This window comes from Budorcas taxicolor, chromosome 4, assembly GCF_023091745.1.
Source record: "Budorcas taxicolor isolate Tak-1 chromosome 4, Takin1.1, whole genome shotgun sequence".
Lineage (NCBI taxonomy): Eukaryota > Metazoa > Chordata > Mammalia > Artiodactyla > Bovidae > Budorcas > Budorcas taxicolor.
This window is the reverse complement of record NC_068913.1, coordinates 34,825,986-34,939,568: the sequence shown is the minus strand read 5'-3', so window position 1 is coordinate 34,939,568 and position 113,583 is coordinate 34,825,986. Positions and strand designations below refer to the sequence as shown.

The following is a 113,583-nucleotide window of genomic DNA, read 5'->3' as shown; positions in this document are numbered from 1 at the left end:
AGTCGCTCAGTCGTGTCGAGTCTTTGAGACCCCATGGACTGTAGGCTACCAGGCTTCTCTGTCCATGGGATTTTCCAGGCAATAGTCCTGGAGTGGATTGCCATTTCTTTCTCCAGGAGATCTTCCCAACCCAGGGATAGAACCCGGGCCTCCCACATTGTAGACAAACGCTTTACCATCTGAGCCACCAGGGAGTGTTTCCCAAATAATTCAGGTAGGTTCAGCCGTAGCCTGGCAAGAACTGCCAGTCTTCCAGGCAACACAGACCATGCATGGAAAAATGACTTACTGCCCGAGTCATTTATTTAAAGACCATCCATGGGAAAATGACTTATTGCCCGAGTCATTTATTTAAAGTCTAAAAAGAGTGGGAGCAGCAGGGTCATTGCCCACACTGACAGACATGTTTTGCATAAGTGGAGATTGGATAGGGACAATGGACTCTTTGAAGTGTTAGTCACTCAGTCGTGTCCGATAATTTGCGACCCCATGGACTGTAGCCAGCCAGGCTACTCTGTCCATGGAATTCTCTAGGCAAGAATACTGGAGTGGGTTGCCATTTCCTTCTCCAGGGGATCTTCCCAACCCAGGGAGTGAACACAGGTCTCCTGCATTTCGGGCAGATTCTTTACCGTCTGTGCCACCAGGGAAGCCCAATGCACTCTTTGGGAAATGCAAAAACTGTCATACTCAAATTCTGATAGAACAGAAAAGCTTCAAATGCCATTGTTTAATGATAAAATAAATATTAGAAGTATGATCTTGATAACATTGTTTAGTTTTCTCTCTCTCTTCACTAGAATGCAAAAAACAAAAACAAGAACAAACAAAACCCTCTTTCTCTCACCTTGCCTTTCCCCTCCTTCCCAAAAAGAACAGTGTGATTTCTGGCCCAAGATGCTAGGATGCTGTGGCCCCTGATGCTTGTGGTTGAAATATTCTGATAGCAGAAGCAGTCCTGCAGGTTACCCACATGTGCAAAGGTAGCAAGCTAGCTCTCTATAGTGTGTTTGTGTTCTTTTCTTCCTTAAGGTAAGGAGTTTGTAAAAGGGTGATATGTCCATCTGCATAACAGAAATATCAAAGAAGTTAAATCTGATTTATTTCATAAAATCTCACTGCACAGGTACCCTTGTAGGAATGTGGACACCTGAAAGTAAGGCATATCTCAACACTCTCACTATTTTAAATAAACTACTGCAAGAATAAAAATATATCTATTCTGGGACTTCCCTGGTGGAGCAGTGGGTGGGAATCTACCTGTCAATGCAGGGGACATGGGTTCAATCCCTGGTCCGGGAAGATCCCACATGCTGTGGAGCAATTAAGCCCCTGCCCACAAGTACTGAAGTCTGTGTGCCAAGAGCCTGCGAACCACAACAAGAGGAGGCCCTGCAGTCGTAAGTCTACACACCACAAATAGAGAGTAGCCCCTGCGAGCTGCAACTAGAGAAAGCCGGCACACAGCAACAAAAACATTAAAAAAAAAATTAAAAAAACCCAAACACACAAATAAATAATAGCAATTGTGCCATTAAAAAAATAAAGCATTAAAAAAAATTACACCTATGCTGGCACACCTGGCCCTTCAGGTTCAGTTCCTGGCTTCCTAGCCTCATCCCTGTGGTGGCCACCACCCACTCCGCCCAAGCCAGCACCTGAAACTGCCCGTGAGTCACTTCCGATGCAGCCTTCGGGGATGTGCACACCGCTCTCTCTGTGCACAGATTTCCTGTAGCATCCATCTGACAAGCCGATACTCAGTTCTCCAAGAAACTTCTTTAACCCTCAGAGCACTCCCAAGAGAAGTGCTGGCGTTCTGTTTAACTTCCCCAAAGTCTTGTGTAACGGCACCTACACATCACTAACCTTGTTTCCTGCCTCCTTGAACTGTGAGCTCCTTATCACTGTGCTCCTAATATCTAGCCCATAGGCACTTAAGTAATTGTTAGGTGAAGAAACACAAAACAGAACTTTCTTTTCATGCAAGAGAACAGCTGGCCCTGAAGAGCATGACCTGAAGGCAACCAACATTATTATTATTGTTGTTTTGTGATATTCTGTCTGATAAGCATTGTCCTAAATATTATAACATCCAGTGTTCAAGTAATCCAGTGAGGTAGCTATTGAAATTCCATAAGGCCCAATGAGGAAATAAAGACTGAGAGACAATCAGTAACTTGCCCTAAGAATGACATGTGTAACAAACAGCCAGCCAGGAGAGAAACCCAGGTTTTCTGGCTGGAGAACCTTGATGCTTCTCCACAGAACAACCGACAATCAATAAGAGGGAAAACATTTAAATTGAGCTGCCTAGCACAGAAAGCAAAAATGTTCCATTTCCAATTCAAAGGTCACTTTTCCTTATGACCAAAACTGGCTCTTTTGAAAGAATCCTGGTGAAAACATTTCATCATGTATCTTTGCCTCTTGCACACATCAGTGAGCATTCCCGCTTTTCTCTTTGCTCTCCTGAATCCTCCCGACGCCAAGAGCAGAGGTCTTTCACCTTGGTGTTATAAGTGCCAAGTGGGACAAAGGACTACAGTTACAGATGGCACTCCTGAAAATCTCGTCTGATCTCTTTTCTAAGATCAACAGATCTTTTGTTGTTTTCACTTAACAGATATTCTTAGTGAGGACTTCTAACGTGCAAAATGCTGACTAGGGTGTTGTTACAGCCTACAGGATACTTTTGCAGTTTTCAAGAGTTAGTGAAGTTTCAAGGTAAGTGAAAGGCTTTCCAACTCAGAAGGGCTATTACTCGCTCTAGTTATCAATTGGCTTAAAATACTGGGTTTTTATGACTCATGGTTCTGTGGATTGACTGGGCATACGGGGTGGGTCTTGTCTCATGAGGATGCAGTTAGGTGCTAGCTGGAGCTGGTCATCTAAAGGCTTGAATGGGTTGCAGTCTGTGGTACCCCCTCACGTGGCTGCCATTTGATAATGGCTGTAGGCTCTGCTGAGTCAAATCATGTGGCCTGCCCACGTATCTCGGGCTGCTTCCTATGGCACACTGGCTAGGTTCTGACAGGGAAAGGCAATCATAGTTCAAGATCTGATCCTCAGCTTACAACACTCCCGAACTGCATTTTGTCAGTAGGGCTCCCAGAGGAAGCAGGCCAGTGCTTCCTGCCACTCTCTGCCTGGCTCAGCCAGCTCCAACCACAACATCCTTCTACGTGTACTTCAAATGCTTTTAAGTAGAGGCTGAAAGGCTCTACTGAAATCAGAGTAGAGGCTGAAATTCCTCCACCTGAAATGCTGTCCCTTCATCCCCAGGGCCTGTCTTCTCCACTCACACCACTTCTTGAGTAACTCATTTTTCATTTTAGCCCACATAATCAGCACTTGAAGAGCAGCAGAGCTTTAAGTTTCACCGTGTGATTCTATCTTTAACCTTTTGTTGTTAAATAATCATAGACCCACAGCAAGTTGCAAAAATTGTAGAGTCCTGTGTACCCCTCATCCAGCCTCCCTAAATAACAGCAGGTCAGGAAGCAACAGTTAGAACTGGACATGGAACAACAGACTGGTTCCAAACAGGAAAAAGAGTACATCAAAGCTGTATATTGTCACCCTGCTTATTTAACTTATATGCAGAGTACATCATGAAAAACACTGGTCTGGAAGAAGCACGAGCTGGAATCAAGATTGCGGGGAGAAATATCAATAAGCTCAGATATGCAGATGACACCACCCTTATGGCAGAAAGTGAAGAGGAACTCAAAAGCCTCTTGATGAAAGTGAAAGTGGAGAGTGAAAAAGCTGGTTTAAAGCTCAACATTCAGAAAACAAAGATCATGGCATCTGGTCCCATCACTTCATGGGAAATAGATGGGGAAACAGTGGAAACAGTGTCAGACTTTATTTTGGGGGGCTCCAAAATCACTGCAGATGGTGACTACAGCCATGAAATTAAAAGATGCTTACTCTTTGGAAGAAAGGTTATGACCAACCTAGATAGCATATTGAAAAGCAGAGACATTACTTTGCCAACAAAGGTCCGTCTAATCAAGGCTATGGGTTTTCCAGTGGTCATGTATGGATGTGAGAGTTGGACTGTGAAGAAAGCTGAGTGAGTGAGTGAAGTCGCTCAGTCATGTCTGACTCTTTGCCACCCCATGGACTGTAGCCTACCAGGCTTCTCTGCCCATGGGATTTTCCAGGCAATAATACTGGAGTGGATTGCCATAAGCTGAGCACCAAAGAACTGATGCTTTTAAACTGTGGTGTTGGAGAAGACTCTTGAGAGTCCCTTGGACTGCAAGGAGATCCAACCAGTCCATTCTGAAGATCAGCCCTGGGATTTCTTTGGAGGGAATGATGCTGAAGCTGAAACTCCAGTACTTTGGCCACCTCATGTGAAGAGTTGACTCTTTGGAAAAGACTCTGATGCTGGTAGGATTGGGGGCAGGAGGAGAAGGGGACGACAGAGGATGAGATGGCTGGATGGCATCACTGACTCGATGGACTTGAGTCTGAGTGAACTCCGGGAGCTGGTGATGGACAGGAAGGCCTGGCGTGCTGCGATTCATGGGGTCGCATGACTGAGCGACTGAACTGAACTAAACTGAACTGAACAACTATAACAGGGCTTCCCTGGTGGCTCAGACAATAACGAATCTGCTCGCAATGCAGAAGACCCAGGTTCAATCCCTGGGTCAGGAAGATCCCCTGGAGAATACAAAATCAAACCCAGGACATTGATATTGGTATCATACTGTCATCAAACTACTCTCACTTCATAAAGATATTTTTTCTTTTACAAAATTATGGACACAACTCCTAAAAGGCTTCCCCTTTATTTGGTAGAGTAGATAGAGCTGGGCCACAGGTCTTATGGTAATCAGGGGCTTCCCTCCTCATTTTTTATGTGAAACTATATGGCCTTACTTACATAAGACTACTCTTAATGTACCTTATATTAACAAATCATTTTTAGATCTTAATTTTTGATAAAACAAAAGTAACAGAGAGGAAGGTACATACTAGATTTTAAAAAACTTAGCAGAAGAGCAGACACTTACTGAGCCTGACTGAGTATATCCTAAGGACACCGCCAGACAAAAGAACAAAGTGATGCAAAGACACAGTCCTTTCCTCAAAAGGTTCATAAACTAGAAGCAGGCATCTGAAATGAAGATGTGAGTAATAAAAAGGACTCAAAAACACTTCTTCTCACTGAGACCTGAGAACAAATGGCTGCTGTGTGCATCAGGAAACAGAAACACATTTTGCCCTAAATTCAGAAGTTCATTCTGGTGAACAAAAAAATCATCGTCATTGTTTAAAGTTGGACAGAGCTGGGTAATCCTAGGATGGAACGAAGAAAATAAAACAGCTGATTTCAAGCAAACAGCACACAGTGGGACCCATCTGGGTTTAGTTGGTAACCAGGGGCCACACTCTAAAAAACCTTCTACCACGATGTCACCTTCAAGCCACATGAACAATCTTCCTCCTAAAAGAGCTGTTCACCTCCATCCATGTCACAGCATTCTCCTAGCCAGTTTCTTCCCCTCCCTCCACTGTTCATATATAGACTCTGGATATTTCTCATAGCCACCTGTGCTTCCCTCTTCTCACTAGCCCAACTCAGAGCCTCATCCCCTTCTTTTTAAAAAGTAAAATAAAATAAACGCATCATGTTTAGCTTCCCTGATCTGAGGTTTCTGTTAGTTTCCGAAGGCTACTGTAACCAGTTATCACAACTTTGGTGGCTTCAAATTAGGAAAACAGTGTGAAGGTTTCTCAGAGATAAACACCAGGGCCTTCCCTGGTGGCCCAGTGGCTGAGAAGCCACTTCCAATGCAAGCGACATGCTCTCGATCCTGGTCGGGAACAAGGATCCTACCGGCTTCGGGGCCACTAAGCCCGTGCACCACCAGAGAGCCTGAGCGCCACAGTGAAGACCCAGCGCAGCCAGAAAACACATTTAAAAAAAATTAAAACTAGAACTACCACATGATACAGCAGTTCCGCTCCTGGGTGTGTACCTGAAAGAAACAAAGTCAGCACTGTATATTCACTGTTACATTACTCACAACAGCCAAGATACAGAAACGCAAGTATCCATCAAGGGACGACCGGATAAGGAAAACACAGTGACTACTTACAATGGAATATTGTTCAGCCATAAGAAGGAAACCCTGCCATCTGTGGCAACACAGATGTATCTGGAGGGCATTGTGCTGCGTGAAAGCAGCCATGGGGAGAAAGACATTTTTTGGTAGAATCCTTAGGGTTTTCTGTATGTGTATATGATCATATCATCTGCAAAGACAAGCTAACTTCTTCCTTTCTGATGTGGATGCCTTTAATTTATTTTCTTGCCAGATAACTCTGGTTAGAATGCCCAGTACCATGTTGACTAGGAGTCAAGAGTGGGGACTCTTATCTCATTCCTGATCTTAGAGAAAAAGCTTTTAATCTTTCACCAATGAGTGTGATGTTAGCTGTGGGCTCACGACATATGGCCTTTATTCTGTTAAGGTATATTCCCTCTACGGCTTCCCTGGTGGCGCAGAGGTAAAGAATCTGCCTGGAATGCAGGAGACATGGGAGATGCTGGTTCAATCCATGGCTCAGGAAGATGCCCTGGAGGAGGACATGGCAACCCATTCCAGTATTCTTGCCTGGAAAATCCCACGGACAGAGGAGCCTGGCAGGCTACAGTCCATGGGGTCGCAGACTCAGACACAACTTAGTGACTGAACAACATATTCCCTCGATATACGATTTGTTGAAAATTTTTTGTTATGAAAGGATGTTGTATTTCCTCAAATTCTTTTCTACATCTCTTAAGATTATCTGATTTTTATTTTCCATTTTATTCATTTTAATAGAATTAATTAATAAACTATTGATTTGCCTATGTTGAACTATCCTTGTATTCTAGGGATAAACTGTTGGAGATTACGAGTGAAATGACATGAAACAAGACACACACAAAAGACAGACGCACACTCCAGCCAGAGGAACAGAACTGGGCAAAAAACTAATTGCCGTTTATTATAAAAGCCCCCTAGGCAGAATTCCAGACTGCATGAATAAGCCTTTTCAGCACAGCGCATGTGCATACATGTTATCGTATAGCAAAGGGGAGTGAAATCCCTGTCTACTGCAGTCTGCCCAAAGCCCTCATCTCCTTCTTATCTCAAGAAGGGAATGCTCCCTCGTTTGCAAGGGACCATTAAACTCAAGGCTGTGTCCAGACTCTTTGGCAGAATGCCTCGTTTGCAAGGATGCTCAGCCCGAGCAGAGACCCGTTTGCAGGCACATCTCTGGTACCCTATTAACCTTTCAATAAACCCCCTTGATCATGCTGTATGATCCCTATAATGCGCGGTTAAATTCAGTTTGCAAGTACTTTGTCAAGAATTTTTGCACCTATATTGATCACCCATGTTCATCTGTAGTTTTCTTGTAGTGTTTTTATTTGACATTTTAATCAGGACAATGCGGGCCTTGTAAAATGACTTTGGAAGTGTTCCCTCCTCCTCCATTTCTTCAAAGAGTTTGAGAAAGATTGGTGTTATTCTTTAAATGTTTGGTAGAACTCACCAATGAAGCCACCTGGTTCTGGGCCCTTCTTTGTTGGGAGGTTCTGGTTTACTGACTTAATCTCCTCACTCATTATTGGTCTATTCAGATTTGTGATTTCTGATTCAGTCTTGATATGGTGTATGTTTCTAAGAATTTATCAGTTTATCCTAACATTATTCAACTTGTTGGCATATAGCTGTTGACAGTAATCTCTTATGAACCTATTTCTGTGGTATCAGCTGTCATTTCTTTCACTTCCAATTTACTTGATTCCTCTGCTTTTATTTCTAGCTAAAGTTCTGTCAACATTGTCACCCTTTGGTGGTATCATGGTTCCTTGATTTTTCATGTCCCTTGAAGTCTGCATTGCAGTCCTTCCATCTGAAGTAATATTCACCTTCTCCTGTCTTTATTAACTGGGTCAGGAGAGGAGTATCTTCCATCAGCCCTGCCAGTGATTCTGAGGCTTTCTGACTTCCTCTGATTGCACCTCATCCACACTTCTTGCTCCCTCTTGTGGCAGAACCCTTAGGCTTATATGTCTTCTCTTGATCAGCAGTGCATCTGGCCATGTACTGGCTGTCTTCCTCCTGTTTTGCCAAAGGTGGCACTAAAGCTCAAGTTTGGGGTTTCTCCCTAGCCGGCAGATTTGGCTCAGCGTCTGTGTGTGCTCACCAGTCATCAGCCAGGTCCTGCTCTTGCCACTGCTGTGGGGAGCACACAGGGAGCTGGCCACAGGGTCAGGGGCTATTCATGGGGGAGGTATCCTGAGCACTATGGCTCAGATGGTAAAGAATCCACCTGCAATGCAGGAGACCTGGGTTTGAGCCCTGGGTCAGGAAGATCCCCTGGAAGAGGAAATGGCAACCCACTCCAATATTCTTCCCGGGAGAATCCCATGAACTTAAGAGCCAGGCAGTCTACAGCCCATGGGGTCGCAAAGAGTCAGACACGACTGAGCAACTAAGCACAGCACAGCATATGCTGAGCACTGCAGGTGAGGCATCCCCTGCAGCTTCAGGACAAGCTTCTTGAGTGCGGTCAGCTGGACCCGTGTGCCTTCAATGCCCTGAGGGGGCTACCTGCCATCTCCATCTCTTCCTGCCTCCCAGTCATGCAGTCCATGTTTCAGGACTCCGGATGTGGGGAGAGAGAAACGAGCTTCTTTGGCAGCCTCCCGCATGGACTGGGAAGCCACGTGTCACCCACAAGCTCTCACTTTCTCTGAGAGAAACTGCAGGATGAGATCTCTCCTGCCCTGAGCTGGGTCCCCTTGCGGGTGGGGTGGTGCACGCCAAGTGAAGCTGCACCTCTTGCTCTCTCAGAGCATCCAAACTCAGTTTTGGGCTCCAAAGGCGGGCTGAAACTTCTCTTCTGGAAGCCTGGACTTCTCAAAGGCTCTCTGGTCTGTGGGTGACTGCTTTAGACAGTGTTTTCCAGGGGCTACTGGACCAAGGCTGGTGGGGGGCGGGATGGGCTGCTCCAGCCAGTTCACAGGCTATTTCAGGGTCCAGTCAGGGCCCAAGTCTGTATCGCTATTAGTCGACTTGTGGGGAAGCAAGACTCCTCTCAGGTCCCCCTGGCACAGGGTGTTGGATGCCACAGCTCCCAGACGGTACTTCTGTTCATGGTTCAATGCCAAATTACTGTCGCTGAGGGCAAAACAAAGAGGGCAGATGCCTTATTCTGCCACAAGGCTGATGTCACTACTCAAGGGTTTGTCATTTTAATCTGCATTTCTTTGGGACCGTGCACTTTGGGAGTTTCTGGACCATGTTCTGTTCCCATTTTTCCTTGGAGGTGATGGCATTTTTGTTCCTTTTAAAATTCTTTGTATTTTCAGGATACCAATTGTTCATAATAAATATGGCAAATATTGCTCCCAGCTTGCGCCTTTCAGTCATGTTTATAGTCCTTTTTGGCTTTTTTGTAGTCGGAGCACCATTTTCTGATTGCATTTAAACTTAGGGCACATTTTAATCTGCCACCAGAAGGATCAATTTGGAAGAGACCAGTTATTGGAAAAAGTGATTCAATAACAAAGCAGAAGAATTTTATTGTTAAAAGTGCAAAAAGGAAATTCTTGGTAGTCCAGTGGTTAAGACTCTGTGCTCCCAAGACAAAGCGGCCTGGGTTTGATCCCTGGTCTGGGAACTGGATCCCACACGCTGCAACTAAGAGTGTGAATGCCGCAAACAGAGATCCCACATGCCGCAATGAAGATCGAAGGTCCCATATGCTGCAACTAAGACCAGCGCAGCCAAATAAATACATGCAAATATTTTTCAAAAGTACAAAAAGATGAAAATTCTGTAAAAGCCAATGACAGTGCAACATAGTCAACATACACAACAGTATATGCTTCACAGCTGTCCATCCTCTGCCCATTTCAGCCCCTAAAATCCTGTATTGATCTACGTGACTGGTCTGAGAGTCAGCATAATGTGGAAATACAAGAATCAGCAGGATCAAGTTCAAGAAGAAGCCATATGGCTTTTAGAACCCAATGTGAAAAGGCATGTACAACAGGAACTAATACACAGTTTAACCATTCTTACAAAATTAATGGGAGTTTTTAAGGAATTCCTTTTTTTAAGTGCAGAAATGATCTTCAATAGTCCAAGTGAGAGATGACAGATTTACAGGCACTTCAGACAAGATGACTCATATAAAAGTTTAGTTTTATTATAGGCACTATATGCAAACATTCAGTACTTTTTGCTACTTCTATAATCTTTTAGCAGGGTCGTTGGTTACAATTCAAATAAGAAAATATAAATAAAAATTATACACTTTATTAACAAAATCTACTTTGAATGATTCTATAACTTTTCTAATGCAAACCCACTGATTTACTCGCGTCGATGATGCTTCTTTCTGTTCTTTCAATTATAAAGTCTCTGAAGAGCCAGAACAGAGTGGGATGGATCTTCCATTGCGGCAGGAAATGTTAAATAAGTAACTCTACATAGTTTCTCTGGTAGGTGTTTGCTTTTTAATTTTGATTAACTGCCATATTTTAACACAAGTACTATAAGACAATATTTGACAGCTTATATGGTCACCGTTCACTAGCGCTTTGCTCCAGCCTGGACACTGACCATGGTGAAATAGATGCCTTTCTGCGCCAGCAGCTGCTGGTGTGTGCCGTGCTCCCGGACTCTGCCATTCTCAATCACCACTATCAAGTCTGCGTTCTGGATGGTGGACAGCCGGTGAGCGATCACGATGCAGGTGCGGCCCTCTCGGGCTTTGTCCAGGGCTTCTTGGACCACCTGTTCAATAATCACACACATTACCTCTGGTCAGAATAATCCTTCCCCTTGAATTCCTCCTTCACAACAAGCCTCACTATTAATGTATCCAACGATAAGTGCTTCTTTAACAGTATCAGTGAAATACAATACCTATTTTACAAAGCAAGGAATCTGTTATACTGGAAGATACCGAATCCTAGTTTGGGTTAGTTCTTGGGTAGGGGCTGTCTCCAAGTTGTAACTATAAATACAGCCCCTGAGATCATTTAAAAGCATTCAGTAGTGGGCTTAGCCACGCAGCATCCTTCTGGTCTACCACTACAGTTAAGTCAGGAGGCCTAGGCACGGGCCAATCATAGCTTCTTTGAATTTTGGTATTTTAAAGATTAAAAAATAATTCTCAGTACAACATTATAAAACAACTGTATTTCAATAAAAGATTAAAAAAAAAAAACAACTCAGAATGAGATTATCATTCAGATGCCCGAATACTCAACTTTTTCTCAAACTAAAAACAATAGCTAGTATTTACCTTAAGGAACAGCCAGGTTTAAACATTTTTCTGTGCTTCCACTTTTTTATACAGTTGCTGAGATGCTGTCAGTAGAGATGGGACCACGCCTCCTGAATGCAGCTTCCTGGATCAACACACAGTGATCCAGGGCTGTCTTTTGGAGCACACGTGCTATAAGACTAACTGCCTCCTTTCATCTTAGTTCTCTTGAATGAGAGCTACAGAAAGTGTTTACATTCCACTGAAAGTAACAAAATTCGTTACCAGCCTGAATTTTGTTCTCTACTGTGGAAGAGAGTAGCGCAAATTTAAACCATCTAAGGACAGCTGCTTCAAGTGTGAATGAGACCAATTTAAATTCTCACCTTTTCACTTTCCGTGTCCAGAGCCGAGGTAGCTTCATCCAGAAGCAAGATGTGAGGCTGTCTAACAAGGGCGCGAGCTATGGCAATGCGCTGTTTCTGGCCACCAGAGAGCTGAGTTCCTTTGTCCCCTACTCTGGTGTTGTATTTCTGTAAACAGGGTTTTGTTATTATGAAAAGCAGAACTGATCAAGCTGTGAGAAAGAGTCTGCTTGCAGAAAATAGGATAACCACGTCCATATACACAAAAAGGTTGAGGCTCAGAAGCTAAGAATGGGTTGATGGGTTTAACAGCAAAAACATAGCTCTAAATGGCAGGATTAATTTCTCTTCTTGAAAACAGACATTTGTGTCTTAAAAATTATGTTTTAGTGTGGACAGATTAACCTGAGAAAGACTACTGCTGCAATGTTAGTCTCTTCAAGCCTTCTGGTTTCACTATATTTGGGACAAAGACTGGTCAGAGGAAGGAAATTTGATTTTAACAGGCTATGCGTAATAATATAATTGAAGCTCATTTTATTTATGACCAGTAGGTGATGCTCTCTGCATTATTTCAAAAAGTGAGGAAGGGAAGATTTTTAGAATGCTAACCTTTTGCTGTCTGTTTTTATAAGACTATTTCCAAAGCATCAACAATTTTTAACAGATGCCAAGAAATTCTATTTTGGTATCAACTTGAAAAGCTGAAATCTCCTGATTTACTTCTGTTTTTAGAATTCTCCTGAAATTTTTCACATATTGTTTCCCACAGTAGATAATTAAGTACTAAATGTGATGATCATGACTAGAATTAATAGGGCAAATAAGCGAGAGGAGAAATGCAATGCATAACCTAGAAAACCACATTATCTTTTTTTATTCTCAGGTCCTTGCCAGGCTGAAATCCTGTCAAGTGTGGGCTCTGATTCTGACACCCAGGGTTCGATTTTAAATCACGTCCTACCTCCTACTCTGTTGGTGAGAATGTAAGCGGGTGCAGCCACTATGGAAAACAGTATGGAAATTCCTCGGAAAACTAAAAATAGAATTGGCATATGATCTAGCAATCCCACTCCTGGGCACACATCCAGACAAAACTCTAACTCAAAAAGATACGTGCACCCCTATGTTCATAGCAACACTATTCACAGTAGCAAGACATGGACGCAATCTAAATATTCACCGGCAGATGAACAGTTAACAAAGGTGTGGTACAATGGAATATCACTCAGCCATAAAAAAGAATGAAATAATACCATCTGCAGCCACGTGGATACAACTAGAGATTATCACACTAAGTGAAGTCAGAAAGAGAAGGACAAATATCACATGGTTATCACTTACATGTGTCACCTAAACTATGACACAGATGAACTTAGCTGCGGAACAGAAGCAGGCTCGGGGACACAGAGAACAGCCTTGTGTTGCCAAGGGGAGCGAGGATGGGGAGGGACGGAGAGGGAGGCTGGTGTAAAGCAGAAGTGATTATTATATTCAGGAGGGATACACAGCAAAGTCTAGTGTGAACCACAAAGGTGAAGAAGTAGGTCCTTGGACAGAAAGTAGGACTTAAGGGCTTTTGCCTTTTCTTTCCACATGTAGACACTGAGGAAAAGAATTCTGATGTGTACAGGCGTGTTCTGTGGACAGAGCCCAGAGCCCAGGAAGATGGGTCCCTGTGGCAGACAAAGTGAGAAGAGGAAAGATACATTTCATAAGCTAGATAATAATCACTCTCAGTATTTGTCTTTGTTAACCTCTAGCCCAGCAGTTGTCTAACTGTACCTGCATCAGTTATCACCTGGGGTATTAGAACACAATTTCCTAGACCCCAGTTCCAAGTTTCTGGTGCAGCAGGTCTGGGGTAGGGCCTGAAAACCTGCATTTCTCACAGGATCCCAGGTGACACTGAGGTACTGGCCCATGCCCAGACTAACTGACCTCATCACTAGTGAAGGGGACTAAAGTTATGCACTGAACGTTCCAGCCTTGGGAAGGGCCCATTATCCACAGACGGGCTAGAAGGTTAAAGCAGGGGAGAGAGGGGACACTGCTTCTTCCTGGGGGACTGTGATGTGTGGTGACGGCAGTGATCCAGAGAAGAGCCTCAAGAAAAGGCAGTCTCGGGAGCAGCTTAGGGCCATAGGGCATTGTCATCTTTCCCCACGAGGAGAGGACCTTCTCTGCCGGTCTGAAGCTGAGCTGTGTTTTCAGGGGGCAATTCCTTATGATAAAGAGCATAACTTGTGACAACGGGGGGCACGAGACAAGACAGGTCTAGTGTATACGTGTCGTCGTGGCTGAGTCTTGCAACCCTGCAGACCGTAGCCCGCCAGGCTCCTTTATCCATGGGATTTTCCCGGGCAAGAATACTGGAGTGGGTTGCCCTTTCCTACTCCAGACAGTCTAGATGCACTTAAAATACAGGACCTAAGCGGCTTAAGACAGGGTAAGAGGCTCCATTTATCTAACTTCCTAGGAGGAATTCAGAGGGCACCCATGGGACAACAGACCAGGGCGGGCTTCAATATCAGTCCTGCAAGTGGAGCGTGGGGCCCATGGAATGTGCAATGGCGAGAGATGACACCATACCACGGACACTCCAGTAACTCACCCTCGCTCAGAGCCTTTTTTCTGAATGGGTCCAGTCCCCTGGCCTGGCCTGACTCCACAGAGAGAGGCTCGAGGCTTGGGGGAGAGCTGCAAGGAGGCAGAGGGAAGGTTCGGAGAGAAATGATGGGGAGGGTCACACCTGCTTCTGTGGGCCCCGTGCCCTGATGTGGAGGAAAGGCCTCCCAGACGTGTACTTTTTAGTCAGACTGCTCACAGGGAGTCAGGCAGGGACGGAGAGGGAGGCTGGTGTAAAGCAGAAGTAATTATTATATACAGGAGGAATACACAGCAAAGTCTAGTATGAACCACAAAGTTGAAGAAGTAGGTCCTTGGACAGAAAGTAGGACTTAAGGGCTTTTGCCTTTTCTTTCCACATGTAGACACTGAGGAAAAGAATTCTGATGTGTACAGGCGTGTTCTGTGGACAGAGCCCAGAGCCCAGGAAAATGGGTCCCTGTGGCAGACAAAGTGAGAAGAGGAAAGATACATTTCATAAGCTAGATAATAATCACTCTCAGTATTTGTCTTTGTTAACCTCTAGCCCAGTAGTTGTCTAACTGTACCTGCATCAGTTATCACCTGGGGTATTAGAACACAATTTCCTAGACCCCAGTTCCAAGTTTCTGGTGCAGCAGGTCTGGGGTAGGGCCTGAAAACCTGCATTTCTCACAGGATCCCAGGTGATACTGAGACATGACACAGGATGGGGACGGGAAGTGTCATAGAAACATGACATAGACGGGGATGGGAAGTATCATATAAACACGACATAGACGGGGACGGAAAGTGTCCTGTAATCATGACATAGACAGGGATGGGAAGTGTCCTGTAAACATGACATAGACGGGGATGTGAAGTGTCATATAAACATGACATAGATGGGGACGGGAAGTGTTCTGTAAACATGACATAGACGGGGACGGGAAGTGTCATATAAACATGACATAGACGGGGATGGGAAGTGTCCTGTAATCATGACATAGGATGGGAAGATGCTTGTCCACATCGGGGGTGTGTTTTGGTTGCTCATTTCTCTTCACCTTTGGGATCCAGCCCTTTATAAATCACAACCACAGGCTCCCAGGCACCGCATCTGGTGAGAGACTTACGTCCGGCAGCATCTCGATGAAGGAGTGGATGTTGGCCTCCTTGGCCGCGTGCTCAATCTCCTCCTGGGACACGACCCGGCTGTTGTCTCCGTAGGCGATGTTCTCGCCGATGCTGCAGTCAAACAGAATGGGCTCCTGGGACACGATGCCCATGTGTGCACGCAGCCACTGGAGATTCAGCTGCTTTACTTCCTTGCCGTCGATAAACTGAAAACAAGAGATCATGGATTGGCCTCAGAACCAGAACATTTTTGAATTTAGCAAAATGAATGTTGTCATTTCCTGCGTTAAGACTGCCAAGTTGTTACGAGACTGCCATTGTGGCTTTTAGTTTGGCTTGTCAAGGTTAACTGAGTCAGGTCATAACTGCATGCTGTGGGGAACTGTCATGTTTCTTCCATTTTAACTCTGGCTCCTGATATATGCATCTGGAAGGCAGAATAATTGCTGTCCCTTGGACTGTAAGATCAAATTAGTCAATCTTAAGGGAAATCAACCCTGAATCAACCCCCCACCGCCACTGGAAGGACAGATGCTGAAGATGAAGCTCTGGTATTTTGGTCATCTGATGTGAAGAACTGACTCACTGGAAAAGTCCATGATGCTGGGAAAGATTGAGGGCAAGAAGAGAGGGGGTGACAGAGGATAAGATGTTGGATGACATCACCAATGCAATGGACATGAACTTGGGCAAACTTCGGGAGTTGGTGAGGGACAGGGAGGCCTGGCATGCTGCAGTCCGTGGGGTCGCAAAGTCGGACACAACTGGGCGACTGAACAACAGCAACAAGGCATAATCATGCCCATCTCCTCCATCCAAGATATCCACGTTCTAATTCATGAAACCTGCTCATGTTATTAACACGCAGAGAGAATTACGATGGGAGGTTGCTTATCACCTGACCTCAAGATGAGGAGCTTATCTTGGATTACCCAGGTGGACCCAACATAATCATAAGGGTCCTGAACTGTGCAGGGGAGGAGGGCAGGAGACTGGGGATCATAGTGAAGCAACATGGGGAGGACTCGATCAGTTGTTGCTGGCTTTGAAGACGGAGGAAGGGCCATGAGCCAGAAAAGATAAGGAAGCAGATTCTCCCTAAGGGCCTCCAGAAGGCACACAGCCCTGCTGACACCATGAGCTCCACTTTGGACATCTGACTTCCAGAATCTATAAGATAGACCTGTGGGGTTTTACTCCCCTAATTGGCTATAATTTGTTGTAGCCGTCACCAGACACTAATAAAGCATATTCTATTTCTGGAATGTATTCTGGCATTCTTTTATTTTTTAAATAAGATGACTTTTTAGTTTTAGTTTTCTGGCCATACCACGTGGCACACAGGATCCCAGTTCCCCAACCAGGGGCTGAACCCTAGTTCAACTGGAGTCTTAACCACTGGACCAGCCAGGGAAGTCCCCCATCCTTACTGCTATGTACTGATTTTTCACAGGAAAAGCATCCACAATTCAATTGGAAATAACTAACTGCTATCACCACATAACAGGCCTGGAGGTCACATTTCTGACCTGACCTGTTAGTTAGGATCAGGTTTCTGAGGACTCAAATGAAACAGAAGTGAGTGTGGGAGGATGCCGCCATCTCTCTAAATAGTTGTTGATCTTAGGAAAGTGAGTTAGTATCTCAGTTTCTCTGCACGTAAAATGGGAATGATTATAATCCCTAAACTCCGGAACTGAGGATTAAGGGACGTCAGCAGGGACCTCACTGGGCACAGGGCTAGGCACAGAGTGTGTGAAGGACTGTCTGTGGTTTGGCACGGCGCCTGTGTGATGCACTCGGAACCTCAGCAGAGGGACAGATGTCTGAGAGGATAAAAGGATGGACAGACATGTACAGCTTACCCAGAGCAGCAGGAGGGAGAGCCCGGCCTTTCTCTAGGGACCTGGCTCCCCTTGGATCACCCTGCAGAAGCCTGGGGCGTGCCCATTACAGCCTCGCAGATAAAAGTCCTCCCTCTCTGATGGAGACGTATCTGCCCCAAAGATCTACTTTGCAAGAGAACGCTGGCATTCAAGTGAGAGCTGCCATAACCGCGGAAGAAGACATCAGTGACTCAGCTTTGAGCTTTTCTAATACTGAGGAGTATATCCTGAGCTATAAATGTACTCTGAATCCCAAGCGCCTGGCTGCACGCCTCTGGGAGACAGCTGGCCAAGGACAGGGTACATACGGGCTTTGCTGTAGGAAGGTAGCTTCTATTTGTGAAACTAGCAGGTGCAAAGCTGGATTGAAAACACAGCCATGACCTCAACAGTACCCAGCCCAGTTGTCATGGAGACTATTCCAAGCATCTACGCTCCAGGTTTCCTCATGGTGTTAAGTGAAAGTGGAAAGTAGAGGCTGAAGAGAGGAAGGAAAAACCACACAAGGATGGTTACAAACCATATAGCAGGTCAGGCTAGATGGAACACTGCGTACCTGAGGAGTGGAGAACTGAGGAAAGAAAAAGATTGTTTTTTCCAGACTTATACCCTTAGGGGGCTTCCCTGGTGGCTCAGACACTAAAGGATCTGCCTGCAATGCAAGAGACCCAGGTTCAATCTCTGGGTTGGGAAGATCCCCTGGAGAAGAGAATGGCCTGGAGAAGTCTATGGACAGAGAAGCCTTGGGGCTACAGTCCACGTTGCAAAGAGTCGGACACAACTGAGCAACTAACACACACACACACACACACACACACACACGCACACGAGAAAAAAAGACACTGTTTAACTAATATAACCAGATGACACACACACCCCCACACCTAGGAGGAAAAAAGACACTGTTTAACTAATATAACCAGATGAATATGACTGATCCCTGCAAGCTTCAATGCGTTTTTCCACCAGACATATAATAAGATGCTTAGAGCTCCTCATCCCCACACTATACACAGCTACTGCTAACTATTTAAGACTTGTGTTTCCTAAAGGATCCTTTCCTGAGGGAAAATATGTTTAAAAGTCCAAATGTGAAAAGATCAATGCACATCTTCTTTGGCTGAGGCACGGGTGGTGGTCTGAGGAAGACCAAGGAAATCCAGTGAGTCTGTGAACACTGCTCAAAAGATCCTGGCCTAAATGAAAATCTCAGGTAACACACTGACAGTAACAATGAAAGGGCTTAGAGGGTAAAGCATCTCCTTGCAATGCAGGAGACCTGGGTTCGATCCCTGGGTTGGGAAGATCCCCTGGAGAAGGAAATGACACCCCACTCCAGTACTCTTGCCTGGAAAATCCCATGGACGGAGGAGCCTGGTAGGTTACAGTCCATGGGGTCGCAAAGAGTCAGACACGACTGAGTGACGACACCTTATCCCTATTCTAGACTTAAATCTACTGCCTGATTTCAGTAGCACAATCAAATGTTAAATATGTATCATTTTCCAGTATGTATTTACTCTGAAATAATCATTTTAGATAAGTTATTGAGCACTGATTATATTATAGGTCCCGTGATTAAGTATGCCTCATGCACTCTCTCATTTCGTCTTGACAAAACTGGCAAGATAGGTGTGATTTTAATCCCCATTTTACTGATGAGGACACGAGCAGAGTTCAGTCGCTTGTGCAGGGTCACGTTCTTAGTGGCTGAGGAAGCTCAGGTCTGCACACTACAGGTTAGATTTTGGCTACACAGTGGTTCAGAACTGAAAAATACTTTCCGTCTTCTTTCAAAGGAACAATGTGTCCATCTTAGCCCAGGTACCCATTGGGTAACAGCCAGATGACATGCTTCTAGCTGTGTCCTAAGAGGGAGAGAGGACTCTGATGGTGGTGTGTAGGATGGGCAAGGGGACAAAGGAAAGGTCAGCGGAAGACCCAAGACTCGAGTGAGTCTCAGTGAAGCTAATGAATGTAAGATTCAAGGACCCTCATCTGCAGGCAAAGGCTGGGAGTTAAAGAATGTCCTGGGTGAGGGGAGGCCAGGCTGCAGTCAGGGGGCTTTTCTGGCTAAGCCTTTAGGATAACCTGCCTAAAAAGGAAGAGGGGTCAGAATCCTTAAGGCTTTAATATTTTGTTGTGAATTTTTTTCATTAGAAGTAAATATTTACTCTTGTGACTAATTCTGTGTTCCTAACTTCGGACTCTTTCAAGTATAGTCCCTGAAACTGTACAACTTTCAGGCCCCACAAAACTCAGAACCTCTACTCTCTGAACAATCCCATAGCTTCCTTTGGTAAGACTCACTGAAATGTGACCTGAAACTTACAAAGTTACCAGTTCAGCGGTTCTCAAAGTCTGATTGGCATCAGAATCATCTGGGAAAGTAAAAAATGAAAAGGCCAGGTCCTAATCTGTGTAAATGAGCCAGGGTGGCTGCATTCTTTGTGAGCTCTCCAGGCCATTCAGACCCACACCAGTCTGAGAACCACCACTCAGGTCAATGTTGCTAAGTGTGACTTGAGTCTTGCTGATGGTCACGAGGATTTCCTGACCTCAGGGTCAAGTCCTTGCTTCAGTTCTTACAATCAAATGACGCTCCAGTCCCCAGACTCTTTTTTTTTCATGGCAGTAAGAACTAATCGCTAATAACCTACTGACTTAGTCTTTCAAGATCACTAATTGATGTTCATAAACAGAACCTGGCACATTTACTAGCCTTTATTGTGGGCACTTGACTAAGAAGGCTGGCTGCTGTGTAGCACTTGGTGGCATTTCAAAGCTCTAATGCAAACACACAGGAGCAGATCATCGTGTTCCTCCAACAGATGAGGGCACTTTGTTTGCCGGGCATCATCACTGTAGTCCTGAGAGGGTTATTCTCCTATGCACTCAGCACTCATGTCCATATTCTTCTGTGTCTGTCCTTTCCCCTGTCAAGGGACTGCAGGACTAAAATCTATTTCCTAGGCTCCCTTCTGGCACCAGAAGTAACTAGGGTCTACCAGTGAGATGCCCTGTGCAAAACCTGGAACCAGAAGCTGTGGTGAGCTGTCAGCCACGTTCCGGCAGAGCAGCTCTTGCAGCAGTGAGACTCTGTCCTCGTGCCTTCAGGCTCGGAGCAGCTGAGACAGGGGCACAAGCCCGGCAGCTCCCTGGCCGCAGGATCGCAGCTGCGGCGCTGATCTGCATGCTGGGAGCGCTGACTCCAACTCCCCCTCTGCCAGTGAAGACGTGAGCACTGAACCCCTTATTAAACATGCAGCTGCTTGGATGCCCACAGCACTTTGTTTCCTACGCCAAACCATAACTGACAAGGTTCATGTCTTTAATTTTGCTCCCCTGCCTTAATGTATGTGGAGAATACTCATTTATTTCTTCACTTTCTTGTAGTCTGATTATTTTACTGTTTACCATTATTGCTGTTTTCAACTCCAACACTCTGTTATTACTAAGAGTTTTCCCACTACAGTGACTATGAGTGCAGCTGGGGGGGCTGGGTGGGGAATGAAATTTTTTGCCTTTCCTAACTGGGTTATAATCAAACAAGTTTGAGAGTCATTATTCTAATTAAATCTGCTGTTTCAGCCAACTTACGCTGCATGTGGACACGATTAGTTGCTTTTGTTGTGTCCGACTTTGTGACCCCGTGGACAGTAGCCTGTCAGGTGTCCATCCTGGTTGGGCAGTGCCCAGGCCATTCCAGTTGTTGAATATTTTGAATGTCACCCCTGAGTATAACCAATAACTCAAGGCCTACATAATGGAAATGTTTTGCTATAAATTTCACTCCTTCCTAATTTGATTCTTTTCTAGTCCCCATTACAGTCATTTAAAAATTCACTATTTTGGGGAGATCCCTGGTGGTCTAGTGGTTACAATTTTGTTATTTCATTGCAATGGCCCAGGTTCCATCCCTGGTCAGGGAACTAAGATCCCACAAGCTGCACAGTGCGACCAAAAAATAACAATAAAAAATGTCCCTACTCCCTTCACAACACCTTCCCTGTGCCTAAGATAGTCCCGGCCAAGCACTCATTGACAGTTTACTGAATGTCCCATGAATAAATCTGACCCTTCACTTACCCTTTTAGTTTAGAAAGAAAAGAGAATCCCTCTATGTTCTTTATCTGTTTCCCAAATTTGTTGATATCGCTTTTTTTTTTTTCCTTAGAAGGTGTGTGAATTTCCTTTCTCCATCAATGGTTTCATCCCATCTTCAGCCATAACAATGTTCACGATTCCCCATGATGAACGTCTCCCCTGGGTTCTGCCCAGGCGTGTTTTCCTTCCCTCTCCTTTGGTCTGCCACTGGCCTACACACACTTCGTGTCCATTCCCTCCTAACCACTCCTCAGCCATGCCACCTGTTTTCCCCCAGCACCACTTCTCTGAGAAGCCTGTGAAATGCCGGAAGCAGCCCATCAGCGGCCAGACCCTCCCACGTCTCTGCAGTCTTCATCGTGCCCGTCTCTCCAGGGCATCTGCTACTGGGGCCGCCTTCTCCTTGCCATCCCTGGCTTCCACCTGGTTTCTCTCAGCACCCTCCTCTGCCTTTCTGGATTTCTACCCCCCGGACCCTCTCATGTAACTGAGACCAAGGGGAGGGGGATGGCAGGCAAAAAGGCTGCCTGTAGAGGAGGGGAGGGTAGTAGAGTTGAGGGAAAGGACCGATTGGCTGGAACAGTGGACACAGCTTTGAGACTGTATCAAGCAGGTGAGGCTTTAAGTGGAATCATTGTTTAAAGGTTTGTAAAGCCATGGCTTATTGTTGAGAATTAAATACATCTAGGCATTAAGAAGATGAAAAATTTGGAATGAGCTGAACAAGAAAGGATGCTCAGAAGGACCTAGAGATCATTATACTAAATGAAGTAATTCAGACAGAGAAAGGCAAATATCATATGCTATCACTCATGTGGAATCTAGTTTTATAAAATTATACAGATGAACTTTACAAAACAGAAAGACGACTCTCAAATTTCGAAAACACACTTATGGTTACCAAAGGGGAAACACGTTGGAGAAAGATAAATTAGGAGCTTGGGATTAGCACACACAATCCTCTATATATAAAACAGGTAACTGACAAGGACCTACTGTTGAGGGAACTCTACTCAATGTTTTGTAACAACCTATATGCGTAAGGAATCTGAAAAAAAAGAGTGGATATATGTATAAATGAATTGCTTTGTCATATACTTGAAAGTAACACAACATTGTAAATCAACCACACTCCACAAAAAAATAAAGAAAATAGTGTGCTCACCACTGTGCCAGCCAAGGGGTCATAGAACCGCTCCAGGAGCTGGACCACCGTGCTCTTCCCGCAGCCGCTGCTGCCCACCAGGGCCAGTGTCTGGCCCTTCTTCACCTCCAGGCTCAGCCCCCGAAGCACCGGGACGTCTGGTCGAGTGGGGTAGTTGAACACGACGTCATTAAATGCCACATTTCCTTCCACTGTACTCTAAAATCAGGACAGTGAAAGTAAATTTCATTGCTGCAATCCTGAAAACTGACTTTAGAGCCAATCCTCTGTACTGCCAGGTATCAGAAGGCAGCGATCTTGGATTCCAATCAAGCTTCAGTTGTAACTGCTAGAAAGTAATACAGATCTAAAAGGGTCAGTGTCCCCACAGCATGTCTCATTAACACAATACAAACGTGATAACCCAAAGCTATAACAGAATTACCTACACATAATAAAACCTGATTCGCAGGATTTGTGTATAAAATGGGCAGTATTCCTATATCCCTGTGGCTTTGTTATATAAAAGTACTAGATGTTAACATGTATCAATATTATCAGCATTTATTAAAATGAACCCATGATCAAGAAAGTTTCATTTTACTACCAGCAAGTGAAAGCACAGATTTTATTAAACTTCCACTTAGATTCCATTCATTCATCAGTTAGGAGCAGGTCACATACTCAAAACATGAAACTGACCGGCTTTAGGCCTTCCGTGCTGTAGCTGTCGATCAGAGGAATTTTTTCAATAATATTGATGACGTGGGCTGCTGACACTTTGGCCTTGGCATAGTCAGGAGCAAATGAACTGACCTGTCCCACAGCCATGGCACCAAAGACAACAGCTGAGAACACTCTGCCAACAACAAAGACAAAACGTGTCAAGAGTTACCGACTGCGATGCCAAGAGTGACACTTCTACAACCTGAGAGCGCTACCTCGAAGAATCCCAACACATTAGCCAAAAAATAAAACAACAGTTTCCTATAAGTTCATATCAGTGTGGTTAACTGATTGTAAAATGACCCCATGTTTCATCTCTCTCTGGGTTTTTGCCTTCTTATAACGTGACCTTGCAGCCTCTCCATGGAAGAAGTAGAATCTGTCTTCCTACCCTTGGAATCTGGGTTGGCCTTGGGACTTGCTCTGGCCAACAGGATGTGGTGGAAGTGACGGTTTCCAGCTCCAAGCCTATGATTCAGGGGGCCTTGAGTGCTCCTGTCTCTCTCATTCTGCCACAACCACAAGCCCGGCTGGCTTGCTGGAAGACAAGGCGCAGACAGAAGAGTGTTGTGTGGGCCCCAGCCAACCAGCCCATTGCTCACAGCACACACGCGTGAGCCCAGCTGAGATCTCCTCTGCCTAGCCCAGACAGCAGAACTGTCTGGCTGACCCACTTAAGACTTCAGAGCCAAGAACAAATGTTCACTATTGTGCATTCCTGGGGGCTAGTGGGTGGTTGTCTTGCAGCAGTATCTGTGGCCATCAATAATGGACATAGGCAGTTTTGCTGGAATTGGATCAGAGTCTTAGAAAAGCCGTGAGCCATGCAGCAAAGAAGAGAGTTCCTTACACAGCCAGATCGTGTGCTGCTCTCAAGATGCACTGAGTTCTTTTGGGGTTTTTTGGCCATGCTGCAGCTTCTGAGATCTTAGTTCTCCTTAGGGATAGAACTCAGGCCACAGTACTGAAAGGAACTGAGTCCTAACCACTGGAGCACCGAAGAAGTCCCTGCATCGCCATTCTTAATCTACATCATGAGAATCATAGCAGCTTCAAGTCGGGAAGGACTTCACAGGATGTCGAGTCCAGCTCTCCAAGTTTGTGCCAGGGCACACACCCCAGGCCAGCTCCCATCCTTTGTTTTAGGAAGGAGGAAGTTTGCTAGAGGAAGTCTTTTGTTAAAAAGTTCTTTTTCAAATCAAGGAGAAATGTACATCCTTTTGCCTAATACTGCCCTTCAAAGAACTGGAATATAAGCTAAAAAGCCCTGTGCATCTTTGGTAACTCCTTTCACTCCCAACATTCCAGCTGCCCTTCTCTGGACACATTGATCAAAATGTCTTTTTAAACAGTGGGCCTAGAACTGATACAACATTGGGGATCTTCCCAGGATCATACCATGAGTCCAACAGATCCATTTCTTTGGGCTCTATGCCTGAGCTAACGGAGCCCACAGCGCTGTTTCTAAACACCTCGGAACAAATCACTCAGATGGTTCGTCTGGTCTTCTTATCTAGACCCGTGGGATCTTTTTCAAACAGATAGCTCTTCAGACCGGTCTCTCCTATCCCTCACTCAGAAGACTGATCTTCCGAATCTAACAATCCAAGAGTCAGTAACTTCCATCAGTTGAATACCTTAACCTCAGAGTAAAGCACTAATTTGGATTCTCTGGTGACTTAGACGGTTAACAGTCTGCCTGCAATGCTTTTGAACTGTGGCATTGGAGAAGACTCTTCAGAGTTCCTTGGGCTGCAAGGAGATCCAACCAGTCCATCCTAAAGGAGATCAGTCCTGGGTGTTAATTGGAGGGACTGAAGGTGAAGCTGAAACTCCAATACTTTGGCCATCTGATGCAAAGAGCTGACTCATTTGAAAAGACCTTGATGCTGGGAAAGATTGAGGACAGGAGGAGAAGGGGATGACAGAGGATGAGATGGTTGGATGGCATCAGTGACTCGATGGACATGGGTTTGGGTGAACTCCAGGAGTTGGTCATGGACAGGGAGGCTTGGCGTGCTGCGGTTCATGGGGTCACAAAGAGGTGGAGACGACTGAGCTGAAATGAACTGAGTTCAATCCCTGGGTCCGGAAGATCCCTTGGAGATGGAAATGGCAACCCACTCTAGTATTCTCGCCTGGAAAATCCCATGGACAGAGAAGCCTGGTAGGCTACAGTCCATAGAATCACAAAGAGTCAGACATGACTGAGTGACTACACTTTTACTTTCAAAGCAATAATTATCAAATAATTATCTAATCAAGCACCAATACCAGTGATGCCTGATTACAATCTTTTGGTCATAGTTATAAAGAGCACCTGCATATCATCTGTCAGAGAGGTTGGGTGGAAATTTTACAATCTTCTGTTGGGGTCATCCTGAGAAACCTGGAATGCATGCACAGATCGATGTCTAAATAGGATGGAAATGTTATACTGACACATACTTCTAAGTTTCAATGATGCTGGTTTAAATATAAAACTGTCACCACTGATTATGGTATGCTATCAAAGGGCAGCTCACACATCACCAAATCAAGACACTCAGAAAAATTACACTCACTTTTCACTACCAAACCACATATTTTAGTTTAACTGTATATTCAGTATTTTAGAAGGAAGTCCAGGCCTGTCTTCTGACCCAGGTACAATCTTCTGCATTTCACAGTGATGAGCCAGATATTCCCATAGAGCTTTCCTTTTTCATTCCTCAATTTCTCCAGCTCTTACCTTCTAATTCCTTTTCTCTTATCAAGCAAAGCAAATGTATCCTAGAATATTCCAGGGCTCTCAGAACTCAGTGCTCCACTTCTATTCTTTAGCTGCCCTGTTCAGAATCTTCTCAAAGGAACTAAGCACTTGACTCTGGGTGAGGCTCCTTCCCAAACACCCAGGCCTGCTGGAAACCCCTCATTGAATCACAACCCCACCTAGACATGGATTTGAGAAGGTCAAATGTGTGAGTCAGTACTGGGGAGAAGGGCAGATACCAATTCTCCAAATGAAATGGGATGCTTTCAGAGTAACACAAGGAGACTCAGAGGCAAAACACCAACTTCTGAATCACCAAAATCTCTTCATGAAGCTTCACAGTAAGGCTTCCTATCCAGGCATGAAGCACATACTCCTTGGTTTCATTTCTAGAGCCCGACTGTCAATAGGAGCCCCATACTTACAAGAGAACATCCTGAAACTCCATGATGCCTTGGGCCACCAAATAGGCACCAAACCGGAAACAGCCAGCATAGGAGAAATACATCATTGCCTGAGTGATGGAAAATGTAATTCCAAAGACATGTGCTTTCCTCAAAGAGTTTCTGAAAAGAAGACATTCTCACATTTACTTGACTTTCATTTCTCAGTCCTTAAAACATAATCTTTGATGCATTAGCAGTAGGGGATGGTGGCATAGCAGACAAAGTGGGTTTCATTCCCAAAACATTAAGTTTGGTCCTCACATCTCCACTTTAACGGAGAACTAACCACACCCTGAAGTGTTGAGGTCAAGGTAAAATAAGCCAAGGACAAGAAGAGTTTCTTCGGGGTTAAGACACTCCTATTTGGAACCAGTCTGTTTTTCCATGTCCAGTTCTAACTGTTGCTTCCTGACCTGCATATAGGTTTCTCAAGAGGCAGATCACCTGGGCTGGTATTCCCATCTCTTTCAGAATTTTCCACAGTTTATTGTGATCCACACAGCCAAAGGTTTCGGCCTAGTCAATAAAGCAGAAATAGATGTTTTTGTGGAACTCTCTTGCTTTTTTGATGATCCAGCAGATGTTGGCAATTTAATCTCTGGTTCTTCTGCCTTTTCTAAAACCAGCTTGAACATCTGGAAGTTCACAGTTCATGTACTGCAACAGACTGGTTCCAAATAGGAAAAGGAGTACATCAAGGCTGCATATTGTCACCCTGCTTATTTAACTTACATGCAGAGTACATCATGAGAAATGCTGGGCTGGAAGAAGCACAAGCTTGAATCAAGATTGCTGGGAGAAATATCAATAACCTCAGATATGCAGATGACACCACCCTTATGGCAGAGAGTGAAGAGGAACTCAAAAGCCTCTTGATGAAAGTGAAAGAGGAGAGTGAAAAAGTTGGCTTAAAGGTCAACATTCAGAAAACGAAGATCATGGCATCCGGTCCCATCACTTCACGGCAAATAGATGGGGAAACAGTAGAAACAGTGTCAGACTTTATTTTTTGGGGCTCCAAAATCACTGCAGATGGGGACTGCAGCCATGAAATTAAAAGACGCTTACTCCTTGGAAGAAAAGTTATGACCAACCTAGATAGCATATTCAAAAGCAGAGACATGACTTTGCCAACAAAGGTCCGTCTAGTCAAGGCTATGGTTTTTCAAGTGATCATGTATGGATGCGAGAGTTGGACTGTGAAGAAAGCTGAGCGCTGAAGAATTAATGCTTTTGAACTGTGGTGTTGGAGAAGACTCCCAAGAGTCCCTTGGACTACAAGGAGATCCAACCAGTCCATTCTAAAGGAGATCAGCCCCGGGTGTTCTTTGGAAGGAATGATGCTGAAGCTGAAACTCCAATATTTTGGCCACCTCATACAAGAGTTGACTCATTGGAAAAGACACTGATGCTGGGAGGGATTGAGGGCAGGAGGAAAAGGGGACGACAGAGGATGAGATGGCAGATGGCATCACCGACTCAATGGACATGAGTTTGAGTGAACTCCAGGAGATGGTGATGGACAGGGATGGACAGCACTCCAAGGATGGCGTGCTGTGGTTCATGAGGTAGCAAAGAGTCGGACATGACTGAGCTACTGAACTGAACTGAAGTGAAGGCACTCCTTCCCTTTTCCCCCACCCGTGGACATGTAACATATACGTACTCTACACTGAACAATCGCTCAACACGTGTTGACCCAACACCCATGAGCTGCAGGGACGTGAAGGGCCACACAGAGGTGCCAGCTGTGTTCTTGTCCTTGGGGCCCAGGAGCTGAGCTGGATGATTCATGCAGTGGAAGTTTCCCTTGTAACACGTTACAGCATGAGAGGAGGAGGCACTAACCCTCTGGGGGTTTAGGGAAGGCGCCCCCAGGGAGTTAACACGTGTGGTTTTGAGCCACATGGAGCTGGGTGGTGTGGGCGCAGACTGGTGAGTGGGCCTGTTTCAAGCAGAGCAGCTCTGCTTCTGTTTCGAGGACTGGGATTTAAACAATTTTTTTCCTGTAAAAAGGCTCTATTACAAAACCCAGGTCTGCTCCTTTCATCGTATAAGAAACAAAAGAGTCAAAGAAGTCGAGCCTGCTCATATCCACGTCACTTTTTAGAGCACTCACTGTGAGTTCATTAAAGGACAAAGGGTCTGCACTGGAGACAGGTAAAGAGAACAAGGAAGGGAGGGTGTCCTCAGGAAGCACCCCCTCAAGCCTCACAGACACCCCGAATTTCATGTTCCACGAAGAACTCATTCCCAGCAGGATCATGTAGTAGGGTCATCACGCAAGCACAGGGTCAGAGGCATCCTCAGTATCCTCGCTCCCTCCCCTGCCCTCGGTTACTTGTTCTCACTGGATCCACCTCAGAGACGTCCTTGCCTTAGGTCAGGTCCCGTGATTCCTCTCTTGGAGAATTAACAACTGCTTCCCAATTGGTTCCCTTCTAGAAGTCTCTCCACTTACTCCCTACCTTCTGGTCAAACTAATTTTCCTGAAAACAAACCTGATGATTGAAAAACTCCCCATACTCCCTCCTACTCATCAGTGGCTATTACCTGTATGGTACCTGCAAACTCTGGGCATACATATATTCAAACCTCTCCTCCCGAGTCAAAGAAACAACAGTCCGGAAGTTTTCTATCGCTTCAGTGGCAATCTGTAAGAAAGAACACTCTGTCACTAAAGGTACAAAAGCCAACAGTGGCAATGAGTTGGAATTCCACTAGAGAGATTAATATTATATATTAAATAATATTTATTATGATCTCTGAGTTTCTTTGCTATTGAAAGAGATACCAAGTACATTATCAAATTGAGTTTTAGATCTGGAAAGAACATGAGCTAATTTAAACTCCTCTCTGCAGAAAGAGATTCTCAAGTGTCAACAGATGAAGGCCCCTACCTAAAGCCACATAGCTTTACAGGAGGGAAAGTAACCTGAGAATTCAGTATTTTACCTCTATTGAAGTGCTCTTTCTTCTATGATGGTCACATAATTTTCAGTTCATAATTATTATATATAAATTATTATAATATCATTATAATTGCTATTATTAAAAATATATAATGTTTGTATTTTTCTCTGCATAATTGTCATTTGAGACAACTACAGAATATTTGCTAAATACTGAAAAGGTAAAGAAGGTAATAAAAAGTTACATATTGGTGTATTTTACATAATACCTTACATGCTGTTATTTTCTAAAAACATACCTGTTTAACAAAATTGAACTGAAGTTCTATGTTTGGCTTTACAGCCTTATTTTTTACTTTAACAAATATCAAGAGCCTTCTCTAAGGTTATTAAATATATATATTAACAATGAGTTGTTTAAAGGGCCACTGAACAAAGCTTTTACTGAACAAAGTTTTCAATTCTTTTTAAAAAGACTGCTGTGAAAACATCCTTGTACATTTATGTCCCAATTAAATTATTCTCTTAGACATTCTTAAAAGTGAGTTAACAAAATCAAAGAAAATAATTTTTAAGGAGTATAGCACATATTAACAATTTGTTTTCCAGAAAGTTTCTATCATTTGATTATGTTTTAGTTGAAAGTTAACTTCCAACAAGGCTATTTCATTAGGACAAATACATCATTTACCACCTTTTAGAGTCTGGGTAAAAAGGCTATAGAAAATACAGAAAACACCAGTGTACAATACAAAATGATATTTCAGCCTGCTTCAGTGTGGGACCTTAAAACATCTGTCTTGTTCTCATCTATAAAATGAGGGTAGACAAGAGGGTCTCTGGAGTCCCTTTTAACTCTAATTTTAAGACAAATAATTTTTAGATTGTAAGTCTAAATTATAAATCACTAAGAGAAATTACCCATATTAAGATGTACTTCCTTTCTCTGGCCTCTTCCCTGGTCAGAACTGACTCTAATACAGACAAATTCAATTATATGAGAGTGATTTATGGCAAAAAAAAATCACAAATCCAAAATCTCACTGATTCTTTACTGAACCCTATACCAATACCTACCTTCAAAGATAACAGTGAATATTTGACAGGATGTTGTTGGTTTTAAAGACTAATGCAAAAGGCTACTAGAAGAAAGAAATTAAATACCATATTCTTAAAAACAAAAAAAAGTATTTTAAAAATAAAGTTAAAAATATTATATTCTGACCCAGCAGGCCAACAAGACTGAACTAAGTTTACCATAAGCTACTAACAAATACAGGGAAATGTCCAGATTCAATTTATGTTAAAATATTTTATGCAATTCTTTACATATTATAAAAATTATACTTATTTTAGAAAACAGTAACAGTGCAGAAAGCAAAAAGTTAGAGGAAAAAAATCCACCTCCAATCAAACCCACAGAGATAATCATTGGTAGAAATATTTTCATTTATGAGGCTTCAGACAAAGAAAAGAGGCTTATTTTGCAATAGTTAAGAAAATTCAGCAAACTTTAAAACGGTCTGCTGAAGAAAAACAGACTTCACTGAGAATTTCAATGTAATGATTTTAAGAAATACTTATTTTCTGGGCACATTTTTTTCTAAAGCCAGTGTGTATTGTTTGGTTTGTAACGTCATCACTTTATAGAGTGTGTGGACAGCCCAATAAAAGTGAGTTCATGAGTTGCACACCTTGAATAGTGAGTAAAAAATATAATCACTGCACAGTCATCTTCATCTTGTCACACAAGAAGAAATTAGGAAAAGGCTTAATTAGTATTCTGCATCCTCGCAGCTTCATTTACTCCAAATTTTACAGAGACTCATAACCACTGTGAGGAGAGAGAAGTAGTAATTCAAGAGGAGGAAATATTAATAGCACTGGGTTTCCCTCAGAAACTATCATGTACTAAATAATTTTTAGGAATGCAAAAAATACACACAGGTTTCCTGAAAAACCTCACACTTCTCTTCCTACCCTTGTAGCAACTCAAGTGTGATTACAGCTTTTATTTCTAAAAAAGAAAAAGCATCAATTCTATAAAAATGTTCATTCATGAATAATGTGACAGACATCAATGGGGCAGAGATCACGAGCAGTGTAGAGGTTTTAAGAGCCGGCTCTGAGATCACACAATCCTGGACCTGCTCCGTCCTTCTAAGGGAAACAACAGATATGCTACTGGTCACCACCTAGGTAGGGAAGATGGTCATTTATCAATAAACAAGTGGGAAAGAAACAGCAAGTGCAGAAAAGTGTCAGGAATGAACTCGAATGTCAGGAGAGACCTCTCAGAAGAGCTATGAAGACCAGAGGGAACCAGCTTGGAGTTTTGTAGGAACTGAAAGGAGGCCCATGAGGCCAGGGCAGGGTGGATGAGGGAGACAGCAGTGCAAGACAGGGTCAGAGCAGTCATCATGGGCTGGCTCACGCAGAGTTTCAAATCCAGGGTTGATTTTATTGCCAGTGTGATCAGAAGTCACTGGAGGGGTGGAGGTTCAGTTCAGTTCAGTTGCTCAGTCGTGTCCAACTCTTTGAGACCCCATGAACCGCATGCAGCACGCCAGGCCTCCCTGTCCATCACCAACTGCCGAAGTTCACCCAAACCCACGTCCACTGGGTGACGCCATCCAACCATCTCATCCTCTGTCGTCCCCTTCTCCTCCTGCCTTCAATCTTTCCCAGCATCAGGGTCTTTTCAAATGAGTCAGCTCTCAGCATCAGGTGGCCAAATTATTGGAGTTTGAAATTCAGCATTAGTCCTTACAATGAATGTTCAGGACTGATTTCCTTCAGGATGGACTGGCTGGATCTCCTTGCAGCCCAGGGGACTCTCAAGAGTCTTCTCCAACACCATTGTTCAAAAGCATCACTTCTGTGGTGCTCAGCTTTCGTTATAGTCCAACTCACATCCATACATGACCACTGGAAAAACCATAGCCTTGACTAGATGGACATTTGTTGACAAAGTAATGTCTCTGCCTTTCAATATGCTGTCTAGATTGGTCATAACTTTCCTTCCAAGGAGTAAGCGTCTTTTAATTTCACAGCTGCAGTCACCATCTGCAGTGATTTTGGAGCACAGAAAAATAAAGTCAGTCACTGTTTCCACTGTTTCCCCATCTATTTCCATGAAATGATGGGACCAGACGCTATGATCTTAGTTTTCTGAATGTTGAGCTTTAAGCCAACTTTTTCACTTTCCTCTTTCACTTTCATCAAGGGACTCTTTAGTTCCTCTTCACCTTCTGCCATAAGGGTGGTGGCATCTGCATATCTGAGGTTATTGATCTTTCTCCAGGCAATCTTGTTTCCCCCTTGTGCTTCTTCCAGTCCAGCATTTCTCATGATGTACTCTGCATATAAGTTAAGTAACCAGGGTGACAATATACAGCCTTGACGTACTCCTTTTCCTATTTGGAACCAGTCTGTTTTTCCATGTCCAGTTCTAACTGTTGCTTCCTGACCTGAATAAAGGTTTTTCAAGAGGCAGGTCAGGTGGTCTGGTATTCCCATCTTTCTCAGAATTTTCCACCGTTTATTGTGATCCACACAGTCAAAGGCTTTGGCATAGTCAATAAAGCAGAAATTGATGTTTTTCTGGAACTCTCTTGTTTTTTCCATGATCCAGCGGATGTTGGCAATTTGATCTCTGGTTCCTCTGCCTTTTCTAAAACCAGCTTGAACATCTGGAAGTTCACGGTTCACATATTGCTGAAGCCTGGCTTGGAGAATTTTGAGCATTATTTTACTAGCGTGTGAGATGAGTGCAATTGTGTGGTAGTTTGAGCATTCTATGGCACTGCCTTTCTTTGGGTTTGGAATGAAAACTGACCTTTTCTAGTTCTGTGGCCACTGCTGAGTTTTCCACATTTGCTGGCATCTTGAGTGCAGCACTTTCATAGCATCATCTTTCAGGATTTGAAATAGCTCCACTGGAATTCCATCACCTCCACTAGCTTTGTTCGTAGTGATGCTTGCTAAGGCCCACTTGACGTCGCATTCCAGGATGTCTGGCTCTAGGTGAGTGATCACACCATTGTGATTATCTTGGTAGTGAAGATCTTTTTTGTACAGTTCTTCTGTGTATTCTTGCCACCTCTTCTTAATCTTATGCTTCTGTTAGGTCCTTTATTGAGCCCATCTTTGCAGGAAATGTTTCCTTAGTATCTAATTTTCTTGAAGAGATCTCCAGTTTTTCCCATTCTATTGTTTTCCTCTGTTTCTTTGCATTGATCGTGGTGGAAGGCTTTCTTATCTCTCCTTGCTATTCTTTGGAACTCTGCATTCAAATGGGTATATCTTTCCTTTTCTCCTTTGCTTTTCGCTTCCCTACTTTTCACAGCTATTTGTAAGGCCTCCTCAGACAGCCATTTTGCCTTTTTGCATTTCTTTTTTTGGGGGATTGTCTTTATTCCTGGCTCCTTACAATGTCACGAACCTCCATCCATAGTTCCTCAGGCACTCTGTCTATCAGATCTAGTCCCTTAAATTTATTTCTCACTTCCACTGTATAGTCAGTCATAATGGATTTGATTTAGGTCATAACTGAACGGTCTATTGTTTTTCTCCACTTTCTTCAATTTAACTCTGAATTGGTAATAAGGAGTTCATGAACTGAGCCACAGTCAGCTCCTGGTCTTCTTTTTGCTGACGGTATATAGCTTCTCCATCTTTGGCTGCAAAGAACATAATCAATCTGATTTTGGTGTTGACCATCTGGCGATGTCCATGTGTAGAGTCTTCTCTTGTGTTGCTGGTAGAGGGTGTTTGGTATGACCAGTGCATTTTCTTGGCAAAACTCTATTAGTCTTTGCCCTGCTTCATTCTGCATTCCAACACCAAATTTGCCTGTTACTCCAGGTGTTTCTTGACTTCCTACTTTGGCATTCCAGTCCCCTATAATGAAAAGGACATCTTTTGGGGGTGTTAGTTCTAGAACGTCTTTTAGGTCTTCATAGAACCGTTCAGATTCAGCTTCTTCAGAGTTACTGGTCAGGGCATAGACTTGGATTACGGTGATATTAAATGGTTTGCCTTGGAAACAAACAGAGATCATTCTGTCATTTTTGAGATTGCACCCAAGTACTGCATTTCAGACTCTTTTGTTGACCATGATGGCTACTCCATTTCTTCTGAGGGATTCCTGCCCACAGTAGTAGACATAATGGTCATCTGAGTGAAATTCTCCCATTCCAGTCCATTTTAGTTCGCTGATTGCTAGAATGTCGATGTTCACTCTTGTCATCTCCTGTTTGACCACTTCCAATTTGCCTTGATTCATGGACCTAACATTCTAGGTTCTTATGCGATATTGCTCTTTACAGCATCGAACTTTGCTTCTATCACCAGTCCCATTCACAACTGGGTGTTGTTTTTGCTTTTGGCTCCATTCCTTCATTCTTTCTGGAGTTATTTCTCTACTGATCTCCACTAGCATATTTGGCACCTACCAACTTGGGGAGTTCCTCTTTCAGTGTCCTATCTTTTTGCCTTTTAATACTGTTTATGGGGTTCTCAAGGCAAGAATACTGAAGTGGTTTGCCATTCCCTTCTCCAGTGGACCACATTCTGTCAGATTTTATTGCCAGTGTGATCAGAAGTCACTGGAGGGGTGGTGGTTAGCAAGATCTTATTTGTGTTATAAGAGATGACTGTGGCCTCTGTTAGACAAATATAAAACGTGGACAAAGGGACCAATTAGGCTGCTGCTATGTGACTTTTGTCAAGTTACCTAACTCCTCTGAACCCTGAGTTTTATGATCTAACAGGGTAATTCAAAAGGGTTATTGAGAGTATCAATTGAGAACATGTAGCATTCTTAGCATGATGCCTGGTATATAATAAACAATCAATAAATGGTAGCCTGAGACTGATGATCAGATGGGAGCTGACTTTTACTATTTCATAGACTGGTTGCTGCAGCAATCACTTCCTCTACCTGCTTTTATCTCTCTCATGAACCACCACTAATTTAGAGCATTTACCTCACTCCCGACCTTTATCCAGAAAACCTGCTAAACTCAAACATATCTGTTTCCATCTGCACCCCTTCACCTGCCCGAATTCCAACAAATTACCAGAGTCTTGAAGCTAATGCAATACTTCAACGGAAAACCTGTGGCTTACAATGAATCAGCTTTCGACTGGTCTTCTTCCTACAAACAACCTGAACCTCCTCTCTGGGGCACTTTGAACACCTCTGTAAACGATGACACTAGAAACAGTAATGCACTTTCTTTGTGTGCACGCTTTTCCATCTTCTCATTAGATGAATCAACACCTCAGGGGAAAATCCCACAAAGGACAGGATTAACTGGAGTGACTGGTCACAGGACGGACTCCCTGCCAGAGGCCAACGTCACCTGGGCCTGACCACAGCCAATGTCCGAGGACCAGCACCATGCTGCTGGACTTCAGGACCAAAGGGAAACCTCACATGAGGACTTTCTCCCCCAGACAATCACCGAGAAGCACTAAAGCTGATCCAAAGAAGTTTCCTGAAGGAATCCCAAGGACACAGGGTACAGAAAGTCAGAGGAGATAGCAGGGAGGCAACAGAAAAAGTGTGAGTGCTGATAACCAACCAAAGGACCCCTTTCATCATCCTTATTGGTGAGATGCCTCATCCAGAGACAAAGGACCCAAGGCCACTGGATCTGCCTGGGTCACTGCCTTGACTCTTAGGGACCTTGGAGGGTCCACAGGTAGATGTCACCCTATCCTGGACGGTAGGCCTAGTTCTGAGGGAGCTCGGCTCTGACTGCTCATTTCTGCAGTGATACAGATCATGTGATATCAGACTATGCTCCACCATCAGCAGACTCTGTTTTTTTTTTTTTTTTTAATGGAGGATAACTCCTTTACAATGTTTTGGTTTCTTCTGTACAATAACGTGAATCAGCTCTAAGTGTACATATACCACCTTCCCTCTGAGCCTCCTGCTTCCCCTCCATCCTACTCCTCTAGGTCAGCACAGGGCACTGAGTTGAGTTACCTGTGTTAAACAGCAGCTTCCCACCAGCTATGTATTTTACACATGGTAGTCTGTATATGTCAAAGACCTCTTTGTTTCTTAACTGAGGTACAACTTGGGAGCATGACTGTCTGCGTTTGAATCGTGGCTCTGAAACTTATGAGCTCTAAGGCACTGTGGCATTACCTGCCTGTGCCTCAGCCTCCCCTGCGAAAGGAGCTAATAGAAGAACCTGTCTCACAGGCCACCCTGAGGAGTAGGGCAACTGCCGTATACACATCTGTTCAAAACAACAACTCCACTCAAAACTCGGTAATAACCTAAGCGAAGAAAGAATTTGACTAAGAACAGATACATGTGTAACTGAATCACTTTGTTGCACACCTCAAACTAACACAACAGTGTTAATCAACTATACTCCAATATAAAGTAAAACCTTTTGGGAAAAAAAAGGGAGATTCAAAATCCAAATCAAGCAACAATAACAAACAGGCAAGCATGCAACATGCTTCCCCCATCCCCAGCAAAATGTGTTAGGATAAAGGGTAAACAGGGCTTCCCAGGTGGTTAAGGCATTGGTAAAGAATTCGCTTGCCAATACAAGAAACAGGAGACGCAGGTTTGATCGCTGGGTTGGGAAGACCTCCTGGAGAAGGAAATGACAACCCACTCCAGTTATTCTTGCCTGGGAAATCCCATGGACAGAGGAGCTTCGCAGGCTATAGTCCATGGGGTTGCAAACAGTCGGACATGACTGAGCGACTAACAACAATAACAGACGGCAAACACAGGTAGCATGAAGGGAGGAGGTGTAATGAGAGGGAAAGAGTGATAATATTTTAGCCAGTTAGAGTGAATACCTTTAAGAATTTTCAAGTTTTTTAAAACTCCCCTCCCCACATCTAATTAAATAGGCCTCCTTTCCTCAATAAAGCAATGGATTTCTGGAGAAAAGTGAAGGAAGGAGAAAAAGTGATATGAAAGCAATTTTAACTAGAAAAGTCCAACAAAATGAGTCTTCAGTCTGTGAATCTAAGAATTGGTTTTGCTACTTTTCTTCAGTTTGCAATCTGCTGAGTAAGTGTCAAATAAGACAGCTTTGAGGAATGGTTATAAAAACATTCTCAGGGACTTCCCTGGTGGTCCAGTGGTTAAGACCCCTGTGCTCCTAATGCCGGGGGCCACGGTTCAATCCCTGGTCCAGGGACTAAGATCCCACATGCTGCAACTAAGTTCACAGGCCACAGTGAAGACTCAGCACAGCCAAATAAACAAAAACCAAAGCCATCCTCAGAGCACAGAAAGTAGCCATGACTAACAGAACAACACTGCTTTGAATATTTTACTCTACCCAGGTCAGAAATTTTATCTCATTTGACTCACCTTCCCAGCACCTTCCAGCTCTTTCTTATCTTTCAGGGCTTGTCCAGACAGCATTTTCATTTCAATAACTCCTGCTACTGCAATGATGGGTACAATTGCTAACAGGAGAAGTGTTAACTGCCAGCCATAGATGAGGGATATAATAATGCCTGTGCCAAGATTTGCAATATTCTGGGTAATTACAGCAAGCCTGGAACCTATAGCCTGCAAAATGAACAGAAAACACTGTTAGAGAGACACCTTCTGATCATCTCTAAAGTCCATGCTTATGTATTTCTTAGTGATTATGAAAATTCAGCTTTGTGAAAATCTCATCTCCTCAGTTATGACCGAATAAGTTAAGAGTAAAAGTTTACATGTACATTTATTTGGTCTCCCAGATGAGGATTTCCATGACCTCAGAATAAATACTGAAAGTAGGTCAATAATTCAGAGTTCAATTACATATTTCTATCTCATTTGATTTTTTAATACCATGAAACTTTTCATTAAACAATGACACCATGATCCCTAACACAAACTCTGCAAATTAGCAAGATAAAATAGCCTGACAATTACGTTCAACTGCGACTGTTGGAAATTTCCAATGTGAGATGCATAACTACCCATAATTTACGCCTAATATTGAACATTGAGGGTATCCAAATATTTTGTGGCTTATTTGAGATGCTTATTGTGTTTAGAGGGCTTCCCAGGTGGTACAGTGGTCAAGAATCCACCTGCAAATGCAGGAGACGCAGGTTTCATCCCTGGGTCAGGAAGATACCCTGGAGTAGGAAATGGCAACCCATTCCAATATCCTTGCCTGGAGAATCCCATGGACAGAGGAGCCTGGTGAACTACAGTCCATGGGGTCTCAAAAGAGTCGGACACGACTGAGGGAGAGCTAGAGAGACTGTATTAAAAAAAAAATACACAGAGCTGAATGTTATGGAATTTAAATTTACGATACTAAGCAGGAATCAGAACCTTCAGTTTACATGCCAGAAGGAGCCTGAAGCATAACTGTCAGAAGCTTTCAGTTATTTCCAACTGAAAAGTCAGAAGTCAAAATACAAAGTCAATTTGCTTCACTACTCTACACTTCCTTCCCTTACCCTGGAAATGCCCCACAACCTCAAGCCTTTCCAAATTCCTGCTCTGGCCCATGTCTTATCAACTCTCCAAATTTCCTCTGCCTGAGTGGGGCCATTCTCAGGGAAAGATTAATGATGGAGAACAGTCTAGAATGGTCGTTTCCACCTCTGGGGCCCTGGTCAAATTTTTTCCAATCCCAAAATGACTAGGTACACTGATTAATAACCAAAGCTTCTGTCAGCTCTGAGTTTTAAGACAGAATTCTTTCCAGGCCCCCTGCCTCAATGTCAGCCTTCTGACATCATTTGAAACTTATGTTGGTATAAACACTAAACCAGTAACTAGTGGGAAACAGTATTAAAAAACTACCAATAGCTCTATAATTAAATTCCATACCAAGGAACTGCACCAGGGCTGCAAGAAACAGCATATGTAACAGAGCATTTATTTTTATCTGATGCCATCACTGAGCTTATATAAAGGGAGGGTTAGCCGTATCTGGCATAAGTCAGAGTGGAGTGGGCTTTCAAATCAGCTCTGTATTTGCACATTTTCAATTTCAAAGTCAAGGGTTATAATCTGAAAAGAGTCTGTGGCACAGGCAAGATGGAGACTGTTCCTTTTTCAGTATCCACAACCCCTACTCAGAACTCATTTCCCACAGCACCTGACTGCAGAAGCACTCAGAACATCCTCCAAGTTCACAGCAGACAAATTACTCCAGTATCTAAGCTTCCATACACATAAATGTTTCACTGAGGATGGCAGCCAAGGCCACAGAAATAAGTAAAATGGATCAAAGATGCTTCATGAAAGATGATCCAAAAAGCCTAGAACCTTAAGCTGGCGGGGAAGTAAGCCCCTTGGCATAGTATGATTAAATGCTTCCGGTGACATTGCACTGGTTACTGTTCTTTATTCTAATGACACATTCACCATCCCAATATCTATTCTTCATACAGAAAAAGAGTCTCTAGAACAATCCAAGGGAGAGCATAGATTACTAGAAGCCAGAAATTTTTCATTTCAGCAGTGAGGAGGAGGGCAGGTAACATTCTAACGCCAGAGCCCAAGAGTGAAACAAGGTTAGGGCAAAAATGCTCTAATATCTGAAACTCATGAAGTCTATCCTCGAAATCTCTCCACCCCACTATGCCAGCACATTTTTCTACCCACCTTTTCCGGTCTCTCCCTCTCTTGTTATTTATTTCCTCCTCAGAACACCATGAGATCGCTTGAGACCCATTTTTAAATATGTGTGTTTACTAGGAAAAAAAAAAAAGCCTATTTCCCAAACCTCCTTTTGAAATCATCCCCCTTCTCTAGAAATTTTTTTTCTAAAATATATAGTTTCTTTTGACTTCTGCTGCTGTTGTTGCTAAGTTGCTTCAGTCGTGTCTGACTCTCTGCGACCCCATAGACGGCAGCCCACCAGGCTCCCCCGTCCCTGGGATTCTCCAGGCAAGAGCACTGGAGTGGGTTGCCATTTCCTTCTCCAATGCATGAAAGTGAAAAGTGAAGGTGAAGTCTTTTGACTTCTATATGGCTCTTATTTGCTTTTTTTCTCAAAATTCTAACGCTTCTATGAAAATTAAACAGCCCACCATTTTATAGGCAAAATATTGAGATTTTTGAAAGAAAATAAAAGTTTTCTTCTGATTTATGATTAGCAGGATTAAGCAAGCTACTTACTCAAAAATATCAAATCAGAGAAAATCATTGATGGTGAAGTTAAATATGAAAGAATTAGATGAACATCATTACTAACTATATACACACAGACTTGAGTTTGCCCTGTTTTATGTGGCAATGAGTTTTGACAGCACTGCTTGCCTAACATATGTATATATGTATATAAATTATACTACTTCCTACTGGAAAATAGATACACACATGTATATGTATATATATGTGTATGTATTCTCTATTCGAGCATGCTCAGTCATGTCCAACTCTCTGCAACCCCATGGACTATAGCCCAATAGGCTCCTCTGTCCATGGAATTTTCCAGGCAAGAAAATTGGAGTGGGCTGCCATTTCCTCCTCCAATGGATCTTCCCGATCCAGGGATCGAACCCGTATCTCCTGCATCTCCTCCACAGAAGGCAGATTCTTGGCCACTTGGGCCACCTGGGGAGCCCCGTGTGTGTATGTATGTGTATACATTTATACAAATACAGCACACATATCCACCATCATAGGCAGGTCAGTTGGTGGCATGGAGGGGATTCAACTGTCCTCTCTCAGCCAGTTTGTGACAACAGCTATTCTGAGCTTTCTGGTTCTGGTGAAGCTCCCCTATCTGCAGCATCCAGGCAGCATCTACTCAACGTTAGGCTGCAAGGGACCGAATTAGTGGGCTTCCTCCAGGATGAGCCCTCCACACCAGATGGGATGTGGGGCGTGTGTGTCGGTGGGAAGCACATGAACACACATGGCAACGTCTCTGAAAGAGACACTGAAGTTATGGAATCAAAGTTTAGCTAGGGAATACTGGCTTTAGGAAACTTCAGGACACAATTTATTCTCAGAGATCATTATCCCCAGGAATCGCCCTTCCAAGGAGCCAGCACAACGGATGAACCCCAAGCTTGTGGACAGATCCTCATGCTAATTTATTTATTTATTTATTGCGATTCTATGTTTTATTTTGAAAGTTACGGGTATTTACATTTATGAAATTTTAGTCTCTTTTTTTCAACTGGAGAATAACTGCTTTACAATGTTGTGTTCATTTCTACTGTACAATGTGAATCAGCTATCATCTTATGCTAGCTTAAATTAAAAATAAAATAGAGTAATACTTTACATCTTCTTCCACCTACCACGCCATTTCCCTGCCCCACTTACCAGGAAGTCTTATAATGATTTGTCCAGCTGTGTCCTATTCCTCTTTCCCTCTGTCTTAAATTCATTCCCACCAGGCTTTCATCCCCGTCACACCATGGAAACAGGTCTTGTTTGAACCATAAGCACTTCCAAGTGGCTACAACACTGTACAATGTATGCTTGTCTTGCATGCTTATCAGCAGGATTTGAGACCATAGACTGCTCTCTCCTTAAAATGCTTTCTCATGTTGTTCTAGTATACTGCCCATCTCCCTCAACAGCCAAGAATTCTTGCTCTTCTTTGCTGGGTCATCCTCGTAGCTGAGCTCAGACTATGCTGTTTTCTCTACCACCCATGCTCCCTTGGCTATCTCCTCCTGACTCGTGGCTTTAAAAGCCACCCATGGGCTGAAAAATCTCCTAATGTTTACTTCCAGACGTCTCTGCTAACCTCCAGACTTGCAAACCTATTTGCCATCAGGACATCTCCCATCTACTGTGGGAATCTCACATGCACCATGTCCCAAACACAACTCTTTTCACAGGTTTTCTGGTTTCATTAAAAAATAATTCCATTTCTTCAGTTGTACAGATCCAAAATTTTGGAGTCATCCTTAAATCTCCTTTTTCTTATATCTCATAACCACATTCAGCCACTCAACAAATTCTGTTGGCTATTTCTTCCAACTATATCCAATTTGATTTTGTCATCACTTTCACTATGACTATCCTAGTCTAAAACACTATCTTCCCTCCCCCTGGATTACTGCAATAATCCCCCTGCTTCTCCCTGGCCCCTTTAGCCTATTCACACAGCAGTCTTCAGAATTTTCAGATCATGTATCTACTATGTTCAAAACTCGACAATGGTTTCTCATATAACTTCAGATATGTTGTTGATCTCAACTTACGACATTTCCTTTCACTCTTTTTATTCCCAGCTATACTATCTTCCTTGCTGTTTTAGGACCAGTTGTGGAAATACAGGCTCCAGGAGCCTCAGGAGCTTTGCACTTGCTGATCCTTCTGTTAGAGAACATGCCTCTCTAGACATCTACAGGGCTGGCATCTCTCCTTCCTTCATGCCTCTTGAGTATGTCACCATACCACTGAGACTGAGGCCCTCCTTCCCCACCATGCCCTAACAGCGTATCCTGCAGCCATTTTTCCCATAGCACTTACGACAATCTGACATCCTGTGAGGACTTCATAAGCGCAACATTATTGTCTGCTGAGGAAGTTCAAAGTTATTTCAAGTGATGTTTACATTCTGTTCTATTAGATTCTGTACAGTTTGACCTAAACCTCAATTTCTGTTGATGTGTTTGCTTTAAGCAAAGAGATCTGTATTAAAATAACAACGCCTAAGATTTTATTGTGATTTTATAACTCTGTATGTGCTTCCACATTCATAACTGAATTTATCCTTACACAATGCCCATGTATTAGTTAGAAGAAATGTAATCATAGTACTCTTACAGAAAGACTAAAAGCTAAAGATTGATACGGTTCAAGGGAGGAGAGATCACATGTTCCCCCCGCCCAAATTCCACATCATCCTGTGGATTTTTGTCATAAACAGACCAGGTGGCACTAGTGGTGCAGAACCTGCCTGCCAATGCAGGAGACATAACAGACGTGGGTTCAGGCCCTGGGTCAGGAAGATCCCCTGGAGGAGGGCACAGGAAACCCGCTCCAGTGTTCTTGCCTGGAGAATCCTCATGGACAGAGGAGCCTGGTGGGCTACAGTCCATAGGGTCGCAAAGACTCAGACACGACTGAAGCAACTCGGCTGCACACATGATACAGTTAAAGAAAAGACTGTCACTTTACCCACCAATCAAAACATGCTGGTTTAACAGTTTCCAGTTGTATTAATTAAAGAAATTCATGTAGCAGCAGAATTTAAGCTTTATAGTCTGATAAAATTGTTCCTTTTACCCTTGCTTTAATTTTTTCATACTCTTTTCATTTCTTTCAACCTTTGTCTAAATTTTCTTCCCTCCCCTCTGAATTCAGTGACCCTAAACTTTCTTACAGCAACTACACACATTTTTTTTCAGTAGCAATTACAATTTTGGGGGGATTAGCAAAGCATTAAAACACATTGAAAAGATAAAAAAAGAAAAGCCTTGCATGATACACTGATAAACACTTCCTTTTTAAATAATTATCTTTCTACATGTATTTAGATAATAGCATGAATAAGATGGAAAATAACAAAACAAAGCTCAAAAGTTATCACTGTTACAGTGATACAGCATGTGATATTTAAATAGATAATATTTTTTCTGTAAGGCACATGATATGTTACATAGGTTAAAGGTTTGACATTTTCTAAATGATGATGAGAATTAACTGTAGGGAGAGAATTAGTTTCATGCTCAAATTCTAAATGGCCCATTAGGATAATCACAGCAGAAAGGAGGCTGTCATACCCCTTTAACTTGAGCGGCGTCATTGGCAAGCCTGGTCGTCAATGCTCCCGTGGTGTTTTTAGGGTCATCGAACCAGCTCACATCCTGTGGCAGAGAAACTCATTTCATTATCTTAAAGCCTGACGCATGAGACCTTCAGCTCAAGAGCACTGACAGGGTGCCCTTATTCTCCTACATTAAGCACTTAGGATTTGACACTGAATAGATAAGAAAGGGACTTAATAAAGTCATAAAGAGATCATCTCTCAAAAAATTTTTGAGTGCCTACTCTGTTCCAAACATAATTGCTACGTGTTGAACCTATTCAACACTGAACAAAAATGACAGAGTTGCTGCTTTCATGAAGCCCAGATTCCAGGGACAAAGCCACAAATTAATATACACCATGCCAAGGGGTAATAAATGCTAGAAGAAAAACAGAATGGGGTAAGAAGGGAAAAAAAGTTGGCGGAGGCACCATTTTATAGACTGGGGAGGTGAGAGAGAAGGCCTTGCTCAGGTGACCTTTGAGCAGAGACCTGAGTACAGAGAGATGAGAGTATCTGGACAAGGAAGGAACAGCATGTGCAAAAGCCCCGAGGTAGAGGCATTTCCGATCTGCTCACATACAAGCAAGAAAGCGTAAAGGTGGTCACCAGCCTTAAAAGCACCTCTATGTAAATGTACAGAAGCTGCCTCTTCCTCGGGACAGACATCCATTCTCACTGGGCTCTCCCTCATCCCTACCCCCAAATCCACTTACGTCAGCCAATGTGTAGAGAGTAGACTGTGTATGGGGAATGAGGTGAAGCTCTAGGAGATGAGGTCTGGGGAGGTAGTGGGGACACAGGGTTTATGACTTTACTAGCAAATGCAAAGATTCTAGATTTGGGGAATTCCCTGGTGGTCCAGTGGCTAGGACTCCATATTTTCACTGCTAACGGCCTGGGTTCAATCCCTGGTCAGGGAACTAAGATCCCACAAGCTGTATCATGTTGACCACCACCCCCCCCCCCAAAAAAAAGATTCCAGATTTTACCCTGAGAGATATGGGCAGCTTTTAGCAGCTTTTAAGCAGAGGGATGTAATTTAACTTTTATCTTGGAAGAATGATCCTGGTTCTTGGGCAATGAACCTACTGGACTAGGATAAGGATTGGGGCAGTGAGACGGGTTAGGAGGCTGTTGTAATATCGGACAGAGAAGAGGAGACAAGACAACTCCTAGGACTGTAACCTGAGCAACCGGCAGAATGGAGGTGCCGTTTACTGATATCGGGGAGGTCTAGGTAAGGAGTAAGCCCTTTGGCAAAGGGTGGGAGGGGTGTCCAAAGCTCAGTTTCGGAGGCATTTGGTATGAAATTCTTAATAGACAGTCAAATAGAGAAGTCAAATAAACAGCTGACTATGGTTTATGGCCGAATAAATGAATTGGGTTAAAAAAAAATCAACCAAAGAAATCTAGATTAAACTTTAACATTCGATATAAAACAGGACTTTATTTATAAAACCACTTACACTTTTAAATGCAAAAATACTAAAAATATTGTGAGTTTGAAGTCTCAGTTTGTATCTGTTACAAAAATAACTAAGGTCGTAAGAAGTTATCTCAACTGTGATTTGCAGTTAAAGCAGCGTTTATCAAATATTCAAGAAAAAACTAATTATAATGCATTATAATTTATTATAGTACATATCCATTTGCTTTCTAAAAATTGTTAAGTGTTTAAGTGTCTCCCCATTGGAACATAACTGCCGTGTATACAGGCACCACTCTGACTTGAAGACCTTACAATACCTAGTATATTATGCCTTGTAAGCAGAAGGCACTTAATGCATGATGGCCAGACTGAATAATTGGTGGAGAGGGTATGACACAAATCCTCAGCTCAAATCCAAAGTAAAAGGGGCCTAGGAGTTGGCCTACGGCCTGGCCGGGGAATGGGGCATTTAGCCCTGGGCCCAGGCCCTGAGTCTAATTCGGATCTTTCTGACTGAAAATCCTGACAAGAGGCCCTACACCAAACAGTGCTCTCTCACTCCCTGGACTTGGTCCTGGCTCTGTCAGTCCCGAGCCAGCAATCCCCATAATCAGTCTTGTTTTTAAGCGGCCGGGGGTCACCATGCTTATGAGCCAGGGTTCAAACCCAGCCCAGTGCCCACAGGTATATCTGAGGCATTCTTGTTAAGTATCACTGTATTAGTGATTTTTAAATGGAAAGTTACAAAGTCACAGGCAAAATGTGTGTGATTGTTAAAGACACCTTCCCCTTTGCACTGATCTGCTTTGAGTGACATGTCTAGGACCTCCCTCCCCCTTCCCCTAAGCAAACATTCACATCCATGTGCTGTCAGGGCCTGGAGGGTGCCCACTGTGGGGGACCTAAGTCACTATCGGCTAGGAACAGTGCAGCTTGAACGAGCCTATCAATCAAGCCCCAGCACAGAAACCAAGCAGCAGAAAGTGGGCCACGGGGCTGACTTTTGACCTGTGGAAAGAAAGGGTTCAGAGGGCACTTCTTGGCAGGAATAAACATGAGCATCACGGGTCTCCCAGGGAGAGAAGGAAAGAAAAAGAGGAGAGGGATGTGGGGGCGCGGAAGATCGCTTCCATCTCCTCTGCCTATAGCTGCTGAGGCGGAGGGCGGAGGGGAGCCTGCCTGGGAGACGCCATCTGGCTCACAGGGACCCTGGTCCCGAGCCCATCCCCAGCAGAGCACCCTGGGCTCACTCTGCAGCACCGACAGCAATCCCGCCGCCTCCCCACAGGGCACAGTGCACCCCCGGGCGCCATCCCTGGCAGGCCTACCTGTCTCAGCATCGACCTGAAAACCAGGTACCGCAGCCGCCTGGTGAGGATCTCGCCCGCTTTGCCGAATGTGAAGCCCTGTGGAGAGGGACACACCAAAGGGAGAAGGCTGGTCAGAGACCCGGCCGCCGCCGACACCACGGGAAAGCGACGTGGGGTCAGCGCCGGGGCAGGACACAAAGCCGGAAAGCCCGGTTTCAAGGCTTGGCGGCTCTGCTTCTCAAACAGCGACCACGAGCGTGGCTCGCCACCAGCAGAGGAGGGAGGATCTGGTTTTGAAATCGACACTGCTGCTCCCCAACCAGCCCGCGGGCCCATCGCGGATCTACAAGGAAGTGGTTCCTCTGTCTCCCTTCCCACTCCAGCTTCTCTCTCTCAGCAACCAGGGCCTGCCACTGAGGAAGCTGGGGAGTTGTTCCCAAGGCAAGGGAATTTGACTCTAACCCAGGGGTTTATATTATGAATCATCCCAAGCAGGAAATTTGTGAGAGTGAATGAGGGAGGGGGGATGGCGGGCACTGGTCACAATTACACCAGACCTGAGGTGCAGCCTGGAAAAACAGGAATCTGCAGCCCCTCCAGCCATAAAAGATGCAGAGAACAAAGATATCAAATGCTTTGTTTCCAAGTTAAAAGAAAAGCCAAAGTCTAGGAGAGAAATAGGCTGGAAAGGAAGGCTTACTGGAGACAGAGTTTTCTGCACTGATCTCCCGCTTTCCCGAATGATATGACTTATGCCTGGGAGGAGAGAAGAGAGTAAGATGTGATTGCGTGGCCATGCTGGGCCACATCTGGGGAGGAAGGAGGACAGACCCTCGTCCCGGAGCTTGGGGATATACAGGGCCAGACTGAGGCACTGCGCCACTTTCTCTCTGGAGCTCCGGGAAGGGGAGGTTCACAGATGGAGCCTGCCACACAGTGGCCCAGGGAGAGCAGAGTGGAACTGGCTGGATGGTGCATTGGAGGAAGGGAAGCCCTAGTAAGAGCCCAGAATCTCCTGCAGCATCTGAGACATGACGGAAGGCAACCATAGCTCCTCCACACTCCCAGGGGGCAGGCTGGACATCATCGAGAGAGAGAGAGAAGAAACACGGGCAAAGAGCCCAAGTGGAGAGAAAGTGAACCCTTCCTCATGGTCCTGATCAAGGGGGACAGCCAGGCTGGACCGTGTAACTGCAGGCTACCAGCCCCTCTGGTCGCCAGTGTGAAGCAGGGGGCAGGGGAGGTGCACAGACCAGCGCCCCCCACCCAGTGCTACAATGCTGCGTACCTTCTGCTAAGACACACCAAGCCAGGGACAAGGGGAGAGAAAGAGACCCTGGATTAACTGAGTTGAAGCCCTCCATTACCAAAATGATTAACCTTACTAGGAAGTGACCAGATGAAGGTTTCTGCTTTAAATTGAATGAAACCTGAACTATCCTGCCCACTATGACAATACTACTCCTGTCATTTGGTTGAGAACTAGCCAGTGATAAGTATGTCAGGAACATTATCTCTACAAGTCCTCAGGACAAACCTATAATTATCACTTTACAGAAGAAATGGAGGTTGAGGGAGGCTGGGAAGTGGCCAGAGGCTACAGTTCTAAGGTGGAATCTTAGAGCTGGAATCTGATGTGCATCTAAGAGAATCTTAACCAGAATGAACACCCAGAGCCTGGGCTGTAATCCCCCAGTGAGCTCCTTCCTTGCTTTTCTAAATGAGGGGCATCTAACACCATGTTCTAATCCCATTGTTGGCACAGTGCCACCTCTGCACTTCGGAGGTCCTGGGATTCAGAGCCTTAGTTCTCACCTCGGTTTGCCAGGCAAGCCAGGCTCCACTCTCCCTGGGTATCACTGTGTGACAAAGGTACCACTTTGTCTGCTTTTGCGTCACCAGTTCAGATTTCCAGCTCAAGGCCTATCCCGCTCCAAACTCCTTAACCAACTGCACCCTCAGCAACCTCTACATTTTCCCAACTTCTCTGGCATTAATACTTGGTATGACAATCTTGCATACAAGTTAGAGTGTCACATTTATTCTAGTATGATCAGATTCTCCAAAGAGACTTGAAGGACTCAGTAACAAAAGAGTCCATGGTTTGGGATCTCCTATCATGTCCAGAAAAGTGTCCTGTCTATTCAAAATATATAAACATGCTCACACCATGCAAAATAAAGAGATCTATTGAGAGTTCTATCTTTAAAAATTGCATGTGACTAATCACTCATTCTGGAGAAGGAAATGGCAACCCACTCCAGTATTCTTGCCTGGAGAATCCCAAGGACAAAGGAGCCTGGTGGGCTGCCATCTATGGGGTTGCACAGAGTCAGACACGACTGAAGCAACTTAGCAGCAGCAGCAACCACTCATTCATTTAATAAGTGATTATGTTTATAATCATCTCACACACAACTAGGATCTCACCTCTTTTCATCATCAAGAGTCAGCTACCATTATCCCCATTTTAACACATGAGGGAACTGAGGCTTATACAGTTTAAGTTATGTACTTGTTCAAGGACACAAAATTAGGAACTGGTGCAACTCATACCTGACCCTACACCTAACACCAAAGCCCATACTGCCTTACCATGTGGAGCTTCTAGAGTGCTTAAACTGGCAATTTCATTTCAGCCAAATGATCTGCAATCTGTAAAATCTGATACTTTACATATGCTTACTACACTTTTTATTTGAAGACTGACATTCTTCCATCATCAGAAAGGTTCCTTCTTGTTCAGGAAAAGAATGACAAACTCTTCAAATATTTTTGAAATCAGCATGACTGGCTTGTGGGGCTCTAAGGTTTGTTCTTGCTTTTAGAACACTGGAAGATACTTGAGTATCAGAACTGGATGGCAGTACTTATATATGCAAACATGTGTCCACAGTTCCCCTAGATTCCATTTCTAAGACCCCTGCTTTTACTTCCAATCATTGTGTTAGATCAAACACTCTCCGTTCCCTCTGACTTCATGAACATTTCAAGTCAGGGGAGAAGGTGGGGAGAAGGAAGGAAGCAAGGGTTCCTTCACTTGGGGTGTAAGAGGAAGCCAGAGGAAGAAAACATCTTTGGTTTAAGTCAAGGAAACTGACTGCTAAGAGCCCAGTGACTAGAAGAGCGACTCTGCTAAACAGCAAATCACACAGATGTTTAATAAATTCCCCCAGTTGGGTAATGCTACATTTCTCCAAATGGAAAAAAAAGGTGAAAATGTAGACACTTACCTGAAGGAAAAATGTAATAAAAGAAATAATTCCAAGGATTAGAAACAACAGTGAAAACAAGTTACTGTTCTGTCGTTTGGTTTCATCATCGTCTTCTCTGGTGAAGATCTGGCAAAAAAAAATATTTAAGGGTTTCAGTACCACTGAAGAAATCATTCAAAGTCTGACCCATTTTACATCGAGTTATAGTATTTGGGGTCAAGAGGGCCTTAGCATGTGGAGCTCAGGCAGGCTTCCCTAAGGCCAGACTTAAATGGTGCAGTATCGTGCCTTCCCTAGGGGCCAGGGCCTGTCATCCATTCATTAATCTATCCAACTCTTTCTCCGCTCATACTCCTTCTTGAAGTAATGGGTGCTTCAAGTCAGCACCAAACCCACTACCGCAGAATTGGGGACAGATACCCTCTTATTCCTGTGATGGAAACTACACTGTATGGCAGTCTATTGTTTCACACGGGACATTTCCAACTGTCCCAAGGTGTCTGGAGACACATCTGCTGATGTGGTTTTGGTGAGCCCAGGAGGTGAGCTCATATATTCAGCCCAGGTCTCTCTGAAGAAAGGATGCTTCTTCAGCCAGCCTTCTTTGTAGATGGGGGGGGGAACTACAGCCAGCTCATCCAGAACCATACTCGGAGACCTTGGTTAAAAGAGCTAAACAGGATGCCTTGGGCTCAAAAAGCATGCAGAGAACAACCACTTCACAGGGAACGAAAACCATCTTCCTTCACACTGGGCCAAAATCTGACTTTAAGATTGTAACTTTATGGTTGAAAATGACATCATGAAAAGCAGGTGCAACCAGTATGTGTCAACCTGAATCTTTTCAAGCCATCCCATTTGTTTTCCTCTTAATACGCGGGACAGACATCCCACAGAGGCCAAGTGCCCATCACGTCCTGACAAGCACATGAATCAGAGAGTGGCTCTCCCTTGAGCTGGTGTGATGAACACGCAAGGAACCCTCTCTGTACACCAGTCACAGAACTGTTCCTATGCCTGACTCAGAGTCCAGCGATGGCAGCTAGGGGACAGTCGCCTAGTCAGTTTCATGGACTGATTTACAGGATCTCATTCCCAAGGCCCTAGGGTAGAAACCAACTGCCACGACAAAGGAAGTTTTGAAAAATCAGTTTTCCCATCACAAATAAGACTTCTACATCTTCAAGCTGTTATATGAAGGTACAATGCATGTTCTTGTGGCTTTTATATAAATTTACAAATACAAACAGTTCATTCTTTAGTCAGGACTCACAGGTATGTCCCCAAAATGAACATAAACACTTACTCCTATAATCCTTGAAAATATGACTGAGAATGCTGGTTGCAGAGCTCCATTTATAATGGCGCAAAATACACCAACCACAAAATAAGGCCATTCAGTTATATTCAGCTTCAGAATCCTCCAAAAGGAAACGGGAGGTACACTTTCATCCTGGAGAAAACAAAATATTACAACAAACTCGTTAGCAAACTCGTTAGATCTTAATGGATTGAACTGACGTACAGTTCTTCTGTATGCACAACAGTTTTTAAGCAAATATATCTCATTCCTACTTCCTTATCAATTGATGGCTATGGAACTTTTCTTAAAGAGTGCTGACAGATTCTGTTACATTGTGCCTTCATTTTTAAAGGAATACATGATGAGTCCATAAATATTTAAGTCTGACCAGACATCTGGAATGTGACAAGCATATTTGTAAGGATGAAAGAACAAAAATGTTTGTATTTGAAGACCCAATATTATCTCTTTACATTATAAACTCTAATTCTAAAGTTCTTATCCTATAAATTATCATTCACAAATTCCACCTTAGAGTTAACATGCTGAGATTTGGGTCTGTGGACCAAGCGAAGGGACAGGACAGGGAACTCTGGATAACCCTTTCTTGCTCCCACTCCTATCTCAGCCTTAGCCCACTGCTAAAGACATCAGTCTGCAGCCTCTTTTGTACCAAAGTTTCTTCTGTACTGAGCTTTCTGTCCTGGCTTTGGGATCCACGGATACTCCTGCGAGTTGATTTTCTTCTGATTAGACTGGATCTTGAATCTTGGGAGGACGTGTACAAGTCATCAATTTTACTTAGGGATTCACCAGGGGTATTTTCCAATTCAAGTTCATTTCCTTTTGTCTAAAATAAACAAGAAATATGCATAAGTTGGTTAGGCGGAGTTAACCAACAAAATCTAATCGCTCAACAGCAGGTATCAAGGAAAATGGTAATTTAAGTCCTTATGGGAAAGGATGAAATGGAACTGCTATTTTTTTGGTGTGATTATATTTGAAAATTGAAACCATTAAATAAGGATCCCTATAAACTATGCTGAAACAATATGGCATCCATTCCAAGTATCTTATCTAGTCACCCCCTCTGTGTGAGTGATTTTGGCTCAATCAGATTTGCTTTGGACCAGTGACATCACACAAATAATGGTGCAAGTCACACTGTGAGACACAGTGTTTTCAGTAGACATGTCAAAAAAAGTGACAGGTAAAGTTAACTTTAATAATATATTTTATCTAACCTTTAATGTATCTAAGATATTAGATTAACGTAATCAGCATAAAAACTTTTTGAGATACCTTGCATTTTCCTTTGGACTAAGTCTTTGGACTCTGGTAGGCGTTTTCAACTTACGACCACTTCGATTCAGATTAGCCACCACTAACATGCTCAACAGCCATGCGTGGCTAGCAGCTGCGAGAGTGGATACTGCTGCGGCTGCTGGTTAGCCACTCAGTCGGGTCCTGCTCTTTTTGCCACCCCATGGGCCGTAACCTGCCAGGCTCCTCTGGCTATGAAATTTTCCCAGAAGAATACTGGAGTAGGTTGCCATTTCCTTCTCCAGGGGATCTCCTGACCTAGGGATTGAACCCATATCTCTTGCTTGGCAGGCAGACTCTTTACCACTGAGCCACCTGCAAAGCCCCTACTACAGTAGATAGCTCACTTTTAAGCCTTTTTAATTTTACCTTTCTCTATCCTTCTTCATTTCTCTCCTTTCAAGAAGGAAAAAAAATATCTAAAACCTAGTGTGATCTTCCTTGCTTCCCACGCCAAAATTTTTTCCCTCTTCTCAAAATAATCAATAGTAACATTTATTTATAGCACCAGATACAGCAAAATTGGCTCATGCCTGGGATACTTGAGGAAACTGCTAGAGTCAGACTGCACCTGCATTGTGACAAGTTTGAAGTAAATGCCTCTTTTCCCCATGAGCTCATCATGACTGCCTTCCTCCACGATGACTCCATCATCAAGACCAGCGATGACGTCAGCATTGCGAACCGTGGACAGGCGATGCGCTATCACAATGGTGGTCCGGCCTTCTCTGGCCTAAAGGGAGAAAATCTCGTTTTTGAATACATGAACGATTATATGAAAAACATTCAGTAATTCAATGTATATTTCCTGACCACCAATGCCCTGGACATTGCAAAGCTGTGTAAGCCATATGAGGCAGTCTCTGGGTTCAGTAAATGTATTGTTAATGGTTTAAATGATGTTTTAATAAGTATAAACACAAATATGATAGTCTCATATTAATACTATGTAAGCCTCTAAGATTTTACTCAATCTCTACTAGCCTAAGTTTACGTAATAATCAAGGGCTTATTCAGAGGTAAAACACTCGACAGCCCAGGAATCAGTCAATCAGAGCAGACACAGGCTCGCTGCTATCCCGTGAAGCCAGCCAGCAGCAAGTCCCCCTGGAAGTCACCCTGTGCTCTCTCACAGACATCTGGATGACCAAGACCAACACTAAATGTGAGGCAACACAGGCCAGACTTCAGTGTTGCACTGATCTGAACTCAAACCTTAGTTCTGCTCTGTATGAGTTCTAGGATGTTATACAAGTCTTTAAACCTGTGTGAGGTTCAACTTACTCAATATCAAATTGGGATAACAGTGCAAGGCTACTTTCTGGAGTGGTTGTGATATACAATAATGCACAGGTAGCACTGTGATGTACACAGTAAGTGCTTAATAAATGATGCTTATTTCTAGGGAGAAGCATTATGGAAAAAACTAAGGAGCTAAGTAAATGTCTTAAACATCCAATCTCATTTTTATTTTCATATGGAACAAAGCCAGATAACCAGCACTTGTCTGAGATTTCTTTAACCTTTGTAACTTTCCCACTGCTTGTAATTTTTCTTATTCATATTTTTCTCTGGAAACTAGCAATAAAATTCTCAGAATAAGCTAGCAAAAAGAGGTATAAGGATCAGTTTGAAAAAGAGAAGTGAGAAAAAGTCTAGGAAGGAAAATAAATGCACATCAGAAAAATTAGGTGGAAACAACTAGAAAGCAGAGAAGACAATGGATCGATTCTTTGGATGTTTTCAAAGGATGAAATGTGGAATGCCCCCTTTAAAATGTGCATTAAAAGGAAAGGTATTTATTAATGCAACCTTTCTAAATTCATTTTATTAATAATTTAATACATAGTAACATGGTAGAATAGAAAGAAAACACAGATAAGCAAAGTGAAGAGGGAAAAGCAGACTCAATTGTATCTCCATCTACTTTGGTCCACAAAATCGTTAGGGACCTTTTTTCTTTTTCCTTTCTCAACAATCTGTTATGCACTCTGACAGGATGTTTAGCGAAAGAGAGTTGTTTTGTTATTAGAAGAGGGGGATAGTTGGAGCAGAAATGAGTTCATCTTTCAGTTCTACCGGGAGCACTTCAACTCACAGCACTTATGGGTGAAAAGGTATCCACGTTCCGTGTCCTCACAGAGCGAGCCTACTTGTCACCAGACACCAGAGACCAAGCACACGGTGACTGGCGTGGCACACACTCAGTCTAGCCGGTGAGTGAGTCACATGAACTCAGGCACTGCAGGAAGGTCGAACTCTCTCGATGCTCAAGGACATTTCATTTCATTCCCAGCGTCATCAACTCTCTGGCACTCTCCTCAGGATAAGATGTCTCTCATTTCCCAATTGTCTTTGATAGGCATCTGATCTCCTGAGAACTAGATGTAAACCTTCCTCGTGTTGACAACAGTAAAAACTCACAAAACCTAGTCATCAGGGTGATCTCTAAGGCTAAGTTTTTAAGAGCACAATGAAGACCAACTTTCACCTGAGTCTATATTTCTCACTGTTTAACTTAAAAAAATGTGCAAGTATCTTTCAATGAAAGTTTATTCATCTCTACCTGAAAATATACCAGAGAAATAGAAGTTATACAGATCCAGAGAGGCCTGATGGTTTTAATAGCTTAAAGAATTACTTTAGGAGCGATTTCTTTAAAAATAATATTAAGAAGAATTAACAACGGAATGTTCTTATGCTTATAAACCAGCTAGGATTGAACTGAGGTTCACCCACCTTATCCAGGGCTGCCTGAACCACCGCTTCACTCTCCGTGTCCAGCGCTGAGGTGGCCTCATCCAGCAGGAGGATCTTGGGGTTGCGAACCAGGGCCCGGGCAATGGCGATTCTCTGCTTCTGTCCACCACTTAGCTGGGCTCCTCTCTCTCCAACCAGGGTGTCAAATTTCTACAACATCGAAAACACAGGAGGATTAAACAACAGAATAAGCAATCTCAGCTCAGATTTTTAAGATGGGAAGTAATCCTATAAACAACTCAAATCTCACAGGCAGTATGGTCCAGGTGTGTGTGTTGGGGGGGGGGGGGGCGTGCGTGCGTGCATGCCTGCGTGCGGTCACTTCAGTCGTGTCGAACTCTGCGACTCTACGGACTGAAGCTCACCAGGCTCCTCTGTCCATGGAACTCACCAGGCAAGAATACTGGAGTGGGCTGCCATGCCCTCCTCCAGGGATCTTCCCAACCCAGGGATCGTCTCTTATGTCTCCTGCGTTAGGACGTGAGTTCTTTACCACTGGCACCACCTGGGAGGCCTCAAACTTAGCAATGCTGCTGCTGCTGCTGCTAAGTCGCTTCAGTTGTGTCCGACTCTATGCGACCCCATAGACGGCAGCCCACCAGGCTCCCCCGTCCCTGAGATTCTCCAGGCAAGAATACTGGAGTGGGTTGCCATTTCCTTCTCCAATGCATGAAAGTGAAAAGTGAAAGTGAAGTTGCTCAGTCATGTCCGACCCTCAGCGACCCCCTGGACTGCAGCCAACCAGGGTCCTCCGTCCATGGGATTTTCCAGGCAAGAGTACTGGAGTGGGGTGCCACTGCCCACTCCACAAACTTAGCGATAACCAACCCTAATTAAAAAAAAAAAAAAAGTCAGGTCTTCCCTCATGGTGCAGTGGTTAAGAATCTCCCTTGCAATGCAGGGCACACCTGTTTGAACCCTGGTCCGGAAAGATCCCACATGCCACAGAACAACTAATACCGTGTGCCACAACTACTGAGCCTGTGCTCCAGAGCTCCGGAGCTACAACTACTGGCACCTGGGTGCCTAGAGCCCATGCTCTGCATCAAGAGAAGCCACCACAATGAGAAGCCCTCGCCTGCAACTGGAGAGTAGCCCCTGCTGCCCACAACTGGAGAAACCCGGCTGGCAGCAATGAAGACACAGAGTAGTCAAAAAATACTTATTTTTAAAAAGCATGTCTACTACTAGTTGATGCTACTAGAGCTTTAAAATCTGGAGTCATCTTGATCTGCCACCTTGGGAAGTTCCTCCAGTTTATATTCCTGCCCTGACTTCCTATGCGTCAGGCCGGCATGCCATGACCCTCCAGTGCAACAAAGATGGAGAAGGACTTACATCAGGCAGTTTCATGATAAAGTCATAGGCGTTGGCTTCCTTCACAGCTTTCTGAATCTCATCCATGGTGACATCTTCACGGCCGTAGCGAATGTTCTCAGCTATCGTGGTGGCAAACAGCACAGGCTCCTGACTCACCACCCCGATAATCTCCCGCAGATACCTTACGTTGATGGTCCTGATATCCTGTCCGTCGATACTGACCTAAAATAAAAAGGAGCTGTGATATGCACATAGCGCAGATTTGTGATGTGCGACCTGCTGAGGTAAGTCAGAGCTGCAGCGTCTGGCTGAACAAGAGTCACCTCACCATGCCCTCCGTGGGGTCATACAGCCTCTGCATCAGTTGGACGGTGGTGCTCTTCCCACAGCCGCTGTTCCCAACCAGGGCCACCGTCTGCCCACTCCCTACCTTCAAGTTGAGGCCCTTCAAGATCTATGAGAATGAACGAGAAATAAACTTAAACCACAGATTTCAGGACTACGTACATTGTTGAACTGTTGAGTCATCATTTCATTGTACCTTAACTTCGTTTCGAGATGGGTAATGGAAGTGAACATTTCTGAATTCCAGATTTCCTTTAATATTGTCAGGTTTGTGCCCAGCGTTTGAATAGCTGTCGATGCTTGGTTTCTAAACAGAATAAAATTTCAGAAGGTTACAGCAACTACTAGGTTACAATAAATACATTACAATTACATTTGTGGAGAGCTGAATAAAAGTGATAAAGAAATACACTGTTTTAGACAGACAGATAAATGGCCAGCCCTGACTTACGTTATCAATGATCTTGAAGACTTCATAAGCTGCTCCTCTTGCGTTTGCAAATGCCTCAATGTTTGGAGATGCCTGTCCAATACTAAAAGCTCCAATTAATACAGAAAAGAAGACCTGAGGAATGTGAAGTAAAAGCATCAAGTTACTTAGTATTTAGTACGCTTTTTTCATATTTTTAATATCGTTAGTTAAAGTTTTACATGGCAAGATAACATATGAATACTGACTAATAAAACTATTATTTTTAAAATTGAGGTACTTTTCAGTTGAGAATGCTGAATTAGTCTTACTGGATCTGTGAAATAATAAATTCTATATGACTAGAATATTTTCATATGTCTTCAAAAGCCAAGAATTTTGTTTTAGAGCATCAGCAGGGTATACTGGAGATAAACCCTACTATGAGAGTCAGAAACCTGAGGTCTGAACCCTGGATTGAGCTCTAAATGGCTGTATGTCTTCAGGTGATCCTCTGACAGTCTGGACTTCAATTTCTTTATTTGCAAAAAGAGACAAGATTCTGTTTTCCCTACCAAGCAATTTAAGTGTTGTTGTATCAAGTGGAACGGTACATAGGAAAATATTTTGTAAATATTTTGCCCAAATCAGTTTTGTACCGTACATTTGACACTGTTTCTCTAGAGATGTTAAAGAGGACTACAGTCACTGTTCATTTTTTTGTAAATCACACAGTAGTTATATTATCCAACAACTTACAGAGAAGAAATTTTGCTAAGTGTTTCTATATTTACTTTCTCGACTAGTCCTTACAACAACACTAAAAGTTATGGCATCTTACTCCTGTCATTTCCATTTTGTGGAAGACGTAACAGAGTCTTCAAAAGTCTAGGTCGCTGAACCAAATCATACAGGCAGTAAGTGGCATAGCCAGAATTTGAATCAGATCAGCCTGATATCAAACCTCAGGCTCTCACTCACTCTTCTTGGTCATTATTTAATAATTCTTCAAAAATAATTCTCTAACAGTCAAACCAACACTACTAAATTTCACTGCCATTTTAAAGGTGATTCATCTCTTACTATGATATCACTTACTGTGAGCACTTGTCCAATGGAATATTCTCTTGAGAGGACCAAGGAGGTCCCATACCAGAACGCCAGGGCATAGGATGCATAGATCAACAGAAAAGCAGCTCCCATAGAGATGTTGGCTGTGATAGCCTTCTTTATTCCAATTCTCTTGGCTTCTTCCAAGTTTTTGTTGTACCTGGGAGAAGTAACAAATTATCACACATGCTTGTAAAATCTTACAAAATGGGTCAATACAGCATGATGGTTGTTGAGTACTCAAGACGTGCCCAGGCCTCTGATGGGTGCTTTGCATGCATTTTCTCCCTTTTGTCCACAGGTTGACCCTATGATGTTACTACTATTTTAATCTCTTTGTGTAGAAAAGGAAACTGAGGTCTTATGGAAATTAAGTAATTTGTGGAGGCATGTTCTAAAGCACCTTCTCTGGCCTTAGCAATAGTGAAATAAAAGAAGTAATACTTAGCAAACTTACAGCACTTGCACTGTTCATATATAAGACAAAACACAAGCTATGAACACACTTGTGTTTCCCCTTTAAAATCTGCATGCATTTTAAATGTATTAATAAAATGAAGATTAATGCTAGAAAGTACTCAATATAGACGTTTGTGGAGATGTGGACCTAGAGACTGTCATACAGAGCAAAATAAGTCAGAAGAAAACAAATACCAAAAATTAACACATATGGAATCTAGAAAAATAGTATAGACAATCTTATTTGCAAAACAGAAATAAAGACACAGACGTAGAAAACAAACATATAGACATCAAGAGGGGGAAGAGATGGGGTGGGATGAATTCGGAGGTCTGGACTGACAACTACTGATACTATGCATAGAACAGGTAACTAATGAGCACAGGGAACTCTACTCAGTGCTCTGTGGTGACCTAAATGGGAAAGAAATGAAAAAAAGAGGGGATATGGGTGGGTGGGTGGGTGTGGGTGGGGATATGGGTGGGTGGGTGGGTGTGGGTGTGTGTGTATATCTGATTCTCTTTGCTGTATGACAGAAACTAGCACAACATGATAAAGCAACTATACTCCAATAAAAATTAATTTCAAAAAAGAAAGTACTCAATACAAGTAAGTCCTTGAAACCTCTGCACATCAAGGATGAAGGCAGTTTGCTCCCTGCCCTGCCTCCCTCTGGGGCTGCTGCAAGGACCAAATGAGAAAAACACATGCGTAGGAGCAATCTGAGTGCTCTGAATTGCCATCTAAGACTGTTTACATGTAAATAAACCATGTCCTGTGCTAAGTCCTGTCGACTCTTTGCAACCCTAAGGACTGCAGCCCACCAACCTCCTCTGTCCGTGAGATTTCCCAGGCAAGAATACTGGAGTGGGTTGCCGTGCCCTCCCCTCCGGGGGATCTTCCTGACCCAGGTACTGAACTCAGGTCCCCTGTATTGCAGGCAGATTCTTTACCGTATGAGCCACCAGAGAAGCACCCATGAATAATTCTTACAGCAAATACAGGGGATTACACAAAAGAGGGCAAAACCGAGGAAGCAAACAAAAACCAAAGCAATGCTGGAGACTGTTGATAGACATTTCCCTCTCATTCTAATCACTTAACATAATTTGAGCACTTTTTAAACCCTGAGGAAGTGGTTAATTTCTGATATTCAAATTAAAGGAGATAGGTGCATAGCAGACTGCTCTGCTTAAGAAGAGAGATATGGAGATAAGTGAATGGGGATCAGATTTAAAGGAAAAGAAGGATCTTTGCAGATACAGAACCATGGTAAAACTATCAGAGAACAGACTGTAATTGAGCCTTAAATCTGTCCTTATTCTCTTAATACAACTCCCTCAGGACATCAGAACATTGCCTTGAAGAAAGAGGAGCTCATAATTGCTGAAATGAAAGAATTTATTTTTAATAGGCTATATATTTTGAGTTCTGTGATCCATAAACACAGGATGGTATAAACATTATACAGGATTATATTAATTTTTTTGGAGGATTTGTTCCATTTGTTAGAACGTACAAGCAGAGGTCAAGCCCTGCTCAGATATGAGCATGTATTCTTTCATGCCCTCATGACATTTAAAACCTACTTCACCAAAAACCAGTTACCAAAGCATGGCATGGCCCAGTGAAATTTACATGATTACTTCCTAAAGAGTAAATTTAAACAGAACTTTACAGTGATAAAATGGTAATACATTATGAAAGTTTCTCCCTCCAAAAAATTTAAATCTCCAACTAGCCAGTTATAACCCTTGACCAGAAAATTATTTTTGAGAAATGTGCTTCAATGGTTGAATATACATGTTTTCCACTTTATGAGCTGATGTGATATGAAAGTACCACTGGGCATAACTTATACATGATTACATTTAAGGAACTTTAATGCTTATGACTCACACTTTGTTTTGCCTTTATTTCAGTTCTTGCTTACCGAGACTAATGTAGAAATCACTGTGATATGCTGTGTCCCAAGCAGCCAGAAGAAACTTTTGCACAGGAAGAAGCAACAAGGAAGAAAATCACTTAGATGCCAGAAGAGATAAATGAAAAAAAGAAGGGGGTAAGGAAGGAGGAGAAGCAAGCACTACTCCTTTTGCATAGGCTTTTTGATTAGCTTGTCAACAAAAATGTCACATGTATAAAATCAGATATTAAAATCATCAATTCATTAAAAACTCTAATATCAAAATGGTAAAGTAGAATTTCCTAAAAGGGGTCAAAGTTACATAACAAAACACTAACAATTAGAAAAAACTATTCTTAAGTAACATGAACACATTTATCAATGATGCAAATAGCCACCTATGAGAGCAAGGAAAAATTTCTGCTGTGTGTGCCTGTGTGTTAGTCACTCAGCTGTGTCGGACTTCTTGCAACCCCTAGCAGGCTCCTCTCCATGGGATTTTCCAGGAAAGAATATTGGTGTGGATAGCTACTCCCTTCTCCAGGGGATCTTCCCAACCCAGGGATCAAACCCAGGTCTCCTGCATTCCAAGCAAATTCTTTACCCTCTGGGCCACCACGGAAGCCCCACTGTATACTACTGAATTAAATTCACTTTAAATTCTGAGAGAATTTGAGAGATCCTACTATACCTGCTAATTTGAAGAGAAAATTAGAGTAAGACCTTAATTACCTGTCTATGTGGAAGCAGCAAAGGGAAGGGTAAGAACTAGAAGGAAAACTGAAGAATTATATTTGGTCTAAGAATAGCTTTAATAATTCTATCATCACTGCTTTAGTCACTAAGTCATGTCTGACTCTTCTGCCATCCCATGGACTGTAGCCCACCAGGCTCCTCTGTCCATCAGATTCTCCAGGCAAGAAGACTGGAATGGGCTGCCATTTCCTTCTCCAGGGGATCTTCCTGACCCATGGATCGAACCTGTGTCTCTCACATTTACTGTACTGGCAGGCAGATTCTTTACCATTGAGTCACCTGGGAAGTCCCTTAATACTTCTACTTTCAAATTAAATCCCAAATCCAGGGACTTACCATCCTTCTCCTAGAACATCTCAATAGTTTTCTGAGCAGTTCAAATTTTTGACGGCTCTCATCCATTCACCTCTCGGCCCTACTTCACCCGCGCAGCCGCCACTCCTTGGACATGGGGTTGCTTACTCGGCCGCTGGCCCTGACCTCAGGTGTGGGGTTGCTCCTCTCGGCCACCGCCCTTGACCTAGGGCATGGGGTTGCTCCTCTCGGCCAACACCCCTGACTTCCGGCTTGGTGAAGCGCCTAAGGTTTCTGCCCTGACCTCAGGTGTGGGGTAGCTCACATGAGTTACTCCATGTTGAAGATCAGGATGGGCTGCCGTGAGGAGATACCCCTCGTCCAAGGTAAGGAGCAGCGGCTGTGCTTTGCTGGCAGCCGTGAAGAGATACCCCACGTGCAAGGTAAGAGAAACCCAAGTAAGACAGTAGGTATTGCAAGAGGGCATCAGAGGGCAGACACACTGAAACCATACTCACAGAAAACTAGTCAATCTGGTCACACGGACCACAGCCTTGTCTAATTCAATGAAACTAAGCCATGCCCGGTGGGGCAACCCAAGATGGGCGGGTCATGGTGGATAGGTCTAACAAAATGTGGTCCACTGGAAAAGGGAATGGCAAGCCACTTCAGTATTCTTGCCTTGAGAACCCCATGAACAGTATGAAAAGGCAAAATGATAGGACACTGAAAGAGGAACTCCCCAGGTCAGTAGGTGCCCAATATGCTACTGGAGATCAGTGGAGAAATAACTCCAAAAACAATGAAGGGATGGAGCCAAAGCAAAAACAACACCCAGCTGTGGATGTGACTGGTGATAGAAGCAAGGTTCGATGCTGTAAAAAGCAATATTGCATAGGAACCTGGAATGTCAGGTCCATGAATCAAAGCAAATGGGAAGGGGTCAAACAGGAGATGACAAGAGTGAATGTCGAATTCTAGGAATCAGTGAACTAAAATGGACTGGAATGGGTGAATTTCACTCAGATGACCATTATATCTGCTACTGCGGGCAGGAATCCCTTGAACGAAATGGAGTAGCCATCATGGTCAACAAAAGAGTCCGAAATGCAGTACTTGGATGCAAGCTCAAAAATGACACAATGATCTCTGTTCATTTCCAAGGCAAACCATTCAATATCACAGTAATCCAAGTCTATGCCCTGACCAGGAACGCTGAAGAAGCTGAAGTTGAACAGTTCTATGAAGACCTACAAGACCTTTTAGAACTAACACCCAAAAAAGATGTCCTTTTCATCACAGGGGACTGGAATGCAAAAGTAGGGGGTCAAGAAACACCTGGGGTAATAGGCAAATTTGGCCTTGGAATACGGAATGAAGCAGGGCAAAGGCTAACAGAGTTTTTCCAAGAGAATGCACTGGTCATAGACAAAACCCTCTTCCAACAACACAAGAGACGACTCTACACATGGACATCACCAGATGGTTGACACTGAAATCAGACCGATTATATTCTCTGCAGCCAAAGTTGGAGAAGCTCTATACAGTTACCAAAAACAAGACCGGGAGCTGACTGTGGCTCAAACCATGAACTCCTTATTGCCAAATTCAGACTTAAATAGAAGAAAGCAGGGAAAACCACTAGACAATTCAGGTATGACCTAAATCAAATCCCTTATGATTATACAGTGAAAGTGAGAAAAAGATTTCAGGGACTAGATCTGATACACAGAGTGCCTGATGAACTATGGATGAAGGTTCGTGACATTGTAAGGAGACAGGAATAAAGACAATTTACAAAAAAAAAAGAAATACAAAAAAGCAAAATGGCTGACTGGGGAGGCCTTACAAATAGCTGTGAAAAGAAGAGAAGCAAAAAGCAGGAGGAAAGGAAAGATATAAGTATCTTAATGCAGAATTCCCAAGAATAGCAAGTAGAGATAAGAAAGCCAGCAATCAATGCAAAGAAGTAGAGGAATACAACAAAATGGGAAACTAGAGATCTCTTCAAGAAAATTAGAGATACCAAGGGAACATTTCATGCAAAGATGGGCTCAATAAAGGACAAAAATGATATGGATCTAATAAAAGCAGAAGGTATTAAGAAGAGGTGCCAAGAATACACAGAAGAACTGTACAAAAAAGATCTTCATGACCCGGATAATCACGATGGTGTGATCACTCACCTAGAGCCAGACATCCTGGAATGTGAAGTCAAGTGGGCCTTAGCAAGCATCACTACAAACAAAGCCAGTGGAGATGATGGTATTCCAGTTGAGCTATTTCAAATCCTGGAAGATGATGCTGTGAAAGTGCTGCACTCAATTTGCCAGCAAATTTGGAAAACTCAGCAGTGGCCACAGGACTGGAAAAGGTCAGTTTTCATTCCAATCCCAAAGAAAGGCAATGCCAAAGAATGCTCAAACTACCGCACAGTTGCACTCATCTCACACGTTAGTAAAGTAATGCTCAAAATTCTCCAAGCCAGGCTTCAGCAAAACGTGAACCATGAACTCCCAGATGTTCAAGCTGGTTTTAGAAAAGGCAGAGGAACCAGAGATCAAATTGCCAACATCCGCTGGATCATGGAAAAAGCAAGAGAGTTCCAGAAAAACATCTATTTCTGCTTTATTGACTATGCCAAAGCCTTTGACTGAGTGGATCACAATAAACTGTGGAAAATTCTGAAAGGGATGGGAATACCAGACCACCTGACTTGCTTCTTGAGAAACCTATATGCAGGTCAGGAAGCAACAGTTAGAACTGGACATGGAAAAACAGACTGGTTCCACATAGGAAAAGGAGTATGTCAAGGCTGCATATTGTCACCCTGCTTATTTAACTTCTAGGCAGAGTACATCATGAGAAACGCGGGGCTGGAAGAAGCACAAGCTGGAATCAAGACTGCTGGGAGAAATATCAATAACCTCAGATATGCAGAGGACACCACCCCTATGGCAGAAAGTGAAGAGGAACTCAAAAGCTTCTTGATGAAAGTAAAAGAGGAAAGTGAAAAAGTTGGCTTAAAGCTCAACATTCAGAAAACAAAGATCATGGCATCTGGTCCCATCACTTCATGGGAAATAGATGGGGAAACAGTGGAAACCGTGTCAGACTTTATTTTTCTGGGCTCCAAAATCACTGCAGATGGTGACTGCAGCCATGAAATTGAGACGCTTACTTCTTGGTAGGAAAGTTATAACCAACCTAAATAGCATATTAAAAAGTAGAGACATTACTTTGTCAACAAAGGTCTGTCTAGTCAAGGCTATGGTTTTTCCAGTGGTCTTGTATGGATGTGAGAGTTGGACTGTGAAAAAAGCTGAGCACCGAAGAATTGATGCTTTTGAACTGTGGTGTTGGAGGAGACTCTTAAGAGTCCCTTGGACTGCAAGGAGATCCAACCAGTCCATTCTAAAGGAGATCAGTCCTGAGTGTTCCTTGGAAGGACTGGTGCTAAAGCTGAAACTCCAGTACTTTGGCCACTTCATGTGATGAGTTGACTCATTGGAAAAGACTCGGATGCTGGGAGGGATTGTGGGCAGGAGGAGAAGGGGACGACAGAGGATGAGATGGCTGGATGGCATCACCAATTGATGGACATTAGTGAATAAACTTTGGGAGTTGGTGATGGACAGGAAGGCCTGGCGTGCTGCAATTCATGGGGTCGCAAAGAGTCGGACACGACTGAGCGACTGAAATGAACTGAACTGATTCATTCACCGGACCAATTATAGACAGAGAAATGATTTTAAGACATAAGGTAGACATCAACCCCTTGTTTAAATCCCTCAACTGCATCCCTGTGCCCTTGGAGTTAAATCCTGACTCCTTACCAGGATATGCCAGTCCCCATGTTCTGGCCCCCACCCACCCTCAACAGCCCCTCTTCACCTCAATCCCCTCTCACTCAACTGAGTTCCAGTCACACAAGCCTTAGGATATTTTCTAAAATATACCAAAGTCTCTGCCATCTCGGGAAACCTGGAAGATTCCTGTGTCCCTACCCTACTACAGCAGGCTTTTTCTCTTCCCTCAAGTACCAGCCTCCAGGAAACCTCAAATAGCCAACACGCATGCCTTCCTTGACAACCATGGTTAAAGTACACTTGTTCTGCTCACTCTCATCAGCACATTCTTTGATTCCTTCAGAACACGTTTAAACAATTCAAGATTTAATTCATGTCTCTGATGATTTTTTTTTTCCTTCCTGCTCTCCTCCCTCCCTTCCTTCTCTTTTTTTCCACCTTATTATTTTGACCAGGGATCATATGAGGGCAAAAAAGGCAAAGATAAAGTAGCATATCAAGATGTCCACAGACATACAGACTTCCTATAACTCAGAGCCTGAGGAAACATGCTGATTCTTTTGCAAGGTTCGCATCAACAGGGAAGGTAAGTGTAGTGTTCTAAATACAAACTGATCAAGCATTAGGAATTATCTGAAAACTTAAACAGAGGAATATGATTATGACCTGAAACTTCCTTTCCTTAGGTTTTCAACTGTTTAAAACACTTTACATTTACTTTTTGAATAATCATTATAAGAAATAGTTAATAGAAACAGCTTTTCAAGGAACTTCTGATATGAATACCAAAAAACATCACCTAACGCATAAGTAAAATTAAAATTGAATAAAATTCAGAAAAGTATTTCTGTCATATTCTGGAGGGTTTAACATAATTATATCCATATTTTGAGAAAACATTTCTAAATTTTCATTTTGTTTAACAGACAATTGATTTTGAAGCTTTTTGATGTTAAAAGAAAATATCCAGTGAGGTCTACTTTGGTTTTGAAAGTTTATTATAATTTTTGAAGACCTGGTTACTTATTTGTATCAACTTAAAAAAAAAAAAACACTGTTTAATTGAATCAGTTTAATACCAGAATTAAAACTCTATAAGAATGCCAGGATTCAATATATGAATAATGCTAGAATGTATAAAGAAATCAGCCTGGGCACTGATTAACAAAGATATTTTTCTTTCTATTTTTTATTCAAAGATTGGAGAAGGAAATGGCAACCCACTCCAATACTCTTGCCTGGAAAATTTCATGGACAGAGGAGCCTGGCAGGCTATAGCCCATGGGGTCACAATGAGTCGGATACAACTAGGCGACTTTCACTCACTGCCAATACACAAGTGAAAACCCAGAGCCTAGCACAGTGCTTGGCAGATAGTAGATGCTGGATAAATTTGTCAAATGAATTGAACGTTCCAGAAATGGCCAAGCTGGAGAGAACCTTAGGCCATCAGGCTGTAGTCTTGAGTCTACTCCTGATATTCACGAAAAACTAATTTCCAATAATATCCAATTTTCTAGGGGAACTTTCAAAGACACAGTCCAGTAAATAACATCTTCTGAAGAAATAATTCTATATATAACTGTGTACGCCCATTTGCTTGTTAAAAAGTTGATCACTATCTTCTATAAAAAACAAAACAAAAAAACCTGTATCTCATTACTTCAGTTCAGTTCTGTCGCTCAGTCGTGTCTGACTCTTTGCAACCCCATGAATTGCAGCACGCCAGACCTCCCTGTCCATCACCAACTCCCGGAGTCCACCCAAACCCATGTCCATTGAGTCAGTGATGCCATCCAACCATCTCATCCTCTGTTGTCCCCTTCTCCTCCTGCCCTCAATCTTTCCCAGCATCCTTGTCTTTACAAATGAGTCAGCTCTTCGCATCAGGTGGCCAAAGTATTTGAGTTTCAGCTTCAACATCAGTCCTTCTAATAAACATCCAGGACTGGTCTCCTTTAGGATGGACTGGTTGGATCTCCTTGCAATGCAAGGGACTCTCAAGAGTATTCTCCAACACCACAGTTCAAAAGCATCAATTCTTTGGTGCTCAGCTTTCTTTATAGTCCAACTCTCACATCCATACATGACTTCTGGAAAACCCATAGCCTTGACTAGATGGACCTTTGTTGACAAAGTAATGTCTCTGCTTTTTAATATGCTATCTAGGTTGGTCATAACTTTCCTTCCAAGGAGTAAGCATCTTTTAATTTCATGGCTGCAATCACTATCTAATTACTTAGATCTCTCCATTAAAAAATACTTTCAATTCCTTTAAACTTTCAGTGAACTAAAATAAGATTTATCTAAGTTTTGAATATCGGACTTGACACCTTTCCCTCCTTACATCCAGGTTATACATCATTATAGTTTTTCATTGCTAATAATATCTCCTAAAATTATCATATTCTTCAATTTTGGATGCCATTAATCTAAGAAGTATTATAATCATGTTATTTTATGCAACAGTAATAAAGGAGTTTAATAGAACACTCCATATACAGCAGGGACCCAAAAGGCTGCAGCCTCAATATAATAAGCATGTGCACCATGGAAAGTGGCAGCAGGAGAACCTGCTTGTCTCAGCCTTGACAAGAGATGAAGGGTGGGGGGAAAAAACATGTCCCCTGGGAACTGGAACCATAAAAGGCAATGCTTATACAGGTCTGAAAAATATGAATTCACCAGTGTGGTCAAAAACTCCTAGCCAAAGGATATAATGTACACAGGCTCAGGTTAATAGTGCCCCTAGTGAGTGGCAGAAGCAAACACAAATCCTTCCTGCAAGAACTGAGCTTCTCTATCCAGACCCACAGCAATTGTAAGATGGCTCTGATTGTAGGATTTGTCTCAATTTCAGAGATGATGAAATGCAAGAGAAAAATGTGCATCCTAGAACTGACGGAATACGACATGTTCTCTAACTGCTCACTGCTGTTCACAGGAATGCCATGTTTACCCCTGAACTGTCATCAGGTACCCAGAGGCCTTCCCGTACACTGTTGGTCTGCAGAGCTTATTACACTGTTACTGGAGTTGCTGTGTAGACAATCACATACTCTATACAGAATGACAGTTTTGCTTTTTGTCTAGCAACCTAATAACTTTTCTTCTTTATTTTTATTATTCTTACTGTTATTTTTTCCTTAATTTTACTATCTTGTACCAGTACAACCCTAAATAGAAATAATGCTAGCAGACATATTTGTTTCATTACTTTAAAGGAATGCTATTAACATTTTCCCATTTAATAAAATTTCCTGTAGGTATCTGGTACATATTCTTTATTAAATTAGGAAAGCTTTTGTCATGAATCATCTGTAATTAATACTTTTACTTAATCCATCAAAACAAAATGTCTTTCTTCCAGTCTACTAGTGTGGTTAATTATATTCATGGATTTTAAATCATCTTTGCACTTATGAGATCAAGCCATCAGGTTCAGAAATTTGTTTTAATCTGATGATAGTTTTCACATTGATTCATTTAGCAAATAATTTATCTAGGCTTTTTGCATCTATATTTTAGATGAAACTGCCTTATAATTTTCCTTTCTCATAAACCTGCTATCTTGTAATGATGTCAAGGTTATACTAGCCTCATAAAGTGAACTCAGTTTTTTTCATTCTCTCAATCTCTGTAAGATGGGGTTATCTCTTTCTTGAAGTTTTGGTAAAATCTGTCTGGAAAATTATCTGGACCTGGTGGGTTTTTGCGTGTTTATGCGTGTATGTATATGAAAGGCAAAAGACGGAGATTTTAAATTGGATTCAATTCCTTTAATGATTATGCTTCTACTCAAGTTTGCGTCTTAAGTGAGAATTTTAACCTATATTTTTCTGGGATGTAATCTATCTCATCAGGGACTTTTAATTACTGGTATAAAACTGCTAACTCTTAAAATAGATTTTAAAAAATCTGTAGCAACGTTTTCCCTTGTTCTCTTGCATTTTGTTCCTGATTTAACCTGCAAAATACTACTTCATTATTTATCTGTATTTTCATAAAAATTAATTAATGATTTTTTGTCAACCCTTTGCTTCTTTATCTTTATTTTCTATTAAAATGTTTTTGCTCTTAATCCTTTATCCTTCTTACACTTCCTTCTCTCTGTTATTCTTTTTCTAACTTTTAATTTAGCTGCTTAGTTCACAAATTTTCAGCAACTTTTAAATTTCTTCTACCCAACACCCTAGTGCTACCAATGGACTCGGATTCACTTTTAATGTGAAACCCTCAGCTTTAGGAAGAGAGAGCTCCTTGGTCCTCAGAGTATTATAAATTCAAACTCTAGCAGCACCTGAAGGTGAGGCTTGCAATTTTGATTTCTACGGAGAGATGCTTTCCCTTGGTGCAATAACTAGGCAGAATCAGATAAGATTTGTCGCCCCATGTTGGTAAACAGATTCTTTTTCTGATACACCTCTCCATTGAGAAAAACTGGAAATGAACGCAAAGTTCAAAATTTCATCCTGTGTCAACTCAGACATTTATTTAGAAAGTACTTTGCTGAATACACTCTTGAAACAGTACCCCCATGACTCTAATGGAGAAGGGGATGACAGAGGATGAGATGGCTGGATGGCATCACTGACTCGATGGATGTGAGTCTGAGTGAACTCTGGGAGTTGGTGATGGACAGGGAGGCCTGGCGTGCTGCGATTCATGGGGTCGCAAAGAGTCGGACACAACTGAGCGACTGAACTGAACTGACTGAACTGAAACAATTTTACCCCAACTGGTACATTAGATACCTTGTTGACCTGTGGTTGTTTGTATCGTCCCCTCCCCCTGCCAGAATTTAAGTTCCAAGAGAAGAGGGGCTTCATTTGACTGGTTATTTGCAAGGCAATGAAGCAAGACTTCCCATTTTTTAGTCAGACGCATGTTAAGGCAAAAGCAAAAACGTTCACAAAAAGTGAGATAGAGCACAGATATTGCTTTCCTCTGAACTATGATAGGTACATAGCCATCACAAATTCTCTCAGAGGATATCTTTATGGGTATGAAATATATCATATGAGAAAAGTACACTCCAAACATAGTGTGTACAGTTTAGAGTGTACAGTGAGCACTCATGTAAGCACAGCTGAGGTCATGAAATACGTCAGAATCAAGATGCCCCTGCCATGTGCCCCACTTTTATCACCAACCCCTCACCTCCCCAAGAAGTAACCATTATTTTGACTTAATAACCCCATCCATCTACCACAAAATATTCATTCATAGAGAATCAAGAATTAACTTGATGGAGAAAAATTATCATCAGAGATATTAATTATGTTTCAGCCTTAAGAAACTAGTTTATCTCACTACCCACCTAGGAGACTCTAGAAAACACTTTGAATTAGCAGATATAGGAAGAATTACAACAATTAGAATGACAGCTTCTCCAGAATATTAACGATGCTGTAATATATCCAAGAAGCTATTTAAGGAAACATATACATCAGACAGTACCTTATAATCATCACCTTCAACCTGAAGGACATTTAAGATGACAGAATTTAACATCTCTACCAACTTAAAAAAGGAGACTCAAACCTTTCAAGTTCTTTCTTTTGTCCTCCAAATGCAATCACAGTTCTAATAGCCGCTAAGACCTCTTCAGCTACTGCTCCAGCTTTTGCATACGCCAAAAGTTCTTTATCAGTAAATGAAGACAGTATCTGTTTAAAAATGCAATTGCAGATAATTTAAAATTTTTAACAAGTTAATTTTACCTTCTGTACACAAATGCTGCTGGTACATAGTATACTGTACTGTATATAAGTCTTTTACTCGTCTTTGGTTATGAAGTCCTGTTTGTTAATATACATATTATAGCCATTTCTTTTTGGACTGAGATGGTATATAATAAAGTAAAATTTCAACTTTCTCACTATACGCCATGGATTCTCATACAAATAAATAAATCTGGGACTTTGGGGGAGATTTTACATCTTAAAAAAAGTGTATACTCTAAACATTAATAAATACAGAAAATGGGGCAGTATATCAAAAACATAGGTGTACTCAACATAGCAATTGCTAAGTATACTCTGGTTCAGAAATACCAAGGTAGGAGGCCAGGAGAACACGGGGACCAAGCACTGTGCAGTGACAGGACCTCAGGGAGGTTTCCAATGGCAGGGAAGCAGAGCTCCTTCCAGCAGGGTTTCTCAGCACCACATTAGGCCACCATGGAGGCCTCTTTTATGGACGCTCTTTGGTTTTTCTGTTTGGTCCCTGAGCATCTGTTCTCTGGAAGGACCAGTACCAGGTCCTTTATATACACAGGATCTCCTTCACTGACTCTTCTCAATTGTACCAAGAAGTAGGCATTATTTTCCCCCGTCAATACATGAGGAAATGGAACAAGAAAGAGGTCAAGTCGTTTGCTAGTAAGTGCAATATCCAGGATTTAAGGCTTCACAGCATGAATCAACGGCCACTGGAGTGAATCTCTCTCTAAAACCAGCCACCGACATGTGTGGAATCCCAGAGGGCTCTGTGAGTAAAACTGAGTCAACTGACGAGGGCAAAGGACCACTATTTTTACCTGAAATGCTTGACTAGTCAACCATCTAAATATTGCACACAAGAATTCAAATCAAATTCTGAGTAAATATACTCTTTCAATAAATAATTTATAGCATCTGTGGACTCATTTGTATAAGTAATAATAGCCTATTCCTTCTTTTCAGAAAAAGTTCAAAGTTGTTTTGATTTTAAGAGCGCATTTCTTCCTCTGCTGCGTGCGAATGTAAAGGAGCTACGGCAGATGCAGGAATGGGTGGCTGAGGGCAAACGAACCTTTACCAACCAGGTTCCATGGCAGATGTTGTACGGTGTGCACCTTCCTCTTTGGTTCCCCAAACAACAACCCACCGATGCTCTAGACCTTCCTGACCTCTCAAAATGACCTGCCTAGGGCTGCCCTATCATATCTGCCAGAATTGCTCACAGCGCTGGGCCTGACCCAGGGAGATCACTGTCATCCCTGAACAAGCAGGTCTGCATAAGGCAAGAGGTGCCTACAATACAGTTTAGCTCTGTTTCTCTGCTCTTGTTGAAAACCTCAGCCATCAACCACACCAGCAGCAGCTGACAACAGAAGATTAGCAGAACTATTTTTGAATGAGAAGTTTCAAAATGTGCTATTCTAATTTATTGTTGAAATATCAAGTACCATTCCAACTGATTCAATAAACCTGGCTTCTCTATGACCTTCCATAATGATAAGCATATCCTTAGGCAAGACTACAGCAGAATGTTCATGAAATGTTTTATTTTTTAACAGATCATGTCTGTTGAAAGAAAAAACATACTTTCAAATACTCTCAGAGATGTGAAAATTGAACTTTACTGTTCCTCTAATATAAAATAACAGAACGGTGATCACCCACCTAAACGATATCAAATTTCACTAACTCATCCCTTCTTCCAAAAGCTGCTAATTTTTTTTTAACAAAGCCTAATTGTACCAGTGCCAGACACATGAAATTGTTATTCCTTTAAGTTAAAAGCTAACACAGGCCACTATATATTGTTGAAACCAATACATTTAGAATAGTTTTGACCATGACAGATGTTTTGACCTTCATCTTTGTCCCTTTTTTCCAGTTCAGTGTAGGTTGTTATTTCATTTTGTTTGGGATGATTTATACATGCTTTATTTTGTTAAACTTGTTATTCTGAGATAATTGTAGACACAAGCCAGTTCTAAGGAAGACAGTCAGATCCCATAAACCCTTTATCTGGTGTTCCCCAAACATCTCCAACATCTCTTCAGAACATGATCCCAGCCAAAACTTTAACACAACATTAATTCAATGTTATTCAGATTTACCAGTTTTACATGCACTCATGTGTGTGTGTGTTAGTTCCAAGCAATGTTATCATCTGCTAGATTCATGTGACGACAGTCACAACACAGAACAACTCCATCACAAGGATCCCTCAGTCCTGCTTTTTGTAGCCACAGCCACCTCCTTTCCTACTCCTCATTTCTCCCCACTCCATACCATCCCTAACACCTGAAAACCACTAAGCTGTTCTGCCTGTTATTTTGTCATTTCAAAAATATTATATAAATGGAGCATAAGGTGTGTGATCTTTCAGGACTGGCCTTTTTAGCCAAGTACAAATCTCTAGCGACTCATCCAGGTTGTGTGTGTATCAGTACTACTTTCCTTTTTATCACTGGATGTACCACAGTTGCTCAACCAGTAACCTGTTCAAGAGTGTCTGGGGTTGTTTCAGTTTGGGGCTATTACTGATACAGCTGCTATGAACACCTGAATACAGACTGAGTGAATACATGAACATAATTTCTCTTAGATAAATGTCCAATGCAACTGCAGGATTGTATGGTAACTGCACGTTTCACTTTGTAAGAAATCGCAAACTATTTTTTCAGGTTGGGTACCATTTTACGCTCCCACCAATAATACATGAGTGACCCTGTTTCTCTGCATCTCAGCAGCATTTGGGGTTTTACTTTTATTTTAGCCATTTTGGTAGATGCATAATGCTATCTTGCTGCAGTTTAATTTGCTTTTCACTGACTACTAATGCCGTTAAACAACCTTTCATGTGCTGACCTACCACCTGTATAACCTCTCTGATGACGTTTGTTTATCTCCTCTGCCCATTCTCTAACTGGTTCATTCGGGATTGTTTTTTTCCCTTAATATATATATTTTTTATTGAAGTATGGCTGACTTACAGTGTCTCAGGTGCACAGCAAGGTGATCCAGTTATACATAAACACACATTATTCTTCAGATTATTTTCCATTACAAGTTATTACAAGATATTGACTATAGTTCCCTGTGCTATACAGTAAACCTTTGTTGCTTGTGGCATATTTATTTTTTAATTAGAAATCTAGCATTCTATTTATACTAAGTCAAACAAGTGGAATCAAAATGTCATCAATTTTTTTCAGTTCGGCAAAAGTTTGTAAGTTTTCTAAAAAATATATATTATACATACTATTTATATATATATGTAGACAAAAGCTTTTCTACTATGCTCGAAAAAGGCTTGAGAAAGAACATTAAAAAAAAAAAGAGAGAGATGGAGAAATTGGAAAACACAAACTAAATGATATGCCAGCACTGAATAAGAAGTAGAAAGTGAAACAAACTAAATAAAATTAAAGATCATTATACAGTCCAGTGGTTTTGAAACATGGTTGCTTATTAGAAACATATCTGGAACTCTGGAGGAAAAAAGCAATACCTGGGCATTGGTAGTTTTCAAAAAATTCCAAGATAATTCTAATATGTACCTGGATTTTAAAAAGTGATTACAGGTTTTTCTATTAAATAGTAGTTTTGGTGATTTTTTTAAAAACTATCAAATTTTGAGAGTTCCTTATATATTAGATAAAGACTAATCCTTTGTCAGATATGTGACGTGCATGTTACTTTTTTCCCAGCTTGTAGCTTGTTTTTTCATCTCCTTTACATGGTTATCAAAGAGCAAGAGTTCCCGCTTTTGGGGAAAGCTGATAAAGTCTTCCTTCTTCTAGGGGAGACTGTATAAAATTGGTGTCAATTCCTCTTTAAATGTCCAATAAATTTTTCCAGTAAAAGTTGACTGTGCCTGGAGAATTCTTTTCTAGGAGCTCAGAACTTACAAAATAGATTTCTTTAATTACTATTTCATCTTAGTTGTTCTGGATATCACAATATTCATAGGTGACATAAAAATCTACTGGTATCAACATTTCACCACTTATAATTTTGGGTTCAATCACCAAATATGATTTAGAAATCTCCTGGGAAAAGAAAGGCCCAAAAAAAAGAAAAAAAGAAAGGCTCAAATTCCTGCTCTTTCTGTTGTTCCTTTTCCCTTCCTGATGCTCCAATATGCCTTGTATCACTTTCCTTCTGTTTGAAGAACTTCATTTAGCCAGTCTTTAATAGGAGGTATGCTAATGGAAAGTTCCTCTATAGTCTTCCATGATCTGGGAATGTTTTCATCTCCCCCATCATCCCTAAAAAATACTTCAACCAAGTATCCACAGTTGACAGGTCTTTTCTTTAAGCACTTGAAAAATAATTTGCCACTTCCTTCTGGTCTTTATGGTTTCAGGTAAGAAATATATTGTCATTCAAATTGGTGTTCCCTGTAGGTAATGTGCTGTTCATCTTTAGCCAGTTTCAACTTTTTCTGTCTTTAGTTTTCAATGATTTAACTATGATGTGCTTTAGCATGGATTTCTTTGGATTTATCCTGTTTGAGGTTAGCTTAGCTTCTCAGAGCTGAAGGTTTGTCTTTCACAAACCTTGGACATTCTCAGCAATTATTTCTTCCAATGTTCCTTCAGCCTCACTCCTCTCCTTTCTTTTGGGACTCTGATGGTCACAAATGTTCCACATGATACTACTGTCCCACAGGTCCCTGAGGCGCTTTCATTTTCTGTTTCATGCTGGGCGACTTGTATTATTCTCTTTTCAGTCCACTGACTCTATCCCGTCCTCTCCACTCAACAAGAGTAACCCCTCCATCGTGACTTTTGTTCTACGGTTGTACCTTTCAGTTATCTAATTCCATGCTGTCCTTTTTTCTTAATTCCTCTTTCACTGCTGATATTGTCTATTTCCTTTTGTTTTAGGATAATTTGTAATTGATTAGTGAAGCATTTTTCTGATGACTATTCCAAAATCCATGCCAAACAATACTGACATATGAATTATATCAGCACTTGTCAGTTAAGTGTTTTTTCTCATTCAAGTTGTGATTTTCATAGTTCTTGGTATGACAAGTGGTCTTCTTTTAACTATAATCTGGGCGTGATATCTATTATGTTAGGAGACTCTGGGTCCTATTTAAAGTCTTTTATTTTAGCAAGCACTTACCCTTTGGGGATTTAGCATATAATTCTTAACCTACTTCTGTGAGTTGTGGGTCAAGCAGCAGTTTTACATTCAGAGTGTTTGTGGTATTACTTTCATCAGCATGGTTTGTCTGCAGTTACTGGGGCCCCTGCTTCTGCTACCCGAGGGAGTGAAAGTGTTCTTAAGGTTGGACCACCTCCTGTATCAGTAGGATATGGTAGTTTCCCCTCCCTTTGCCCCTTAGCTGACCCGATGTCTCTGGGCTGGGTTAGAGAATTGCGTGCAGAGATCAAAAGAGGCTTTCTGGAGTAGGAAGCTTGCTGGGGCCAAGCCTCTTCCTGTTCTGCCTTCTTGCCCGTGGCCTCTGAGGTACAGAAGAGAGCCTCAGAATCACGGGGACAAAGCAGCTTCCTCCACCAGGCCTCATTTCTTTTTTAATAAGACTGACAACCGGACAACTGAAGGATCCATTTATTAAATAGTATCTGAAGTAATGCAAATTAATTATTAAAAGATTAACTTACTGCTTTTCCCCCTAACTTAACTAGAACAAACATTAATACATTTTAGAACAGTTTTTTAGCAAATACTGATATGAAGAATCTGTCACCTGACTTGCCTAACATGCTAGTAAACAGAAAAATCAATTAAAACAAAGGCTTTTGCTAAATATGTCAACAGAGATGCAGTTTAGCCACCAAGAACACCATTCAAACATTGTGTTAGTCTGAACAATAAATTAATAAGAGTTCTCAGAACTTCAATTTCTTCTTCTGTTAAATGAGATGATGTCTAAACTTTACAAGAACATGTATTTCATGCCTTTGAAGAAGAATATAATATGATAGAATGAGGGGGAAAATAGTCTGTAATATTCTACAAACTTCTACTTCATATGTAGAAAATACTATAGCTAAATACTGCAAAAAGTATAACTAACATTTACTAATTTGGGGGGAGATTAACATATGTTGTTATTTTATACTCTGAAATTCCCTGGGATTTTTTAACCTAAAAAAAGTGGAATCTGGTAACAGGGTCCTATTGTATAGCACAGGAAATGGTATTCAATAGCCTGTGATAAACCATAATGGAAAAGAATATGAAAAATAACATATATATGTATATCTGCATTGTTTTGCTGAGCAGCAGAAATTAACACAACATTGTAAACTAACTGCATTTCAACAAATTTTTTAAAAAAGAGGAAAAAAATATGCATTTGCCTGACACAGTAGATACTTTAAAAAATGGCAGTTACTGTTTATAACAGCAAAACAATATCCATCCCACAGGGTTAAATTTTTAAATTTCTTAATACAGCCTGATTTGTTTTGTGTTAGGCTTGGGTTTGCTTGGCCCTCCGTTATTCTACATCCTTTTGCCATGTGAATGTGTAGCACTGTCTCTCATTTTTCTAAGAAACTACACACCAGGCCAATCTCTCCTCAGCCACCTATACTTACAGGAAATCAATTTAGAATGAACACCACACCCAGTCTCAAGAGGAAGGCCTCCCTGCGGAAGTGGGGAGGGCCATTTGCATTGCTTTGCTTTCGTGACAGAGAGGGAACCACAGACCTCAGATGTACGTGCATAAGAGGCTAGAAAAAAACCTCTTTTTAAAAAACTGTCTTCACACCAATGGACTTAAGTATGTATAAACACAGAGCCATTTATAATGCTGACAAAACTGTTCTGCCAATAAAATAAATAAAATCTACAAAAACACTGACATCAATAATGGTGACTGAATGGGACTTACGTGTTAGTCACTGAACTTGAAGCTCTACTTGTGAACGTGGAACTGTCTACCGGGGACACAGCTCTCGGAGAGGCGAGTATGCCTTCTGCATGAAGGCAGAGAAGGAGATGGGAGAGCGCCATCTTTCCCCTCCCCCAATAACAGCACAGAGTCTAGGTGGGGACAACTCAGTGAGCTCACATCTGCCTATTCCCACTGACTGTGAACAGAAGATTTAACACCAAGATTGAACAGAAGATTTAACGTCATCGTCAGTGTCGGGGTCACCATGTGACAAAAACAGCCTCTACTGGAGGAGTTGTGGGGTGTTTTTTGAGGGTGGAGACAGTTTAATAGCCTGGATTCACAGGCTTCACACCTACCTTTGCCCAGATAGCAGCTGACAGGCCAAGAACAGGACTGATGGCCAGAATCACAAGGGTGAGCTTCCAACCTTTTGTAAATCCTATTATAAAACCGGTGAAGAATGTCGCCATTGCCTGAAAGAACATTCCGATTTTGTCGCCAATTCCTTCATTAATTTTGGAGACGTCACTGAAAGAACAGTGTTAGAAATAAACATCAAGATTATGAACACCAGAACTTTTCTCCTGATTCTAGTTGACTGTTTGTTTGCCTCAGTGTGGGGTAATCAGTTTACATCTAGGATTTTGCTCAGGAACGTCCCCAGCAAGTATCATGTCGCCACCCTAATGCTCACTCCCACAGGATGTCTTGGGTCTGGCAAGTCCAACCCCTCATTCACTACCAGTCACGCAGGACCTCTTCATGCCCTGCCAGGGTTCTGGGAACAAAAGACGCATGAGGCACGATCAAGACTCAGAAGGAATTTAGTTTCAGAATTACCTCTGAGGGATGGGCATTACCTCCAGGGATTACCTCCTGACACATTTTATGACCTCGCTTCCATTTTAAAAGAATAAGAAGCACACGTCAGAGTTCAACACACACCCAGGTACTTACTCTGTGAGGCGGGTGTTAAGTTCTCCAACGTCATGAACATCAAACCAGCCTATCTCCTGTTGCATGATGGCATGAAAAAACTGTTTTCTGATTCTGTGTACTTGTCTTCCAGCGGCCAGACACCAGAACGAGACCTGGATGTAAGCGGCAATAAGCACACCAGCACCAATTCCAGAGTAATAGTAGGCGTACCTGGAAAACAACAAGAAAGCTGCACACACGCCACTTTCTCATCAATGCACTGTCCCCAGCAGTCCCCCTGCCCTGCCCTTTTCAGTCATCTGGCAACCTTGCCCTCCTTCAAAGCAGCGCTGATGGTCAGCATCCAACCCCGGCCACTGTGGTAGAATGTCATGCTGAAGAGCGTGCTTTCTGTTTTGGCTCAAATCCCAGCTCTTAACTGCTATACAGGCTGCCTTCACCTTTTGAAGTCCCAGTTTTCTAACTGACAAAATAGAGATAAGAACTGTAACACAGTGGGACTTTCCTGGCGGTCCATCAGTCAAGACTCCATGCTTTCATTGCCAAGGGCATGGGTTCAATCCCTGACTGGGGAACTAAGATCCCATATGCCTCGTAACATGGCCAAGAAAAAGAACTGTAACACAGTAATATATAAAAACACTTGCGTCTGTGCCTGGCACACAATTAGCATGTAGAGAATGCCAGTTATTGTGAAAAACGTGAGTGGTGCCTAAAAGCATCACAGCATTAGGTGAGGTCTACCAGTGTCATCCTGCACACCTGGATTACCCCTATATCAGCTGATGAACACTTGGGATGGTTTCTGCACACTGGGGAATGGAGAGAAGGGACAGAACTTGCCAGAAAGTGAAACCAAGAGATGGAGATGGTCACCTGACCTTTTGGATTATTAATCTGCCAGACAACTGAGAATAAAAAATGTTTTTATATCATCTGCCCAACTGGCCATCATGAATTATCCTGAAATGCTTAGTGAATCAAGTAGCAGGCCCCCCAGTTTAAATTCTAATGATAAAAAAAATGAGCATCTTCTAAAACCAGACCCTTGATCAACTAGAAATGCCAAATTTGTGTTTCCTTATCTGAGTCTTCATACAGAAAAAAGCGAACAACTCATGTGCCTCACTCAGCAATTACTTTTTAGGTAAAAAAAAAAAACATTCAAAAATGAAATACAAGATTCCAATATTCCCACTTTTAAAAGTTCACAACTTGCCACCCTCAAAGAAAAAACTTATATGAATCATGCAGAAACTATAAAAATGGTGATGTAATAACCAGATAGTTGCTGATATCGATGCTCACAGCCTGATGTAAACATATCTTCCCCAAGTTATACCTGGTCATGTACAATGTCTTTATCAGGGAAGACAGAATTAGAATACTAAATCTTAGTTAATATATAACTCAATATTTATTATCCAAGTGTTAATGATACAGCAAGAGATAGCTAAAAACAAGCCTCATTTAACAAGTGGAACGTGTGCTTTGAAAATGAGCTAATGTATTGTAAGCCACCAGTCTGCATTTACTCAGAAAAAAAATACCTGTATTTAAGCATTTATAAGATGATTACAGGCTTCCTGGGTGTTTCAAATGGTAAAGAATCCACCTGCTATGCGGGAGACCTGGGTTCGATCCCTGGGTTGGGAAGATTCCCTGGAGAAGCTAACAGCTACCCACTCCAGTGTTCTGGCCTGGAGAATTCCATGGACAGAGGAGCCTGGCAGGTTACAGTCCATGGGATCACAAAGAGTTGGACATGACTGAGAAACTTTCACTTTGAAGATGATTATAAGACACTGTTTTTCATCAATATTAAAAAAGTGCCTCTCCATAAGAGTATCTGGAGGTGTTTGCTTCTCAACTTTCAAAATATGGTCAAATATGCCCATTTTCTTCAAACCTACTTGAGTACTTACAGGATAGTGTGAAATCATTTTCTTCTGAATCACCAACTCATACCTTTGGACATGTTTTATAAGCTGTTCTGAGAGCAAACTTCAAGGTAGGTAAATCATTAATGAAAGCTTCCAAAGTGAGTTAAGGTTAAAAGGACTATATTTATTCTGGTATGTCGTTTCATTGTTCAGAAAAAGATGCTATATTTTTAAAAATCCTGTTAACTGATCTCATTATATTATGACTAAAGCCAGCCAAGAAGCAAACTAATAATACAAAGCCATTGCAAATAATGTGATTCTTAACTGCATTTTAAACAAGCTCACTTTGAACCCCTCTAATTTCCCAACAGATGATATTCTATATTTACCAATGCATACATCAGTCTGATCCAGGCTCAGCCTTCCCTTTAGAGTGTCTTATGAAGCAAATTCTTTTAAGAAAAACACCTATACTGTATCCTCCTAAAAATCTAACAATGATGTTGCTCCCCTCAAAACTTTGAATCTTTATTATAATCATGCAAAATTTTAAACTTTATTACAACCGGATTAAGACAGAAAGGCTTAGCAATAGTAGAAAGATGTCTACTTACCTGGTCATATCCTTCTCCAGCTTCTTGCCATACTCTGTTCTGTCTATAGTACCTAGTTCACCACAAAACAAACATACACTGTTACGTTTCTTTATTTTCCATTAAAAATATGCATATAAATAGAACTTCCTCCACAGTCCAGTATTAATAATCTGCCTTCCAACGCAGGGGACATGGGTTTAATCCCTGGTCAAGGAAGTAAGATCCCATATGCTGTGCATGACAACTAAGTCCTCACACTCTGGAGCACGCACGCCCCAACCGGAGAAGCCCACGCGCCCCGACAGGAGAAGCCCACGCGCCCCGAAAGGAGAAGCCCATGTGCCCCGACCGGGGAAGCCCACGTGCCCCGACAGGAGAAGCCCACGTGCCCCGACAGGGGAAGCCCACGCCCCCCGACAGGAGAAGCCCAGCTGCCCCGACAGGAGAAGCACACGCGCCCCGACAGGAGAAGCCCAGGCGCCCCGACAGGAGAAGCCCACAAGCCCCGACGGGAGAAGCCCACGCACCCCCAAAAGTCCCACATGCCGCAACTGAGACCCGACACAGACCAATGAGGAAGTTTCAGAAAGATGAGCGTGTAAAAATGAATCAAACTGCTGTCACGTAACAACTTACACAAAAACAGGTCGAACTAATTTAACTGCAATTATCTATAAGCATCTGTGCAAATCCTTTACTACTGGCTGTGTGCAACCACACACACACTAAATTCAGTGAAGCTCATTTGCGAGAAGAAAGCTGCATTGATTAAGAAGGAGTCTGTCAGCCGAGATACTAGTTTCCCTGGATTAAAATGTTTTATGAAATTCCACTCCAAGATGACATGGAGAAAAATCTTTTCTGTGGGCTTTGTCCTGATAAATAACAGTGCAGGCTTGACCCTAAACCATTTAGTATTTCAAACTGAACAACACATTTCTTCAGTTTTTATTTTTAAAATGTAAGATACAAAGAAGAATGTAATAAACACCAGTGAGCTCATTATGCAGTATTAGCAGATGTTAATGTTTTGGGACAAGGTACCTTAAAACTATAACACCTCCCTCCAAACACACACACACACGTGCGTGCATGCACTAGCCGCTTCATATTCTGGTGAGACTTTTTTTCAGATTTTATTTTCTATATGCAATTTTACACATAGATCAATATACATACATGCTTATTTTAAAACACAGAATCACAGTTCACATTCAGTGGCCAATTTTCCATGTCAGTATGTGTGTACATGGGGCCTCCCCAGTGGCTCAGTTAGTGAAGAATATGTCTGCAATGTGGGAGACCTGCGTTTGATCCCCGGGTTGGGAAGATCCCCTGGAGAAGGGAATGGCTACCCACTCCGGTATTCTCGTCTGGAGAATTCCATGGAAAGAGGAGACTGGCAGGCTATAGACCACAGGGTCGCAAAGAGTCAGACACGACCGAGTGACTTTCACATGTGTGTATATGTGTATCTTTGTTTTTTCAAAGTTTCATCTATTTCAGTTGCTTCCAGTCTTACTGTTACATGCAATGCCCCATTAAACATACCTGTCCACATATATTATATATGGTGAATATTTTTGTAGAATACATTATCATAATCAAGATGGCTGGATCAATGCAGAGAGCACACTTTAAATCTTGTAGTCATTTCAAAAGTTACAATGCAACATAAGAGGGCCTGGTTCAGGTGAGTGAGCTCTTGACAGGTATGGGAAAGAAGAGGAAAAGTTTTTCTGGCAAAGAGAACACTGCATGTGTGAAGAATGAGTAAGCTGCTTTGGCAGGAGTATGGGTGTGTTGTATGGACGGAAGGAAGTGGATACATGGTTGAAAAGATCATCCAGGCTCCCTAGGTATGGTATATAAAAACTAGTAGACATTATGTGTATATGAGTGTACATATATATATGTACATGTATATGTGTGTGTGTATATGTACCTATATATACTTTTCTTCAGATTCTCCAGCATATTGAGTAGAGTTTACTGTGCTATACAGTAGATCCTTGTTGGTTATCTATTTTATATCCAGTAGTGCATACATGATAATCCAACCTCCTAATTAATCCCTCCCCAACAAGAAAAGTCAAATATTTAAGTGTAGCTTTTATTTTAATAAAATACTTGCTTAGATTCTTGACCACTTTCTCCCCTGGCTTCCAGAACCTCATTCTCCTCATCCTCCCATAACTCTGATCCCTCTCTCTTACTCTTATCCACCAGTTCCTCATGCCCTCTCCTCCCTCCATGCTGCTGCCTCTCAGAATTTTACACTCACCCCCAGGGTGGCCTCTGCCACCTGTGCAGCTTCAGTGACTCCTGCATCTGTCTGGGAGCCACTCAAATCCTCTCCTTCCTCACAGCCAATGTCTGGTTCAGCTCCCCATCACCTCTTACATCTGCTCTAACAAGAGCCTCCTAACTGGCTCGCCTAATCCCATCAAATCTTTATCTTGCCACCACATCTTCTATTTGGGAACAAAAATGTAATTATATTGCCTCTGTTAATAACCTTAAACGACAGTCCACTGGATAAAGGACAAAGTCCAAGAGCCATAACATGCCCTATTAGTCCCTTTGCAATCTTACCACAATAAGCCACACAATGACTTTCCAGATTTTTTTTTTTAATCCCCATACTTTCTCCTCATCCCAGTAGCTATGGCACCGTGCAGTCACCATCTGGGGTTGGGGGTAGGGGGCGAGGATACCACAGCATAAAAGGAAACAGAGCCCAAGTCTGCTTGATCATCACGTTCCTGAAGCCTTTGCCCTTGGGACTGGAGAGGAAACGGGGCACGACAAAAGATGCTGCTTCAGTTTCATGAGACTAAGCTCTGTCCTTTCAGACAAAAAGCCACTGTCCACATACAGAGATGAGATGGAGGGGAGAAGTGCTGACAGCTTTGCTCCTCTAAGCCCTTCTTCATTCTCCTCTCTCTACCTGGACTGCCTTTTCCTAGTCTTCCTCCTGGAAAAGACTGGTCCTTCACGCATGAGCTCAGTATGACCTCTTCCCAAGTGGTTTATCTCCAGCAGGGTGACTCACAGGGTTCCAGAGTAACTGACGCACGATTCAACTGACTAAGTCAACCCTAGAACAGACAGGCCACGGTTCATACCCATCTCCTCCTCCCGTTTCCACTGGTGTGAGTGTCTAGAGAACACGACTATGTCATTTATCTTTGTACCCTTGGTGCACAGCCTGCTGCTCTGTCTCCTGTACCTGAGCCTGTTCCAAAGATGTTCAAGGATGTCACAGAGCCAGCAACACGCAGACCATTTATAAGAACATTCCAACAATCATTCTATTTTATACATGTGTCTTGCATATTGTGGGGTTAAACAGAGATACAGCAGACCACCACCTTACTACCTGGGGTAAGGAAGGCCTTTCCTAAAACCAAGCAAGACTATAAAGAAACCTACAACTGAACAGGCTTCTGCCTGCAATGCAGGAGACCACCTGCAGGAGACTCAGGTTCAATTCCTGGGTCAGGAAGTTCCCCTGGAGATGGAAATGGCAACCCACTCCAAAATTCTTGTCTGGGAAATCCCATGGACAAAGGAGCCTTGCGGGCTACAGTCTATGGGGTTAGAGTTACAAGAGTCAGACACGACTTAATGACTAAACCACCAAACACTGTCCAGCACCACAACTAAAGACTTGATACCATTTTGGAATCACATTTAATTACATTTTTATCTGACCCAAATATCTCAATAAGTTTAGTAGTTTTAACTACTGAAGACTTAATAACAGTATAAACGACAAGTATGTGACATGGATAAATTTGTGATTTCCTAACTGGTAAAATTAGATTATGTTATAAAGGGGGTTTTCAAACCATATCACACATCAGGCACTGTTCTAGATACTCTGGACACAACCTAGAACAAGAGTGCCACTTTTCTAATCTCACTGGATTTCTGTGCAAGCAGGAAATCCTTTCACTATCAGACCCCAAACTGCATGTGATAGGGTAGCACTGCTAAAATATTAAGGTAGTTAACTTAAGATAGGAACTTTTTTTCTGTTATACCTTTCTTCCCATTTGAGAAGCTGTAATAGCCTGGCAGGCTGCAGTCCATGGGGGTCGCAAAGAGTCAGACATGACTGTGCGACTGAACTGAACTGGATAAACAAGTAACTCAATAAATCAACAAGTTAAGTATAATAACTCATAAAAGGGAAATAAAGCAGTGATGCTACAGTAACTTTGGAGTGGACTGGGGACAAAGGTCTTTCTGAGAGAGAAATAAATGATAAGAAGCTGGGGCAGGTTCTACATGGCCCCTAGCCAGGGAGGAAATGAGAGTATTCATGGAACAGTGAGAAGGTCACTGTCAGTGGGTTGTACTCAGAAAACAATAAGCAATGAGACTGAGGAGGCAGGAGGGGGCCAGATCAGATGGGCCGGTAGGCCAGTGGAAGATGTATTTATTTTAGGCTATGGAAAACCATCGAGCATAGATGTGACCTGTCATATGTTTGTAAAAGCTCATTTTTGAAACACATTTTTTCAAAAAAATATTTTAAAGCTCCTCCTGGAAGTGTGTGGAGAACTGGATACTAGTGGGCAGGGATGAGTGGAAGCACAGAGAGGAATTGGGAAGAAAAAGGATGACTGGCACAGGCTGAGCAGGGACATATGTGGTGGCGACATATGCGGCGACTTCAGCACTGCTGCCGGATGGTCGAGAGCCAATTAGCAGAGGTCCCCCTCCACCACTCTCAACCAAGGAGGCCTCTCTGTGAGCTGCTTTCCCCAGGCAGCCTCTATGACAGACATCATTCACACAGGAGGATTCTCTGATCACAGACATGAGGAAACCACTGCCTTCAATGGCCTGTCAGGGCCGTTCTGGCTCAAGAATGCTATGACTCAATTTTTCCCGTTATCTTGTGCATGAAGCTCCTTCAGACACAAGCAAGAGCAACTCAGACCTTCTGCTTAGATGATCACTCCCCTCTGGCACTTGAGTGGCTGGTGGAGAAGGCAATGGCAACCCACTACAGTACCCTTGCCTGGAAAATCCCATGGATGGAGGAGCCTGGAAGGCTGCAGTCCATGAGGTCACTAAGAGTTGGACACGACTGAGCAACTTCACTTTCACTTTTCACTTTCATGCATTGGAGAAGGAAATGGCAACCCACTCCAGTGTTCTTGCCTGGAGAATCCCAGGGACAGGGGAGCCTGGTGGGCTGCCGTCTATGGGGTCGCACAGAGTTGGACACGACTGAAGCGACTTAGCAACAGCAGCAGCAGCAGCAGGGTGGCTGGGCTCATTGCAGGTGACCGAGATGACTCTGGGAGCCACAGTCACTCCTGGCCTGAGAAGCGGTACCTAGGGGCTCCCCTGCCTGATACACTAATATGTAAGTCCACAGGGTGGCATCTTAGGGAGAGAAAAGACCAAATGAAAAGTTGGGTTTGAAGCGTCTGCTTCAATTTTAGGCAGAATTTGAAACCCCAATAGAGTGGAGAAAATTCCAGAATAAAAGGCAAGATTCCTGGCCCAGGAATTCAGCAATGCCCACTAGCAAGCAATTCCATTCTGGCCATGTTGGTTCAACTTCCTGAGCACTGGTTTCTACATCTATAAAATTATGGGTTTGGGCCAGATGATTCTCTGGGCTCTTTTTCACCTATAAAATTCTGTGATTTGGTCTCTCATTTATTCATCTCACTTCTTAAGCACCCAGGACGGGTCAGGTATTATCTATTTTCATTTTTGCTACTTTTAATAGAGTTTACACTGTAACTAACCTACTTTTTAAAAAAAGCTTCTCCCCCATAGTAACAAAAAAAACTATTTTACACTACTACTACTATGGTAGAAAAATTAGACATATTTTAAGTTTTTACTCAAACTTAAAAAATAAACTGCCACATTAAACAATATACTTACTGCAAAATATTTTGCCATTATTTGCTATTTGATTTTTCCAGAAATTTCTAGGAATTCTTCCAATGAAATACTTGGGAGCAGAGGAAATCCTTGAGCAAATAAAAAAAAACAACCATCATGGAAATTTTTACAAAGTACTTTTATTGAAATATCAGCTATCATTCTAGTCGGAAGCACACTCATGCTGGCCTTGACGACACTGACGGTAGTGTTTTCTAATTTTCAACACCAAGGACACAGGCCGAAGATCTGCATATTCTTTATATGTTCATAGTTTAAGCAGAAGAATACAGACATTATTTTGATTACTGGCATTTCACAAATAGTTTTCATGTTCCTCATATGAGTTTTAGTGAGATAAGAGTAGAAATGGTAAAAGATAAATAGAAAAGTAAGTTATTTCTACTTTTTTTCCCTTTTTCCCTGAATTACTGACTTGTCTCAGAAGTTGAGTGTCTCCTTTTCTCCCTTCCTCAGCCCACAGTCTGGTAGGAGACTAAACAGAACCAGCCAAGATAAAGTTATGGAGAAAAAGAAAAGTCATCCAGGTACCATTAATTGAACCCCTAGAGACAAATAATCAAGAGCTTATTTTCAGGGTACCTCTGGGTGACATTCACACCATGAGACATGACAGATCTCCCCCACGTACTTTCATTTCTGGATTAACATGTAATCCAAGGTGTCTTCCTTTCTGGGTCTCCCTCTGTCTACCTGATTCCTTGGACTTGGGACTGGTCTGCATGGGTTCAAATAGTGAGCAACTCTATAACCTCAGTCAATTAAACATACTCAGCCCTCTGAGCCCTGGTTTCCTCATCTGTAATGTATAGATAAATAACAGTATCAACCTCATGCCCATGAAGAAATAAAGGCGTTAATACACATAAAGCACTAAGAAGAGAGCCCAGAAGATATTAAATGCCCAATAAATCTTGGCCCAGGAGATTTATCATCCCTTCAACTCAAGTGATGCTAAATCTCTAGGCCTACTCTTTGTGCCAAGATCCAGTCTCTTACCTTCAACTGCCTGGACATCGTTTGCCCTTGTACCCAACCTGTCACCTTTAACACAACATGTCTGAAAATGACAATCCCCTTTATTCAGGCTCATTTTCCAGCAGTGCATAGTCTCATGAGGAAGATGAGAACTCACAGGATACTATAGAACTGCAGGACTGGTTAAGCTCTGTGCAAACAAGAGGACCAGAGTTCACAAGGCCCAAGTCAACAGAGATTTTAAAGCAAAGGCAAAATCTAACAAGATGGAGATACAAGGGAGGATATCAGGAAATCAGGTCCACAACAAAAAGATAATTAGAGAAAGGTGTTACGAGAGGAGAAAGCTCATAAGAGGTCTATCACAGCACCAGAGAAGGACATGCTCGCTCCAAAGCTTTTATGACTGTCTAGTTAAAGCCTATGTTTATTGTAAAACTCTCAGACTTTCAAGAGCCTTAGCAAATCCAAGCTTCCTTAAGCAAGGAATACTTCCTGTCCAACAAGGAGGCTCTGGTACCTAGTCTGCCCCATGAAGAGGTCACGAGGTTACACCTGGAGAAGGACAAGAAGAAAAGATCTGAGAGTGTCTGGGGTCCCAGAAGGCTGACTCTCCCACCAGCAAGCATCAGAAAGCTCACTTGCCCTCGTCTCCAGGACCAACATCAAAACCTTTGAAATCCTTCCCATCCAGGCAAATTTCAGGACATTGGCAAACAGGTTTATAACAGAATACTGACTGTCCTAGGGTAAAAATTACCATAGAGATAAATCATAAAGACACAGAAGGATATATGACAGGGAAGAGGCAATCAGGAGTAGTGGTGAGAGAAGGGTATTAGCTTTGTTTTTTATTTAACATTTGTTTTTAAATGTTTCACTTGTTACACAGAACATGTCTACTTTGTGCATGAGAGAGATACCAACTGACCAAACTTGGTTATCACCTCCTCTTGGAAGCCTCAAATGATTCCTAGATGGAGCCAGACACCCATCCTTTCCTTTCCAAATATTTTGTGCATCTCTGTATCATAGCACTACTCATATCCAACTGCACTGGTTGGCTTCCTGTCCGTTCCACCCATTATACCAAGTTTCCTGGGGGCTGGAAATGCTCCTTTAGGACACACACTATTGCTGGTACATAGAGCACTCTGTCAACTTTTTAAAAAATGCACGAGAGAGTTGTGAGCTAAGTTTTATTTTAGGCAAAATGAGGGCTATAGTCTGGGAAATAGCACCTCAGATAGCTCTGAGAAACTGCTCCAAAGAAGTGGCGAGGGAAGGACAGTATATATTCAATTTTGGTAAAGGGGGAGTTCACGCAATCAAGCACTTATCTTTGCAAAGGTTTTCTGCTAGTCAAGAGAAACTAATGTCACCATGAAGGAAATAAGTGCTTTTCTAGATCTGAGGAGATGCAAGAACTGGGCTCCTAAGATCAAATCCTGAAAACATCTATCTGAAGACCTGTTCTGCCAGTTCTCCAGAGCACAGAGTGCCTCATTTCTGACCTCCATCCTAAACTCCCCTAAAGGGAGTAGCCATAAATAGCATAGTAAGGTCTGTGGCTTCCATGAAAGCAGCCATAGATACTATGCCAACAAGCGGGCATGTCTCTGTTCCACTAGAACTTTATGTGTAGATAATGAAATTTCAGTTTCAAATTATTTTATAATGTGTCACAAAATATTTTTCTTTCATTTTTTCCCAGTGATTTACAAATGCAAAAATCATTCTAAGCTCACAGATGGCGTAAAAAGAGGCAATAGGCCAGATATGGCCCACGGGCTATAGTTTGAGGCCCTTGCCTTCCCTGAAAGGCATGGCTAGCAGTCCACAGTTACTAAGGAAATGCACCTGAAAAGGATGGCTTCACATTTATAACAGGTACTGAGTGACTTGCAGTATACCTTTCAACAACTATAAAAACTGAGTTAGTATCACAGAGTTCTGAAAAGATGAAATAAGATAAGGAACCGTATCATTGCAAGTTATGAAGTTCATTTGTGAGGAACATGGAAACATGAGCTTTTTGTTGATAATTATTACAAAGATTAACAAAATTGAGCACCTTTTCATGACTAAACCCTCTTCTGTGAGCCTTAAGTGAGGAATCCATTTAATTCTCACAGTCATTCTATGAAGTAGGTTCTACTGCTATCTAACTGTTCCAAAGATGAGGAAATTAAAGTATGAAAATAATCCCCAATCATCTTAACTAAAAAGTGGCAAAGGTGGAGTTTCAGAGCCAGGCAGTCCTATGCTCTAGAGCCAGCCTTTTAACTACTGGATACAGTATCTCTTAAGAAGGTAGCAGAGACAGAGACAAAACATCCAAATATTCCTCTAAATTTCCCCAAGACTGGAAGAGGGAGCTGAACGGGAAGGGCTGGCAAGGAATGCAACATGAACTACATCCCCAGGTGGAAACTCTGTGATCCGAACATCTACGAAGATGCATGCCGAGGAGGAGCAAGTCTCCACAGCTGGACCATTTTGAGAACTTATATATGCTACTAGGGAACAAGTCAGGTTACTGTCCATCTCACATGTAAATATGGACCAGGCAAAGCCAAGACACAGTAATGGTTAGCACTCCTACTTAAAGAGATCGATTATTTTCTTATGAAAGTAAGGGCCAAATAATTTTTCAGTGATCGAGATAAAATGTATGTAAATGTTAATGCAGTTTTAAAAAAAAGACCAGTTGAAGACACATCCCAATGTTCAGAGCAGCATTACTTGCAGCTGCCCAAGATATGGAAGCAACCTAAGTGTCCACTGACAGAAAAATGGATAAAGAAGACGTGGTGTATGTATACATACACAATAGATTACTACTGAGCCACAAAAAAGAACAAAATTTTGGCACTGGCAGCAACACGTGTGAACTTCTTCGGCATTATGCTAAGTGAAATAACTCAAAAACAAAGACAAATCCTATATGATATTACCCATTATACGTGGAATCTAAAACAAAAACCAGCAAACTAGTGAACATAATGAAAGAGACGCAGACTCACAAACACAAAGAACAAACTAGTGGTCAGCAGGGGAGAGGGGGAGAGCAGGGGAGGGGCAGCAGAGGGCTTGGAGGGGAAGGTACAAAACTGCCGGGTGTACGACGGGCTACGAGGGATGTACTGTACAGCACCAGGACTACAGTCAGTATTTCATAATAACTGGAAATGGAAAATAACCTTTAAACATTATGTAAAATAGACTTACACAAAAACATTTTCAAAAATAAAAATAAAACTTGAAAGAGACTGATCCACATAGCTCCAGGTGTGTTTACCGTGGCCCATGAGAGCTCAGCTCTGCCAGCTGCAGGGAGCCATGTGATAGTCCACTCTTCCCAGACTGGGCCAACCTTCAGCAGGTGCGTTAACAGCCCAGTATTTCCTGACTAGCACAGCTGGGTTCAGCACCGGCCCTCCATGGAGTGCATGCAGGTGCACAGCGTGGCTCGTGGAACACCTCCCACAGTTAGATCAGTGTGTGTCTGGACTGAATTAAAAAATGAGTAAGATCAATAGGGGTCCCAGATGTACATATAAAGTCAGCTGAGCTACCACAGAGCACTGAAGGATCCTTGCATTGTAAGGTGGTAACAACTCCAAAGAATATTGCTAAATTACAGCATGCACGGGAACCAATGAACACAGAGAGCCCTAAGCATTTCCTTTTGGGGACTGCTGTGAAGAAAGGTGCCAGTCCAAAGGTGGTGCAGCATCTTCTGGCTGCTCCCTCTGAAGGGACTTAACAAACACATGAGAATTTTACAGAGCTCAGACACACAGTAAGATTCTCTAGCCCAACTCATTACCAGCATTCACATAATATGAAGCAGTCCTGCCACAGGGTAAAGAATGTGCTCTTCAGGATCACACACACACAAAAGTTCCTAGGATCCACAGACAGGTATCAGAGGATCCATAAAGTCCCCCAAATCGCATGCATATCTACGTGCATATTTCTGGGGGAAGGGATTCACAGCAATCATCAGAGACTTCAAGGTCCAGCAAAATCTATGTCCCTAAATCCTGGAGTGTACAAACAGGCCTCTTCAAAGTTTCCATGACTTGAGTGCACACCAGGCTGTAAGTCTTTGTGCAGTTTAGTCGAAATCAATGTACACTTGACCAGAGGTGACTTGGGAGCTCACAGTTATGAGCCAGTGTCTCCTCAATCAAGTTCAAGGCCGTGAAAGTGTGTGACACCCTAGTCCACTCACTTTCTCACTCTGCTAAGAAACTTGTTTTAGCTTGTTTTGGCCATGCCACGCAGTTTAGGAGATTTTAGTTCCCTGACCAAGGATTAAATCTGGGCCCTCAGCAGAGTGTGGAGTCCTAACCACTACATGGCCAGGGAATTCCCAGAACTTATTTTAGGTTTCCTTTCTTGATCAGCCAAATGTCTTGCTTCCTATCTGACTGAGAAGACAAGTTCTACAAATCCTCATGTCCAAGTATTCCAACCTTTGGGCACTGACACTCAAATACTCTGTCTTCTCACCCATTATTGTTGGTGAACTATTCATGCCTGTACTTCAAGCAAGTATTTCCTCTGAAGCTTAAGTTTCCTTCCTTTCTCAAGGACAGCACTCAAACGAATCTCTCCGTCTCTCCCAAAGCATCACTTTCTCTTCTATCTCGGATAATTTCTATCAGCATACAAACAAGCTGTCATTCTCCCATCCTAAACACACACACAGCTTCTCTTGCCCCCATTTCTCCATTTCCATGTTTCCAAAAAGCCCAACCTGTGACAATGCCCAAAATTAAATTTCTGGTATCTACTGCCAAAACTGATCTCCCTCTATCTTCCTCATCTCAGTTGATAGTAACTGCATCCAGTTTATGCTGTTTCTCAGACTAAAAACTTTAGAATCATCTTGGATTCCTGTCTCTTATACCCATAATCAATATGTCAGGGAACTGCATAACTGATTCCTACTTAATATTCAAATACCAGATTAGGTTCCAATACCTTTTCCTGAAACTGCCTGGGATATTTCTGACTTCATAGAACTCTCTGTTTTCCTATCTATCTCTACCAGCACTTTCACTGTATGTTCTAATGATTGTGAACATCATCTTCTCAAATTCATTACAGATATGAGCTATAGCCAGACCCCTCCATCTCCCACAGCACTAAACACATTCATGCATACTTAGTGAGGACTCCACAAACTTCACTGTGAGTCAATGATTTTTCATCAAGCTTTCAAAAAAATCAATACCACAAACAACACTTACTTGCATTAGTTATGTTTGGAAGAGTTATGTTGTTATTAGTTATGTTTCCGGGATTTCCAGCAGCTGCAAAGCTATCCGTCATGTCTCCAAACACTAGCATCATGAGGGGGAGTCCAGCTCCGTGGATGATGGCAGCCAAAGTCCCCAGCACCATACACAACCTATCGAGCCAATTTGAATAGCGAAACTAAAAAAGGAGAAAATACAGACAATAGAAACAATTAGCACGATGTCATGGAAGGTTAACTCTACTTTCCAAATGTATCCAAAATCTAAATAGTTAGCTGTAGACTACTATCGCAACCACCTTGGCCTAATAACCTAAGAGAAGCAGGCATTTGCTGCATCTTCTTTTTTTTTTTTTTTTTTGAGTTTTGACCTTCCTCTTTATATTGGACTTAATCTATTCACTTTATAAAAAATTAAACTATAGTTGACTTACAATATATTAGCTTCAGGTGTACAACAGTTACTCAATAATTTAATGGATTATACTCTAAACTTATTATAAAATAATGGTTATATTCCTTATGCTGTACAATATATCCTTGTAGCTTATTTTATACAGTAAATATATCCTTGTAGCTTATTAAGATTTCATACCTCTTAATCCCTACCCCTATCTTGCCCCTCCTATCTTCCCTTTCCCCACAGATAATACTCTTGATCTCTGTATCTGTGAATCTGTTTCTTTTTTGTTATATTCATTTATTTTTCAGATTACACATATGATAACATACAGTGTTGGTCTTTCCCTATTTCACTAAGCATAATACACTCTGGGTCCACTCATGTTGTTGCAAAAGGCATAACTTCATTCTTTCTATGGCTGAATAGTATTCCATTATATGTGTGTGTGTGTGTGTGTATACCACATCTTTTCCACCCATGTGTCAATGGACCATTAAGTTACTTCCACATCTTGGCAATTGTAAAAAATGTTATTAAGAACTCTGGGGTGCAGAGAGCTTTTTAAATTAATGTTTCACTTCCTTTGGATCTACACCCAAGAGTAGAAGTGTGATTCTATTTTTATTTTTTGAGGGACCTCTATACGGTTTTCCATGGCGGTACCAATGTACAGCCATACCACCCTGAACGCGCCTGATTTCATCTTCCTTCTTCTCTTACATACAAGGGCTTCATGAGATGCACTGGACATTCTGGAACATTACAGAGATCTATAACAGATGTTCAAGCTGGTTTTAGAAAAGGCAGAGGAACCAGAGATCAAATTGCCAACATCCGCTGGATCATCAAAAAAGCAAGAGTTCCAGAAAAAAACATCTATTTCTGCTTTATTGACTATGCCAAAGCCTTTGATTGGGGGGATCACAATAAACTGTGGAAAATTCTGAAAGAGATGGCAATACCAGACCAGCTGACCTGCCTCTTGAAAAATCTGTATGCAGGCCAGGATGCAACAGTTAGAACTGGACATGGAACAACAGACTGGTTCCAAATAGGAAAAGGAGTACGTCAAGGCTGTATATTGTCACCCTGCTTATTTAACTTTTATGCAGAGTACATCATCAGAAACACTGGGCTGGAAGAAGCACAACCTGGAATCAAGATTGCTGGGAGAAATATCAATAACCTCAGATATGCAGATGACACCACCCTTATGGCAGAAAGTGAAGACGAACTCAAAAGCCTCTTGATGAAAGTCAAAGAGGAGAGTGAAAAAGTTGGCTTAAAGCTCAACATTCAGAAAACGAAGATCATGGCATCTGGTCCCATCACTTCATGGCAAATAGACAGGGAAACAGTGGAAACAGTGTCAGACTCTATTTTTGGGGGGCTCCAAAATCACTACAGATGGTGACTGCAGCCATGAAATTAAAAGATGCTTACTCCTTGGAAGGAAAGTTATGACCAACTTAGATAGCATTTTCAAAAGCAGAGACATTACTTTGCCAACAAAGGTCCGTCTGTCTAGTCAAGGCTATGGTTTTTCCAGTGGTCATGTATGGATGTAAGAATTGGACTGTGAAGAAAGCTGAGCACCAAAGAATTGATGCTTTTGAACTGTGGTGCTGGAGGAGACTCTTGAGAGTCCCCTGGACTGCAAGGAGATCCAACCAGTCAATCCTAAAGAAAATCAGTCCTAGGTGTTCTTTGGAAGGACTGATGCTAAAGCTGAAACTCGCATGGCCACCTCATGTGAAGAGTTGACTCATTGGAAAAGACTCTGATGCTGGGAGGGACTGGAGGCAGGAGGAGAAGGGGACGACAGAGGGTGAGATGGCTGGACGGCATCACAGACTTGATGGACGTGAGTTTGAGTGAACTCCGGGAGTTGGTGATGGACAGGGAGGCCTGGCATGCTGCGATTCATGGGGTTGCAAAGAGTTGGACCCTACTGAGCAACTGAACTGATAACAGCTCAGTGTAAGAAATATAGTATTTGTGACTCTGATTCCCAAGAGTGGAAGCCACTTTTCAGCTCAAGATTTTTCTTGGTTAAAACACCATGATTGCCAAAGTTCCCTCTGAGGACACCATTGAGGAAACATGTTTTGTTGCTTTCAGAAAGTGGCTTGGGTCAAATATCTGCTGCCTAACAGCACTAGCATAAATGTTAAGTGGTATTAATGTAATTAGGCCTCCATGCCTGTGTGCATTCTCAGTCATGTTTGAGTCTTTGCGACCCCATGAACTACAGACCACCAGGCTCTTCTGTCCATGGAATTCTTCAAGCAGGAATACTGGAGTGGGTGGCCATTTCCTCCTACAGGGGATCTTCCCAACAGAGGAATTGAATTTGCATCTCCTGCATCAGCAAGCGGATCCTTTACCACTGAACCACCTGGGAAACCAATTAGGCCTCCATAGTGAGAAGGAAAGGGAAAGCAATGAGTTAGATACATGCTTCCCAAAGACCAGAGCAGATCTGCATAAACTCTTTAATTGCAGGCAAACCACAAGAAAAAACGAGTGAGCTCCTGAGATGCAAACCTGATGAGAAGAGGACACAGTAAGGGGAGTGGGCTTGGGGCTGTGACAGGCCCACTTGGGAAGCGATTAATACTTCTCCCATTCGGGAGGATCTTCCTGACCCAGGGGTCAAACCCGCATCTCCTGCACTGGTAGGCCGATTTACCTTCTATTAAAAGCTATAAAGTGGAAAAGTATTGAATTCCTCAATAGAGGAAGAAAAGATAATTGATATACAAAGATTTGAGGAAACAAACAAGTGTTAGATTTTTTCCCCTTCTCTATACAAATTTAAAAAGAGGCTTCTCTTAAAATTCTGTGTTGCCATGAGGACACCTGGTTCCATCTGAGCTTAACTTTTCTCAAACCTTGAGAGAACCAATGCGTTTTTCTTAGAGAAATGTTTGTCTTAAGCTATGTTAATGGACTATGCTTTTACCCTAGACTCTGTCTTCCAGTCTGTTCTGCCTAAGACTCAGAAGGACTTGACAAACTCATGCAAATGTTCTCTTATGCTGTGTTAATGAGACTGTATTTGCTTGGAAACCTGCCTTTCTTCAAGATTTATGTCAATCATTTTATGTCCCAGGACAACTCACCTTGTGCCAGTGTTATTTCAAAATGCATGTTGTAGGTGAGGGGCCTGGTGCCAGTCTCTGAGTTCTGAGACATTTCCTTTCTCTAATTAGCAGACTGCTAGTAGCAATATAACATCTGGCTAAAGACTAGCAGGGGGGCACTCTTTCTGCCCTCTTCTGATGCCTATGTCAGAAGCTTTCTATCTCATTTATTCCTTAATAAAACTTTATTACACAAAAGCTCTGAGTGATTAAACCTTGTCACTGGCCCCAGATTGAATTTCTCTCCTCCAGAGGCCAAGAATTCCAGCATCTTTCATGGCTCAACAACAACCTTTCAATTTGAGGGCAGTAGTAACATTGCTGAATAGGACAAAAGCCTCAGGGCAACCTCCCACCTCTGTCATTTACTCAAAAGGAGACTTTGGAGGGAAAAAAATCTCTTAATAACCTTCACCTTCAGTTTCTATGTTTATAAAATGAGGAAAATACTCATATACAGAAAGTTTCACAAAGCTGTTATGGGACTAAAACCAGTACTTCATAATAGAAACATTTATTAGGCATATAATACTAATATACAATATAAGCAGGTACTGTCATCGGTTTTAGAAATATGAAATAAGATTCTTCAGGAGCTTAAAGTAAGGGATCAAGTAGACAAAAAAAAAGTATACATAGGGAGAAATGTAATAAAGTGAAAGTGAAGTCACTCAGTCATGTCCGACTCTTTGCAACCCCATGGACTGTAGCCTACCAGGCTCCTCCAGTCCATGGGATTCTCCAGGCAAGAACACTGGAGTAGGAAATGCCATTTCCTTCTCCAGGGAAATGTAAGACAGAAGTTTATTCACAATTAGAGCCCTTTAAATACAAGAAATGAAAACTGTTTGGTCAGATACTTACAAGGAAGAGAGAGGGGATGAACCAGAATCACACAGGGAACAGGGTGATCAGGACTGAAAGTCAAGGGGTGGACTTCCCAGGGCAAAGAAGTAGAAGGTGCTGGCAGGGGAGAGGCTTAGGTACTATCCAGCAGGCAAGATGGTGAGCATGATCTTATCATGGTACCTGGCTGGAGGCCAAAGTCAATGACTTCATTCATTCGTGCAAGCATTCATTCAACATTCGAAAAATATTAAGCACCTAGTAAGGAGTACATCCGGAGAAGGCAATGGCACCCCACTCCAGTACTCTTGCCTGGAAAATCCCATGGATGGAGGAGCCTGGTAGGCTGCAGTCCATGGGGTCAAGAAGAGTCACGGACGAATGAGCAACTTCATTTTCACTTTTCACTTTCATGCATTGGAGAAGGAAATGGCAACCCACTCCAGTGTTCTTGCCTGGAGAATCCCAGGGACGGGGGAGCCTGATGGGCTGCCATCTATGGGGTCGTACAGTCAGACATGACTGAAGCGACTAAGCAGCAGCAGCAAGGAGTACATCAAGGCTGTATATTGTCACCCTGCTTATTTAACTTATATGCAGAGTCCATCATGAGAAACGCTAGGCTGGAAGAAGTACAAGCTGATATGCAGATGACACCACCCTTATGGCAGAAAGTGAAGAGGAACTCAAAAGCCTCTTGATGAAAGTCAAAGAGGAGAGTGAAAAAGTTGGCTTAAAGCTCAACATTCAGAAAACGAAGATCATGGCATCTGGTCCCATCACATCATGGCAAATAGACAGGGAAACAGTGGAAACAGTGTCAGACTTTATTTTTGGGGGCTCCAAAATCACTGCAGATGGTGACTGCAGCCATGAAATTAAAAGACGCTTACTTCTTGGAAGAAAAGTTATGACCAACCTAATTAGCATATTCAAAAGCAGAGACATTACTTTGCCAACAAAGGTCCATCTAATCAAGGCTATGGTTTTTCCAGTGGTCATGTATGGATGTGAGAGTCGGACTGTGAAGAAAGCTAAGCACCGAAGAATTGATGCTTTTGAACTGTGGTGTTGGGGAAGACTCTTGAGAGTCCCTTGGACTGCAAGGAGATCCAATCAGTCAATCCTAAAGAAAATCAGTCCTGGGTGTTCTTTGGAAGGACTGATGCTAAAGCTGAAACTCCAGTACTTTGGCCACCTCATATGAAGAGTTGACTCATTGGAAAAGACTTTGATGCTGGGAGGGATTGGGGGCAGGAGGAGAAGGGGACAACAGAGGATGAGATGGCTGGATGGCATCACCGACTCGATGGGCATGAGTTTGAGTGAACTCTAGGAGTTGATGATGGACAGGGAGGCCTGCCGTGCTGTGATTCATGGGGTCGCAAAGAGTCGGACACGACTAAGCGGCTGAACTGAACTCAAGGATCAAGCATGGTTCTAGGTACTAGCTACAGCGACTAAGAGAAACTATCACTCCTCATAAAGCTTGTATTTTACTAATATGCAAATAAAGAGAAAATAGACATGTTTAACAATCATTCACAATATTCAACATTCATTCAGTATGCAAGTCCCTATTAAAGTTCCAGGCACTGTTCTAGGATCCTGGAGCACAGCAATGAAGAAAGCACACCAAATCGCTCTGCCCTCATGGAGCTTAGATTCAGGGAGAAGACAAACATAAACAAGAAACCAGACAGTGGTTAATCATTCAGGAGAAATATCACACGGAGTCAGGTGTCATGGTGACAGGTAGCTGGCTCAGATTGGTGGGGCAGGGAAAGTCACTATGAAAAGGCAACATCTGAGCTGAGTCAGCAGTCATAGGAAGGAAAAAGTCACGTGACAATCTGGGAACAGAGGATCCCAGGCAGAAAGAACACACACAAAGATCCCGGGGTGAATACAAGTCCTGTGTGTTTCAGGGACCAGACACGATGACCACTGTGGCCAGAAGAAGGTGAAGGAGCCCTGTCTAGCGTGAAATTAGAGATGAGATGGAGGTCAGGCTATAGATGGCCTTTGATGGCCAGAGGAGGGAGTTTGTTTTTATGCTAAACCTCCCATCTGAGGGTAAAATAAAGGGTTTTCAGGTAAGAACTGAGGTGACTTGATGTGACTACCATGGGTAGGATAATTTGTAGAGGAGCTAACGTGGAGCAGGGGGACTAGGAGGTAGAGACTGGTTGACGGAACCAAGTCCAGAGCAGGAGTGGGAGGCAGAACAATGCCCCACCTCCCGAGCTTCACCACATCCTAATTGCAGGAACCTGTGAATATGCTTCCTTACGTGATAAAAAGGACTTTGCAGACATTAAGGATACTGAGATGGGGAAATTATCCTGGATTATCCAAGCGGGCTCAATGTCATCATAAGGATCCTTATAAGAGGAAGCCACGGGGATCAGAGTCAGTAGTAGGAGAAATGATGAGTGAAGTAAGGAAGGGGCCAGGAGTCCAAGAAGGCAGGAAGCCTGTAGAAGCTGAAAAAGGAGGGAAACATTCCCTCTTGTAGCCACGAGGAGAATCCAGCCCTGATGGCACCTTGACTTTAGCTCAGTGAGACTTTGAGCCCCAGAACTATACAATAATACATTTGTGTTGTTTTAAGCCACTAAGCTAGCGGTACTTTGTTCCAGCAGCAATAGAAAATAAATACTCAAAAAAAAAAAAAAAAAAGGATACTGAGGAAGAATGGCTAAGCAAAAAGGATCAGAAGTAGTTGGGGGGAGCAGGGGGAAGAGGTTTATCTGAGTTTAGGGCAGCACAGATGGGCGTCCACCCAGATGATAAACCAAAGGTCTTGTTCATAGTGTAATTTACTAAAGGAAGGTAGGGATGAAGGCTGTTGTAACTGGAGAGGTCAAAGAATGTGGTACCTAGGAGACTTTAATAAGGTGACCAAAATAAAAGAATGTGGAGAGCATAGGTGAACAAAGGAGAAGCAATCAAATGCCAAGGTTCTCAATGGAGAAGCAGAAGTGACTAGATATCAGTAGAAGGTATATTGCTGCCAATGGATAGAAGGTATTATAACTGTGCAGAATGAAACAAATATGGAAGGAGTTCTGCATGAAAATGATTCAGAAATGGCCATGTGAAACTAGAGAAAGGCCAACAATACCACTGACTCCAAGGATTGGGGGTGGAGGAGCTCTAAGTTCACAGGCAAAGGTGACACAAGAAAAGAACCAAAGAACTGGGAGGAAAATGAGCAGACTCTGGCATCGCAGAAGCAAACAGGAGGAATGAATATGGTGAACAGCGTCAAGTGCTACATAAAAGTCAGCAGACTGTCCACTGAATTCGCTGAGTGGTGGGGACAGAGCCAAATTAGAATGTAAGAAGTGATTTGAAGATGAAACAGACAGAAAGCAAAGTCACCTCCTATTTGTGAAGCAAGCTAGAGGAGGCTTAGTGAAATGGAGGGCATTAGTGAAATTAAAGATAGGTGACATGTAAATACCAATCAGAAAGACCCAGTTGAGAGGGAGAGATGGAGGATAGAGAAGAGAAAGGATAATCACAATAATGTGAGGTCCTTGAGAAAGTAGAGGATACAGGAGCCAAAGCACAGTGCACAAGAGGGCGATTAAAGAACCAGATGCTTCCTCTGCTAGAACAGGAGGGAGGAGGAAGCAACTGACCTGGGTACCAGGGTGTTTGTAGACTGAGAGAAGAGCTGAGGAACTTCTGTCAGGGGGCTTCCATTTGGTTTGTGAAATTAAAAAAAAAAAAAAAAGGAAGTCATCCACAAAGAGCTGGGGCTTGTGGGGAGACGTGGGAAATTCATAAAGGGCTTAACATACTCAGCGAGAAGAGGAAGAGAAAATTTCTGTGTGGGATACATGCTTCCATGAGGTTTTTCTCCAGCATCCATCAGATGTAGGGGTTCAGGCACCAAGAAAGCAGATGGTTGATCTGCCTGGGCTGAGCTTGACAAGTGACAGGTGAAAGGAATTCTGCAGCTCAGGCAGGAGCATAACCAAAGTGATGATCATTGCTCTAAGGTGATAAGAGAAGGGAAACAAGAAGGGGCTGCTGGGAAATTGACAGGTCAGGGGACTCAGGATCCAAGGGAAACAGTGAGCAGATTGAAGACACAGGAGTAGCTGGCTAGTTCTATCTAACTGCTTCATAATGGCACTTTAGATGTAGAACAGTTTCAAATAACAAACCTAGGATCTAAGTGTGTGCATGGGTGGCTGGAATAAAGGGGAGGGAAAGAGTGGTTATCTTTATAACACCATAGAAGTCACCCAAGATAGTAGGAGCACCAGGGTTGGAGAGGGAGACACTGAGCCAGATGGTAAAGTCTCCAATGAGGAAGGACCAGGTGGCCACAAGGTAACTGCACCAAAGAACATGTCAATTCCAAGCAAATAAAAATTTAACCAATCACATACATCATAAATGATTAAAGCTATTAAAGGCTCTGGCTCTAGTGTAAGCAAGGCAACCCACTCCACTATTCTTGCCTGGAGAATCCCATGGACGGAGGAACCTGGTGGGCTATAGTCCATGGGGTTGCAAAAGAGTCGGGCATGGCTGAGTGACTAAACAACAACAAAATGTTGCAACAAAGCCTGAGAGAAAATAAAGGCCAGTAGAAAAATTTGAATCTATTCCTTACCTCTTTGTCATCATTTTCTCAAGACTGCTAAAAAAAGTCTTCTACTAGAAAAAAGTGAACAGGCCTGGTGTACAGCAAACAGTTAACACTGCAAGCCTGAGCCTGCAGTCAAGGCTAGCCCTTGGCTGGCATCTAGAATTTGGATTTTGGGAAGAGTAACCATCACCCTAACTGATAGAAGTGGCCGAACGATTTGTACAAACAACGTGCTTTATGCTGAGGGTCTGCTTTCCTTCTGTGAGTCTGGAATTTTGGTACACGCTGTGCCTACATCATCAGCTCCCAATCAGAAACCTTCGGGCACTGAGTCTCTATGGAGCTTCCCCGACAGCATTTCACACACTGAGTCGGCACAACTCATTGCTGAAGGAATCAAGTTGACTCCACTAGACAGGACACTTGGCGCTTCTCTTGGACCTTTCCCTTCCTTTGCCCACTGCTGATTTTGCTTTCTGTCCTCTTGCTGTAATAAATCTTAGCCATGAGTATGGCAATAAGCTGAGTCCTGTGAGTCCCCCAAGTGAATCATCAAACCTGGGGTTCTTGGAAACTCCCAACACACATGAGTTTTTATCTTAGCTGGAAATTTTTTAAATCAGCAATGCTAATGAAAGGTTGTTGCTGAGCCACGAAAGACACCGGGATTCTCGGCCTCCAGAGGAGAAGAATTCAATTCGGGGCCAGAGATGAGGCTTGATCACTCAGAGCTTTTGTGTAAGAGAGTTTTATTAAAGTACAAAAGGGACAGAGAAAGCTTCTGACATAGACATCAGAAGGGGGATGGAAAGTGCCCCATCACTAGTGTTAGCAGTGGAGTTATATACCTTTTAATTAGTTATTACAATGAATCAAAAGAACGTCTGGAGGTTGTAAAGATCTTACTAGACTCACTCTCATAATTCACATTTTAAGATAACAGGATTAGCCAGAAGGTTTTCAGGAAGGAGAAACTGTCCTCAAGCAGGATACATTGTTGTTGTATAATCCCTAGTACAGAGTGTAAACTGAGTTTTATAATTGACTAAGACTAAGGAATGTAGACAAAAAAAAGTTTGTCCTTTCCTCCTCCTTGAGAATTCCAGACCCCTCTCTCCTTGGGGACACCCGGATTTCTTATCAACCTGCCTAGGAATTGACTCTCTCACTAATAGCATCAGCATTTTACTGTCAAACATTCTGAATATGTCTCTGTCTATATAGATTTTATACGCAAGTTCAGTTTTCTGTGTCAACTCCTTTAAGAGAAAGGCATGAGGAAAAGCCACATAAACACTCAGTATAGCTTTCCATCAAAAAGCCAAGAATATATTCCTTCCTTCCTATGCCAACCTGAGCACTATGTTTTAGTGTGACTTTCTCAGGTCTGAACCATGGCCCTGATGAGTATTCCTGGGCAAGTTATTAAGTCTCACCTCCCTTTCTTCATCTACAAAATTAAAACAATTACAGTATCTATCTCCAAGGGAGTTGTAAAGATTAATGCATTCACATAGAAAGTATTTATTGCAACCCATGGCATTAAAAGCTATATTTGTGTTGTAATTATCACCTGTCCTTAAAACTCCAGATTTTTATTCTTTGGTGGCCTGAACTGGTTTAATAGTCTTACCTCTATATATTAGGTGTGATAAATTTTCTAAAACACAATACTAATTTTTTAAATTTAACTTACTTATAAAAAATGAAATTACAAAAAGACAGAAATATTCTAGTCTCAAAATGACAGAACTGGAAATTAAATCTTGGGAATAAACCCTATTTTAACAGCAAAGCTTCTTTGAATATAAGAATATAAAATGAAATGTAAAACAAAAACTGTCACTTGGTTATTTCTGAGAATAACCCGAGTACACAGTCTCATTTCCCCAAAATTCCAAAGAGAGTAAAGACAGACTCAAAGGTGGAATTTTATTAAGAGCAACTGAAGTGCAAGATGATGTTCATATAAGATCACTGGAGTGTAAAAGGCAGCTCTTTTTTATGCTTGTAACCATACTTAATATTTAATTTTACAAATATTCATTTTATAAGATAGCCTGCCACACACACATACACAAATTTTACAAGTGTGTGGTGCGTTATGTCTGAATTACAAAGTGTGTACTACAAGACTTAATTGGTTCAGTAAGCCTTCCAGGTTCTAACTGCACAGTTCCCCTAAATCTGCATTCTCTGGAAAAAAAAATAAAAAAAACAAAAACGGATACAGGTAAAGAGGGCTCTTCAACCAGCCTGTCTTATTCCAAATCTGATTAAAGAAAATCTAAGTGGCCACCAGGAAACCAGAAAATAAGACAAAGAAGTATATTAAGGTTTTCAAATTCCAGATTTTCAGTTATTCAGCACCGAAGCACAGTGACAGGTACTAAGCCACAGTAATTAATAACCCATTGCTAACTTCTACTATGAGTGCCTGGGACTTTGACCTCAAACCTGCCAGGATTAGAGCCCTTGGCGACAGGGTACCCCAGGTTTTGTTTGAACCACACTCCATGAGGCTGGTTTCCTCTGTCTAGGACTGAGACCACCAATGGGAAAAGTGCTTGTGTAGTTGACATATCACTGGTGACATAACTGGTTAAGAGAATACTGAAACCCAGGCCAGGACAGGGGACTCTGGAGGCTCTCTGCACACAGCAAGTCTGTGTACAATGCTCATCATTCCCTGAAAACAAGCTGAATTAAGTGAGTTCATTTTACCTCTTCATTAACATACTCCCCAAGAAAATATTATACCAGATGAAACCTCTTTTTCAGCTCAAGAGAAGGCACAGCACTTTTTCTTTTGAATTGCTTTGTTTTCATTGGAGTGAGATTGGTTTACAACCTTGTGTTGGTTTCTGCTGTGCAAAGTGAATCAGCTGTGTGTGTGTGTATATATAGAATAGTGAACACATTCAAACTCACCATTGTAAAAGTACTGACAGTTGGTTTCTTTTCTTTCTTCTCATCTTTTTTACTGAAAAACCTAGCAACAGAATTACATAAAACTTTAAAAACTATGTAAATCTATATCCAATCAACGTAGAGCTTGTATTTAGCAACAACCAGAACAAAGAAACATGTCTACAGTGTCATTAAAAAAACAGGTTATAATATGATCCCATTTATAAAGTTTAATTATGTTTACATATACCTAGAAATCTATACACGGGGCTATCACTGGGTGTTGAGATTTCAAATTATTTTCTTCCTTGTGCCTTTGGTATTTCCTAATTTTCTATGATGAATAGACAGAGACACAGAAATTTGGAATTAGAAAAACTAACACTAAAAAAAGAGAGCTTCCTGTCTTTCTTCTACTTAGAACTCACTCATGCTCCCCATAGTTAATCCCTTTAATTATCATCTCAGTGATTTTAGCAACAGATAGTCTATCCTTCTACCTAGATATTATTCCTTTACCTCAGGGAGAGTAGTGGCAAACATGCAGGGCAGAAATTATCCTAAGAAAGAAACATAATTCAATCACTCTCCATGAGCAAATCTAATTCTGAAAAGATGTCTGGAGCCCTAAATGGGCCATGGTGGCAATACACACAACCTAGAAAAAGCACCATCAAAAAGGATGGTTTGTAAACTGAAAAAAAAAAAAAAAAAAAAAAAAAGCTGTCCTCAGGCAGAGAAAGGTCAATTATTTCGAGCACAGATTCAAAACTCTCTAACTAGTGTTCTACTCTAACTGCCATCCAGCATATGAGAGCAACCTCCGCATCTGTATTTTCCTATTTCTAAAAAGAAAGACTATCTCAGGGAAGAAATACATTCTTTTTCACAGCTTTTCAAGTTCAAAAAGCCAATTCATCTATGTCTTTGTTCTTTATGCTAAGCAAGGTCAAACAGTCGAAGAAACTTCTAAAGAAAAAAAAATCCAGAGTCTACTCCATATTTGGCTTTGGAGCGACGTTCCACTGCTGAGAAACACACAAAATATACAAACATAGCTCTTCAGATTCGGTTCCACCCTATTCCCAGTAAAGGCACGGTTTCAGTACCCCTGGAATCAGGATGAGAGGAGAAAAATAGCCATACAAAACTGAGTTTTAGCTCTAAGCTTTTTATTTATTTTTTCATTCTCCAAAACTGCGGCTACTCTGAAGAATTTATAATGTTCCAGACACTGGCTAAGTAAACACGTTCCATACAAGACCTCATTTCATCTTAATCTCTGTGAGGCAGGCACATTTTTATCCTTCCTTTATAGACAAGAGAACTGCAGGTGAGAAGAGTTAACTCACTTGTCCAAGGTCACACAGTTAGAACGAAGCCAAGCTTTCCACGGAGAAGTCTAACTCCCAGACAGCAGGCTATCTGGTGCAGTGTCAGACTTCTGAGATGCTCCCTGCCGGGAACACTGACTGTCACCCCTCTTAGAAGATTCATTTATTCCCATTTGCTCCAACACAGCGCTGACAAATAGGAAGTTGCTTATAAAATCACATTTTAATAAAGAATCTTTACAAATACGCCAAAGGGTACTATTACCCAAGCATTATACCTATTCACATTATCAGCAAGTCACATGCTTCTTTATGACTCTGAATTAGAATATACAGTTTAAAAAACAAACTCATAGAAAAAGAAAAGATTTGTGATTTCTAGAGGGGGAAGACAGGATGAGAGAAAGCTGCTCCAAAGGTACAAACTTTCAGTTATAAGATAAGAGTGCTAGAGACGCAATGTGCCACAAGATGCCTACAGTTAACACTGCTATATGATACAGATGAATCCGCTGTTAAGAGGGTGGATCCTAAAAGTTCTCATCACAATATTTGTAATTCAAACCATTATGCTATACACTTTAAACTTACAAGGTATTGTAGGTCAATTATAACTCAATAAAACTGGAAAAATACATAGCTTTATAAAAAACAGATTCACATCAATAATGGTGAGCACAGTTTAACGTTACTTAACTAAAAAAAAAAAAATTCTAGTTTGAAAAAAAAGTTTGCAGACCATGACAGCAATCAACAATAAAATGACAGTATATGCAAGTTCAAAAGAAATATTGTTTTCAAAATATGGGCTCTTACAGAAAAATAAATAAGTAAATGTCCCACAAATATTTATTGAATACCTTTTTCAAAAAGGGTCGAGAGGGAGGGGACATATGTATACCTATGGGTGATTCCTGTTTATGTTTGGCAGAAACCAACACAATACCGTAAAGCAATTGTCCTTCAATTGAAAATAAATAAATTTTTTAAAACTGAGGTATAACTGACATACACTGTATTAATTTCAGGTGTATAAGAGAATGATTTGATATTTGTATATATTGGGAAATCATCACCACGAGTCTAGTTAACACCTGTCATCACACAAAATCACAGAATTTTCTTCCTTGTGATGAGAACTTTCAATATTTACTCTTAGCAACTTTCAAATATGCAATACAGTGTTATTAACTGGAGTCACACTGCTGTACATTATACCTCCGTGACTTATTCTGTAACTGGCACTTTGGACCTTTTGACCCCCTTCACCCGTCCCCCTTTCCTCCACCTCTGGAAACCACCAATCTATCAAATAAATTTTTCCTTCCACAGAGCCTTAATACTTCTTATTTCAATGTCCCTAAGTGTTTGCATCAAAAAATACGTATTTGTTTAACGTACCAAGTTTAAAAACTTAAAAACAAAAAGGGATGTATCTACCTTCCACTCTATATAATCTATTTTATGAAAATTTATTATGAAAACCTTCAAACAAACAAAAAGAATATTAATAATGACTACCCATTAAAAATTCACCTAGATTCAACAACTGTGAACATTTTGACCTTAGTTTCTTTAATGCATAACGAAGTTTGTAACTGTTAATCGCCAAACTATTTGAAAATAAGCTGCAAAGATCATGGCACTTCACATGTTCTCCTACCATTATCACATCCAATAAAAATAACAGCAATTTTGATATCAATCCACATTTAAAATTTCCAAGAATGGTTTCTATAGGTTTTTCCTTTTTAGAACTCTGATGTAATTAAGGCTCATGTATTATATGTGGTGGTTTTGTTTCTTTGTTGTTGTTTAATCACTAAGCCGTGTCTGACTCTTTTGCCACCCCATGGACCGTAGCCCGCCAGGCTCCCTCTGTCCAAGGGATTTCCTAGGCAAGAATACTGGAGTGGGCAGGCTACCATTTCCTTCTCCATTAGTCTCTTTAGTCTCTTTTAAATCTAGAAATTCTTCTCCCTACCTGCTACTGCTGCTAAGTCACTTCAGTCCTGTCCGACTCTGTGCAACCCCATAGACGGCAGCCCACCAGGCTCCCCCATCCCTGGGATTCTCCAGGCAAGAACACTGGAAATATTGACTTTTTATAGAAACAAAAGCAGCTGTCTTATAGAATGTCCCACATCTTGGATATGTCTGTTTCAATCTTTGTCCAAATTGTGCAGTAAGTATGAAATACAGATTTGAGGATACATTGTAAAAGAGAATGCAAACTATCTCATTAATAATCCTCATTACATGTAGAAATAATAGGTTTAATATACTTGGATCCTTAAAACGTATTTCCAACATTAATTTCACCTCTTTTTACTGTTTAAAGGTTGCTATTAGAAAATTAATAATTACAAATGTGGTTTACATCATATGTGGTTCACATTATATTTCTATTGGACAGCATTAGTCTGAAAGCTTGATAAGCTAGATTCACTAAATGATTTTGCAAACATACTTCCTAGGTGGTGTCACGTCACTAACGCAGTCTATTCCAAGAGCCAAGCCAGGTATGATCACCTGGTTAAGGTGACTAACTGCAGTATCTTTCCACCAAAAAAAAATCACATTTTCCTTTTTCCAATTAAGAACTATGGCTAATTCGTAGATTCAACCTTTCTCTGAGTGGTTTAGGATCCATTAACATCCCTTGCCTGAACCAATTACAACAATGCAGGTTTCAAAATTTTTCTGTGAAGCTTCTCCCACTCTCTCTCTCTCCCCTTCTCTCTCCCTTAGTTTTCCTCCCCCTCTCAGAATTTTATTTAAAAAATTAATTTACTCAGTATTTCACAGTCAAGTACAGTCATTATTCTTGTTGATGCTCAAACGGTCCCAGATGTGGGCCGGTGAAAGCCCCTTCAAGCCAGCTCCTGTGTCCTTTTTGATAATTGCCCTCCGCCTCTCCTTTTCAGGTACGGCAAGATACTCCAAGCTTGGCCTCAATTGGCATTAACCCTTTCTCTGTTGGGTGCAGATTTCCTTTTTGTAAGGAAACATAATGAGAAACCAAGATTGACATTGAGTGTGCTCTCAATGGACAGAAACTGACCTATTAAAAAAAATCATGAAATAACATTCAGATTCAACATTGTTTTTAAAAAGTCTACTTAATGTCCACACTTGTATTTCTTTTCTCTTACACTGAAAAGCTTGGTTTCTAATATTAATAACTTTACTAATTTAAGTTTACCATTTATTACTAACAGAGCTGAGTGAAATTAAAAATTTCCTGTACAGATATTGCACTGTGATCAAAATTTACTTAATTTATTTTTCTTATGTGATTACAGAACCAATTCTATACAGAGTCAGGATAATTTTACAACATTCTAATAATTCTTTGGTAGTACACTCGTCTCACAATTACTTCTACCAGAGTCAGATACCCATTGCCTTAAAAAGAAAAAAAGAATACTTAAAAGTAGTTGGGGGCCTTCTGTCCCATCTGCTGCGTGCCACTAACATGCAATGTTTATGTGACTGTTTTACCAGAAGGAACACACTGGACCACAAAGCAGGCTCGCGGACGATCAACATCACACGTAAAGCAGAAGGTTATAAAACACAGGAAAGGAAATGAACCTTGGCCTGTGTGGGACCAGAAAGCTGAGGAAGAAGCTCACCGTGCAAATTCTGGGCTCAACTCAAGCAAGCGAACCTCCGCAATTGCCCGCATTTAAGATACAAAAACCCATCACCATCACCATCAGCTCGTTTAATTCAGAGTTGGAGGCTGGAAACAAATCTCCCAAGTTTCTCAAGCCACGGTAAATATGAAAGTGAAACAAACTACCTTTTTTTGTCCCTTTTCAAGAAATTTCCTCCCCCTGCTCTTCCATTGCGGCCGTCTTCAACATCCATCGCGACCTGAGGAGCAACCACAGCCAATGAGTCAAACGTAAGATCCTCAGAAGGCTAAGGTGAAACTGAACTTTCCTACAGCTTTACTCCGCCGGCAGAAGGGCGGAGCGCTCGCCCTGATGCTTCAGCGGCTCGTGGCCGCGAGGGTCGCCGCAGGGACATGCCTCAGCGTCAGGCGTCCAGCCTCCGCACGCGAGCCGACGGGCAGGGCGGCGGCCCGGCCCGGACTTTGCCCTCCTCCACCGCAGCTCTCCCTCCCGGTTCCCCACGCCATCCATCTGCCCGCGGGCTCGAGCCCGGCTGCCCGCACAGCGCTGGCTCTGCAGGCTCGCGACAGCAGACTCCAGGGCGCATAACTAGCTCAAAAAAAACCCCAAAACACCAACTAGAGACGGGTGCCTCAAGAGCTCCCCAACTGAGAATAAGTCTCACCCCTTTTAGTCCCCGTGGACTTGCCAACTGGCATCTCCCCTTCCCTCTCCTCCGAAGCCCTCCGCCCCAGGAGACCCAACTCAGGAAATCAGAGAGCCCACCCATCCTCCCCGCAACCTTCTCCGTCTAGTCCGCAGCTTCCCGCGCCCTACCTCGGGCTTTCCCTCGGAATGTTCACCAAGGCGTGACCCTTTGAACAAGAGATTCAGACTCCAGCGGAAAGACGCGGCGGATGCGAACAGCGGTCTCGGCTCCTGAGTCTTGAAGAGCCGCTGCTCGAACGCGCCCCGACTTCCCGTGGCGCTGGGAGCAGGGAGCGGAGAACTTGCGCAAAGCCCACGCCCGGTGCTCTGCGCTCGGCCAATCAGCCGCAGGCTCGGGACAGCTCCCGGCCGGTTCTATCGAATCCTGATTGCGCCAAGTTACGAAACAGGTTGGAATTAGGGGAGGAATGTCCTCGCTTCTCTTGCCCCTCAGGAAAAGGGCGAGCAGGGGAACGCTTATCAGCTGAATCACCGAGGGCTTTTACGTTTAGAGAGCCCTTGTCTGTACAAGTCCACGAAATTATGAGTATATAGATAGATATAAATGTCAGTATAGAATTCGCTTCTTGTGACTCGAGTAGATAAGGGAAATTTTCTTTGATATCGCATCCAATATATTCTAATAAAACAATATCCGGCTTTGCCCATTCTGTAGGTTATTCCTTCCGCTCTCTTATATTTTGTTTTTCATTAGATTACACATCGTTGTTTTTTTTTCCTTTAAGTCATATACTTTTGTCTTTATAACAACAAATTAAAGATATGGTGAAAAAATAAAATTCCCTTCCAAGCAGCATTTTTTAAAACGCCAGGTGAAATTTTTCTGCAAGTGTTTTCTTCAGTATGTTTGACAGTTTCTAAGGTGTATATGTTTATCCTTTATTTGAAGAGACATACAAATAACTGGTCTTTCCCGGTGGCTCAGATGGGAAAGAATCTACCTGCAATGCAGGAGATGGGGTTCGAATCCTGGATGGGGAAGGTCCCCTGGAGAAGAGAATGGCAACCCACTCCAGTATTCTTGCCTGGAGAATTCCATGGACAGAGGAGCCAGGTTGACGGCAGCCCATGGGTTGCCTAGTCGGACATGACTGAGCGTCTAACACTTTCTGCTTCAAGAAATAAATAGGAAGATTTTTTCTTAAACATATAAATCGAAACGGACATTTCAAGGAAAAAAATGTATGTACAAGAGTGTAATATTTTTGGGTTTTAGCCATCGGGTGAATTCCTTGTTTTTCTCAAGGTGTTTTAAAACTCTTATATTTTTGTTTGGCTTCTAAAAGTATCGTGCATTTTAACATGTTGCTTTAGTTGTAATTTAGTGCCGTGTCTACTGTTACCATTTGCAGGTTTTTCTGGTCCTCTCTTTTCCTCAAATTGATGAAAAGTAAGGGCAATTGTGAAGATAATTCAAATTCATAAAGCAGCCTTAACTCACATCAGAGCTGTTCATGCTTGTCAACCCAGGGGAAATGGATGTTTTTGTAACCTTTTGTCTGCTTTCTCTGACTTAGAGGAGTTACCTCTCAGCTCACTGCAAAAGTTTAAAAGAAGAAAATCTTTTTAGTTTTTACTGCATAGTGTATTTTCTGCACTTTAAGTAACGTATTTCAAAGCCGTACTTTTCTTTCCATCTTTTATCCCAGATTTTCTTTGCCTTGATTTTTTTTTAACTTAGCTATACAATTAGGTTTCTTTCTTTACAAACTGTTAATTAGCCTTTCTAACAGACCACTCATATTCCTCTGTGTTCTAATTGAAAATGTGTGTGTACACCATCAGCCCAACCATTTAAAGGCTTAAAACCAACCCTTTGTTCCACCTGGGGCAAATGTATAAGGCTTTCCCCTTTCTCCCATGTGTTTTTTATCTGATTCATGCTTCTGCTCTTTTTTTCCACTTTGTTTTACCTTGTCC

At 42.3% G+C, this 113,583-nt stretch overlaps 1 protein-coding gene across 2 annotated transcripts; it reads right to left on the bottom strand.

Annotated features, from left to right (window-relative positions):
• Positions 1-10,062: 10,062 nt before the first annotated feature.
• ABCB1 (ATP binding cassette subfamily B member 1) lies at positions 10,063-111,902 on the bottom strand. 2 transcript variants are annotated; one of them, XM_052638705.1, is made up of 28 exons: positions 111,772-111,902; positions 111,120-111,193; positions 105,999-106,059; positions 94,053-94,239; positions 81,889-81,931; positions 79,407-79,598; positions 78,806-78,977; positions 71,391-71,515; positions 58,610-58,781; positions 57,554-57,667; positions 57,299-57,409; positions 57,086-57,211; positions 56,776-56,979; positions 55,417-55,587; positions 53,249-53,410; positions 52,028-52,204; positions 51,358-51,504; positions 50,070-50,177; positions 46,855-46,932; positions 44,069-44,152; positions 37,725-37,928; positions 29,004-29,104; positions 26,430-26,570; positions 23,229-23,385; positions 22,548-22,745; positions 15,389-15,595; positions 11,688-11,834; positions 10,063-10,826 (listed from the first exon to the last, which is right to left on the bottom strand). In XM_052638705.1, the coding sequence occupies exons 2-28, from the start codon at positions 111,185-111,187 to the stop codon at positions 10,623-10,625; spliced, it is 3,861 nt and encodes a 1,286-aa protein (XP_052494665.1). In that variant the 5' UTR covers positions 111,188-111,193; positions 111,772-111,902; the 3' UTR covers positions 10,063-10,622. The 2 variants fall into 2 exon arrangements, with proteins under 2 accessions (XP_052494665.1, XP_052494666.1); XM_052638706.1 differs by lacking the exons at positions 10,063-10,826; positions 11,688-11,834 and having other exon boundaries at positions 15,344-15,595; positions 81,889-81,940.
• Positions 111,903-113,583: the final 1,681 nt, after the last annotated feature.

Bases quoted from the DNA above. Each gene is read 5' to 3' on its own strand.
- ABCB1 (XM_052638705.1), bottom strand. From the start codon at position 111,187: ATGGATGTTGAAGACGGCCGCAATGGAAGAGCAGGGGGAGGAAATTTC. The intron at 94,240-105,998 runs GTGAGTTTGAAT...CTCCTTTTTTAG, and splicing joins CTGTCAGTACTTTTACAATG to TTTCGCTATTCAAATTGGCT. The intron at 57,668-58,609 runs GTAAGTGATATC...CACATTCCTCAG, and splicing joins CCATTGGACAAGTGCTCACA to GTCTTCTTTTCTGTATTAAT.